At 48.5% G+C, this 140,379-nt stretch overlaps 6 protein-coding genes and 1 long non-coding RNA gene across 11 annotated transcripts; 4 read left to right on the forward strand and 3 right to left on the reverse strand.

Moving 5' to 3' along the window:
* The first annotated feature begins 3,278 nt into the window (after positions 1-3,278).
* Positions 3,279-32,323, forward strand: ZNRF1 (zinc and ring finger 1). Of its 2 annotated transcripts, XR_015950560.1 has the most exons (6): positions 3,279-6,091; positions 24,748-24,843; positions 27,684-27,752; positions 28,887-28,992; positions 29,267-29,354; positions 31,172-32,229. XR_015950560.1 is itself a non-coding variant. In XM_035118164.3 (5 exons), exons 1-4 carry the CDS (start codon positions 5,590-5,592, stop codon positions 29,322-29,324), a joined length of 762 nt encoding a protein of 253 aa, XP_034974055.1. In that variant the 5' UTR covers positions 3,279-5,589; the 3' UTR covers positions 29,325-29,354; positions 31,172-32,323. The 2 variants fall into 2 exon arrangements, 1 of the variants encoding a protein (XP_034974055.1); XM_035118164.3 differs by lacking the exon at positions 27,684-27,752 and having other exon boundaries at positions 31,172-32,323.
* Positions 32,324-35,568: 3,245 nt separating this feature from the next.
* Positions 35,569-47,665, reverse strand: LDHD (lactate dehydrogenase D). Of its 4 annotated transcripts, none has more exons than XM_035118159.3 (11): positions 47,417-47,665; positions 44,514-44,626; positions 43,322-43,463; positions 42,557-42,698; positions 42,204-42,363; positions 40,486-40,685; positions 39,126-39,254; positions 38,486-38,613; positions 37,748-37,838; positions 37,346-37,457; positions 36,093-36,656 (listed from the first exon to the last, which is right to left on the reverse strand). In XM_035118159.3, exons 1-11 carry the CDS (start codon positions 47,474-47,476, stop codon positions 36,491-36,493), a joined length of 1,443 nt encoding a protein of 480 aa, XP_034974050.3. In that variant the 5' UTR covers positions 47,477-47,665; the 3' UTR covers positions 36,093-36,490. The 4 variants fall into 4 exon arrangements, with proteins under 4 accessions (XP_034974054.3, XP_034974050.3, XP_034974051.3 ...); XM_035118160.3 differs by having other exon boundaries at positions 44,436-44,626; positions 47,417-47,660; XM_035118163.3 differs by lacking the exon at positions 42,557-42,698 and having other exon boundaries at positions 35,569-36,656; positions 44,436-44,626; positions 47,417-47,644.
* Positions 47,666-47,706: 41 nt separating this feature from the next.
* LOC132592318 (uncharacterized) lies at positions 47,707-55,482 on the forward strand. Its single transcript, XR_015950561.1, has 4 exons — positions 47,707-47,801; positions 51,466-51,612; positions 52,171-52,250; positions 55,346-55,482. It is a non-coding gene; the product is annotated as an uncharacterized LOC132592318 (long non-coding RNA).
* LOC118087759 (chymotrypsinogen 2-like) lies at positions 49,120-56,163 on the reverse strand. Its single transcript, XM_035120714.3, has 7 exons — positions 56,018-56,163; positions 55,384-55,487; positions 53,984-54,063; positions 53,097-53,175; positions 52,517-52,697; positions 50,195-50,328; positions 49,120-49,328 (listed from the first exon to the last, which is right to left on the reverse strand). Exons 1-7 carry the CDS (start codon positions 56,067-56,069, stop codon positions 49,167-49,169), a joined length of 792 nt encoding a protein of 263 aa, XP_034976605.1. The 5' UTR covers positions 56,070-56,163; the 3' UTR covers positions 49,120-49,166.
* A 2,738-nt stretch (positions 56,164-58,901) lies between these two features.
* On the forward strand, positions 58,902-63,665 carry LOC118078073 (chymotrypsinogen B). The gene is made up of 7 exons (XM_035101802.3): positions 58,902-59,034; positions 60,058-60,161; positions 60,344-60,423; positions 60,724-60,802; positions 61,796-61,976; positions 62,721-62,854; positions 63,452-63,665. Exons 1-7 carry the CDS (start codon positions 58,932-58,934, stop codon positions 63,611-63,613), a joined length of 843 nt encoding a protein of 280 aa, XP_034957693.3. The 5' UTR covers positions 58,902-58,931; the 3' UTR covers positions 63,614-63,665.
* Positions 63,666-66,088: 2,423 nt separating this feature from the next.
* LOC118086454 (chymotrypsinogen B-like) lies at positions 66,089-70,668 on the forward strand. The gene is made up of 7 exons (XM_035118068.3): positions 66,089-66,222; positions 67,418-67,521; positions 67,704-67,783; positions 68,087-68,165; positions 68,802-68,982; positions 69,723-69,856; positions 70,455-70,668. Exons 1-7 carry the CDS (start codon positions 66,171-66,173, stop codon positions 70,614-70,616), a joined length of 792 nt encoding a protein of 263 aa, XP_034973959.3. The 5' UTR covers positions 66,089-66,170; the 3' UTR covers positions 70,617-70,668.
* Positions 70,669-73,319: 2,651 nt separating this feature from the next.
* BCAR1 (BCAR1 scaffold protein, Cas family member) lies at positions 73,320-114,330 on the reverse strand. The gene is made up of 7 exons (XM_035118067.3): positions 113,836-114,330; positions 87,614-88,249; positions 80,444-80,590; positions 80,191-80,298; positions 78,545-79,684; positions 75,665-75,754; positions 73,320-74,213 (listed from the first exon to the last, which is right to left on the reverse strand). The coding sequence occupies exons 1-7, from the start codon at positions 113,845-113,847 to the stop codon at positions 73,692-73,694; spliced, it is 2,655 nt and encodes an 884-aa protein (XP_034973958.3). The 5' UTR covers positions 113,848-114,330; the 3' UTR covers positions 73,320-73,691.
* Positions 114,331-140,379: the final 26,049 nt, after the last annotated feature.

A 140,379-nucleotide genomic window follows, 5' to 3' on the forward strand; every position in this document is an offset into this window, starting at 1 on the left:
CACATCATACATTTGAAGCACATGGCTTCCCTCTATAGCAGAGCTACAATTCTCAGCACCCTGAACAAATAAGTTTTCTCAGAGTTCTTTGGGGCAAGTAATGTGCTTTAACTGTGCGCAAAATGTATGGTGTGTACACAGCCAAAGTTCTAAGCAAATGTTAGCCTCCACTTTCCAGAGATTTCCCCCATCACTTTCCTATCTCAAAAAGTCTGATCTTTTGAGGGAAGCAGGTTTATTGCACAAGACCTCCCAACCAACTGTAATTGCATTGCCTGAATTTGCCAGTATGTGAGGAAACCCACTAAAAAAAGTGACAGGCTGGGGAGTGGTCTATAAAAAGAAAATGAGGTTCTGCACGCGGATGGCAGTTGCGGACATGGACAATCCATTTCCACAACTTTCTACAACTAGGTGTACTGCAAAGAGCAACCCTATCAATGGATGTTGGGCTGCAAGCCTATCGGCCTGAATATAAAGATACAGGTTCAAGCTCGTTTCCTTTGCATCAGGTGAGCTTCCCAACCAGCTGGATGAACTCTCTAGCTTTTCTGCTATGTGTGTCAGGGGCTATTTTTAGAGCCCTCTTGGGCATGGAAGTGAGCCTGGAATAAGATCATTGGAAAAACAGACAAAAGGTGGGTTCCCTCTCTGCCACCAGCATTGTTATGCACAGCTTTAGCAGAATCTCTTTACCTTCTATACAGAGCGCTTTATGCAACTCACTGTGAATTTGCTGGACAGAATTTGGTCCTTTATGCATTCAAACTCTGGCCCTAAAGTTCTGGGGTCTACTAAACAAATCTGGGAGTCTGGCCATCATGGTTGACTTGGGCAGGACTAGGCAGTAGATCAGCAAGGGTTCTGACTCTTAACAGCCCCAAAATGACCTCTGGACTCCCCACTGTTGAAACAAGCAAAGTTGGGGGGGGTCAGATGTGTGGAAAGACACTTAATTCAGTTCTCATACCCTAGTTCAGGGGTCTGCAACCTTTAAGACAAAAAGAGCCACTTGGACCCGTTTCCGAAGAAAAATAAATAAACTGGGAGCCGCAAAACAGGGACGTAATTAGAAATCAGAGGGCCCCATAGCAAAATTTGCTATGCCCAATAATCAATGCCCCAAAATGCCATAGAAAATTAATCAGGGCCCCAGTGTACCATAAATCATAATCAGTGCCTGATGTAAATAATAATTAATAATGAGGGCCCAATGTCATCCTCGTCATTATAAAAATAACTTTGAGTTTGGGCTGCCTTGATTACTGGGAATGGGCACCAGCAACCACTGCCTTATGAGTTTGGGCTGCCTTGATTACTGGGAATGGGCAAAACTCTGACTCCCTTATTAGGACACCTGTATGGTTTCATGTGTGTTGCTCTCCCATCAAGTGAACTTATAAAATTTCCTCATATTGAATCAACCCATTGATTAATACATCTACCTCAATCTCCTGACCAGGCCGGCAGGAGGCCACAGGAAGGCCGCAGGCAGGAGCAGCAGCAGCAAGCACGCGCTCCGAGCCCGCAAGCCTTTTCTGCTGCTGGGCGGGAAGAAGTGCGCCCGTTTAAAAAAAAAAATAACTCCCCCCCCCGTGAGCCTATTGGCTGCAGAAATGCAGCGGGGAGGGGCTGATGCAGGGAGGGGGCCGACCATGCTCCCCGGGCTGCTAACGTCACCTTGCGTCCTTTTTGCACAGCGCACGCGCACAGCGGAGTTGTGGACTCCGGCGGGCGCCGTGCGGGGCGCAGGCGCACAGCGTGCCGCCACAGCTGTGTGCTCCGGCGGCGGTGGGCACCGCGCGAGTGTCTGGCGGGTGTGGCGGGCGCCGCTGCATGGCTCAGGCGACGCATGGCTCGGACGCCTCCTCCCCTCGTATCTGCTCCGGAGCCGCAGCAAAGGTGTAAAAGAGCCACATGCGGCTCCGGAGCCGCAGGTTGCAGACCCCTGCCCTAGTTCCTGGGCACAAAATTGTACGTCGGGGAAGTGAACATGGTCCCTACATCTTGTTGGATTTCTCTCATTAGCTCCAGCCAGCATAGTCAATGGTCACGGATGATGGGAGTTGTAGTCCAGCAACATCTGAAGGCCACTTGAGGTTATAGTGAAAAATGATGTAGAATTTGCAAGCTGGAAGTCTGCCCACCTGTTTTAGCATAATTGCCAGTGTGAAGAGTGCACTTACCTTGCACTTTTATGAGACTCCCCTAAAAGCACTGGACAGAATGGCTGTGTCCTTGCTACAGGACTGCAGAGCAATGCTAGATGAAACTTGAGAATATATACAAGGAACACAATACAAAATGAAGTGCAAAAAATATGGGGGTAGAACAGGATAGGTTATGCACCTGTGGCTTCATCTTAAGAATGTAATCTTCCGGGGGGGGGGGGAGATGATGGTGGTGTTATATAAATAATAATTGATTCTGTGTACTTGTGTGTGTACGTTAGTACTAGAAAGGAAGAAAGTGTTCAAGAGATGTGGGGGATATGTACGAACTCCATTTTCAAAGGTCAAGAGGGCCTTCTTCTGTCCTAGTTCCCACCCAGTGTTTCACACCTCCATTGATCAATAGTGCAATCCTATGCAAGTCTACACAAAAACTCCCATTAAGAACAATGGGATTGACTTCCTAGTAAGAGGGTATAGAATTGCAGCCTAAAACTCAGAAGCACCTATATACGGTAGTTGGTCAACTACTTAGCTCTGCTATTTTTCGCTATTCTTATTAAATATCAAATGCCCATCTGCACTAAATATGCATTTCCAAAACCCTGACTGTTTTATATTTGTGCTTATAAAATTCTTATTTATTTATTATGTGATTTCTTTAAAAGTCTCTACAACAAATGTTTGTGTAACACAGTGAAGCACACATTTGCTTGAACGTATGTCTCACTGCAGTTTCAAATACAGTACCAAATTATTTTGTAACCATCTTTAAAAAAGAAACCCAAAGCAGTCCTGGGACCCTTGGTGTGAATCACCCCACCTCCCCATAGCAGGACCTAGGTCCTAGGATGTGGTCAGATGGCACAGAAAGCCACCATAGTTCTTGAAGCTAAGCTGGTTTGGGCCTGTTTGGTACCTGGATGGGTGATAACAGGTATGCTTCTTTGGGCTCCTTGATGAAAGAAAGGTGGAATATAAGTGTAGAAAGTATCATAAAATCAAAAGCCTATTAGGGACACAGAAGAGTGTAACTGGAGCTGTATGGTGGAATGCAATATAGCTTCAAATCAAACAACATCGCTTAACACCTGAGAACCTGCTTCTCTTGTTCCTTATGACTTCAATCATTTATTTTATTTATTTATTTCATAAAAAATTTACATCGCTTGATAGTAAAAAAACTTCAAAGTAGTTAACAAAAAGATAAAATAATCAAGTCAGGAAAAATGTCTCTCCCCCACAAAAGGAGTCAGTAACCTCTGGAACATCCTAAATAACTCCGTTGGACAGCTACTAGAAGACGCAATGCAAGCTGCAAAATGAGGCTTCGTTGCAGCCCGCACTACCACATGGTAGGCACAAGTGTAGGCACATGGTTAGGCACAAGCGAGACTTGCGCCACTTGTGTTCCAGTCTTCATCTGGCCTGTTTCAAAGGAGCTAGCTGCTCAGACTCCAAAATGCCAGAGAGGACGCTCAAGAACGTTTGTGTCAGCCACCCATTTCAGCTCGCTATTCCATTGCAAGACCAGGGTTTCACAAGGACCACCAGCTTTCTCCACTGGAAAATCCCCCAGAGCATTCAGGAACACATCAAGTTCCACCAGTCTCTGAGGGTGGGCCATCCTAATGGGCCCACCACACTTACAGGGGGGAATTGCTGTTGTCAGTCCAAGCATAACTAGATAATAGGCTGACCATGACAAAGGTGTACATTGCATTTCTCCTATCTTCAGTCCATCCCACAGGGCAAAGATCACATCAAGGGTGTGCCCTGCCTAATGTGTTAAGACTGCTAACCCTTTGAGAGAGACCCGCAGTTGTCATGGGTCTCAAGCTTGTCTGAAGTTGTAGCATCCTCCAGCAACACCCCAGAGACTACCTCAGCCAGCTAGATCAGGGATGCTGCTGGGTAACAGGACAGTCTGTCTTTCTGGCCAAACACCAGGTGCAGACAGTGTAAGCGCATCCCAAGGTCAAGAGGCTTCCTGGTGAAGGAGATGGTGCTCCTATTGACAATAGCAACATCCTCGCCTTGACCCCTTAGTCTAACCTGGTGCAGCACCAAAAATCCAGGTGGGTATTCGTAGGTGAGGTCAGGTCCATCCAGCTCACTCACTCGTCTCTGTAATGCAGGAGAGAGAGTCCGGAACAAGGAACAGAGACCAAACACCTAGACCACCCTGCATAGTGGTCAGCACCCTGCACCGCACCCAAACAGTGGCTCCCCATACCCACCACCACTGGAATCGGGGCAGCATCTAGACCAGCATCCTATTATCACACTGGCCAAACAGATGCTTGGGGAAAACCAGTAAGCAGGAATGGAGCACAAGAGCACTCTCTCCTTCTAGCTCCTATGGTTCCCAGAAACCCCACTTACCGGTACCTAGGAGCCAATCCCAGTGGCCTTTGTGCTACTTACTCCCGAGTAAACGTGCGGGGCGGGGGGGGGGCGGTTGGCTGCAGTCCGACCTTGCGCACAGTTTTCTCAGCCACAAGCCCCGGGAAAGTACCGTAAGTGCGCCTACCGTACTAGGACGACGGCAGCCGTGCAGCGCAACGCCGCGCGCGTTTACCGGGAGATCCCGCCCCGCTGCTTTTCATGGGGCCCGATTCCCCCGACAGTTTCAGTTTCACGCGAGGTGGGGAGGGAATCCTGGCGGCCCGCCCCGTCCACGCGCCCACCGCTCGCCCGCCCAGCCCTTGACGCAACCCCGTGGCGGGGGCGGAGAGAAGCTCCGGCGCAGGCGTCCTGCGCGCCTCTATTGTCTCTCCTCCGGCAGCCGTCAGGAGGGCTGGCTAGCCGGACGGACGGAGGAACAGGCGGGAGGGAGCCCGCCAGCGAGGACACCCCCGCCCCCGACGGGAAGCGGCGCCTGGCCGAGGAACGACGGGGACGCCGGCAAGGCCGCGCCGAGGCAGCCCTCAGGCGGGAAAGGGCTCCGAGGAGAGCCAAGGAGGGCCTGCGCTCGCTCCATGGCCGGCCGGGGCGCGCCTTGACGGAGCCCGCAGCAGCCGGGGCTGCTGTTCCTCCTGCGAGAGGCCGGCCTCGCCTTCCCCGCGCTTCGCCTGGATGCGGAGCGGCAGCACCAGAGGACCCGCGCACAGAGGCCGGGGCCCCAGCGGCGGCGGCGTCTTTCTTCCGTAGGGCGGGCCCCGGAGGCGGGGCAGCGCTGCCCCTGCTGCCTTGTCGCCGTGGATGAGCCCGGGAGGAGCGGCGGGCCGCCCGGTGGGGCGCGGCGTCGGACGGCGGCTGGGGCTGTTGCTGCTTGTGCTCGGAGCAAAGGAGGAGCGGCGGCGACGACGGCCGGGAGAGGATGCCCGGCTCCGGGGGCCGCTTTAGCTCCTAGTCCCCGGCGCGGGTGCCCCTGCTCGACCTCCCCGTCCACAGCGCTGCTGCCGCCGCCAGCGGCATGGGCGGCAAGCAGAGCACGGCGGGCGCAACGGCCACGGGGCGCTCCCGGGGCGGGCCCTTGGCCGGCGTGTCGAGCGACGACAGCGCGGTGCCGCCGCCCGGGGGAGCCTCCCACTTCGGGCACTACCGGGGCGCGGGCGGCGGCGGCGGCGGAGGGCCCGCCATGGGCTTGCGCAGCCGCTCCGTCAGCTCCGTGGCCGGCGTGGGCGTAGGGCTGGGCATGGAGCCCGCCGCGGCCGGCAGCGTCCCCTTCGGCCTCTACACGGCGGCGGCTGCAGCTGGGGCCACGACGACGACGACAGCCGCGGCGGGAGCAGACTCGGAGCGGGGTCCCGGTGGCGGGTCGGGCGCGGACTCTACCCCTTACGCCCATGGCAACGGTTTCCAGGAGACGGGAGGCGGTCACCACAGAGACGGGATGCTCTACCTGGGGTCCAGGGCCTCGCTGGCTGATGCGTTGCCTCTGCACATCGGACCCCGGTGGTTCAGCTCGCACAGCGGTGAGTGTGCTCGTCCCCGCGGCCTTATTTCCGGGCCTCCTTTCAGACAGTCATGGGGAACCCCAAGGCTCTTCATAAAAGGAGAAGGGAAAACTGCAAGAAATACCATCCTGCAACATATCCATAGCATCATTTTTTTTGAGGGGGACCCAAATGCATCCTTCTTCCCTCTTGCCCCAAACCCAAGGCCAGGGTCCCATAGGTAGGCAGCAACGTGGAGGCTTACCGTATCTGTGGTGAACTTGTCTTGCGCTTGGAGGTTCTGGGGGTCAAGTTTGCTGACACTTGAAGCCCTTGACTGGAGATTCAGAGTCTTTTGTTTTAAAGAAGGTGAGGGTGGCTGTTGTCCTTGCTTGGTGGTGGTGAGGGAAAGGTTTGCTGTGAGCATGTTTAGAAGCATGCCTGTGCTCAAGGCCTGGCAAGTAGGTTTCATTTGTTTATATAAATGGTATGTAAAATATCAATGCAGCATACAACCACATTTACAAGTCCCAAAAGCATTAAATACCATAAAACAATATACAATCATAGAATGGTAGGGGATCCAAAGGGTCATCTAGTCCAATCTCCTGCAATGCAGGAATCACAGCTCAAGAATCTCTGACAGATAGCCATTCAACCTCTCTTTAAAAACCTCCAATGAAGGAGACTCCCATCAGCTTCCAAGCTGATGAAGAATCTCCTTCCTGGTTATTTGAATCTGTTGGTTTGGGTCCCTGCTCTCTGGAGCAGCAAAAAACAAGTTTGCTTTGTCTTCCACGTTACAGCTCTTCAGATATTTGAAGACTGCTTTCAAATCACCTCTCCATCTTCTCTTCTCCAGGCTAAACCTGCCCATCTCCTTCACAACTACTCATAAGGCTCGGTTTCCAGGCCATTAAAAATCGTGGTCACCCTACTTTGTAAATGTTCTAGCTTGTCAATATTCTTCTTAAACAGAACTCCAGGTGAGGTCTAACCAACGCAGAATAGAGCAGTACTGTTACTTCCCTTGACACTATAGGTTCATAAAATGACTGGCTCATCTTTGAAAAGTTTATATCAGCAAATAAGCCTTTTGATAGGAGCAGCAGTGATTTGGGGTCCGTTTGTGCCCTGGCAGCACTGTGTGGAATCCCCACCCATTTGTTTGTTTGCTTGTTTGTTTGTTTCTGTTTAGGGTGGGGCCTGCCTAGACACACAAGGAGATGCACCACTATTTAAGTCAGGGGTCAGCAAACCTTTTCAGCAGGGGGCCGGTCCACTGTCCCTCAGACCTTGTGGGGGGCTGGACTATATTTTTTTAAAAAATATGAACGAATTCCTATGCCCCACAAATAACCCAGAGATGCATTTTAAATAAAAGGACACATTCTACTCATGTAAAAACATGCTGATTCCCGGACCGTCCGCGGGCCGGATTGAGAAGGCAATTGGGCCGCATCCGGCCCCCAGGCCTTAGTTTGGGACCCCTGATTTAAGTGGTGTTTCTTTTCTTTCCTCCCATACGAGCCCAGGGAAGCTAATAAAAACTGTACAAATAGAGTTGTCAAACAATAATTTAACCCCAACTATAGAATAACAGTACTGTAGCGCTTCAACTGTTGAACTCCACTCCAGCTACTGCTGAATTGACATTGTGACTTGTCTGGTGCGGCAGCTGAGGAAGTGATTACTGGGGTGTGGAGAGACTAAGGTAACAACCTGTCCTTTATTACAGATCGCTGCCTGTGGCAGTTTTGCAAGTACCGGTATGGTCTGAGGCTTTGGCACATCACCTATCAATGAAAAAGGAAGCTGCCCAACAGGCCGTGTTATTATTATTATTATTTATTAAATTTATATACTGCCCTTCACCCAAAGATCTCAGGGCGGTTCACAAGATAAAAATTGTGGTTCTCTTTGATTAATGGACAGTATTTTTCTTTTGCTCTTGGGAAAAGAGCAGGCTTTCATTGTATTCTCCCCCACTCCACCTCTCCCTCTATCTTGGATTAAAGCTAGTAACTTGCTTTCTCACCAATATAAGAAATGATTTGTAGCTTGTGGGCTCCCTTCAGGCATCTTGATGACCCATTACATGCAGGATACTGGATTTAAATGGGCCTTTGGTCTGATCCAGCAGAATTTTTGTGGAGCATGTTAACTTAGGGCTGTGTTTAATTAGAACAGATTTTAGAGTTGCAGGAATGTGTGGCCTCTGTAGTCTGTTGAGGAGTTATGGTAGGTAATTGAGGGTCATTTTAGTTTTCAAATCTCACTCTTTGTTCCTTACCAGATTACCTGAGTCTGGACAACTGTTGTTAGTATTGCAAAACATAGGGAATTAAGATAAGATCTGTGGGGCCTTGGAAAGTGGTATTTGGGCCTACTGCCTTCAGAAGTGTGTAGAACACATATTTGATAACTCATCTGGTAGAATTCTAGATAGGTGAGCACCCCAAACAACTGGGGAGGCACCAGGTTAGTGAAGGCTATTTTAAGGGGAAGCTGAAAAAAGAAATTATCTGGGATGGAGAGTACAGAGATTTACAGCCCTGTCTTCTACATGTGAACTTGGAGGCAAGTCCTGGTAGGTTCCATGGGGTAAACTCTGATGTGTGTGTTCATAGTTTCCCTTCTACTGTGCTGCAGGGAACAAGTGATGTAAAGATTAAGCAGTGTCTCCTAGCATGGCAATTTGCAACCAGGTTCTGCCAGGGGGTGGAGGAAGTCCCTTTCATCTTGCGAGGTGATTGTATTTTAGTCCTCTATCTTCCGCTTGCTTAATTGATTAAAATATAAATTAGGCTCAATGATATAAGCAAATCTGATGAGTCCTGGTGCTTTCCAAGCTCATCTTCTTCCCTGTTAAATATATTTGCTACTTTGCTTTGCTTTGTCACCCTTGCCAATCAAATTCTTTCATAGTTAATGTAGTTCCTCTCCAAACCTTATGACCTGTCTTGTTTAACCGCAGCAATGCTATATTTCTGTTTTTACAGAAGAGCTCCATGTAACTGAGAAGCTTTTACCATTTCTAATATTGCTCCATTAGTGTTGTCTCACTTGGTCTGTGTGCTTTGCACCTCTGCAAGAGCAGTATGGCTACCAAGACATGCACAGAACCAAAATATTATACTGCCAGTACAGATTTGTGGTTAGTTGATGCTAATTTTCTGTGGACCAGCTGGCACAGACAAATCATGTATTGTTTGAGAAATAATTGCCTGGACCAAGTGGAGTGCATAGATTGTTTACAGCCACGATGTCTTCTTCACAGAGTGCGGCTCAGAGAGAAATTATTTAAAATCCATGTATTCTGTGTCCAGATAATTAGGTTAATCTTCCAATTAATGCTTTCCATCACCTTGATATTTCCCTGAACAGCAGGAGGCTTTTCTGCTTGGCTGTATCTGTGTTGCAATATTCTTGATACCCTATTGCTGGAGGGGGAAGCTTTGCTTTCAAGCGGGGAGGGGGAGCGGGAGCACTGTGAAGGTCACAACGCACAGGACTCATCTCCACTTCACTGGCTGCCTTTACATCTCTGACAGAGGATATCTGTGTTCATGGCTGTAAGTTCTTGGATAAAGAGAAGCGGCCAGCTCCCACAAAACCTTAGTTCCTTTGCGGTGTAATTGCAGCACTGCCAGCTGTTAATAGCCAGCTGTTAATAGCCTTGTGTAGCTCCTGAATTCACTTATAACCTCCCTGGGTATTTATTTTATTAATTTACTCTGGAAAACTCATGAACATCCGCTCAGACGGACAGACTGTTGATCCATCAGTATTGGCGACACTGACTGGCAGCAGATCTCCAGGGTTTCAGATGGGGAACATGCATTCCCAATCCTACCTGCTGATGCTACACATTGAACCTGGGACCTTTCATGTGCAAAGCGGATGGTCTACTTCTGAGCTACAGCTCTTCTCCATTTACTGAAAATGGCATGCTTCAGCATGGCTACAGCAAGGCTGCTGCATCAAGCTCCTGAGATCCTGAGTTAGTTACTAGTCCCTGATTCTTTGCCTGGGAGACTAAGTCCCAGTCCCCCATTTCAAGCATCTTTATCAGTCACTTTGGTGGATTCCCCAAACTCAGCCTTGCCAATAAATTGACAAAGGTGAACAGCCTGCAAACCAGTAGTTCACCTGCCTGTACACGCCCACGTTTAGTCACTTGTGACCTAAAAGATGGGGGAGTGTGTTGCTTACTACAGGTTTCCAGGCAAATGGCTATAAGCCAAACAGCTGGTTGTCCCTCCCTAAAAGGAGGCTTCATTGCTAAAATGGACCTTGCAGAGAGGTTCAAGCAACTTTTCAAGGGTGGTTTCTCTTACTCAATTGCTCTCCTTAGACATACCGGTAAGAAGAGCCCATGTGGTCTTGCATCCTGTTATTGCGGTGGTCAGCAAGACGCCTATAGGAAACCCATAACCAGGACCCCAGTACAAGAGCCCCTCTCTTTTAGTTTACAGCATCTGGTATTCAGAAGCATTGCTGCCTCCTGCTGGGTAGACGCAGCATGCCATAGTCCATCTCAGCTTTTGGTTTGCCTTTTGCAAGGGCTTAGCTCAGTGTTTGGGGCTAAGTCCTCAATCTAGCACTTTTCTTATGAGAAAAGTCACTTGACAATTAGAAAAGTCACTTGACAATTGTTGACCATCTCTAGGTGGGGCTTCCTTGAGCAGCTGTTAGAGCTGTGTCAACATGTTTTCTCAGAGCCAACTAAGCTTTTCCTTGGATTTCTGTGGCAGCAGAGATGGGGCAGAGGTGAACATCTAGCTAATAAGACAGCAGACCTCAAAAAATGCAGTGTTCCTGTTTTTTTAATTAGTCACAGTAGGCGTTGTAGTAGATCCATATGGGTGAGTTTGAAGGCCCTTTCTTCCCAATGAGTGGTATGACAAGGGAAGTCTCTCTCTCTTTTTAAGAAAAAGAACAGTCTGCACACACAAACACTAATTATCTGACCTGTTGAGCCAGTGTGTTCAAGGCATACCATTTACCGTGGTATGCAACGGAAGTTGGGTCAACCTTGCCTTCAGGGCTTCATCCTGTGAGCTCAGCCACACAATTGATAGAGGTGGTGGTGCTTTTGAGCCATGTGGAGAGTTTGTTTTCCTCACAACTAAGTACCATAAAATGGTGGATTTGGAAGGGACCCCCCAAGGGTCATTTAGTCCAATTCCCTGCAGTGCAGGAATGAAGCAGCCACAGCTTGATCTCATGCATCTAGGAGTGGAAGTGGGGAGCTGCTAGCACCACCTCCAAGAGAGATGCCTTGCTTCCACGTAGGTTCCTTGCACAGAGATATAGCAAGGCCTGAGCTTCCATTGTAACTGAAAGCTTGTGGGCGTAGAGCAGTGTTGCTCCACATCCTAGCATTGCTCTGATGGAAGCTCTGCTTACCTTGCATTGGAGGTTTGAGTGTCCAAAACCAGTCGTAGACCGCAAGTGCCTTGTGATCACCATTGAGGTGGTCCCGTTTAGTGGTTCCTTATGCTGAGTTGTTGGACAAGTGGAAGCAACACTTGCCAACCTAGCCTTCTGCAGTGTATCCCTGTGGTACTGGGGATTGCTTTACAGTACAAGAAACCGCATATGCACGCTAGTGAGCCATAAATAGGTCTTTCAAAAAAGAACTTGCATGGAGTCTTCTCTCGAGCAAGACCTTCCACCAGCCTTTGCCAACCCGCCGCCATCCACCTGTTCTACACTACAACTCCCACCATCCCTGGTCAGCACAGCAAAGGCTGGAGCGCACAGGCAGAGAAGAACTTCCCTGGACTTGCAGTCGTTCTTCTCAGCCTTCTGCAAAGTTGGAAACAGCCCTTCTGTAAGTAGAAGAGGCTCTCTTGGTTAATGGAAGGGTACCTTTGGATCCAAGCCGTTATCTTTGTTTAAGAATGTATTCTTTTTGTGTAGCTACCAAGCCAAATGTACTGCTGGTGTCGTTACTGGAGATATGAGTGGATATGGGTCTCAGGAGAGAGGGTTGGCCTTGGGTCTGGATGTGAAAAGGGCACTGTTATTATTGTTTATAGTTACCACTGTTTATGTGCAGTGTGCCAACTTTCTTATAGATTCAGGGCATGATCTAAAGACCCATGATGCAGCAATTGTAGGCCTGATCTGGTCAGCTTCTGGGATGGGTGCTTGGAAAACAGTGGTGGACTTTGGGCTCTCAAATTCCAGTGTCACCCTGGGTGCTGCTAAAATTCAGCATCCCCCCTGTCTAGTGGTCCATTCTACAGCATTGTTTTGGCACCCCCTGCAGCGTCGTGCTCTACGCTATAATTGCCTCTGCTAGAAAACCCCTGGATAGTTTGCCTTGAGTTCTATAGAGGAAAGGAAGGAGATAAATACCTTCCTGATAGGTATTTAGAGAATGGATTCGGTTGCTGGTGCATAATCAAGTTACAGATTTCATCAAGATAATGTGCAGAATTCTAACTTTATATGGAGTGTCCAACCTCTCAGCTACACACACGCAGCCAGCCATCAAAAGCACATTTGCTGAAGAGTGTTAAGCTGGTGTAGCATAGTGTTGGAGTGTTTGACTAGGCCCTGGGTTCAAATCCCTATTCAACCATGAAGCTCACTGGGTGACCTTGGACCAGTCACTGTCTTTTAGCCTAACCTACCTCACAGGGTTGTTGTGAGGTGATGGAGGGGGGAACAAATGCATGCCAGTTTGAGCTCCTTGGAGGAAAGGTGGGATAGAAATCAGATGGATAAATAAATATAAATAAATCCCTGGAAGGCTTTGTGAACTAGATGTGAAACATGGGTGTACCACTGGCATAGCTGTGCATTTCCTTGCTTGGAAGAAGGGGCTGTATGTAGAGCAGGAGGCAGCAGGAGTGTCCTTGGCTGAAAAAGAAAGGAGACAGGAGTCATCTACTTGCACATAGCAAGGCCGTTTCTGGGGTTTCTGTTTTCAGCATCTGTGCTCTGCAGGAAGCAGCGGCTTGTGTGTGTGGCTTAACACTTCCTATGGGAAAGGAAGTGAGCAGCCTGCCAAGAGAAGCTGCAAGCTGATCATTACCTGTTTGTTGTGAACTCATTGGCTGCACCTGGTGTGCCAGATACCATCGTTTCTGAAAATTGCCTCGTTTAGAGAGTCACAACCCTCATCTTAAGACGGGGCTCTTCCTATAAAGAAGGCTGGGGAACCTCTGGCCCTCCAGATGGTTCTACGACTCACATCATTTCTGGCCAAGGACTCTTCAGGCTGAAGGCAGACATAATATTGAAGGGGGACATGACTCCTGCAGTGAAAGCCCAGCTTTGCTATCCGTGGGACAATACATTCATTTTGTCACACCTAATGGCAATCTTGCTACACTTATCCCCAAGCTTCAGGTGGGCTGCTTGCCTTGCAGAAAGCAACATGCTCATACAAAAAGCTGTATTTTCCCACTTTTATGAAGTACGCATTCATTTTTAAACACAAGCATCTGGCAGATGGGGAGGCCTTGGTATCATGGGTGGTGGGTGGTAGCTGTTGAAGTGGTTTTTGCGGCAGTTCACCTTTGCTGCAAACCTTCAGGAAGTTTGTTCAGCTTCTGCCCTGGAGAGAGCAAGTTGCATTTGGGCAGAATCATGGGTGTCTCTAAACAGGCACCGCTGCTTTGCAAATGATGCGTCTTTCTAAGATAATGTTAAACCAGGATTGAAGACTGCTGCCTGGTTCCATCCAAATGTACAGCTTTCGGTTTGAATGTACTTTACAGCTGTAAAACATTTAGGCCCGAACCCTGCATGGGCTGAGTACAGTACAGCATCAATCAAATGAGCACATTGGGAGACCCCTCACAGAGGTACAATTCACAGAGTAGTTTAACAATCAATCCCTCTTTCAGGGAACTCTGGGAATTGTAGTTCTGTGTGGCAAATGGGGTCTCCTAACTCTCAGCGCCCTTAACAAACTACAGTTCCCAGAATTCTTGGGGGGGGAAGCCATGACTGTTTAAAGTGGTATTAAAGGTGAAGGTAAGGGACCCCTGGCAGTTAAGTCCAGTCGCTGACGACTCTGCGGTTGCGGCGCTCATCTCGCTTTACAGGCCAAGGGAGCCGACGGTTGTCCGCAGTTTTTCCAGTGCACGGAAACGCCGTTTACCTTCCTATGATGAGTGGTACCTATTTATCTACTTGCACTTTTTGGGGTGCTTTCAAACTGCTAGGTTGGCAGGACCTGGGTCTGAGCAATGGGAGCTCACCCCATCGCGGGGATTCGAACTGCTGACCTGATCGACAAGCTCAAGAGGCTCAGTGGTTTAGAGGTGTGGGTGTGGCCTTGTCTTTTCCTGGCCATGTGCCTTTCCTATTGTGCATTCTGTGAGTTGGCAATTTTTATTGTTCTTCCCCCTCCCCCCAATTGGTGTTACTACAGTTTTGGTTGTATTGGATGTATTTTATATTTTACCTCAGCAATTTCCTCCTTAGTTTGCCCTGTGTGTGTGTGTGTGTGTTTGTTTGTTTGTGTTCTCTTTGAAGAGGGATGGGTTGTTAAACCATTCTGAGAACTGAGCAATTATCAGTGCCCTTAACAAACTACACCTCCCATAATTCTTTGAGGGACGCCATAATAGTTTAAAGTGATATGGCAGGCAGTCGTGTAAATATGTGGTGCGAATATGGCCTGGATGTCTTTCAGTTCTTGTGGAGCAGCTCCTTGGACCTTGTCACAGCAAGTGGCAGCTGAGCAGATGCCATTTTATTCTTGTCTCAAGAATGAGAGTTCTGTAAGTAGTTGATGCATTTGCAGCAGCTGGGAGATTCTCCCCACCAGGCGAATTTGAAACCTTAATGGTGCACAGAGGGATTTCTGGGGAGTGTTTGAAAGGAATGAGAAGCAAAATATATGAGAGAGCTTCCTGAGTACAATTGTGGCAGTGGTGGCCTTTCTGCCACATGACTGCTGGCTGAACATTCCCTCCATGAGGGGAGAAATATCCCCTGACACTCTAGTAGCACAATTTATTTTGGAGGTGAAGATTCTGCGTCTTCTTTTCCCTTGGCCACCAAGCCACTGCTTTGAACCTTTTAACAAGGTTGAGCCAACCATTCTTCCCCCACCACAAAATACCAACAGCATTTCTCAATGTGATTGAGCACCAGCCAGACACCTTTCTTTCCCCTCCCTTCCCTGGTGTGATACTGCTTCCTGCAAAAACATTATACTGGCAGAACCAGTGTGGCATAGTAGTTAGAGTGTTGAGCTAGGATCCGGGAGACCAGAGTTCAAATTCAGCCATGACTTTGCGCCTGTCCCTATCCCCTAAGCCTGACTTTCCTCACAAGGTTGTGAAGATAAAGGGAAGGGGGGGGGGGAGAATCATGTATGCCACCTTGAGGTCCTTGGAGGAAAGGTGGGATTAAAATGTAATAATAAATAAAGCATAGACCCCTTTTAAAATTCTTTTAATGTAATTTTATTGTGAGTTTCCCTGGCTGCTTCCTTCATAGAGGAAGGGTAAGTTGTCAGTTTGAAATAATAGATAAAGCGATTTCACGTTTAACTTGTTTCTATGTGCTGCTAGAGTGGATTAGAACAGCAGGTTGTGTTGGCTGCTTGGTTTGGCATGTGGAGGCTGGGAAGTCAGCCACTTAGGGACCTACAAAATACAGGTCACTTCCTGTCTGCATTGCTGTGCTGTTGTAAACACATGTGCTGGTTGGCCAACTCTAATTCCACACTGAACTGTGGTCACAACTTGCATTGCGGTTTTGAGAGCAATTGTAGGTAATGCAAAGTGCATGAATGGATCTGCTATGGCCAGTATGTGTGTGTATCAGATGACATTGGATTGGATGACACTTTTGCACACTAAGGATGCCTTTTTTTTAAAAAAAATCCATGCTTAAAGATTCCAGTTTAGCACTGAAGATTTCCATGGAGAAGCAAATTATATGCCTGCTCACATAACACAGCTGATCCCTGCTGTTCTGGCTATTTTTGGAGGTGTGATCCTCTCCACACAGAGGCAGGGGTCCATGCAGGTTTGGCTTGGTTTGGAAATAGGGAGGAGGGGAGAGGTTCTGTGTTCCTGAGTCAAGGGGACCCACCTTGCTTAGAGTGCAAAGTATCCCAACATACTGTTTATTTATTTACTGCACTGATATTCCACCTTTTCCTCCAAGGGTCTCAAGGTGGCATACATAGTTCTCCCCTTCCTCATTTAATCCCCACTGCAATCCTGTGAGGTAGGTTAGGCTGAGAGGCCATGAGTTGCCCCAAGGTAACCCAGTGAAAACTTTATGGCCACATGGGGATCTGAACCCTGGTCTCCCAAGTCCTAGTCTGGCAGCTTTTTAAAAGCAGCTTGCTAGGATTACACAGAGCTTGCAGAAGGTGAGGAAAGCCAGGCCCCGGCAGGAAATCGGGTTAGGTTTCCTGTGTATGGATCAAGCTTCATATGGGGCAAGTGGGAGTTGTAGTCCAAAACATCTGGAGGCAAGATTGTGATGGATGGGTGGTGTCGGGACATCTATAAGTTGATGACAAAGTTACTATAGCCTTGAATTGGGAATCCAGGAAATGGAGGCTTCTAGGAAACCAATTTGCTTTGAAATTGAACTTGAGCTCTCTGGCATATCAATAAATTCTATTTTTACAGGGTGCTGGTGCTTCTTTTCTCTGTCCTCCCTCTCCCCATTGTTTGCTCAGAATATTATGCATAAAAAAAAATCCAAACCAATCCTCTTAGATCCTCTTTCTTTTAATATGTTAATTATTGTGTATATTTTGTCCCTTCTTAGTCGAGCAAGTTACCTCTTAAAAAATAATCATAATTTTATTTATTTTTTAATGAAACCGATTGCTCAGTATATCCCCAACCACATTGTTTACAAATTACTTGTTCTCTGCTGTGTGCTTAGTATTTTCCTTGTTACAGAAGATGGACAGGTCCATAATTTCCTGAATTACCTTCCTCCCTAATGGGCTGACAATGGCCTGTAACAAGATCTGGGTTAAACAAGGACTACTAGGCAATATGAATCTCTGTCCCGGAAGGACTTGCAGCCAGATTTAGTATTGAATGAGAGAAAGGTGTTGGCGAAGGGCTGGGGCATAAAGGGCAGGAGACTTAAGTTACTGCAAGCAGCATGGGGTGAGATTCAGGGCCTTGTTGCAACAATCCTGTTTGTTCTTCTTTTCCTTTTACAATCCAAGGTAGCTAACGTGAGAAGCATAGAATGCAAGAAAACTAATAGGAATAAGGAGCCAGCAGGTTAAAAATGACTAAATACCGGCATCAAAAATGTAAATTTGATCTGTGGGAGTGATACTGATGTAAAAAGGCCTATGTAGTACAGTCAAGCTTTTAAAAGGTCAAAAGCCTTTTAGAACACACAGATCTTGCTGGCTTTCCACTGCAATATCAACACAGATCTCCTGCCCAGGCAGGGAGTCCCAGAGCCTCAAAACAAACGTGGGCTTCGCAAGCTCCCTCAGATCTCTGCTCATAAACCAGATCCCGTTGGTGGAGAAAATGGCCTGCTTTAATTACCATCACATCTTTGGAATGTGCCTGCACATCTTTTGCCTGCTCTTTCCCAACAAGCTGATCACTTATTGCATGACAGATCACCTATCTGCGCACAGCCTCTTGTCATACTTTCCACTGCACTGAGGAGGTTGGGGGTATGTGGCGAGCAGGTGTGCTTGCGGGTTTCCCACAGGCATCTGGTTAGCCTTACCCAGCAATTTTTATGGGTGATGCTGTAATGTTGCTGTAGCTGTCCACATTCAGCATATGGGGTGTGCGTTACTGGGTTGTTTTTGTTTTTATTTTGATTATGACTTTTGTGTTTTTATATTCTGGTTTTAACTTGTGAACCGCCCTGAGACTGCAGGTGCAGGGCAGTGTACAAATTTAAATAACAACAACAATCTTCATGCAGTTAAAATGGCCACCTATTGATGGAGCATGACAGCACCTTACATTTTTATGTATATAGGAAGATTCATACAGTACATATAATTATCATTATCATTATTTAGTTTGAGGCTACTTTATACAATTATAACTTTAAAATGAGTATTTTATACATGATAAAACTAAGCCATTTACATAAAAACAAAAAAAAATACAGCAACATTCACTGACATTTGCATCCATTTGTTGTGTCTGCTAGAGAGCAGGAGAGGGCAGATCATCACAATTATTTACGATTATTATTGTAACCCATGTTTCTTCCAAGGCACTCAGAGTGGCATGCATAGTTCTCTCTCTGTTTTAGCCTCACAACAACCCTATGAATTAGGTTAGGCTGAGAAAGAGCGACTTCCCTGTGAGCTTTGTGGGAAAAAGGCCGGCTTCTGCTTCAGTGATGAACATGTGGTTCTTGGTATATTGGATAAGGAGTTTTTCTTAATTTATTTAAGCAATTTTTATCTTGCTTAACAGCAATTGCCTCAAAGCAGCGTACAACGAATACAACATGGAAAAGGTAAAATCAGTTAAAACTTTAAAATCAGACTTCAGTTGAAATGCCTGCTGGAATAAAAAAAAATTCAGTAAGACACCGAAAGTTCAACAGGGAGTAGGCCAATTGCAAATACTGGTAGCTGCTTTGAGGGCTGTAGCTGAGAAGCAGGAAATAAATCTATTAAATATATAGCAGAGCCAAATCTATCTTCTGCCCACTCCTGCGACAGAACAGTATGCTTTTGACAATGAGCTGTGACACATTGTACCTACTGGGCTGTGTGTGTATTTCTGCTGTAAAGGGCTGACAATAGATAGGATGATCAGAAGTGTCATAGGATGATCAGAAGTGTCCCTAAGCATGACTAGGGACGTACTGCCAAAGGGATGTAAGTCTGCCACCCAGTGTTGTGCATCTGGTTGTCAACAAGCAGGTTGAATCCTGCTTGTGGGTTTCCCATAGGCATCTGGTCGGCCGTTGTAGGAAACCAGATGCTGGACTCTCCAAGCCATTGGTCTGATGGGGGGGAGGTTAAATTCTCCCTTAAGAAATGTATGGTGTGCAGACCATCGTGGAGATCTCCAGATGACTCCTTTAGCATCATGTCACGGCACCATGGCTTTTTCCTGCTCGGAGGCCAAGGAAAGGTCAGCATTGCTGCGGGCTGTATGCACGTGGTGGCAGCTGTGATGGCACCACCGTGTAAAACCTAAATAAACTGCCTGGGCATGCCAAGAGCTTGTCCCTGGGCTACTGGCCAGCATTCCAGCCTGTGCTCATCACCTGGGGGTGTCAGTCAAAGCAGCATCCTAGCCCTGCCCTTTGGGGAATGTAGCATGCTGTTGACATGGGCTATATTCCCCATGTGCATCCTTATTTTTATCCTGTGTCCCGATCCCAGTTTGTGGCAGAATGAGCAGCCTTTGTTTGAACTTGCACTTCAGGCAAAAGCAGCGCTGAGCTTTCCCCTCTTGAATGCTCTTTCCCACCCATTTTGAGGAGAATCTTATTTTCTGCTCTTGGACTGCTCACACCTCTTCGTGTGTTCCATGTCGAGGTAGCTTCTCCCGAAATAAAATGCATAGGTAAATGGTGGTGGGTAGTTAGCCATGCACTCTGCATGCTTACCCCACCATCACTCTCACAGGTCCGATGCTCCGGCTGCACTTGGTTATCCTGTGGGAACTGAAACTCACAGACCTTGTTGGCAATGACTGTTTCACTTCTGCAAGCAGTCCAGCAACAAAAAGGGGCTGGAGACTGCGTTTGAGGGTGCTGAGGGCTTGAGGGTACAATTAGTACACAGTTAGCAAAATATGCATGTACACCAGGAGTTGGATAATATATAGTAATATAAATTTGGATTTTGTTGCAGGTTCTGTGGCTACCACCCTCTGATCACGTCTCTCCCTCCCTGTCGCGCCCAAATAAATAAATAAATCCCAGATCAGCCCACCACCACCTCTGAGAGACAGACTCTTTACTTTTCCAGTGGATCTGGATCCAGTGGATCTGGCTAAAAGTTGGAACCAGAATAATTAATCTGTTTCTTGAAAAGCAGATAGAGCTGAAAGGGGAAGTGGGAAAGAGAGTCAGTCTTCCAAGTTGCTCCTTCAGTATCTTTGCACTTCTCAGGGGAGAAAGGGGTAGCCATTCTCAGGCACCTCATGACTCGGGGTAATAATAATAATACTACTACTAATAATAATAATATATTATTTATACCCCGTCCATCTGGCTGAGTTTCCCCAGCCACTCTGGGCGGCTTCCAACAGAACATTAAAATGCAATAATCTATTAAGCATTAAAAGCTTCCCAAAACAGAGCTGCCTTCAGATGTCTTCTAAAAGTCTGGTAGTTGTTTTTCTCTTTGACATCTGGTGGGAGGGTGTTCCACAGGGTGGGTGCCACTACCAAAAAGGCCCTCTGCCTGGTTCCCTGTAACTTGGCTTCTCGTAGTGAGGAAACCACCAGAAGGCCCTCGGCACTGGACCTCAGTGTCTGGGCAGAACAATGGGGGTGGAGACGCTCCTTCAGGTATACTGGACCGAGGCCGTGAGTTTGCGGGGACTCAGAGGTGTTGAGGATGTCAAGGGAAGACATCAAGAGCCATATGGTATGCATGGCCGCCTATTGGCAAGCCCTGATAATGCACGCAAGTGCAGCATAAGGCTGAGTCAACAGTTAGACTTGCCAGTAGACCCACCAAATCACAGCAAATATTTTGCCTTCCCAACTCAATGCTGCTAGTGCCATCCTTACCAGTACTTTAAGCAAGGTGGCAGCAGCCGAGTTGCAACCAACATTGGGGAGTGACATCCCGCCAGGCCTCTGGCCTCTCAAGATTGGGAGGCTGAAACCCATCCCAGCAGACATTTGGGGGGGGGAGCAGCTGTAGAGGCCTCGGCCCCATAGAGTTGACGGGCCTGGGCAGCGAGGACATTAAGGGCAGAAGCAGCCAGCATCTGTCTCCAGCCACCTTTGTGCCAAAAGTTTGCATGTCTGCATACTGGTTGATTTCGTGATTAATAAAATGACTGAGGCAAGCGTGTTGCTTTCAGGGCTGTGTACATCTGCATTTGGATCTGGGAGGAAAAAGAGAGGCTTCAAAGCTATAAAAATAGAGGGTGGTTGCTGGGTGACAGAAACGAGCCGCTCCTGGTTGCCCAGGTGAAAGCCAAATATCACGTGTCAGTTGCCTCTTCCTCGTCAGCTTGGGTTTGTTTTTAGTGGCATTTTCGTTGCTACGTGGCTGGCATAATGTGTGCATCAGTCTGGACTGCAACCTGCTTCTAAAAGGGGTATGGAAATACTTCATGTCTCGAGGCACACCGGCTTGTTGATATTCCAAGTCTGTGTGAGAACCGGGAACAAAATGTTTGCCTCCTTTAGAGGAGCTGCAAGTGATGCTGTGGCATCCCTGAAACTAATCTCCCCAACAGCAACAGCAACATGTCAAAATGGTCTGTACAGTGTGACGCTTAGGTGTCGAGAATGTCATCCTTGAAAGTGTTCAGCATCTCTTAGGTGTCCATGTTGTAACTTCTGGGTTAGCTGTATTTTCCCAATAATGCTTCTTCATGAATTAAAACTGTGTAGCTTCAGCTTCACCACCCTTTGAGCTCCCCTCTTTTTTGTGCACCAAACTGTGGTCCGTGGGCTGCTAGTGGCCCATAAACTTCATTCAGGTGATCCCTTTCATGCCTGCAAATATACCATAAAAAAATAATCATACCGCATCAAGCACAGTGCAGTACAGTTGATATTGCAGGTTTGCCAACCACAGCTGTATTCCATACAGTTGTTGCAAGATTCATATCCTGAAATGTGGATTTTAACTTTTAAGGGGTGCGGGGAACATTGCATTTACTTACACACAGAGACACACAGGGCTTGGAACTATCATATGGAAAATTCTAGATCAGGCTCATTTTCATATCCCTTTAATTGATAAGTTACTAGAGATTTAATTGATTGGGGAGTGCAGACAGTAGTAAATAGAGCTGCAAGCAAAGAGTTTGCTTTTGTCACAACCACTTTAAACTTGCTGTATTAGTGAAACGAAAAAGAGAGGGAAAGATATTGCGAGAAGTGTACAGAAACAAAAAGCTTTAAAAGGTCTTTTTACAGCTTAAAACACTTTCGACTGTTATAAACATAGTCTTTTGTAATATGCGAAAGCTTTTATGATATGCAGAATTATTCTAATCAAAGTTATTGTCTGCTTTTTAACAGAGCATTTAATCTTCTGAAAAGTCTTTAATTGGCTAGCAGCCCTTATTTCCACACATCCTAATGAGGGCTTTTAAAATGGGAACAGACCTTACTCATTATCCCACAGCTAGAAGAACTATTGATCTTGCAAAATTGTAACAAATATATTTAAACAACCTCCCATGGCTCAGTTTGTAGATATCCCCACTTTCTTGCCCCTCTGAGTTCCTGAGAACTGAAATTCCTGATGGGGAGGGTCCATATTTGTTACATAGCTGCAGAAAGGGTAGCTTTATGGATTAGAATTATTTTGAGTGGCCAGTCTGGTGCCCTCCAGTTGAGGCCATGATGGGAGTTGCAGCTCTAAGGCTCTTGAGGGAATACAGCTGAGGCTGAGGCTGAGGCTTGGTATTATCTCCCAAGGTTCCCACGTAACATTAGCCGTTGCCTCCAAAGGCTTATGCCATGCAGAACACTTCCTGGGGCGGGCATGGGTGAAGGAAGCAGGGAGTTGTTTCCTTGTCAGTTTGTGACTTAGGAATAAGATGGCATAAAGGTGAGCAGTTCCTGCTGTGCTCACTTGGGCATCTGACATCAGAAACTATTATTCGTACTGTGTTGATTGACAGTCCTTGGTGTTAACCTTAACCTGCCCAGGCTCTTTCTATAGTACTCTTGTTCCTCTGGTCCCATACTAGGAGTAAGTTCCCATTTGGGAGCCTGTCTAGCAGTTTCTTTCTTAGCCTGGGGACTTGACAGGCTGAAGGTGTTTTTTTTTCACTTGGAGAGAGATGTGTGTCCAAGAGGCAAACTTTTGGACCCATTGCACTACTATGTTCCATGTTTGATAGAAAAGCATAAAATTTCTGTATCCAACTGAATGCAGGGGGTTGCTGTTGTTTTCTTGGAAGCCCACGTTTAATTTTGCTTCTGACTTGACTAAAATGTTCATCTCTAGACCCAGCTCAAGTGAGGCATTCACAATAAAAATGAGTACTGCACTACAGGTTTCCTTTTTGTTTTATTTTGTGTGTTTCTAGTTCATGTCTCTTTTGTATGTTTATGTGAAATGAATTTGAGTTTTAAAAAATATTTTTATAAAAGGGAGACTTAAAGGAAAAAAATAAGCCTCCACAGTTTGCACGACCCATAAAGACAGACACAACCTATCAGTCATTTATTGTAGCCCACTAGGTATTTGGCAACTGTCCTGTGATCCTAGTCCAGGGAAACAGCAAACACTGGAGATTTGTAGGTCTCCTGATAGGCTGGGAGTTGCTTGGTGCATCACCAATTGTGTAGACCTGATATAGATTTATATACAGGTATGTTCATGGTAAGAAATACTGTACTGTAATGTAACCTCATTTTCTACCTGTCTTACTAATATTCCTCCTAAGAGCACTAAACTGTGCTTTCATGGGCAAAGGCCAGCCATATGTCCTGGTTCTTCAGGGAGAAAACAACAGAGAGTCTTGTCACCCCTTAAATAGGTAAAGGTAAAGGGACCCCTGACCATTAGGTCTAGTCGTGACCGACTCTGGGGTTGCGGCGCTCATCTGACGTTATTGGCCGAGGGAGCTTCCAGGTCATGTGGCCAGCATGACAAAGCTGCTTCTGGCGAACCAGAGCAGCACATGGAAACGCCGTTTACCTTCCCGCTGTAGCGGTACCTATTTATCTACTTGCACTTTGAGGTGCTTTCAAACTGCTAGGTTGGCAGGAGCTGGGACCGAGCAACAGGAGCTCACCCCGTCACAGGGATTCGAACCGCCAACCTTCTGATCAGCAATTTTTAGGCTCAGTGGTTTAACCCACAGCGCCACCTGGGTCCCTTAAATACAATGCTGCAATAAACTTGTTTGTCTTTAAAATGCTTCAAGACTCTAGTTTTGCTGCAACTGCTTAGCTTAGCTAATTCTCTGGAAACATTTATAGGGAGCATCCAGGATCAGGTGCTGCCTTTGCTCATATGTGAGCATGAAAAGATTGCTCTTGCTTGCTCCTTGTTTTTCAGGAAAGCCTTGTGGCATATTCCAGAGTTCTCTCCTTCCATGTCCTGTCCTTCCTTCCTGTGCCCTCTCTGACTGCAGCTGTCTGTCTCAAGTGGCCGAAGGGCAACGCAGAGGCATTTCTTGGGAGGTGTGCGTTCTCTCCCTCTGTGGTAGAAGGATGCCAGGCTGGAGAGGGCCTGGCCCATGAAACATTTTTGAATACGTTAGGAATACAGTTACAAAGTCATCCACAAAGAAAATGATTACAGAGCAGTTGCTCGTATGCAGAATGTGCCAGGGTCACTCTTGACGTGTCCAGATAGGGCTGAGAAAGGGTTTGCTTTGGTTATGGAAATCGAATCCAGCACACTTTCAGCTCCACCTTCCCTTACAGGGTTGTCTGACATTTAGTACATGTGACCTCAGTGAGATTTTAACTTCATGTCAGGTCTGACTTGGCAAGAGGCAGCTTCCTGTGTTACTAGATAGTGTCAGAGTCACCATCCCTCTCTAATCCACATGTCCTTCTCTTTTGCTCCTTTGTAGGTTTCAAGTGCCCCATTTGTTCCAAATCCGTGGCTTCCGACGAAATGGAAATGCACTTTATCATGTGTCTGAGCAAGCCCCGCCTCTCCTACAATGGTAAGTGGGGGTTTTTTTCCAAGAGGCCAGTTTGACACAGCAGGATGGGGGCATGGGATGCAAGGAAGGGTGGGGAGGGTGGTGCCTGGGGTGCTCCAGGGAAATTTGAACCCCATCTGACTTGCCTGTAGCCAGCTTGTGTTCTTAACCAGCTCACCTTTCTCAACTTCTTTCATGCAAGCCCAAGGGTGAACAAGCAGATTTGGTTGGGACTCCAGCTCCCACCAACCTGAGCCAGCATTGCCCAATAGTCAGGAGAGGTTGGAGTTGTAGGCAGGCAGCAGCTGGAGGCTCCAGATTCCCCACACCTGAGGTCAGCTGTCCAGCAGCGAGCGTTGATGCACCATGTCTTGTTCTTCCAGCCTGGGCTTTTGGTGACGTCACCTGCGCTCCTCAGAACTGTGTCGGCTTATATGCTAAAAATTACAGAGAGAGACAGAAGTACCAAAAACTGCTAGAAAACTAAGTACTAAGCCATTTTTTATGCAATGCACTCTCAAAAATCTATGCAAACTAAGTTTCTGGGATTTCCCCCACACCTGCTTTAATTCTTCTGAATTAACTCCGCAGCCTTAAGGACTAGAAACTCCACAGTAGAAGGCTTTTATGTACTGGGTATCAAATCCTGTTCTTTGATAGTGTTGATTGTGAGCTCATGGTGGGGAGTGGGCATGCTCTGCCCTCCTTTTGCTGCTGGAGCAAAGGCAGTAGTCTAGCGCTTGGTGGGTGTGTGGGTGAGTGGACATGCATGTATAGTTGGCATAGACCAAGAACCCCGGGTGATTTCTTCTGCCTCCTTTGCAGAGCCAGTGACCTGCTTCCCTGGCTCAGGGCACTTGCTTGCTTTCTGCTTCTCACGCAGAGCAGTGCAGGCTTTGCTCAAGGCTGCTGCAGTCTCTGCGTTGCAGCCCAGCTGGCTCTCAGTGTGGCAAGGGGGCTGACTGCTCTCTCCTGCCCCCCAGGAGTGATGAGCGGCCCTGCCCAGCAACCGGGGTGGAGGGGGAGTGCGGGCAATGGCTTGACCGGCACCTGCTCCAAGCTGTCAGTGCCAGGCTGCATTAGTCCCCCAGTGTCCCTGACGCTACACAGGATCCGCCCAGGCTGTGCTGGCAGAGACGGCGCCAGGCAGCTCCTGAGGCTGCAAGCTAGAAATCAGGTCAGGAGGAGGAGCTGGTCGCTCTGCATCACAGCTGGGCCTTCCCCAGCCTGCCTGGCAGCAGCCTGCGGTACAGAAGGCAGCTCTATCCCCCCCCTCCCCACGCAGAAATTTCCCAGCCTGCCAAATTGAGCATAGCCAGAGATGGTGCACCTTACTCAGTGGTGCTGGAAGATTAAATCCAAGCTGCATTCTCTGCTGCCCTCCCCACCATGAGGATCCCTGTTCTTCAACACCCCACCCCACTGCCCCAGTGAGCCCTTACCATGCGTTCAGCCTGCTCTTACACAGGGTTCTGTCAGGTCAGGCAGCGGGGTGGGAAAAGTGGCGGGGGATTTGTGGAAACAGCAGAACTGCAGTGCTTAGCAACTCATCCAGTGCCCCCTTCCTTGTCCTCACCTTTGTTGCCTATTTTTGGAGCTGTGAAGCAAAGGAGGGCTTTCACAGAATTGCCTCCAGGCATTAGACAGTGGGATGCTGGTTTCCTTTGATGCCTCTCAGTGTCAACCTAGCAGCCCCTTTGGCCTGCGTTTAGTTCAGAGGCTTCCAGAGGAGAAGAATATTGCACTATTTGTTAGGGCTGTCAACCGAGTAATGATCTTCACCGCCTTCCAAGGAGCTAAAGAATTACATGGTTAGATTTATGCACACTTAACTAGTGCAGTAGCACAAAAGGTGCTTTTAGCATGGCAAGCGCAGGTGGCAATTTCTATTTTAGCATGCAGAGTCTGCATATAAGAAGAGAGAAAAATGTTATCGCTGAATGTTTCAAATAGTGATTTTTACCGCTTTTGCTCTGGATCCTCTTAGTTTTTGTCAGCTTATCTGGTTTGGAGAGCACAATAGCAGCAGCCTCCCAGAGTGAGTGTTCCTGAAAAGAGGAATGAATAATCAAAATAAGTTCTGCAAAATAAACACTCCTTTGTAATGTTATGTTCTGATTGCAGCAGGAGTGTGATACCCAATTCAGACATCACACTAAACCACACTTAGTCTTCCATAACAATGGTTTGGCATGATATCTGAATTGCATTTAATCAGATTTTCAAGACAGTGCAACTTCTCTATATAATAAGCTGTCCAGAGTGTGATGAGGAGGGAATGGGCCTTTTTAGTAGCGCCCACCACCACCAGGGTATATCAAATGTTCTCCCTGGAAAACCTTCCTGCCATCAACGCTGATATCTTTTTAGCACTAGGTGAAGACATTTCCCAGGCATTTGAGTGCTATTTTTTTTTTCATTTGACAGCAGTTGGTGGGTGTCTCCTCCCCTTGGGGGTGCTCTTTGTGGTGGTTGGACACAGGGATTGTTTTTCATAGTACAATAACATTGTTTTGCTTTTAATTACTTTGTTTTTTATGTTTACTACTATTTCCAAGTTGTTTTAAGACATGGGTAAAGTGACTAATAAGCTGAAATGATAATCAGTGTGAAAATATTGCTTGGGCTTTTCTCTTAACACTTGCCTGTGACATCCTTTGGCTTGGATGTCTTATTCCTAAAACATACAGCACAATCTTTGTTTGTTTTGTGGGTAGCAATTGGGTTATTCCCTTTTCTCATTTCGTGATCATAATAACAAACCTTCTGTTAACCTCAGCAATTTCCAGAGATGTGTCTGGAGATACACACCACTGTCTTTGGTCCTCCTGAGTTCTGTTTTCCTTTCCTTTCCCTTTCAGCAGGATGCTGCTTGTAGCGTGAGCAAGATTGGTCCGTGTGGCGATTCGCCCTGAGTCAGGACCCAGCGTGTAAGGGGTTAAGCTTGGGACAGCCCCTCCCGAGTGGCAGTTGCAGGGGGAGTTGGAGTTGAGTGAGTTAGTGAAGTCAGAGTTGGTTGGAGAGTGAGAGTCAGAGAGCTAGGTGGAGTATTGGGGGGGGAGGAACAGACAGACAGGATAGCAGTTTGATATAAAACTAGTTGTGTAACTTAGAAGGTATAGGCCGGTATAGGCAACAGTTTTAAGTTCATGTACAATATTATCAATCCAGTAACTGCACGAATATGTACCAATAAATAAACTAAAATTGTTGTTTTTAAATTATATCCTGGTCTGTGTCATCTGAGAAGGGAAATAGCAAGTATCCAGCTGGCAGTCTGAGGGGAGCTGCAGCCTGGGATACAAAGTGTCATTGGTGCAGCATCAATTGATCTTGAAAAGATCCAGTGGTGCTGTACAGGTCCAGGCAGGACCGTGACAGTCCGTGAGACTAGCAATGCAGTAATAAAAACTAGAATAGAAGCAAGCCGCCCTGACATGCTAACTATCAATGGGTAGGAATGCCTTTTCTCAAGGAAGTTTTTATGGTCCACCACATGAGCTCTACCTGTAGTCTGAATTAGTGTAACCTAGACACAGGCTTAGCATCTCTATGAGGACTAGGTCCCAAGTCTCTAGACAGATCTCCCATTGCCTTTTCGGAAGGTCCTCCCTTCGAGAGTGGTCAGGAACAAATTAGTTGGCTCTATATTCAAGATCTGTACAAAGAAGCCAGCCAGTGTCCCCAGCTCACCTATCTAGGTGTGCTGGTGCTAATCGTTTGGTTGCCTAAAAGAGAGAGGGGATCTCTCCTGCTTGGTGGCTTGGAGACGATTCTTATCTGCACAAATAAACAAGCGAGTGACTGTTTACAATATGGCCACTGTTGGGCTCAAGATGACTACCCGCGGAACTGCAGTGTAGGGGAAGGCAAGCTCTCTGCAAGACCAAGGTTTTTTAAGCATTATCCCATGGGCAAATCCAGGAGTGAGAAATTCTGCCTCCTTTTATGGGCCTTTACAGTCTCCCTCTTGAGGCTGGAACATTGCCAAGGAGGGTGGAAACCCATTTCTACCTGGTCCTCCTTGTTCATCTTCCTTCTCTGACCTTCATTCCCCCCTGCAGATGATGTCCTAACAAAGGATGCAGGCGAGTGTGTCATCTGCCTGGAGGAACTCCTGCAGGGAGACACGATAGCCCGGCTGCCCTGCCTGTGCATTTACCATAAGAGGTAGAGTATGAAGAAGACCTGGGTTCAGCATTCTCCCCGTAGAGTTCCGTTGTGGGACAGCAGGGCTCCCGCAAACGGCCAAACCTGTCGCATGGCACCTTCATATGGGCCACTGAATTCCTTGGGTGCTTCTTCCTCCTCAAGCCCCTTCTGCTGGGCACATGTGGCCATGCTGCTCCTCATCCACCCCCCCCCCCCTTGTGGAGTTATGGCAGGTACTTGGCCTCAAGGATTCCCCTGTTGTGGGGTCTAATACCCACCTTTTCTTCTTCAGTTGTATAGATTCCTGGTTTGAAGTGAACAGATCCTGCCCAGAACACCCTTCGGATTGACCCTGGCAACGCTTGCTGACCTCTCTCAAGGTGAGCCTTTGCTTAGAAATCTTCTCTTGAAACATCTGGAGGCCTTAACACACCACACACACTTCTGTTTACTACCAAGTTTTAGCATGCAGCGTTGACAAAAAACAAACAGAGGGCAACCAGTCAACAAACACTATCAGTTCATTCAACACTATATTTTAAAGATAAGAACTAACCTGAGTCATTCTTTACCCAATAGGTGAAATTTTAAAACAACCAAAACGTATTAAGCTGACAGAACTTGAAAGAGGTGTCAGCCCAACAACAAGATAAATCTGATTGATGAGTAAAAACCAGGATATACAGAAATAGTTTTGCAGTGGATGAATATGACTTGTCTGCACAAGCTGCAAACCCTCATAAATGCCCCGTTTTTTATTTGCTTGTATGTGCTAATCTTCATCAATTTCTCTACTTAAACATGGAACACATTTCTACAAACTACTGAGCCTTTCAAGGATGTCATCAGCAAGCTATTTACTAGTTAAGTCAGCCTGTGATGCAGTTAACAAAAAGCAAGACACCTGTAGTCGACTGTATACATTTCAGAATTATTTCTAAGAGTAGCATTGAGTCTTCTGTAATAAGCCAGTTTCATTAATGTTGAAAAAAAAACACAACCCAAGCAATTATGTGCTGTGTTTCTTTGCAAGGAGGGGCCCTTGATGTTCTCAGAGTATCATGTTGATGTTCTGCCACACAGAAAGAGTTCCCTCAAACCTTCCTAGACTACTTTTGTGTTTAAAAACACATCTTCTGCATGCATATTTTTACAGCATCTACATGATGCTTCTCCTATATCCCCCCCAACCCCAATTCAATCCAGATTTTCCATTTCCAGGAAAAATCCCATAAGGCCAAATTTATTTATTTTTTTAAAAAAATCTCGTGTCCAGCAACCTATTTGTGATATTAAGCTCCTGTATGGACGCAGGTGGCGCTGTGGGTTAAACCACAGAGCCTAGGGCTTACTGATCAGGTCAGCAGTTTGAATCCCTGCAACGGGAGGATGGGGTGAGCTCCCGTTGCTCGGTCCCAGTTCTTGCCAACCTAGCAATTCGAAAGCACGTCAAAGTGCAAGTAAATACAGTAATACCTCGGGTTACGAACGCGATCCGTTCCGGATCGCAGTTCGTAACCCGAATAGTTCGCAAACCGAGCGCGATGGGCGCCACCATTTTGCGCATGCGCAAAGCGCGATTTTCGCGATTTTCGTGCTTTGCGCATGCGCAAATCGCGCGCGCGCGGCTTATGCACACGCGCGCGCGGCGAAAACACTTCCGGGTTTGCGCAGTTCGTAACCCGAACTGTTCGCAAACCGAGGTGGTCGTAACCCGAGGTACGACTGTAAATGAATAGGTACCGCTACAGCGGGAAGGTAAACGGCGTTTCCGTGCGCTGCTCTGGTTCACCAGAAGCAGCTTTGTCATGCTGGCCACATGACCTGGAAGCTGTACACCGGCTCCCTCGGCCAATAAAGCGAGATGAGCGTCGCAACCGCAGAGTTGGTCACGACTGGACCTAATGGTCAGGGGTCCCTTTACCTTTTATGGAAGCTTCCTTTTTTCTTTCTTTCACTGAAAGGATATTTTGCCCATTTCAGAACATGGGGCGCATTTGAAAGAATACCCACAATGAATTTCTCATCTCACATGGAAGAATACTCTGGTTTTGTGTTATGTTTAAACTCCCCTTATTTTGTGGGGGTTAGATGTGTTCTTCCTGTGTGTTGGTGTTGTCAAGAACTTGCTTTCCTCGACTTGGGCTCACTTCTCTGCGCATGTGGCAATCATTGATCCTGTCATTTCTCTTGACAGGTCGTCCCGCCATCCATCCCCCTCCCACACCCAACCTCCTCTGAGCAGGCTCTGGACCCCACTGGGACGACAGTGGGGACGAGGGGCTTGTGTTAACTTCTCGACTTAAAGGGGCAGACAAGAACCCACTCCAAGAGAAGCTGCTGCCCTTGCAGGGCTACACCTTGGCAGCCGCCAGCCTGGGTCGAGAGGAGTGCCCGGTGCCAGAGCCAGCGGCCATCGCCCAGCGGCACCATGATGTTTGGGCCAGGCCTGGTTGCTAGCCAAACAGAGCATGAGAGAGTCACCCACCATTTGACAAGGACTCGGCCCTTCCTGCCATACGCGGGTCACACTTTTGCACTGAAAAGGTGATTTCCCACCTCCCTCCCCTTCTCCTTTTCACCTCCACCCCTTGGAAAAAGGAAGAGGAAGCAACAACCCCCTCCCACCATGCCTGCTCCCACCCTCATCCTGCGGAGGAAAGGGCATTTTCTGTCACGTTTTTGAAGGCGTCGTAGGTTTGTCTTTCAAGTGTTTACAAAACAGCCATTTCGTGTCAACTGATGTGTGTTCCTGGTGATGTTTACAAGACTGCGTCCTCTTGGCCTCTTGGCTCGAGCCGCTCCGGCAGTTGAGGAGCCAGATTTCCCGAGACCCTTCTCTTCTCCCTCCTGCCTCGCCTAGGGACACCCCCCACCTTCATTGCCAAAAGTCCCCCGGTTTCCCCTTCCTCCCTCCTCTCAGTAAGTCTTGGTTTGAACTCCTGACTCTGGGGCACCTTCAGGGGCATATTCTGAAGGGCTGTTTGCCACTCACAAGTGTCCTGCTAAGATGCCTGAACCTTTCTCAGCCCTGTGTGGAAAACAAAAACAGCCGATTTTTATTAAAACACACACACACACAAATGCGCACACACACACACACACACTCCTCCCTGATCCACATTTGAGCACGAAGCGGAGACCGCCTCAGCCATGGGAAAAAAAGCCCCTGCCCCGGTGACCTCCATCCAAGCAGGAAAAGGTATCTGTATTTATATAGTAAAAAATAAAAAATAAAATAAAAAAATAAAAAAATATTCAAAGCTTGGGAAGGGAAGCTTCCCTTATTAGTCAAGGTGTTTTGATATGGTATTAAATAATGTTCAATAAAATAGTCACTGTTATTTTATTTCAGTTGTATTCTTAGTTGTGTAAGGGCTTGGGATATGGTAGGTGTGCACTTTTATCAATTCAAGTCTGCAGCTCTTTCTGGTCATTTGTTTCAGCCAGAAATGCCACTACAAGGTAAGAAATCCCCTAATGGCAAAGTGATCGCTTGGAGTGAGAATATCTGAAGGGGCTTCATTGAAACAAGTGGTCCTAACCATGGCTGAGTGTGAACAAGCCAACATGTGGGATCCCAGAACAAAGATTGTGGCTGCTGTATTCTGCCATTGCTGCTGTGCGATGTGGGGCTAAGCCATTGTTTCATTGCTTGTTGCTACTAAACCATCGGCCTAGCATTATCTGTAAAATGGGGTCAGTGTGAGGTGTGCCGCAGCATGTAAATGTGTGACACAGAAGCTTCTGCCACTGATTGGCTAAATTGCTCTGGTGGTATGGACTGTTAAGTCCAGAGAGCAAGGCAGTTTGCCATCCAAGTTCCATGAGGGATGAAAAAGTTGTAAAGTTTGGCTGGGATTAAAACTTCACCTGGGGGTGGCTGAGGACTGGAAAGAGGTTGCCCTGACTTAAGAGAAACTAAAAAAAGATGCTCGGAGCAAGAAAACCAAAAGAAAGGCACAGGGATAAGTGAGGCACAGAATAAATTTGTGGATGAAGAAAGAGGAGACAGAATAGAAGGAAACTGGGAATAAATACAGAGAAGGCTCTGGAAAAAAAAGTCAGAATGCTTAGGAGCTGGAGGAGCAGCAGGCCAGGAAATGGAAGTGGTAGAAAGTGCCAGGGGAGCCTGTCAAGGGCCAAGGCTACTAGAAGAATCAGAGCAAAGATCTTTGACCATTACCTGCAGATCAGAGATTGTGCAGAGGGCCCAGGGACAGAAGCAGCTGTGCATTGTTGGTGGAAAGGAGCCCAAGGTCCTAAGAAACCTGTCATTGCTGCATAGTGGGCTGGCAAGCTAGAGAAGGCAACAAGGGCCAGAAGCTGTGCAGGAGGGGCTGTGTTTTTTTTTTTAAAAAAAGCCAGTTCTTTGGTTGCAGTCTTGTAATGTCCACTGGTGCTGCTTCAGTAGCCAATTGCTGCAGCTGCTGGGGTGGCCGGATACCTTAAGCCTGCAATTCCCCTAACTGAGACTCCCCTGTCATTTTTAGGAAAGCCTGGCTGTCACAGCCTGCATTTACACTGGTTAAGAATTCTGCCACGTGATGTGTATACTGCTGGGGGTGGTAATGTGGGGTAATGAATCCCCGTCCCTCTAGCTTTGATGATTCCCTAGGTGTTACCTAGAATCATAGAGTTGGAAGAGACCACAAGGGCCATCCAGTCCAACCCCCTGCCAAGCAGGAAACACCACCAAAGCATTCCTGACAGATGACTGTCAAGCCTCCGCTTAAAGACCTCCAAAGAAGGAGACTCCACCACACTCCTTGGCAGCAAATTCCACTGTCGAACAGCTCTTACTGTCGAAGACCTGTCGAACAGCTCTTACTACCTGCAGATCTTCACGCTGGCATTTCCACCCATGTTGCATTTCCTTTTAAGCTGCAGCTGAGGATCTCAGGAAGCTGCGCTGTGCAGTTGCAACCACAATCTTGAGGTTTTCTGCACAGAATTGCAGCCGACACACATCTTTGCTTGGGGCTATGGTATCACATATCAAGTAAAAAGGCTGAATGTTAAGGACCTTTTTCTTAGGAATGGCTGCATCTACAGTAGCTTCCTTCAGGTAAAAATGAATTTAAGGTAACAGGCAGTCCGAGGCCCCCTCTTACTTGTCTCAGTGTTGTCCCTTGTAGAGCTCAACAGGTAGGAGGATGGGGACAAAACCAGAACTCATTGGCTCTGGTGCCATCTACTGCTGGGTTCTCTGGATAGCAGGAATTCGGAACCTGTGGCCCTTCAGCAGTTGTTGCACTCCAACTCCCAGCAGCCCTAGCTTGTCTGACCAATGGTCAGGGATGATGGGAACTGCAGTCCAGCAACACAGCACAGGTAGAGCTGCAAGTTCACCCATTCTTGGTCCATGGAATGAAAGGAGCTGCACCTTGTGACATGGCTGAGAGCAGGAACAATACTTCCCCCTCCCTTCTATAAAACTGTGGAGGACCAGAAAGACGACAGCTCTAGCCTCAATTTCAAATGTGATGTGTTGGGTGCGCCCCTCCACTTTTCCTGGTACTGATGAATCACGGCCATCAATTTGACTCCCTTTGTATGCCACCTTTCTGCCAAGGCATCTGTATTTGTATTACAGTTTTGAAACACTGAAACGAATGATATAAAATGCAGAGTGACAAGAGTTCTCTTAGGCCAAGGAATGGTACAAGCTCTTCTCTAATGGCTTTTGTCTTCTCTTAAGAGCACACAGGTTTTGCAGAGCTCCAGAGAAGGTGGAGGAAAGGCTACCCTCCAATCCTATTAGGCTCTCTTGATGCTCTCTGGCTGGGCATCCTCTCTTCCAGCTTAATAATTGGGGATAATGTTTTTCATTTTGTGAGACACTTGCAGGAAAAGCAAAATCTGACCTTGGTGCTGGGAGGCCCAGTTCCCATTACCAGGGTTGGCTCGTGCAGATGAAATCTGTCTCGTGTGCAAGGTTCAGATCCTGCACCCTCACTGCTTCTCCTGTAGTGTAAAATACCCCTATGCCAGCATTCCCCAACCAGTGCCCTCCTGCTGTTGCTGCCAGATTCCCACTCCCATCAGCCCTGAGCATTTGCCATGCTGGCAGGAGCTGATGGGAGGTGGGAGTCCCAACAGCCGGTGGTCCATAGGCCGGGAAAAGCTGTTTAATGCAACTGGCAAGCCTACACACTCTTGCTCGACCTGTGCTGAAGGCAATTTACTATTGTTTCATCTTGGTTAAATAGTGGTGGTAATGGGGGCAGCTTGAAGTCCTTGATCATGGGTTCTGCCAGTGAATTGAAAAGTAAATGAAAACGCAGATGCCAGAAGATTCGCAGAGGAGAGGCGTTAAAAGACACATACACCTGTCGACTTGTGTAGGTAGGAAAATGGATTGAGAAGGCAGCATTCAACTGCAACTTTGTTTCCTGGAACTATAGAGTGATGGATGAATAAGAGGTACAGTAGATACCTCTCTGATTTGAAATGCTCAACAAGGTTTTCTGACTCTCAGAAATGTCACAACAGCCATAACAAAACAACTCCCCCCCCCATCTAGATCAGGCTGCTGAAATGAAGAAAGCTGATCAGCAATGGGCCCTGGTGGGAAAAAGACAGAACAAGTACTGATAATGAAAATCATTTTATGTGATCAGCAGCCCTCCGTTCTTTCATTTTAAGTGGGTGCTTTTGCAGCTGGCTCTGGTTGGTAGATTTTGGGGCTCTAGGAAAAAAAAACCCCGAAGCAGATTCAGCAAGCCAGGTCTTTGGCAAAGGACAAAACTTTAGGATTTTCTCCACTGGAAAAGCATTTCTTCAGAGCCCACATCCCATCCCAGTTCCTTACCCATGTGCTTTTTTAACACCTCCATAAACACCTGCAGCTCCACCTGCTCCACTTGGCAAAACAGGTACTAAAACTTATTCAGACAGAAGTGTCTGTGGAATCACATGGGTTTGCCCCCCCCAGCCAAGGTCATGCCTGCCTAACAAAAGGTTGCCACATTTAAAGCATCTTCAAAATCAAAGCTTCCATCAAGGGACCTTGGTAGTGGCACACTGGGTGAAGCAGAGAGTTCTCCGCTATACCAATTGCCCTTTGGCTAACTACGGTACTCTGCATCCCTTGAGAGAATGGAAAGCTCTGCAGGTTGAACAGAACTGGTTTAATTTTTAAGATTGCAGTGCAAATGGGCCAGAAGTGACAGGCAAGCCCCCTTTGGAAGGGCCTATGTGGTGCAGCCTCCAGAACAGATGCTTCCTGTCAAAGATGGAGCTTGCGCCCTGTATGGGGAAAAATGCTGGGCCTCATGGGAGGACACTCCAAGCATCCTTATCGTGTGTCCATAATGGTTTGCGCTCATGATGGTAGCGGAAAGTATATACACAATCCCACTTTCAATACAGTGCCCCTCCAGATGGCAGTGATGCAATAACATTGGGGAACCATCACAGAACAATTCATTAAGTGGACTGATGTATGTGGACAGTTCCATGTAAATCTATCACAAAGCACCGTTATTCCATCTGCGGAGACAATCTCAGGCTTTCACAGCACCTTTCCAGGGTTCATGAGGTTTTTAGGGTCCAGCACCACCTTGATCTGCTGCATAGTGGACAGCGCCACCTCGTCTACTTCTTCACGCAAAAACTGGCGTTTGCCCAGGCCTATGCCATGTTCCCCTGTGCAGGTGCCATCCATCGCCAATGCACGCCTGGAGGAAAATAAGAAGAGCACAAACATTGGATCAAAACGTAAGCACATCTGTGCTGGTACCTTGCTCCCAGCATTTGCCAGTCAGATGCCTCTGGTCCTCTTGTTAGAACAAGGGGCAGCAAGGCTACAAAGGGGTTTTGCCTCACCCCTTGGCTTGCACAGACCCCCCACATATTGAAAGGTTAACTTATGAAGCAGAAAGACTTTTCTTCTATTATCATCATCATCATCTCATTCATTGGAGGCTCTTAAGCAGCAGTGATTCCTGCATACCACAAAATATAGAATCACAGAGCATGAGTTGGAAGGGACCCCAAGCGTCATTAGTTTAAAGGAAAGACAGCTCCAGAATCTCTGACAGACGCCCACCCAACCTCTGCTTAAAAACCTCTAGTGAAGGAGAGTGGTGGACTACCTTCCAAGGTAGTCCGTTACCCTGTCAAACAGCTCTTGCTGTCAGAACGTTTTTATCAAATGTTTAGTCGGAATCTCCTTTCTTGTCATTAGAATCCACTGGTTCAGGCCCTCCCCCTCTGAAGCAGTAGCAAACAAGTTTGCTCCATCTTCCATGTGATAACCTTTTATATGTTTGAAGATGGCTCTCATATCCCCTCTCTCTGGAATAACCCTCAACCGTTCCTCATAAGGCTTGGTTTCCAGACCCTTGATCACCAGTCAGATCCTTACCTGACCAGCCGTTTGGAAAACTCTGCCACCCTCCTGCTTTCTTCGGCGTCTTCCGGATCAAAAATCAATAGGCAGTGGAAGTTCCCATCGCCAACATGGCCGACAATAGGGCCTGAAAAACCGGCAGCGGTAAAGAGACCATTGTTTGCCCATGATGCAGGATGAAGATGAAGCCAGCCTCCCCCAATCCGGCGCCTTTCAACTGGACTAAAACAGCTCAGGACCCCAGTAGCTCAAGGACCACCTCTCCCCACATGAGCCAACCCTATGCTCATCGTCATCCAAGGCTTCCTTCGTGAGCTCCCTTCCACTAGAGGTTCAGAAGTGGCAGTACAAAATCAGACCTTTTCAGTGGTGGCCCCCCCCATTTCCGTAACGCTCCTCAAGCAATATTCTGCACACCTGTGAGCTTGGACTCCAGTAGGTCTTTCTTTGTTTCCAGCAGGATTGCAGGGAGGCGGGAGATTGGAACACAGACGTCAGTCGAGTATCCCTACAGATGAAGATGTGAGGAGGGAAAGGGTGGGGCAAGTGAGATGCCTTTGAGGAGGCGTAACTTTCTCCCCTTCCTAGCCTTCTGACATCTTTTTGAGACCCACCAGGCCTCAAAATTCCATTGCCTAGCCTTCAGCCCAAGGAAGAGAGGTGGCAACTAGGGGACTATGAGAAGACCAATTGTAAGAGTGGAAAGAACCAGAAAAAGCCACCTATCCCAGCCCTCTGCAGCAAAGGCCAAACTCCTCCATCAACACCACCCCACATTAATCAGTCTCTGCAACCCTCCAGGCTACCCTTGTGTGGCTCCACAGCAGCCCAGTCACATTGCACCAAACCCTAGTTTCACTACACATGCAGCAGAGTTCTTTCATTGACAACTCATTCTCAGAAGCAACCTTGAAAAGAAGGTAGCCAGTCAGCTGAACTCGGGAACCTGCTTGTAACTCAACCTTGCGATCCTCGTGAATGGAGGTGGCGTTCGGAACAGGGTAAGCGAGAGATGAAATGAAGCATAAAGGAGAGTGTTCTTGGTAACTCAAGCAAAGGAGCCAAATTGCAAGGCAGATCAGATTTCTTTCTTTCTTTTTAAAGTGCTAAGCCACCCACCAGGGCAGAGCTTGCTCCTCTCCCCTTCTGACTCACCTTCCGGCCTGGGCGAAGGGCCAGGGCAGCATACCAGGCATTGTGGCGTGCGGCCCACAGCTGACTGCGAGCCTCCTGCTCCCGTGCCCACACAAAGTCTGAACCCCCGTTCGACTGCACAATCTCCCCTGCAGAGAGAGCCTTGCGTCAGAGCCCCACCACTGCCACCTCTGCTGCCAACCATAAGAAGAGCCTTCTGCATCAGGCCAATAGCCTATCTAGTCCAGCATCCTGTTCTCACAGCGGCCAAGCTGAAGCTTGTGGGGAAACCCCCAAACAAGGTCTGAGCATGAGATTGTTCTCCCCTCCTGTGGTTCTCAGCAACTGGTGCTCAGAAGCATTGCTGCCTCCAACTGTGGAGGCAGAGCATAGCCATCAAAGCTAGTAGCCGTTGATCTCCTCCTCCTCCTCCTCCTCCTCCTCCTCCTCCTCCTCCTCCTCCTCCATGAATCCATCCTTTTGAAAAGCCATCCAAGTTGGTGGCCATCACTGCCTTCAGTGGGAGACAGCTCCATAGTTTAACTATACACTACCACCACCAAAGCATGGTGCCAGGCTGCTGTGCCAAACATATCCCTACTCAGCCTTATTCCCAGGCTTGTCTGGCTGCCAGGCTTGGCCCAGCTTCTGCAGGACCTACCTGTTGCTTGGACCTGCTCCTCCACGCTGTTTTCAGTGCCGTGGAACTCCAGGAAGAGAGTGGGTAGCTCTGCGTAGCTCAGGCCACTGTGGCGGTTGCAGGCGCCCATCATGACATCATCCAGGAACTCTGGTGGCAAAGAGAAGAGGGGCACTCGCCGTAGGGTGGCATCACAGGAGCGGAAGGGAAAACCCAGAGCAAGCAAGGCCACTTCAGCTGCAATCCTCATGTAGCTTACACCCCATTGAAGCCAATAGGATTTACTTCTGAACTGACATGGTTAAGACTGCACGGTTAGAGGGCAATGTAACACACACCTGGGAGGAAGCCCCTTGGAGCGCCATGGAGCTTACTTCTGAGTACACTCATGTGGGATCGTTAGCATACGAATCAATGGGAGCAGACTTCCTGCAGTATCACAAAACCACCTCCACACCAGAGCAGCTTTGAGGCAAAGGAAGGAAAAAAATGTGTGTGCGTATTGGACAATGTAAGGAGGTGGACGCAAACTTACTTGAATAAATGTGTCTATGGAATGTATTTGTTTTAAAGGCAAGGCTTGCGTTGTGGGAGAAAGCACGACAAGAGATCCAGTTTTTAAGGTAGCACTTGTGCTCACTGACCTGACTGTTCATTTTGATAGAGAGCCAGTGGTGGTGTAATGGTTAGAATGTCAGACTAGGAGCTGAGAGAGACCACAGTTCAAATCCCCGCTCAGCCATGAAATCACTTCCTCTCAGCCTAACCTACCTCACAGGCCTGTTGTGGGGATTAAACGAGGAGGGGGAGAACCATGTAGGCCACCTTGAGATGCTTGGAGAAAAGGGTGGGGTATAAATGCAATCCATCAATTAAATGGACGTCAAATCATTTACTTCTGCCCTTCAGGCCTTTTTGCTCCTAGGTGGCATGAAGCTCCTTTAATCTCTATCTCATTTCCTCCCATCCACCCCCACCCCCCGCACAAGCACACACCTATGCCAGCCATTAGCCCCTCTACTTCCCAATTCCCCTCTAACCGCCCTCACTCCCCGTTCTTTCTGCTCTTATGTCCTGGTTCTTCCACCCAGCTGTCCCATTCCTTCCCTGACACAGCACCTGCACTGACCTTTCCATTCCATGTCTAACCCTTTCCCACCCACCCCAGAAGTTAGACTATTTGTGAACATTCCATGCCATCCCAACTCAGCCAATGGCAGAGAGGAGTTCGATATATATCCCGCACAGAGAAGATTCAGGCTGATGAGACCATTATGAGGCTTGATCTTGCAGGCTCAGGAAGGAAGCCTTTTGGCCCACCCTCTTCTCTTCCCTTGTCCCCCATCCGCCACCGCCTGGGGTGCCATGTAGTCCTGCTTACCAATACGGGCGATGGGGATCCCGGCTTGAAGAACCTGCACAGTGCTGTCCACAGCTGCTTGCACGCTGGGAAAGGCGCAGACGGCTGCCACGGTGGCCTCTGGGGTGCCGTGCAGGCGCAGCGTGGCCTGGGTGATGAGGCCCAGCGTCCCCTCGGAGCCCACAAAGAGCCCTGTTAGGTGGTAGCCAGCAGCGCTTTTCCTGCAAGCAAAAAAGCAGGCCGTGAGTTTCAAGGGACCAGGCTGCACCCTGCACTGATTAGCCTCTTCCCCTGGTGTAAGCAGTCATCTTCCTCCTCCCAATGAGCACATGCAATGTACTGGGTGCTATATAAGGTCACACAACCATCAGGACAGTTGCTTTTCTGTTGGACTAGTAAAGGTAAAGGGACCACTGACCGTTAAGTCCAGTCGTGGACGACTCTGGGGTTACGGCGCTCATCTGCATCTGGGGTTGCCGGCGTTTGTCTGCAGACAGCTTCCGGGTCATGTGGCCAGCATGACTAAGTCGCTTCTGGTGAACCAGAGCAGCACACGGAAACGCCGTTTACCTTCCCGCCGGAAGGTACCTATTTATCTACTTGCACTTTGACATGCTTTCGAACTGCTAGGTTGGCAGGAGCTGGGACCGAGCAACGGGAGCTCACCCCGTCACGGGGATTCAAACCGCTGACCTTCTGATTGGCAAGTCCTAGGCTCTGTGGTTAGTAGCTTCCCGTTGTGCTAGTAGCTTAAGCTTAAGTAGCTTAAACAAAAAATAAAAAAAATTCCTTCCAGTAGCACCTTAGAGACCAACTACCAGTAAGTTTGTCTTAGGTATGAGCTTTCGTGTGCATGCACACTTCTTCAGATACACTGAAACAGAAGTCACCACACCCTTATGTATAGTCAGAGGTTGGGGAGGGGTATTACTCAGAAGGGTGGTGGGAATGTGGGGGTCAGCAAACTTTTTCAGCAGGGGGCCGGTTCACTGTCCCTCAGACCTTGGGGGGGGCGGACTATATATTTTTTTGGGGGGGATGAACAAATTCCTATGCCCCACAAATAACCCAGAGATGCATTTTAAATAAAAGGACACATTCTACTTATGTAAAAACATGCTGATTCCTGGACCGTCCGCGGCCCAGATTTAGAAAGCGATTGGGCCGCATCTGGCCCCCGGGCCTTAGTTTGGGGACCCCTGTGAGAACATAAGGAGAGCCTGCTAGATCAGGCCGATGGTCCACATAGTCTAGCATCCTGTTCTCACATTGGCCAACCAAATGCCTATGGGAAACCCACAAACAGGATCCGAGCACAAGAGTACTCTCTGCTCCTGTGGTTCACAGCAAATGGGATTCAGAAGCAACCGTGGAGGCAGAAATTAGTCATCATGGCTGACAGCCATCAATTGCCCTTTCCTCCATGGATTTGTCTAATCCTCTTTTAAACCCCACCTCACTCCTGCGGGCTGTGAGTTAGAGATGATGATGCACCAAACAAACATTATCCTTTCTGGTGTGTTCCCCCTCACTTCCCTTCTTGCAAAACGTCCAATCTTTCGGAGAAGCAAGTTTGTTGTGCAGGAACACCAAATCCATTTTAACTGAGCAAGCTGAACTTGCCCGCATATGATTGAACCCCATCCCAAAAGAGCGGCAGCCTGGAAGTGGTCAAAGCCAAGATTTCAGGGAAGGTGCAGAAGGAGCTTCAGGACAGCAAGAAGGACTTAGCTGGGTACCTGGGCCTCCGGCTCTGGCCGGCCGTGTAGAGGACCCTCCCGTCAGGCAGCACCACCTGCAGGTTGAGCACATTTTGGCGCATGGTGCCATAGCGCACAGCATTGGTGCCTGAGGCACTTGTGGCCGCCATGCCGCAGAGAGAAGCATCAGCCCCAGGGTCTGAAGAAGGAAAAGGCACAGCCAGGGGAGTAATTAGGTAATGGCAGACCAGGCAACCCCCCCCCCTAATGCAGGTAAGATCAAAGCATCAATGGCGTGCCAGCCACTAGGCTGGTCCGCTGCCACATTCCTTTATTTCCCAGAATGCAACTCCACTGCACGCCTACCAGAATTTTACTTAAGGCAAGCGTACCCACAGGAAACCAGAGTCCACTGCCCCGTAGGTAACTGTTCAGTGCCTTTCGGGTCACCCCTGGTTCTACAGCCACAGTGAAGTCCTCTGTGTTCAGCTCAGAGATCTGGTCCATTTGGGTCAGGTTAAAGCACACACCACCCTGTTCCATTGAAAGGGACAAGCACAGGGTTACCAAAAAGAGAGCACAGGGAACCCAAAGAGGAGGAGTCTGGCATGGGGGGGGGAGCAGGAGTTCTACCTATTCCCCAGCCTTTAAAACCCATCTTGCCTCTGGAGAGAGGCCAATTTGTTCATTTACTGGTGTGATGGCTTATCGAACAATAGTCAAAAACAGGCAGGAGAAAGGGAGCGATTGCCATGCGCAAAAGCTAAGGCCCCATCCACACCATATAAATTCCTAAGAGTGCTGACAGTTGCGAGGAGACCTCTATTCCCCTCCTGGAGCCACAGTTCCCAGAGTTCCCTGGGAAGAGGGATTGATTGTAAAACCACTGAGAACTGTAGTTCTGGGAGTAGAATGGGGGTCTTAGCACCCTGAATAAACTACAGTTCCCAAGATCCTTTGGGGAAGCAAAGGCAGTTTAAAGTGGCACAAGAGTGCTTTAAATGTAAAGTGTGGATGTGGCCTCTGTTCCAGGCCTGGCCTCACTTGGCACTCCTTCCTCCCCCAAAACCATACCCCGCACCCCCACTCACTGCTCCGCCTCCCTTTCCCCCGCCCCCAATCCCCGGTCCCATTTCGCTTGCCATTCCCCTCCTTACCTGCACGGCACACACGCCCCCTTCTAGGCCCGTTCCTGTCCCAAAAGGGATGATGGGAGCCCCACGGCTGTAACAGGCCTTCGCCAGCAAGCTGACCTGCTCCACGTTCTGAGGCCACACCACGGCATCTGGCGGGCGGCACCTAAAGAGACGGCGGTGGGACAACATAATTTATCCATCAATTTTGCACATGTATAAACGCCTCACTGGCCGAGTCTGTCAGTGCACTGTGTAGCACAATAAGATGTGGGGGAAAGAAAAGTTAAAGCCATTTCAACAAACTCTAAAAACAATAAAAAGTTTTCCTTAAAAAAAAACTTTAAAAATGAGAATCTATTTTTAGTATTTGTAGAGAGAAACGAGGTAAACTGTGTAAGCACTATTCTCCTCATTGGTTTTGTGAGGCAATGTCACTGTTCCCTCCTTCCAGTTATGCGTCTTTCATTACACAGAGCTATGATGTTGTTGTTGATTTATTAAATTTATTCATTGCTTTATTTGCCATGGCAACTCAAAGCAACCTAGAAAAAAACCTGCATTAAAACATTGAAACGTCCCACCCACTCTAAAAGGCCACAGATAATTAAAAGCCAAAGGCCTGGTTAGAAATGAAGGTTTTTGGCTGTCTCCTGGAACAGAGCTGCCCAGGAGGCAGAGAGAATGAAGTGCCCACCTTAGGCGGCGGAAATGCAAGAGGAGACCCTCTGCTCAGGAATCTCTTTTGCAACCTCTCAGAGGATGTTGGGGTGCACCTCTTGGGGGTGCAGCTGCTTTAGTGAGCACAGCACCAACTTGCCCAGGAGGCCCTGCATTCTCCCTCTGCCTGAGCACAATCGGACAACTTTCCTCCTCTTGTTCTTCTGCTCTCTATGGTCAATACCCAGGAGCCAAGGACAGCCATCTCCTGCAAACATATAGTGCTAATAGGAACACAGGAAGCTGAGTCAGAAGATTGGTCCATCTACGGTAGCTCAGTATTGTCTGCACTGACCGACAGGCTCACCGAGCTTGGAGATGCTGGGGACTGATCCTGGGACTGCTCTACAGCCCTTCCCCAGAAACGGTCCATTCTCCATCACAGCACACTGTATGTGCATAGTCTCATCATTTATACCTGAGAAGTCCACGGCCATGCATCCATCAATCGAAGTCAATGTGCAGAAGAGGAATTCTGGGAAGTCCCACTGCGTACCTGTGCATGGACTCGTCATGGCCATGTTGCTCACAAACTGGGGTGGCCGTGGACACATTGCCGCTCCCCACCACTGCTCTCAGGGAATCTAGGAAGTCCTCTGTCAGCCAGCCCTGCAGGAAAGATATAAGGCTGGGGGTTGACAAGACAAGCAAGGAGGCCCAGATGGGCAGCCAGAAGTGCAGAGGGTGCAAGTGGGTGTCTATGCAGCCGTCACTGGTACTGAGTGAACAAGGGATGCAGATCTGGGGTGCTCAAAGAATAAAGAAACAAGAGAGACACAAGGATTTCACAATAAAACCTTAAAGACTCTCTGCCTCCTTCCATAGGTTCCTTCCCACATGCCCCAGTCCATATAGATTAGCCTTTGCCCTCCAGATGTTTTTGGAGTACTACTCCAAAATGTCAAATGTCAAATGACATCAGATGTCAAAGAGAAAAACAGCTACCAGATTTTTAGAAGACATCTGAAGGCAGCCCTTTTTAGGGAGGCTTTTATTGTTTAATAGATTATTTTATTTTTCTGTTGGAAGCCGCCCAGAGTGGCTGGGGAAACCCAGCCAGATGGGCGGAGTATAAATAATAAATTATTATTATTATTACAGTGGAACCTCGGTTTGCGACCGCCTCCGTTTACGACAAACTCGGAGAGCGACCGCCGCGGACCTGGAAGTATTTACATCTGGGTTCCGCGTGCGCGGATGCGCATAAGCAATCTGCGCAGCTTACGCATGCGCAGAAGCGCTCTATCGACACTTCGCGCACGCACAGAAGCATGCCTTCGGCAAGAGGTGAACTCGGGGAGCAACTGGCTCCCCGGAACGGATCGTCGTCGTAAACCGAGGTACCTTTGCTTATGAATAACTCTACTTACGAATGTTTCTACTTACGAACGGAGCTCCGTCCGCCATCTTGGATGCGGTTTAGATTTTTTTCTACTTACGAATTTTTAGATAGGGTTGCTTCAACTTACAATTTTTTTCTCCCAATGCATTCCTATGGGATTCGACTTACAATTTTTTCGACTTATGAATGTGCGTTCGGAACGCATTAAATTCGTAAGTAGAGGTACCACTGTATTATTATTACTACTCCCATCAGCCTCAGCGCTAATGGGAGTTGTAATCCAACATCTCAAGGGGAACAGGTTGGTGATGGCTCACACAGTCAAAGCACTCAAGAATCCTGGAGCTACATTGATCAGCACCCTTAACATATTACAGTTCTTGGAATACTTTGGGCAAAGCCATGTACTTTAAATGCGTGGTGTGGATGTGACCTTATTTGGGATTAAGACCCACTGAACACATACCCAGGTGGCTCTGTGGGTTAAACCACTGAGCCTAGGGCTTGCTGATCAGAAGGTCGGCGGTTCGAATCCCTGTGACGGGGTGAGCTCCCGTTGCTCGGTCCCAGCTCCTGCCAACCTAGCAGTTCGAAAGCACATCAAAGTGCAAGTAGATAAATAGGAACCGCTACAGCGGGAAGGTAAACGGCGTTTCAGTGTGCTGCTCTGGTTCGCCAGAAGCGGCTTTGTCATGCTGGCCACATGACCTGGAAGCGATACGCCGGCTCCCTTGGCCAATAATGCGAGATGAGCGCGCAACCCCAGAGTCGGTCACGACTGGACCTAATGGTCAGGGGTCCCTTTACCTTTACCTTTAAATGTGCATGGGATTGCCTTGCTCTACACCTTAATGCAGAAGTCAGCAACCTTTTTCAGCCATGGGCCGGTCCACCATCCCTCAGACCTTGTGGGGGGGGCGGACTATATTTTGGGGGGGAAATATGAACGAATTCCTATGCCCCATAAATAACCCAAAGATGCATTTTAAATAAAAGGACACATTCCACTCATGTAAAAACACGCTGATTCCCGGACCGCCCGTGGGCCGGACTGAGAAGGTGATTGGGCCGCATCCAGCCCATGGGCCTTAGGTTGGCTACCCCTGCCTTAATGGCTATTGTAGTTCTGTACCATTATCTCCTCAAATATTAATAGGTTGAAACAGTTGCACAATGGGCAGAAAATTCAACAGGTGAACCTCCTCTCCCATCCACTGCCTCTCTATGCCAAAGAGAGTTTTCACTGGCTGAATTTCTGCCTCTTGTGAAAGATTGAGAGGGAAGGTGGGGAAGCAAACGTGAACTGCCTGATCTCGCCCACCAGAAATTTTCAGGGTGACAAAGCCATTTCACACGTGCAGCTGCAGAATCAACAGACCAAGACCTATATGCGTCCGGTTCAGCACTAGAACCTTCAGACACCTTTTATCATAGCTGCCAAGTTATCCCTTTTTGTTAAGGGAAATTCCATTATGCTGAATAGGCTTCCTCGCGAGAAAAGGGAAAACTTGGCAGCTATGCTTTTCTATGAATTGGCATTTGTAAGACAACCCTCCTCACAAGCTTGGCGGATCAGGAACTGGACCCGATGAGCAAATAATGCTAACTATTCTTTACTTGGACTTCATTCTTTTAACCCATGGGCAACTGTACTTCGTGCCTATTTTATAGTTTTGTTTTTCATCGTTTAATTTCCATCAGCTGTCATAACTGTTCTGTTTCATATACATTATGAATATTTTTTTAAGCTTTACCTCCCCCCCCCCAAAAAAAATTACAATAGTTCACCCAGCTATCTCCCTGTCTTGCTATTTCCCCCCTAGGCATTTTATTTTATTTGAATACGTATAGGCCCCCTATTAAGTAGGAAGGAGGAAATTAATCTCCCTCCCGCCGCCCCATGGGAGGGGAGAAGCCTTCAGACCCCCAATTCTCCTCTCCCGCGGCCCGAAGTGGTACAGTCCAGGCAAGGCTCTGCTTGCCCCCGGATTACAAGGGCGCGCGCACTTCCAGGGGAACTGGGGGGGGGGCTCAAAGGCGAAAGGTCGGCGGGTTACCTTGGCTGCTGCTTGCGAGTAATTCCGGACCGTGAAGCTCAGCGTCCGCCGCGCAGCCATGGCGAAGGACGGGCGAAGGAGGCAGGGGAGGCGGAGCAGCCTCGATGCGGCTTAAGGCTTAAGGTGGTCCGGCGGCGGATCTGGAGCGCGCCTCCCTAGGCTACTTCGCTCCTTGCAGGAGAGGTGCCGGGGCGCAGCCTGCGAAGCCTCAAGGCCGCCCCAGCCCCCGCCCCCGCCCTCGGGAAAGGAGGCGAGCACTCTGCAGGTGCTCAACGGCACGCCCCTTTTTCTCCACGCACCTCCCTCAGACCAGTTTAACGCATTTCAGCGGAACGAAGCGGTGGAGGGGTTTATCCTGGAGTCTTTCTTACCTTCTGGGCTGCAGGTAGGCGGGGAGGGGGAGAAATAAGCCCCACTAGGTTCATTGGGGTTGTAGGAGTGTGTAGGATTGAGGTTTAAGTAATATTGAGTAGAAATCTTGGATGTTGACTAGTCTCATTCATGAGTGTGTTATCAACAGATGAAACGGCCACTCGAGTTCACTTCAGTTACCATTAAGAGTTACACAACCAAGAGCAAGTAAAGCACAGCAGTTACTAATTAATTAATTAATTGGTGTGACCATAGCCACAATACTCTTGCAAGAGGGATGCACAACTCCCTTAACTACCCTGTGTCACACTTGCCAAAAAAATAAATTATAACCACTACCGGTAGTTTACACATGATGTGAAATAAGATGGCAGAATTCTCCGTAGAATCATAGAATTGGGAGGTTGGAAGTGACCCTCAAGGATCAATAGTTCAAGCCCCTGCAATGCCAGAATCGGAGCTCAAGAATCCTGAGAAGGGGGCCCTCTGACCTCCGTTTAAAAACCTCCAGTGAAGGAGAGTCCACCACCTTCCAAGGTAGAGGACTGCGCCTACTTTTTTTAAAACAAGCTGAACACCACTCCAGTCCTCCACCTCCCAACTACTGCTCTTCACTAACCCACACTTGCAGACTACCGCGCTACTGTGAAATGTGCAAAACTTAAATGGAGCCCTTCAAGATATGCAAAGCAACCTGCCTCAGAAGGGAAGCAGAGCTAATATGCAACACAAAAGGAAAAGGAAACATAAGCGACTTTCTCCTCCAACACTGTAAAAACTTTGGAAGCCACAACTTTAAACAGACAGTGTAACAGAATAGGGGGATGTGTATGTATGTGTATGGCTGTAAATGTGTTTTTGTTTTGTTTTTAAGGGAGGGCATTCAATTTCGATGTACTATTTAAAGTACAATGACAAAGTATCTATCTATGTAGAGGGAGTGCGAAATAATAAATAAGGAATTGTTGTGAAAATAAATACTTTTCTGGGGTGGGCACCAAATATTGTCCTTGCTCAGGGCATCATAGTACTAAAGTCTGCCCCTGCCTAGAACTGATTACATCATGCAAAGAGGTTTGTTTGTTGGCATGGGTGTGCATTTGGTGTATGAGTCACGCCACACCTGCAGCCAATGTGGTACAGGCCAGAATTCTACCACCTCATGCTACCGTATATGTGGCATTGAAGCTCAAGAGTGTAAGAGGCTCCCTGCTGGGTCAGGCCAATGGCCCATCTAGTCCAGCATCCCGTTCTCACAGGGGCCAACCAGGTGTCTGTGCGAAGCCTGCAGCCAGGACCTGAGCGCAACAGCATAGAAGAAACACAAACAATGATGGCAGATGCTGGTTTTATTGTTCTGAAGACAAGGAGAGTTGAGTTAGTTCTTAGCTAGCGTTTCCTCAATAAAGGGAAGGAGCTCAGTCACTCGGGCATAGACCCCTGGGCTGGATGGGGAGCAAGTGCCGCTGCCCCAGGAGACAATCCCGACGAGGGTCCAGGCACCATCTTTCTGGCACACCAAGGGGCCACCAGAGTCACCCTGTAGGGGAACAACCAAAGCAGAGTGTCAAAGGAGGTTCCGTAGGAAAGGAGGAAGGTGGGAGCTGGCAACTTCCATGTCAGGAGACGAGTGATGGGGAAAGGCCTCAGTCCTGCGACAGGTGAGGTATGATGGGCAGGTGTGTCCATTTTGGTTTCTCACGTTTTCCAATCTTAAGTTCAGTTCTCCACATTTCCATATCCGTTTGCAATTATTTTAACGTCCTCGTGAACATTCCCCACCCGCATTTTTTTTGGGATTTCTCATATGCACATATTTTTTTATTTATTGCAAAGCCTGTGCCCCCTACTGTTTATATTTTCCCAGATTTGATGGTTCGGTGTGTATGCTGTTTTCACTAATACAGTATGTGCATTCTGAGGCACACTTTGCTTTTTAGTACATGCATTTTGGTACACCTTACTTGGCACAGCCAAATTTGGATGAGTGTCTTTTGCTTCACGAATGGCTGTGGAGGACGGCTGTTGTTTTTGGTACACAAATTGCTTCTGAAATTAGGTGGATTTGCCTTTTAATGGGAATACTGGGTTAATGCTCAGCTTCCCCTCGCCACTAAAACTGCCACCGCCTGGGCCCCAGGATTCAGGATTTCCAGGGCAGATGGCATTGACCTCTGGTCATTCTTGCCTTTCAGAAATCATGTGCCGGACAGGCAGGGCAAGAGGAAGCCGACTTCCATGGCCAAGAAAAAAACAGAAATGGGAGGCCAGCAAGATGCAAGGGGGAGATAGCAGGTGCCTCGTTTCAGACAGGAACTGCTGTGGTGGCTGAGAGAAGGTGGGTGGGCTTTGGGGAGGGGGTACCCTGAGGTGGGAGGGCAGCTCAGGTAGTATGGGAGGACATACCATGCAAGAGGAAGCCCCTGCAGCACCGGCGCAGATCATGACGTCAGAAATGCGAGCCCCCCAATATTTCTTGCACTGCTCATTGGTCAGCAGAGGGAGGGCCACTTGCTGCAGTTTGTCCGGAGTCTCCTTGTCTGGGAAAGAACAAATGAGAGGAGGGGTTTTCATTAGGGCTGCCATACATCCAGATTTTCCTGGACATTGCCGGGATTTGAAAGACGGAATTGACATCTGGGGGAATTTCCGAAAGGCGGCACTTTGTCCTGGATCTTAGGCATGTCAATCGAAAGTTTGCGGTTTGGGGGGCGCTTTTGTAAAAAAAAAAAAAGTTCAACTTTCAGGGTGTCCTTGTTTTTACTTTTTGAAATATGGCAACCCTGGTTTTCATACATGTTTATTTATACAAATATCTAGGTACTGATATTCATTTTAAAAAATACCAAGAGTGGTTTACAACAATTATAAATAAAACAGTACAATAAGAAACATTAAAAAAGGTTAGAAAGCGGACACTGGTTAACCACAGTGCAAGGATGTTACTCTTAACTGCCTGCGTAGGCTGTGCGGAATAGAACAGTTTTCAGTAGGCGTTTAAAAGTTGGCACAGAAGGCGCCTGCCGAATCTCTTGTCAACAGAGTATTCTACAGAACTGGGCACATGATATGGCTTGGATGGTGGGGGGGGGGAGGTGCCTTTTTATGTGCGAAATGGGGTGGGGTGAGTAAGCAAGTGAAAAATAGGGTGGGAACAGTTGCTAAGGTCCCTGGCTGGTTAATGTGCTAATTCCTTTGGGGGGGGGGGGTTATTGAGTTGTTGCTTTTGTTTTGATTTTATGTATTTGATATTTTATGTGAACCGCCCTGAGACCTTTGGGTACTATAGGGCGGTATAGAAATTAAATAAATAATAAAATAATAATAATAATGTATTTGAATGTTCTGTGTTTCCTTTTACTTCATTGGAAATGTCACTTTTTTGGCCTCATTGCTGTTCTGCTTAATTATCTCATGAATGCTTAATTGGTTGTTATTGGACCTATTATAAAAATAGTTTTGTAGTTTCGGCATATTGCTGTTTCTTTCTGTTTGTTTTCACTCCAAGATTGAAAATATTCTATGAATTGCAGGCTAGAAATACTGTAAGGAAGTAAGTAAATAAAATATGTTCAGGCCTGCCCAGACCTTCCAAGCATCCCTATTTTCCAGGGACAGTCCCAGATTTACAGAAGCCAGCCCAGTTTCTGATTTGATCATGTCTCACTTTTCCTTAGGACATCCCTATTTTCATTGGAGAAATGTTGGAGAGTATGGAATAGGCGCCCCCAGGGCTTTTTTCATGCAGAACTCACTGGAAATCAGTTCCGGCACGTCTCAGGTGGGCACATTGCCATTCTAAGAGAACGAGGGAGGTGTTCGTGGTGAGTTCCAGAACCTCTTTTTTCTAGTAAAATAGCACTGGATGTCCCTATTTTCATTGGAGGGTAGGCCTGCCAGGCATGGCCAGGAATGATGGAAGTAGTCCAGCTGTACCCGAAGGAGCACAAATTTGCCACCCCCTGCTCTATATCACCCAGTTCGCACAAAAGGGATATGGGGCAGGCTGATAAAAACCTGGGTTCAAGACCAACCACCATGGCGTATTTTCAAGTACAGTGGTACTTTGGTTCTCAAACGCCTTGGTACTCAAACAACTTGGAACTCAAACACTGCAAAACTGGGAGTAAAAGTTCCGGTTTGCGAACTTTTTTCGGAAGCTGAACATGCTCCGTTTTGAGTGTTACGCTGAGGTCTGTCTGTTTTTGCGATTTATTTTGCCCTTTTGCAGCTTTTTTGTGTGTGTGACTGTGTGGAACCCAATTCAGCTATTGATTGATTGATTGATTGTGTGTGTGACTGCCGTACATTGTTTATTGCTATCATTTTATGGATCAATGATCTCCTTAGATAGTAAAATTCCTGTTAAATTGCTGTTTTAGGGATTGTTGTTTTTAAAGCCTGGAATGGATTTTAAAGCCTTGGAATAGAATTCCGGAACAGATTAAGTTTAAGAACCAAGGTACGTACCACTGTAAAGGTAGTGCCCAGATATTACCAGTGTGGAGTAGTGGACAAGGACCTGGGAGACTGCAGTTCAAATCTCCTCTCAGCCATTTAGCCCATTGGGTGACTTTTGACCAGTCACTGTCTTTCTCAGCCTAACCTATCTCACAGGGTTGTTGTGAGGATAAAATGGAGAGAGGGAGAAGTACGTACACCACCTTGAGATCCTTGGAGGAAAGGTGGAATATAAATGACACATCAATAAATACAAATAAAAATTACTAGTGTGTTTGGTAAGGCCCCATCCAGTGGTGACGCAGGTCATGCCCCCGGGGAAGTCGTCTGTGGCCTGGGGCAGACACACGGGAGACACGCGAGCTGTCAGCTGGGCTGGGCTAGCCAGCTTCAACAAGGTGATGTCGTTCTTCACTGTGAAAAGGTTGAACTTGGGGTTCTTGAAAACCTGTCAAAGGAGGAGGCAGTTTAGTTTAAGCCAGTGGTTCCCAAATTTTAGGGGGGGCCACTGCTCCCTTGGTTCCATAGACTCATTTCCAGTGTCCCCCACGCCACCCTATAAAAAGCATTATTCAGAATAGTGGTTTGCAGAGGAAGATAATTATAAGAAAGATAATACATTAAAATAAAAAAACCAGCAATGGTTAATGGCACGTTTATTCAAAATCCAGTTAAAACCGTTTAGTGGCATTGAGCCAATGATGCCCACTTTAAAGACCGATCATCGTGTGTACACCTCCACTGCTATCCACTCACATTTTAGCAGTACTTTGGCCTGGTATTTTGATACACACACACAGAGCAAGGAGCACCTGAGGTCTGGGAAGGTCAATCTTGTGCTACCTACCTGGGCAATCTTTATGACTTGAACATCTTCAGCAGGAGTGCGTTGGTCAAATTCACCCAAGACCACCAGGTGGCTTGTCCTGCAGTGGAGGGAGCAGTTGATAGTATTCATTAGTCAACCATGCTGAGAAGTATAGTCAAAGCGCTTCATATACATGATCTCAACAATCACTACAACAGCCCTGTAGCATAGGCAGGTGCTGTTATCTCCAAATTGCCGGTGTGTGGAGGGGGGTGAGCTGTTTGCCTAAGGCCACTCTCTGGAGGCATGAGAAAGGTAAGATTTGTTCCAGCACCTTCATAGTTCTCAGCTCAGGCTAGGAATCAGTATCAGCACTTGGCATCCTTGGACAGCTAGCTACCAGCGCCCAGCACCCTTGCTGGTGGCTTCCTGGACCCTCCTTTCAATTATACTTTTTCATAACTGGCTGGGTCTAGCTGCCAGTTAAACATCCCGCAATACGCCTGAGCCACACATGGGCTTCCTTTGAAAAGCTTCATTTCCTGATTCCTGGACATCAACCTGCTGTTGTGGACACAGCAGGATTCTGGGTTGGCGTCTGTGCCCACCTCTGCCGGTCAGTTGGCAATCCTGCCTCCTGGGAAATGTGACAACCCCGCTTTCTTTATTTCTCCCACTTTGAGCACCGGAACAAAATTGTGGTGGAATGCATTTAGAAAGAGATTTTGACTTTGGAATCTCTAAGAAACACTATGAAAAGTAAAGTGTGCCTCTGAGTGTGTGCAGAGTACTTCGCTCACCACCGGCACACACACATCCCTCTAGGATTACAGGGCTAGGGCTTCAGCAAGTCTGGCTTCCTGGTTTTATCCTGAGCCCCAGAGCATCTCTTCTTAGAAGTGGGTTGTACACAGAGTCTCCCTTACCTGACATTGCAGTGGGCTGCGGTGACCACCCAGTTCTCGCTGATCAGAGAACCTCCGCAGAAATGGAAGCCAGTGTTGTCCTGAGGGATTGAGGGGAACATGTGAGCAGATAGAAAGGAGTGCTTTGACATGCAGTGCAGCTCAGTAATCCCTGACAGATGGCAACCCAACCTGTGCTTAAAGTCCTCCAAGTGAGGAGGTAGTCTGTTTCAGACTTCCAAGGTAGCCTGTTTCATTGTCAAATGGCTCTTACCATCAGAAAGTTCTTCCTAATGTTTTGTTGGAATCTCCTTTCTTGTAACTTGAAGCCATTGGTCCTACCCTACAGAGCAGGCTTCCTCAAACTCGGCCCTCCAGATGTTTTTGGCCTACAACTCCCATGATCCCTAGCTAGCAGGGCCAGTGGTCAGGGGTGATGGGAATTGTAGTCTGAAAACATCTGGAGGGCCGAGGTTGAGGAAGCGTACTCCAGAGCAACAGGAAGCAAGCTTGCTGCATTTTCCACGTGACAGATATTTGAAGGTGGCTACAATATGACCTATCAGTCTTTTCTTCTCCAAACTAAACATACTCCACCCCCTCAAAGGCTTGATTTCCAGGTCCTTTATAATCCTGGTCGCCCTCCTCTATACGTGTTCCAGCTTGTCAATAACCTTCTTAAATTGCTGCCCAGAACTGGACACGCATCCCCAGGTGAGGGGGCTGACCAAGGCAGAATACAGCAGTACTCTTACTTCCCTTGATGTGAACACACTCTCTCTCTCTCTCCCTGTTCCACGAACCAGGGTTGTCTCAGTTATTTTACCAACTGCTCATTGCTGTAATGCCAAAAAGCTTTTGGTGGCTCCCCACTCCCTCCCCCAAACTGTCCATAAAAAATAAATAAATTATTATTTTCCACAAAAACTAAGCATACGGACTACTCCTATGGTGTTCCCTACTGTAATGATCAGATACATTTTGTGGTTCTCCCAAGAGTGCCTCAAAATTGATTTTAAATTGTGCAGAGCAGCTGATGGGGAAGCATTTTTGAAAGTAACCCTGAGGACCAGAATGCTTGCCATGTCCACTTTGACTTGTTGGCCACCCCGGTCAACCACAAGGAGAGAGCAGGTGCTGAACTTGTATCTTGAGGAGCCCACCCACGGACTAAGCCAGTGGCTATCACCACATATTGTGGCAGCAAGTTCCACAAATTAATTGTGCATTGTATGAAGAAGCACTTTATGTTGCCCCCACCTTTCTCATTCAGTTCACCCAAAGTGGCTGGGGAAACCCAGACAGATGGGCAGGGTATACATATATTATTATTATTATTATTATTATTATTATTATTATTATTATTATTATTTTATTTTCCAGGTCTCCAGCCAAAGCAAAGTGTGCTGGGCTCTTCTTACCTGCAAGGATACCTGCCAGGGCCACGATCCAGGCACTGCCTCCTCTCCATTGACAATTCGGGAATAGCCGCTCAAGACCGGATGGATGGCCGGAGTGCCACAACCTGGCAAGAAATCAGGTTTGTTTTTGGTTTGTTTTTGGTTTGTTTGTTTGTTTGTTACCCAGGAAAGACTTCCTATCCCTGGATGTAAACTAAATCTGTGCACGGCTTCATCTGAGTTCAGCTTTCACCAGGGACTGGCCCCCTGCACTGTGTTTTCATTACCAAGGCTCAGTCCTGCAACATGTGAAATAACAAAAGACAAGGGGAGAGTGGTCCTTGCTTGCCACCGAATAATGGCAGGGGACTTCAGCCAAGTTAGAGTGTGTGATGGGCAGGTAGGACTTGAGCATTTTAGAAACTTCAGTCGTGGTTCTGTGGTTGGAGATGGAGGTGCAGCATCCGTTCCCATGGGTGCTGGGGAAGCGGTGAAGTCGGCCCATGGACGATGAACTGCATCCCTTGACCCTCCCGCAGATGTCAACCCCTGACCTGAAGCGGTGAGCCACAAAGGGCACTTCCCTCTCAGCATGTCAAAGGAGGGGGGTCGGAGTTGCCGCCTCCTCCTGCTTGGCCTCTTACAAGGCACTCACCACGGGCAGCACCAAGGAAGGCCAGGCAGAACAGGAACCAGACGGAATCCATCTTGCTTCTTGAAAGAGTCGGGAATGAAGCAAGGGCTGCAAATGCTTATATATGTTGTGAGGTAGCTGGCACAGGCTAAGCTGGTTTTCCAGCCTCCTGTTATCGTAGGACCTTGAAGATAAGCAAGAAGTTCCATGGCATAGGGCTGGCGGAGGCTGTGGGCAAAGGCCCAGGTGACCTGGCTCAAGGGCAGCCACAGGTGCCAGCTGGTCTCTGAGGCAAGGAGGAGGTGGAGTAAAAAAGGGTTTGTGGGGAAGGCAGTTCCTCCAGGATTGGAGACCTCTGAATTGGTCTTCTTCATGCGGTGCATGGTTAAACTGTGGAACTCACTCCTACAGGAGGCAATGATGGCCACCAACTTAGACAGCTTTAAAAGAGGATTGGACAAATTGCATGGAGGAGAAGGCTATCAACAGCTACTAGCCATGATGGCTATGCTCTGCCTCCACCACTGGAGGCAGCAATGCTTTTGACCAGGCTTCCTCAAACTTGGCCCTCCAGGTGTTTTGAGACTACAGTTCCCATCATCCCTGATCACTGGTCCTGCTAGCTAGGGATCATGGGAGTTGTAGGCCAAAAACATATGGAGGGCCGAGTTTAAGGAAGCCTGCTTTTGACTCTCAGTTGCTGGAAGCCACAGGAGGGGAGGGTGTACTTGTGCTCAGTTCAGCATTGCTAGTTTCCCACAGACACCTGATTGGCCACTGTGAGAGCAGGATGCTGGACTAGATGGGCCTTTGGCCAGATCCAGGAGGGCTCTCTTATTTGCTGAGGAACCTCTGGTTGGTACTGCAGCAGATAATTCTAGGAGATATCATACAGCTTGACACACAGAGATAAGTCAGTCCAACTGGATATGCAGTATATCAGGCATCCCCAAATTGCGGCCCTCCAGATGTTTTGGCCTACAACTCCCATTATCCCTAGCTAACAGGACCAGTGGTTGGGGAAGATGGGAATTGTAGTCCAAAACATCTGGAGGGCCAAAGTTTGGGGATGCCTGCAGTATATGAACACAGAGAGGTGGGCGTCACAGAACATACCCAACATTCCCAGCACACTGTGGAAGAAAATTGATATGAAGGTTGTTATTCATGCAGGAAGTTAGTCAGCAATGTTGCAATGAAGGGGATGATGGGAGCAAGAAACCACTGCAGGACAGCCCAGAACACAAACACATGCAGCCTAATATACCTAAACATATGCAATTGTGTGAATGACAAATCCATATATATATATATATATATATATATATATATATATATATAGTAAGAGGACTGTCCCTGCCAGTTATCTAACCATCTTTACAATTGTTGGTCAAAACAGTAGAAGACAGCAGAAAAGTAATTATTATAGTGAACAACTAGGTAGATCTCTTCCTGAATGTTTTTCTTTATAGCTCAGCAAGCAACAGGTCAAGAGATTGAATATAGTGGGGGGTTAATGTTGACATTTTGGCAGGGAGTAAAATATCTGTAAGGGGCCAGGCCCCATTGCAGGTGCATGACTATTTTTCTAGCTGAGAAACTCTGGTCCACTTCCGAGGAATCCCACCGGTCCTTGGAGCAGAGCTTTAGGGTGTCATGTTTGACAGAGGGCAGCCCTCCCTCTATCTGTCGGAGGACAGTCCTCTCTTTGAAGCACAACCCGGCTGAAGGCTACTTTAAAGAAAAAGAAGCCTAAGGAGGAGTCTTGGAAGTTGCCTGTCAGCATCTGGACAGCAGACTGGTCAAAGTCCTACCCAGTGTTGCATATTGGTTTAAATGATAGTAATTATTTCTATGTGTCTAAATTAACCTGTGCAATTTTTAGTAACACGGGAGTGCCCACCCAAACACTGAGCATCACTGTGAGGGTTCCCATGCTGCTGCCCCTCCAGCTTTCCAGCCAGGTTTGTCTGATAGCCAGGAGAACTTATTGCACCAGGTGTTCCCTGGGAAAGCTGACAGAAGGGATGACATTGAGGAGGAGGCACAGCTGTGGGGGGTTACAGGCCCTCAACTAGCTCTATCCAGCAGGTCCCATACCTGTGTTCTGCCAACAGGTAAAGCAGTTGCTCCTGTGTGTGTGTGTGTGTGTGTGTGCGTGTGTGTATATATAAATATATAGAGAGATTTATTAAAGCTTGAAAAACAAACAAAGAAAAACCAATATACAGAACTCAACGGCAAGTATCAAACACCCCCCCCCCAATAAATCATAAACTGGGGTGATTGGCTTAGGATCCAGCAGTCCTCTGGCTGTTTCCTGGCACAGTCAGGTTATGACGGATTAACGCCTTCATCTTTGGCTCAGCCAGAGATATTCCACCATATCTCCTCCATTGCAGCTGAGCCAAGCCTGGTAGATTTCAGGTTAGCATAAGCCCCCAGGAAACTGTGTTCCATGGCTGCAATCAGGGGGACTTAGGCCACATCCTAAGCCTGTCAAGTTCAGTCTCACGACCTAGCAACCCAAGTGTAAATTCAGCCGGCAGAAAGGGTGGTGTCACTTGAACACTTATTTTAAAGGCTTGTTTTTGCTCTGCCAGGCTTAGCTCAGCTCAGTCAGCAGGAGCTCCACTCCTGAATGGAGTTTGAGCCGGTGTAACTTTGTGCCAGATTAAATTACACCAGTTTGCTTTATGCCAGCTTCTTGTGCACAGAATTGCTCCTTTAAGCAAGGCACCAGGGCAAAATGGAAGAGACCACCACAGAGCACCCCAGAAACCTTCCAGCTGCCATTGACCTAAAAATAGCCCCAGTTTCCAAAGTGGGTGCTTTCACCTGCCAGTCATCAACCGTGTTATCAACGGACAGGTTTGCTCGTTCCCACGTAGCCGCTGGCTCCCAGCCACCTTTGGTCTGAGCGCTCAGTATAAAAATGGCTGAGCTGCTATATGCTATATGCTATTGTCCTCAGAACCAGCTTATTATGGCAGCCTTGTGGTTTTTGTCCTGCCTGGCACTTGTCAGTGCCGCACAGAGTAAGTACCCACCTGCTTGTGGTCTTGGGCCTTGCTTGGGGTGGGGTGAGGAAGCAAACCATTTCCATGGTTGTGTCACCCAGGCTTGGATAATCATCTTTCTTTTCTCTCTAGAAAATAGAGCTGATTCAGGGGGTAGGCCAACCTGGCCCCATCCATAGGCCAGTGAAGGGACACTTGCTTTGGTATTTGCTTTCCTCTGCCCTCCTCTTTCCTTTTTCCTTTTCTATCATGGCTGTTCGATTGTAAGCTTGCAGTCAGGGACGGCCTTGTTTTTTAACATATGTATAGCGCTTATAAAGTTTAAGGCACTTTAGAAGTGTTAAGTTATCCTCTTCATCTAGATGGTCATGGGGGAATCAGCACATGGCACAGCCCCTCCTGGGACTTTACTGTTCCAGAATATAGGTAGATGAACAAAATGCTTGAATGCCACATTGAAACTCCCTACACTTAAACACCAGGGATAAGGTGAGGGTTCGGATCCCTGTCCCTGACATGTCTTCCTGACATGCTAACTCTCTATAGGTAGGGATGAATTCATTTTTTAAAATTACTTATTTTTTACTGCATTTATAACCCACACCTTTCTCCCCATTTTCTTCTCAGAGCAAACCGTGAGGTAGGTTAGGCTGAGAGTCAGTGACTGGCCCAAGTAAGCTTTACGGCTGAGCAGGGATTCAAACCCTCATCTCCCAGGTCCTAGTCTAACACTCTAACCAGTACACCGCACAGGCTACTACGAGAAGCATTAGATGATGCCAACCTCAGGTGCATTTTGAAGTGATACAGGGCCAGGGAGATTGTATCAGGTGGCCTGGTCCCCTCATTTATAGAGGACAGTCCTCTGTTTGAAGGGCTATCAGGGGACAGTCCTCAGAACCGTGAAGAGGGTGCACAGATGGACCCCTGGGCTGCCTCTGCCTTTCCATTCCCTGTCCCTGCAGCCTCCTTACCTGAAGTCCTGAGTGCAAAGCACAGAACATGGAAAAGCTCTCACTTCAGCTCCTTTCTTGCTTCCAGGTTGCGGCGTCCCTTCGATCCAGCCTGTCCTCACTGGCTACTCCCGCATTGTCAACGGGGAGGAGGCAGTGCCCGGATCATGGCCCTGGCAGGTCTCCCTGCAGGTAAGATTGCTTGGGAAGGTCTTGGGAGTCTGGTTCATTTCCTCTATTGATTTGCACTTCCCCTACCAGTGCTTAATTGGAACTGAAAATAAAATGGCCAAAGGCCCTTTCTATTGCCACTGCTGCCTGGCTGTGTTCCTGTTGGGTCTCTCACCACCCGCTTTCCTTGGTTTGCCTTGCAGGAGAGGAGCGGGTGGCATTTCTGCGGTGGGTCCCTTGTCAGCGAGCGCTGGGTGGTGACTGCTGCCCATTGTGGGGTGACGTGAGTACCTTGCCTCCCTGGGGATATTTTTTTAAATAGATGAATAGGAATCCTGGAGGTTGCAGGGTCAGGCTATGCACAGCAAAGGCTAGCAGATGTGTTACCGTAGCTACCTGTGGTCAGAGCAAGGGGCTGAAATATATGTGAGAATCATAGAACTATAGAATTGTAGAGCTGGAAGGGACCCACAAAGGTCATCTAGTTCAACCCCCTGCAATGCAGGAATCCCTGACAAGATGGCCATGCAACCTCCGTTCCTTCAGCTGGGGCCAACAGATAGCTTTTGCTTGCTTTCCTCAGGACCTCCAACATCGTGGTGCTTGGTGAACATGACCGTAGCTCCTCTGCGGAGAAAATACAGAAGTTGGCTGTCGAAAAGGTGGGTGAAGCAGCTGGAAGGCCTCTCCAGGGCTCCTCCAGATAGCATGTTTATTGAGTATTCATCCAGATTTACTTGCACAAGGCTTAGACAGAGGTCGGGCTTTGTTCTGGCACTTATGTAAATGTTAACCAGCCCCTTAAAAAAAAATTATAAATTATTTTCAAACACAAACATAGAAAACAAATAATTCCCCCCCCCCCGAATACAAATATTTACAATCCAAAAGCAAGAAAAACCAAAACCAAAACTACACACACATAAAAATTGGTCCAACTAATCCTCCACTTAATCCAATACTCTGTGGCGCTCTGTGGTCGTCACTGGAGGAGGAACCTTCTGTGTCATCGACTGCTTTTGTTAATTAGACATCTGAAGGCAGCCCTGTTTAGGGAAGCTTTTAATGTTTAATAGATTATTGTATTTTAATCTGTTGGAAGCCACCCATATGGCTGGGGAGGCCCAGCCAGATGGGCGGGGTATAAATAATATGTTGTTGTTATTTTTATTATTATTATTATTTAACACAATTATCACTACCAGCCGATATCTGCCTGTCACCCTCCGCTGACCTCACTGTTTACAACTCCTCTCCCCAAACCATGCGTGTGTTTAGCCTTGTAGTCAACAAAGGTGTTGTGGGTATGTTTGACTGCAGTACTCATTCTGGCCACAGTCGCTGCAGTTCTCACTCAGGTCCACAACATGCGAATGAAGGATTGAGACTGCTGTTCACAGATTGGGTAGCTAGGGGAAGTTTATTACTGTTGCAAGTAACTAAGTACTATATAAGCCAGCCAGCTAAGCTATTGTGCAGTCCAGGACTCACAGCTGAAATAAAGAGCTGGTTGTTTTAAGAGCTGTGTCTTCATCCATCTTTCCCACGATTTAACAAAAGGCACACACCACAATACCGGTATGTTTGTGAGTCTCTGGTCAGATGCATCACTCTATCCCGCTTGCAGCACCCACAATGCCTCTCTCGCCCATCAGGTCTTCACCCACCCAGAGTGGGACCCCGTTGCCATCAACAACGACATTGCCCTCATCAAGCTGGCCACCCCTGCTGAGATGACTGACACTGTGTCGCCCGTGTGCCTGACAGACACTGCTGACCACTTCAAGAGCGGAGACCTTTGTGCCACCTCCGGCTGGGGAAAGACACGCTACAACGGTGGGCCTGTCAGGGGTCTCACAGGGGAAGTGCTGGAGGGCGCAGGGAGGGATGTCTAGGGGGCCGCTTGCTTGCCTGTACAGAGTGCAGAGGTGTGTGTGTGTAAACTAGCCTGCTGTACAAAAGTTAAATATTTAATTTTTGCACATTTGCCTTTGGCCCTCCCCTTCACTATCATGTGGCCCCCAGAAGGGAAGGTGGCCCTGTCTGTCTGAGAAAAGCTCACCGCACCTGCTTGAGCGCAACTCCCCAAGTTCTCTGCCCGTGAGGTGAGCAGCCATTGCAAGCGTCAGTGGGAAATCCTTCTTGACCCAAACTTTACTTCAAACCTGGCTTCCTATCTTGTTAGGAGGGAGAGACTTCTGTGGCAGTTGGGAGCTGGATTTTTTAGGCCACTCAAGGACGATCCCTCTGTGGGGATACCTCACTGACAAAGTGCTCCTTGCCAATGTGTGCCTCCCTATTAGTGACAAGGCAGCTGCTTACAAACAGAGCTCTAAATCACTGTGTACCAGGTTACCCGAAAAACCATCTTCCTCTTCACTGTGCTCAGCTAAGGGAACCCAGTTAGTTTTGATTATTGACTTGTGGTAACGTGGACTTGGGTTTTTCAGTGGTGTATTTTTAACAATAGATTGACTTCATAGTTTTAAAGTGCTTAGAAGCCACTTTGGCATCTAAATAAATACCTAGCAGAGTGTTGCAAAGCAGTAGCAATTGCTGACTTGATCCTCTTTCCTGCAGCTTTCACCACCCCCAGCAAGCTGCAACAAACAGCCCTACCTCTCCTGTCCAATGAGGAATGCAAGAAGTCCTGGGGCAGCAACATCTCTGACCTGATGATCTGCGCTGGTGCAGCCGGATCTTCTTCCTGCATGGTGAGTGCTGCTTGTCCCTCTCCCCACTCACACAAAAACCCCAAGCACCTACAGGTAGGGGAAGCCGATTAATTAAGGAGCAAATGGTCACTTCTCTCTCAGCTTCACAGAACAAGGAGCAGGAGCAGAAGTGGCAAGGAGGGATGTGATAATTAAAGTTACAGTAGCTCTTATAAAAGCTTCAGTACCATGTTGTCGGTTCACATTGGAGTGGTTGGCATGGCAATTTATTTTTACTGCAAAAACAAGAATAGCCAGAAATCAGGGTGTGGGGAGGAACCCACAGGAGGAAGACACAGAAAATACTGAAAATCAACAAAGGGAGTGACTGGGGGATTGTGATTCCAAAGATTCCCTCAAACTGAAGGATACATGGTAGGAAAAAGAATATTTGCCAACTCATCTGTAGTTTCTCCAAGGCATGTGATAGGTGGGGGTGGGAGAACAGAAAACTGCAAACCGACCTTTCGAGAATGTGAGGGTAAACATCCCGAAAGATTGCCTGGTTCCTTAAAAAAGGACTAGAGGGAAAATTATGGCAGAAGGCCTAGGATACCCACCTGCCCAAAGTCTAAACTGTCCGTCTTCTGTTTGCAGGGTGATTCTGGAGGACCCCTTGTGTGCCAGGAAGGTGGTGTCTGGAAGTTGGTGGGTATTGTGTCTTGGGGCAGCAGCCGCTGCTCAACCACCACCCCTGCTGTGTATGCCCGCATCAGCCGCCTCCGTGCCTGGGCAGACGAAACCATGGCTAATAACTGAGCTTCTGGTGTCACGGGATGAGGGGGATCAATAAAAGCTGTTCCTTCTTTGAGACCTGTTTTGTGTCCTGTTCTTGCATTGCTCCTGCCACAGAATATATTCTAATCTCAGGCTGGCATGGCCACCCCATTTGTGTAGGAAATGTGTAAGAATCCCAACAATTTTCACATGCCTACATCCACACACTGCCATAAGCAGTGGCTCCATAGTGTGGCTTCCCCTGTGGAACATGGTGCCAAGACCCTTCTCTGCCAGCGTTGCCCCAGAGAGTAAAATGGATGTGTTTGTGCGTGTGCATAAGCATGCAGACTGTGTGATGGGCCCATCTGGGTGAGTGTGCACATGCTGGCATGTGGCCCTCACAGGGGTGGTGAATCTTCAGCCTGGACCCCTGAGCCTTTTTTTTCAGGCGAGTGGTGCCAGGATCTGTAACAGGCACTGCTGAACTTCTTTTGGCTTGGGGTTCCTTCCAAGCCTTTTTTGGGGGGTCGCATAGCCTCACGTTGCCCCCCAAAAAACCCAGCTGTAGCCCCCCCCCCAGCAGCTGCTGTCGGAGCGCACCTGTCACAGCCCATGGTAAAACCCGAAGTCGAGAGTTTTTCTTTATAGCTCAGCAAGCAACAGGTCAAGAGATTGAATATAGTGGGGGGTTAAGGTTGACATTTTGGCAGGGAGTAAAATATCTGTAAGGGGCCAGGCCCCATTGCAGGTGCAACCCTGCATGACTTTTTTTCTAGCTGAGAAACTCTGGTCCATTTCCAAGGAATCCCACAGGCCCTTGGAGCAGAGCTTTAGGGTGTCAGAGGGCAGCCCTCCCTCTATCTGTCGGAGGACAGTCCTCTCTTTGAAGCACAACCCGGCTGAAGGCTAGTTTAAAGAAAAAGAAGCCTAAGGAGGAGTCTTGGAAGTTGCCTGTCAGCATCTGGACAGCAGACTGGTCAAAGTCTTCCCCACTGTTGTATAACAGTGTCTAAATTAACCTGTGCAATTTTTAGTAACACGGGAGTGCCCACCCAAACACTGAGCATCACTGTGAGGGTTCCCATGCTGCTGCCCCTCCAGCTTTCCAGCCAGGTTTGTCTGATAGCCAGGAGAACTTATTGCACCAGGTGTTCCCTGGGAAAGCTGACAGAAGGGATGACATTGAGGAGGAGGCACAGCTGTGGGGGGTTACAGGCCCTCAACTAACTCTATCCAGCAGGTTCCATACCTGTGTTCTGCCAACAGGTAAAGCAGTTGCTCCTGTGTGTGTGCGTGTGTGTATATATAAATATATAGAGAGATTTATTAAAGCTTGAAAAACAAAGAAAAAACAATATACAGAACTCAACGGCAAGTATAAAACACCCCCCCAATAAATCATAAGCTGGGGTGATTGGCTTAGGATCCAGCAGTCCTCTGGCTGTTTCCTGGCACAGTCAGGTTATGACGGATTAACGCCTTCATCTTTGGCTCAGCCAGAGATATTCCACCATATCTCCTCCATTGCAGCTGAGCCAAGCCTGGTAGATTTCAGGTTAGCATAAGCCCCCATGGCTGGAATTGGGGACTTTGGCCACATCCTAAGCCTGTCAAGTTCAGTCTCACGATCTAGCAACCCAAGTGTAAATTCAGCTGGCAGAAAGGGTGGTGTCACTCGAACACTTATTTTAAAGGCTTGTTTTTGCTCTGCCAGGCTTAGCTCAGCTCAGTCAGCAGGAGCTCCACTCCTGAATGGAGTTTGAGCCGGTGTAACTTTGTGCCAGATTAAATTACACCAGTTTGCTTTATGCCAGCTTCTTGTGCACAGAATTGCTCCTTTAAGCAAGGCACCAGGGCAAAATGGAAGAGACCACCTCGGCCCTCTTCCTTCCACAGAGCACCCCAGAAACCTTCCAGCTGCCATTGTCCTAAAAATATCCCCAGTTTCCAAAGTGGGTGCTTTCACCTGCCCAGTGCTGTCAACTGTCCCTTTTTTTGCCGGAAATTATTATTATTATTTATACCCCACCCATCCAGCTGGGTTTCCCCAGCCGCTCTGGGCAGCTTCCAACAGAAACATAAAATACAATAATCTATTAAACATTAAAAGCATCCCTAAACAGGCTGCCTAAAAATCTGGTAGTTGTTTTTCTCTTTGACATCTGATTGGAGAGCGTTCCACAGGGCGGGCGCCACTACCAAGAAGGCCCTCTGCCTGGTTCCCTATAACCTGGCTTCTCGCAATGAGGGAACCGCCAGAAGGCCCTCGGTGCTGGACCTCAGTGTCTGGGCAGAATGATGGGGGTGGAGACGCTCCTTCAGGTATACTGGACCGAGGCCATTTAGGGCTTTAAAATTCCCTTATTCAGCGCCCTTACTTTCATATCCGGGAGTTGACAGCACAATAGGATTTCCTTATCTTCAAATCTCGAGGTTGACAGCTATGCACCTGCCAGTCATCAACCGTTTCGTCAACGGACAGGTTTGCTCATTCCCACGTTGCCGCTGGCTCCCAGCCACCTTTGGTCTGAGCGCTCAGTATAAAAATGGCTGAGCTGCTACATGCTGTCCCTATTGTCCTCAGAACCAGCTTATTATGGCAGCCTTGTGGTTTTTGTCCTGCCTGGCACTTGTCAGTGCCGCACAGAGTAAGTACTTGTGGTCTTGGGCCTTGCTTGGGGTGGGGTGAGGAAGCAAACCATTTCCATGGTTGTGTCACCCAGGCTTGGATCATCATCTTTCTTTTCTCTCTAGAAAATAGAGCTGATTCAGGGGATAGGCCAACCTGGCCCCATCCATAGGCCAGTGAAGGGACACTTGCTTTGGTATTTGCTTTCCTCTGCCCTCCTCTTTCCTTTTTCCTTTTCTATCATGGCTGTTCGATTGTAAACTTGCAGTCAGGGACGGCCTTGTTTTTTAACATATGTTTAGCGCTTATAAAGTTTAAGGCACTTTAAAAGTGTTAAGTTATCCTCTTCATCTAGACTGTCATGGGGGAATCAGCACGTGGCACAGCCCCTCCTGGGACTGTACTGTTCCAGAATATAGGTAGATGAACAAAATGCTTGAATGCCACATTAAAACTCCCTACACTTAAACACCAGGGATAAGGTGAGGGTTCGGATCCCTGTCCCTGACATGTCTTCCTGACATGCTAACTCTCTATAGGTAGGGATGAATTCATTTTTTAAAATTACTTATTTTTTACTGCATTTATAACCCACACCTTTCTCCCCATTTTCTTCTCAGAGCAAACCGTGAGGTAGGTTAGGCTGAGAGTCAGTGACTGGCCCAAGTAAGCTTTACGGCTGAGCAGGGATTCAAACCCTCATCTCCCAGGTCGTAGTCTAACACTCTAACCAGTACACTGCACAGGCTACTACGAGAAGCATTAGATGATGCCAACCTCAGGTGCATTTTGAAGTAATATAGACCTAGGGATATAGACCATTTATAGAGGACAGTCCTCTGTTTGAAGGGCTATCAGGGGACAGTCCAGCATATCTGAAGAATGATCTGATCCAAGTCCAGCTTAAAGATAAAGAACCGTGAAGAGGGAGGCCAGGGGCTTGGTCAATCCCCATATAGCATCATCTCCCATTTAGGAGCAGCCACTGAGAAGGCCCTTTTGGATGGCTCTCATCACCGCACACATACAGACAAGCAAAGGACCAGCACACCAGCCAGATTGGGGCTTGTCTCTGCTATGTTATGTGCACAGATGGACCCCTGGGCTGCCTCTGCCTTTCCATTCCCTGTCCCTGCAGCCTCCTTACCTGAAGTCCTGAGTGCAAAGCACAGAACACGGAAAAGCTCTCACTTCACCTCCTTTCTTGCTTCCAGGTTGCGGCGTCCCTTCGATCCAGCCTGTCCTCACTGGCTACTCCCGCATTGTCAACGGGGAGGAGGCAGTGCCCGGATCATGGCCCTGGCAGGTCTCCCTGCAGGTAAGATTGCTTGGGAAGGTCTTGGGAGTCTGGTTCGTATCCTCTATTGATTTGCACTTCCCCTACCAGTTCTTAATTGGAACTGAAAATAAAATGGCCAAAGGCCCTTTCTATTGCCACTGCTGCCTGGCTGTGTTCCTGTTGGGTCTCTCACCACCCGCTTTCCTTGGCTTTCCTTGCAGGAGAGGAGCGGGTGGCATTTCTGCGGTGGGTCCCTTGTCAGCGAGCGCTGGGTGGTGACTGCTGCCCATTGTGGGGTGACGTGAGTACCTTGCCTCCCTTTTCTTGTGGGGATATTTTTTTTAATAGATGAATAGGAATCCTGGAGTTTGCAGGGTCAGGCTATGCACAGCAAAGGCTAGCAGATGTGTTAGCTACCTGTGGTCAGAGCAAGGGGCTGAAATATATGTGAGAATCATAGAACTATAGAATTGTAGAGTTGGAAGGGACCCCCAAAGGTCATCTAGTTCAACCCCCTGCAATGCAGGAATCCCTGACAAGATGGCCATGCAACCTCCGTTCCTTCAGCTGGGGCCAACAGATAGCTTTTGCTTGCTTTCCTCAGGACCTCCAACATCGTGGTGCTTGGTGAACATGACCGTAGCTCCTCTGCGGAGAAAATACAGAAGTTGGCTGTCGAAAAGGTGGGTGAAGCAGCTGGAAGGCCTCTCCAGGGCTCCTCCAGATAGCATGTTTATTGAGTATTCATCCAGATTTACTTGCACAAGGCTTAGACAGAGGTCAGGCTTTGTTCTGGCACTTAATGGGCGGGGTATAAATAATATGTTGTTGTTATTTTTATTATTATTATTATTTAACACAATTATCACTACCAGCCGATATCTGCCTGTCACCCTCCGCTGACCTCACTGTTTACAACTCCTCTCCCCAAACCATGTGTGTGTTTAGCCTTGTAGTCAACAAAGGTGTTGTGGGTATGTTTGACTGCAGTACTCATTCTGGCCACAGTCGCTGCAGTTCTCACTCAGGTCCACAACATGCGAATGAAGGATTGAGACTGCTGTTCACAGATTGGGTAGCTAGGGGAAGTTTATTACTGTTGCAAGTAACTAAGTACTATATAAGCCAGCCAGCTAAGCTATTGTGCAGTCCAGGACTCACAGCTGAAATAAAGAGCTGGTTGTTTTAAGAGCTGTGTCTTCATCCATCTTTCCCACGATTTAACAAAAGGCACACACCACAATATGTTTGTGAGTCTCTGGTCAGATGCATCACTCTATCCCGCTTGCAGCACCCACAATGCCTCTCTCGCCCATCAGGTCTTCACCCACCCAGAGTGGGACCCCGTTGCCATCAACAACGACATTGCCCTCATCAAGCTGGCCACCCCTGCTGAGATGACTGACACTGTGTCGCCCGTGTGCCTGACAGACACTGCTGACCACTTCAAGAGTGGAGACCTTTGTGCCACCTCCGGCTGGGGAAAGACACGCTACAACGGTGGGCCTGTCAGGGGTCTCACAAGGGAAGTGCTGGAGGGCGCAGGGAGGGATGTCTAGGGGGCCGCTTGCTTGCCTGTACAGAGTGCAGAGGTGTGTGTGTGTAAACTAGCCTGCTGTACAAAAGTTATTTAATTTTTGCACATTTGCCTTTGGCCCTCCCCTTCACTATCATGTGGCCCCCAGAAGGGAAGGTGGCCCTGTCTGTCTGACAAAAGCTCACCGCACCTGCTTGAGCGCAACTCCCCAAGTTCTCTGCCCGTGAGGTGAGCAGCCATTGCAAGCGTCAGTGGGAAATCCTTCTTGACCCAAACTTTACTTCAAACCTGGCTTTCTATCTTGTTAAGAGGGAGAGACTTCTGTGCCAGTTGGGAGCTGGATGTTTTAGGCCACTCAAGGACGATCCCTCTGTGGGGATACCTCACTGACAAAGTGCTCCTTGCCAATGTGTGCCTCCCTATTAGTGACAAGGCAGCTGCTTACAAACAGAGCTCTAAATCACTCTGTACCTGGTTACCCGAAAAACCATCTTCCTCTTCACTGTGCTCAGCTAAGGGAACCCAGTTAGTTTTGATTATTGACTTGTGGTAACGTGGACTTGGGTTTTTCAGTGGTGTATTTTTAACGATGGATTGACTTTATAGTTTTAAAGTGCTTAGAAGCCACTTTGGCATCTAAATAAATACCTAGCAGAGTGTTGCAAAGCAGTAGCAATTGCTGACTTGATCCTCTTTCCTGCAGCTTTCACCACCCCCAACAAGCTGCAACAAACAGCCCTACCTCTCCTGTCCAATGAGGAATGCAAGAAGTCCTGGGGCAGCAACATCTCTGACCTGATGATCTGCGCTGGTGCAGCCGGATCTTCTTCCTGCATGGTGAGTGCTGCTTGTCCCTCTCCCCAGTCACACAAAAACCTCAAGCACCTACAGGGAGGGGAAGCCGATTAATTAAGGAGCAAATAGTCACTTCTCTCTCAGCTTCACAGAACAAGGAGCAGGAGCAGAAGTGGCAAGGAGGGATGTGATAATTAAAGTTACAGTAGCTCTTATAAAAGCTTCAGTACCATGTTGCCGGTTCACATTGGAGTGGTTGGCATGGCAATTTATTTTTACTGCAAAAACAAGAATAGCCAGAAATCAGGGTGTGGGGAGGAACCCACAGGAGGAAGACACAGAAAATACTGAAAATCAACAAAGGGAGTGACTGGGGGATTGTGATTCCAAAGATTCCCTCAAACTGAAGGATACATGGTAGGAAAAAGAATATTTGCCAACTCATCTGTAGTTTCTCCAAGGCACGTGATAGGTGGGGTTGGGAGAACAGAAAACTGCAAACCGACCTTTCGAGAATGTGAGGGTAAACATCCCGAAAGATTGCCTGGTTCCTTAAAAAAAGGACTAGAGGGAGAATTATAGCAGAAGGCCTAGGATACCCACCTGCCCAAAGTCTAAACTGCCCGTCTTCCGTTTGCAGGGTGATTCTGGCGGACCCCTTGTGTGCCAGGAAGGTGGTGTCTGGAAGTTGGTGGGTATTGTGTCTTGGGGCAGCAGCCGCTGCTCAACCACCACCCCTGCTGTGTATGCCCGCGTCAGCCGCCTCCGTGCCTGGGCAGACGAAACCATGGCTAATAACTGAGCTTCTGGTGTCACGGGATGAGGGGGATCAATAAATGCTGTTCCTTCTTTGAGACCTGTTTTGTGTCCTGTTCTTGCATTGCTCCTGCCACAGAATATATTCTAATCTCAGGCTGGCATGGCCACCCCATTTGTGTAGGAAATGTGTAAGAATCCCAACAATTTGCACTTGCCCACATCCACACACAGTGGCTCAATAGCTGCCCCAGAGTGTAAAATGGATGTGTTTGTGCGTGTGCATAAGCGTGCATGCTATGTGATGGGCCCATCTGGGTGAGTGTGCACACACTAACATGTGGCCCTCACAGGGGTGGTGAATCCTCAGTCTGGCCCTCAAGCTGAAAAAGCTTTGCCACCTGTGCACCCTACAGACTCCCTGTAGCTGCCTCAGAGGAGCCCCATGAAGAGTTTGGACAAGCCAGAAAAGGCCATACAAGGCTGTGCGTGGAGCCTCGTTTAGGAAGAGGTCTCATGCTGCATGAAGCTGAATGTTGGAAAATTCAGGGCAGATGAAAGGAAGGCCTCCTTCATGCAGTGCATAGAAACTGTGGAACTCCCCTACACAGGAGGCAGTGATGGCCACCAACTTGGGTAGCCTTACAATATAGGGGAAGCGCAGTGCAGTGCAGGTGTTCTACCACCCCTCTCAAGTATATTCAGGAGCATAGAAAGCTGTCTTACGTGGACTTAAGACCATTGGGGGCTCCCCTCTATTTGTGGTCGTGGGTCTCCGGTGTTGCAGACAGGGCACTTTCTCCGTCCTGGGGATTGAACCTGGAGCCTTCTGCATGCATACAAGGGATTGTACCGTCCAAATCCCAGAACTGCACCCCCAGTGGCAGTTCTTGTGGGTGCTCCCGAGAGATGCTGAGTGCAGAACAAAGAATGGCCAGCTATGCAATTTCTTTTTCAAGTTGGTTGGTCTTAAGGGCTCAGTCCCTGTCCTGTGGTCAGATGGAAATGCAGTGATGGTGGTTAGTGGGTTTACGTATTCCCAGTGAGCTTCTTAGACAGCAACCTGGGGGGAAAGACACACTCGTGCCGAGGCTGAATTCACAAGCAGAGGTGGCTGCTGACCAATCCAAAAACCCAATCCAGATCCATGCCACCCAAAAACATAGGAAGCAGCCTTATAGAGTCAGACCATTGCTCTAGCTAGCTTGGTCTCATCTACATTCAGTGGCAGTGACTCTCCAGGTTATCAGGCAGGGTTTGCTCCCAGCCCAATCTGGAGGTGCCCAGGTTGAACACGGGACCTTCTGCATGCAGAGCAGCGGCTCTGTCACTGAGCTACAGCTGGCGACTGTGGAAGGCTCTCTCAAGCCGCAATCCTGTGGGAGTGAACTCCCTTGAAGTCAGTGGAACTTACTTGCGAGTAAACCTGCATTGGGTTACACAGGCCCCTTTGCTCCACTCGGGAACAGCAGAGAGAACAACTTCCAGCTTTCCTTGCTAAGATGTGAGCATATCTTCCAAAACATGGGGGTGTAGATGCTGATCCATGAGCCCCCCGTTTTTCTACGGCATGTTTAGCTCTTTAATTGATGGCGAAAAAAACACAGACACCCTCCCCCAAATGAAAACACCCAATTTCCCCAGCTATTTAGTGGCTTCTCCACTCAAGTTAGTGGGATTCTGGAAGGGGAAAGGGCAGCAGGAGTTAGAATTAGTTGCTGATTATGTACTGGAGCCAAGGCAGTCAGTCATCCAGGCTGCAATTGCCCAGACATTTGCCCATCACCCTCTTCTCCAGCCAGGCTCGGCCAAGTTATTGAGTCTACCTGGGTCTTTGAAAGGAGCGAGGGAGCCAAGTTCAGGGTTGGGTTTTTTTTTACCATGATTAAATTTGCAGGTCAAAACAACAGGCTCTTAAGGGCAGGTCCCTACCCAGAAGGTACTAGGCCAACCAATGTTACAAATGCAAATTACTGATATTACTCCTGGCCCTGTGGTTACTGCCCAGAGTTACTGCCTTAGCATAAAGATGTGATCATTCCAAACACTGAAAAGTGGCAGTTTCTCCATGGAGGTGCAGCCTCTCCATATGCCAGCCCAGGGCAACTAGGAATGACAGAATGTGCCTTATACAAAATCAGACCACAGGTCCACCTGGCTCAGACTTATCTACAGGGACCTGCAGCAGCTCCCCGGGGGTTGGAGAGAAGGGGACACTCCTGGCCCTACCTTGAGATGCTTCAAGAGAGCAAATGGAAATGGCAATGAGCAGGACGAACACCACAGAAGGAGCTTTGCCTCTGAACTAAAGAGGTCCAAACGCTGCGACCTTTCTTCACAGGGGAGTCGGTTGTTTTGGTCGCCCTTTTCTGAACCTTCTCCGGCTCTACAATATCCAGAGGTGACCAGAGCCGTACACAGTATTCCAAGTGCGGTCGCAACCCATAGCTTTGTGCATTTGCACTGTGACATTGGCAGTTTACTTTTCGTCCAGGCATGGTAGTGAAGGTGGAACGGATCGACACTCTCCCCTGTTTCGGACATGCAGTGTTTTAGACCGAATTGCTGCCTGGCCAACAACCCTAATGAGACACACATTCTCTCTCTCTGCTTGTGGAGCTGATCACCTTCCTTCTGTGTTGGCTGAAAAACCTGGGCAAATTCGTTTGCTGGCATCCCAAGGCTCTCCCACAGATAAGGGCACTGATGTAACCATGGCAAGAGAAAAACACACACACACACACCGATCTTTCTCCCGTACCCCCTAATTGCTTGGATTCTATGTCTCTTTATTTGATTTAAATAGTGCTCATTAGCCAAACCATTTCAGAATCAAACAGGGTGTGGGGGAGGGGGAAGGATAACTATTTGCCTTCCACCACCTTCTCCCGGTTGCCATCAGGGCCGTCAAGATCCTCCCTTGTGAACCACATCAGGCACATGGGAACCACTGGCAGGAAGGTCCATTGTCTATGGAGCATAGAGGGAGGGGAGGGAGCAGCCAGCCCACCAACCCAGGAGAGTCTGGAGAAGTATTTACAGCCCATTTGCAGTGTTTTGAGTGGGTGGGTGTGGCTCGTCGGCAGGCCTCCCCCCGCCCCTACGAAGCCAAGGGCGGGCTTCACATGGCTGCAAGCTGCCCCAGCACCATCCGGAACTGCTGCGTGCTGTTGGCGAGCTCGTGGACCCGTGCCACCATGTCCTGGGCGGCGGCGGGGGAGGGGTACTGTAGCGCAGCCACCTTGGTGGTGGCCACGATCTCCTTGAGCATGTCGCAAAGCAGGTTGCTGTAGTGGGTGACCTTGTGGCGCACGTCCTGGGCCTTGGCCTGGCGCGAGAGAGTGTCCCCGATGAAGACCAGCTTGTGGGCGCTCAGGATGACGAACTTGCTGTGCGCCACGAAGATCTTGGGGGGCTGGTTGGTGCTGACGGCTGTGAAGAAGGCGTCCACGGCATTGGTCAGGGTGGTGAGGTTGGCCTCACACTGCTCCAGGTAGAAGAGGAGCAGCTGCCGGTCGGAGGGGCAGAGGGAGGCGCTGTCCCCGGCCCGCACATGGGCGTAGTGCTGCGGGGGCGTCCAGTTGGACAGGTCGTTGTCGATGGGCCGTGTGACCTCCTGCTCCAGGCGCTCAAACTGCTTCAGCTGCGGACAGGGGGGGAAACCACAGGGTGCTTCGTCAAGCAAGGGTGGGGCTGCCGAGGACAACCGGCTCCCTCCCCAGTCCCCCCCCCTATTCCTGGCTTGCGACAGAATGAGCCAGCTTCCTCCCCACAGGGCTACCTGGGACCTGGGCTTTGCCACTGGGACGTGCTGGCATCCTGGAAGCCACAGATCCACACAACCCGGCCCTACCGTTAGACAGGGGGAGGGCGTAGACTCGGGCAGCAGACTTTCGAAAGCAGTGAACAGGAGGTAAAGGTGGAGAGGCAGGAGTGAAGAGTGCCACATGGCCTGCCCTGGCATTCTTTAATATCAGTGGCGACCAACACATTTGGGCCACCACCCAATTTGTTCCATGAACTCATCGGTTGGAGGATGGATGGTGGCTAACAGATTGAGGTTGAATCCTGACAAGACAGAAGTACTGTTTGTGGGGGACAGGAGGCGGGCAGGTGTGGAGGATTCCCTGGTTCTGAATGGGGTAACTGTGCCCCTGAAGGACCAGGTACGCAGCCTGGGAGTCATTTTGGACTCACAGCTGTCCATGGAGGTGCAGGTCAATTCTGTGTCCAGGGCAGCTGTCTATCAGCTCCATCTGGTACGCAGGCTGAGACCCTACCTGCCTGCAGACTGTCTAGCCAGAGTGGTGCATGCTCTAGTTATCGCCCGCTTGGACTACTGCAATGCGCTCTACGTGGGGCTACCTTTGAAGGTGACTCGGAAACTACAACTAATCCAGAATGCGGCAGCTAGACTGGTGACTGGGAGCGGCCGCCAAGACCACATAACACTGGTCTTGAAAGATCTACATTGGCTCCCAGTATGTTTCTGAGCACAATTCAAAGTGTTGGTGCTGACCTTTAAAGCCCTAAATGGCCTCGGTCCAGTATACCTGAAGGAGCGTCTCCACCTCCATCATTCTGCCCGGACACTGAGGTCCAGCACCGAGGGCCTTCTGGCGGTTCCCTCGTTGCGAGAAGCCAAGTTGCAGGGAACTAGGCAGAGGGCCTTCTCGGTGGTGGCGTCTGTCCTGTGGAACGCCCTCCCAACAGATGTCAAAGAGGAAAACAACTACCAGATTTTTAGAAGACATCTGAAGGCAGCCTTGTTCAGGGAGGCTTTTAATGTTTAATAGATTACTGTGGGGGTTTTTTCTGTTGGAAGCCGCCCAGAGTGGCTGGGGAAACCCAGCCAGATGGGCGGGGTATAAATAATAATAATAATAATAATAATAATAATAATAATAATAATAATAATAATAATAAATTATTATTATTATTATTATCATCATCATCATCATCATCATCATCCTGGGTCCCTGCTACCCTGCCACAAGCATTGCAGGGGATGACCCTGTTGTGTGTGCCCCGTTGACATGTGACCGGCAATAGCCTTAGTGGTGGGCCTGGACCCAGGAAGCCCACCCTACTCACCTGTTGCTGCTCCAGGTGCCCCTTCCCTTGCCGGATAATGTTGCCCCTCTCAAGCAGCTCCTTCTGAGTTTTCTCAAACTCTTCCTTTCCCTAGTTGTTTTTTAAAGGGGTGAAAAGGAGGTTAGTGCGGGTGCAACCAGAGGGACAGACCCACAGCACAAGGAACCCAGTTCCACCAGTGCTAGAGCATCTGCTTGGCATACAGAAGGTTCAGCCCCCGGCATCTTCACTTCGAAAAGGTTCTCGGCCAAGGCATAATATTGAATATGATGCGTGGTTGAAATTATGGAATCAAACATTGAAGTTTACTGCATGCACTGCCTTGAAAGAAAATGTTTTGAAGATGATGTATAGATGGTATTTAGCACCAGTAAATACCATCTATACATCTGCGTATCTGAAGAAGTGTGCATGCACACGAAAGCTCATACCATAATAAAAACTTAGTTGGTCTTTAAGGTGCTACTGAAGAAATTTTTTTATTTTGCTTCGACTCAGACCAACATGGCTACCTACCTGTAACTAACACCAGTAAAATTAGCTAAGATGCCTAGGATGAGTAGTAAAACATGCTGGAAATGTAAAGAGAAGGATGGTGAATTTTATCATATGTGGTGGACATGCGAAAAAGTTAAAAGATTTTGGGAAATGATATATAATGAACTGAAAAAGATTCTTAAATACACTTTCCCCAAAAAACCTGAAGCCTTTCTATTAGGACTTATAGGACATAAGATTGTGAAAGAGGATCAAGTATTATTTATGTATGTGACAACCGCAGCTAGAACTTTACTAGCCCAAAAATGGGAAAACTCAGGAGTTACTGACGATTGAAGAGTGGCAGACAAAAATGATGGATTATGCGGAACTAGCAAGACTGACTAGCAGGATCCAAAACCAGGGAGAGTCAAGGTTCCAAAAGGATTGGAGTAAATTTGTGGACTATATGGAAAAGAACTGTAGGAGTTTAAAGACACTCGCAGGATTGAAATAAATCCTACGAATTGACTTTAGATAGAAGGAACAAAGGAACTGTAAGACAGGAATGGACAAAAAAACCGACTGGGGGAAGGGAGGGAAGTCAAAGCTCGGCAGAGCAAAGAGAATTGCAATAATTGAGAAGATGTTCAAAAGAAAAATTTTGTGTTTATTATGTTGTGTTTGTTGTTGTTTGTTTCATTTTGTTATTTGTTAAATGTGTTTAATTGGAAAATTTAATAAAATGTCTTTTTTAAAAAAGAAAAGGTTCTCGGCCAAGGCATCCAAAAAAGGACTCTTCACCAACCTGGCTCCCTCCAGATGTTTTGGAACTGCAATTTCAATCAACTCTAGTCAGCACACCTGGTGGACACCTGGTTGGTAAGGGCAGGTGTAGGCAACACTGCGCTACCTGGATCAGTTACTTGACTCTGCAAAAAGGCATTTCCTATTTGCTCGTTTTTCAGCTTTCCACTGTTGGGGAAGGGCCGTACCCCAAGTGATTCGAGCATCTGCCTGGCAGGAGGAAAGTCCCCAGGTTCGATCCTTGACATCTCCAGGTAGGGCCGGGAGAAGGCTCCCTTGAGAGCCTGGAGCACCAGCACCCATCAGCAGAGACAGCCCTGAGCAAGGCAGCCCCATGATCTGAACTGGCAAAAGGCCACCACAGCCCTAAGAGCCTCTCCCTGGCAGGGACCAGAGACTGCACTGGAGGTGGTTGTGTGCAAATTCCAGTGGGGTACGAGTGTTAGCCTGGTTACAGGTAGGTAGCCGTGTTGGTCTGGATCGAAGTAAAATAAAAAAATTCCTTCAGTAGCACCTTAAAGACCAACTAAGTTTTTATTTTGGTATGAGCTTTCGTGTGCATGCACACTTCTTCAGATACTTCTTCAGATACTTCTTCAGAGTGTTAGCCTGCTGCAGCAAAACCAAACAAGAGCCTTGCAGAAGACATGTGACTGGTAGGCACACTCGTTGGTTGAGCTGAAAGATATTTTACCGCCTGAGGCAAGGGAGACGGCGGCAGCTCCTGCTATTCTACATACAAAAACTGACTAGACCAGCAGCTGGAACACGCTTCAGCACTGGTAATGGGGCAGCAGCCTTTACAGCCCCCGAGGGCAGCAAGCTTCTGTGCCCATCTCCTGCCTTGGGCAGCTGCCTCACCCTGTCTCATGAAAGGGCCGGCCCAGATTATTCGATTATAAACCTGCAGGCAGGGCCTGTTTTTTTTCTTTTAAGCAAAAATCTTTGTGCAGGGCCCAAGAAACTTTAGGGGCTTTGTATATTAATGGCAATACTTAACCTAAGGCAAAGTGGGCGAGGAGCGGAGAGGGAAGGGGGGGCTTCCTGCTTCTGCCACCTGGGCTACAAAACTCCTTATCTCAAAAAAAGTCAATTTTGGAAGTGTTAATTTTTGCTGGTGTTGATCTTGATGTATTGTATCCTTGCTTTTAGATCTTATTGCGAATTATGTGTGGATGATTTAATTGTGCTGTTTACGGTTTGATTATGTTTCCATCCACCGCTTTGGTTATATTATTGCAATGACGTGAACCTTTCCATGTCGTAAGCCGCCTTGAGCATGGCTTAACGATGGAAAGGCGGAAGATATATAGACAATGGTAACAATGAAAAAATAGCCTGGTGCCAGGCTTTTAAAACATAGAACTATTATATTCTGGCTGGATTTCCCAGGAGTGTGCCTTGGGGGCTGGAACCTAGCAAGGGGTTTGGGCCCCTGAGGATGACGGGACTTGGGAACCTAGCGAGGCCTGCCCGCCCTCCCACCTTTCCATCTTCCCCTGGTGGTAGCTTGTCCCTTTGGAGGCTATGTGTGTGCGCAATCTGCCCTCCCGCCCCCCCAGCACACCCGTCCTCTTCCCCGCCGCCCAACCCCACCTGCAGGTGGACGTAGTCATAGTCTTCCATCCAGCCGCCCTCGCTGTTCTCATACTGCCCCTCGGGCGAGTCCTGGGTCAGGAACTTGGGCGGAGAGGGCAAGGGCCGGGACTGGATGCTGCTTGCCTTGTCAGCTGGGGTGCCGTGGGCGAGGCTGCCATCCCCTCCCAGGGAGGTGGGGGGCACCTTGGTCCTCCGGAAGAGCAAGGAGGCGTTCCCGTGAAGGAAGGAGGCCAACTGCTTGGTGTCGTCCGGCACCCCCCGCGAGTACATGACCAGGTGCTCCAGGTCGTCCGGCGGGGACCCCGGCTTGCCAGCCACCAGGGCGCCGGGGGCCCAGCCGCAGCCATCCAGAGCCTGGCTGTGCCGCAGCAAAGCCTGGTACACGTCCTCCATCTTCTGCACCTGCTTGCTCAGCTTGGCGTAGAGGGAGCGGTCCGAGGCCTGCGAGGCGCTGCTCACGGCCGCGCGGGCAAACTCCAGCAGTTCCCGCAGCGCCCCTCGGATACTCTCGGCCGCCCCCTGGATGAGGGAGGCTTGCACCTCCATCTGCTCGGGGCTGCGCCAGCTGCCACTAATGAAGGACATGAGGTAGGAGACGGCGGTGCCCACGTTGCCCTGGAGCCGGGCCAGCGTCTCCATGGCAATGTCCTGGTCGAGGTGCAAGTCCCTGTCAGGGGCCTCCTTGACAGGCACCATGTCCAGGGAGGAGCTGGAGTGGTTGCTGCGGGTGCTGCCCGTGCTGGAGGCCGAGAGGCGCTTGCCGTCGCCCGCCTTGCCCTCCCGGTCCACCTGAGGCGGCACGTCATAGATGTAGTCGCCCTCCCCGTCTTTGCTGCCCGCCGGCAGCTCCCGTGGCACGTCGTAGACCTCCTGGCTCGCCAGCTTCCTCAGGCCAGGCGGCACGTCGTAGATCTCCTGGGCCTCGGGAACCCCTTTGCTGGTGGCTGGAGGTACATCGTAAACATCCTCGGGCAGGTAAGGCTCTGCAGCCGGCGTGGAGGGCTGGGCAAGGATGAGCGGGTGCCGTAAGGGATCGAACGGCTTGGCCTTGCAGAAGACGGGGGGCACGTCGTAGGTCTCCTCCCGCGAGGGGCCATCGGGGACGTCTTTGCTGACCGATGGGGGGATGTCGTACACCTGCAGGAGGGTATTAAAGCTGGTGTTTAACCCAGCAGCACATCTGTAGCCCCACCTCAGCTTGTAGCATGCTGTTAGGTCATTTCTGGGCCCCATTCAAGGCATTCACTTCGGCCCCAAAGACTGCCATTTTCCCCAAAGACTGTCTAAGGCGCCCAGATCGGCATAGGGGAGGGGCTCTCTTGGTAGTTCCTCTGCCCTCAAGAGACCCTGTGGGAGGGTCTAGCAGTCAGCTTTTTGTTCCTTAACATCCATGGCCATAAAATTGTTTCTATAAAGTTACATGATATATCAGTCCTATGCTTCAGAGAGTGTACTTGGTGGGGTGAGTGTTTCTTGGCAATTTTTGTTTTGCCTCTGGGTCAATGGCCTTCTGCTCTGCCTTGGGGTTAGGGCGGCTCTCCTAAGCACTAGGGCAGCCCCACCACCACCATCCCACCACCTGCCACTGAAGCTAGAGTCCCTCCCCACTTCCACGCCTCGGAAACCCTGCATGCCATACTCACCCCCTGCAGGCCTTTTTCCACACTGGGGGGCACATCATAAATATCCTGGGCGTGAGCCAGATCCCTGCTGTTGGGGCCCTTGACTGCCAAGGTGGGGGTGTCATATACCTGACAAAAGGAACAAAGGAGAGCAAGAGATGTTAATTTCCAATGAGTTTGAAACCCATTGAGAGCTGGTGATTTGGAAGCAGAGGTTTCACCACCAACCCACCTGCGTGGACCCCATGCCAACCAGAGTCAGGCCATCACTCACCTCCTGGCTGCCTTGGTTCCCCAGTAGACCCCGAGTTGGGGGCACGTCGTAGATCTCCTGGAGGTGGCGGGGAAAGTCGTACTCATCCTGCTCTCCTTTGGGGGAGTCATAGACGTAGACCTGACCCACACGCGTGGGGACGACAACCTGCATGGGGAAAAAAGGGGCGGGTGTGTGGATGAGACAGTTTGCTGGGCTAGTCACAGGTCTGACCTCCACTTGCCTGAGGCCAACTCTGGGGCCCCCAATGTGTCTGAAACACTGCAACATCTCAGGCTCACCCATGGCACTCACCAAGGATCCCTTCCTCTCTCCTCCCCCCTTTAGGGGGATTGGGACATGCCCTAAACACTAGCCCAAAGTCACCCTGAAAAGCCAGGGGTGGGGGAACATTAGCGCCCCTCCAAGCATTCAGCCAAGTCCAATGCACTATCCAGTGCCCTGACCTCTTGGCTGCTTCCTTATGCCCAAATGCTGCTGAAGAGCTTTTTTCACGCTGGGGCGAATAGAACTGGGAACACACCGCTGATCAGACAAGCTCTTCCTTAAAAGATGCTCCTAAATAGCCTCTGTGTGTGTGTCACATAGGATGCAGCTTGTCCTTTCCTCCAGCAGGGGGCGCTGCCTGCCCACAGGCAGCCCCCATCTGGAAGGAACCTCCAGGCACCTTGCAGCAGGAGCCCCTTCTCCAGGGGAAGCAGGGATGACATCATGTTCTATTTCTGGCTCTGAGCAAATGAAGGGCTTGGAGATGAAGCACAATGTGCGCTCATTCCCTCATGGGCGGCCGCTTCTGGAGGTGGGGGGAAGGCGAGGGACCCTGCCGCACACGCCTTCCCGGCTGCCGCTAGTTTGCGGGGGGGGGGGGAGCGAGTGCACGCATGGAGAGGCATCGGAAGCCAGAGGCTGCAGGAGTCTCCAAGCACATTTGTGCACAGTCAAGAGTGCAATACGACAAAAACGTGGAATTCCGCTACAAGGTTAAGCAGGGATAAAAGCTGGCTCTTGCTAACTAAATTCTAACAATGCACTCATGTTGCATTATTTATCCTGCTTCTGATCTGCCTGGGTAAAGAGCTGCCAAAAGCCCTGAAGCTCAGAAAGAGGGGGGGGGGGAATAAAAGAAGAGGCAATTTGCCCCCACATGTCGTAAGAACACAAGAAGAGCCTACTGGTCAGCCACCCAGGTGCAGTTTCTCCCCTCCTGCGGTTTCCAGCAACTGGTATTCAGAAGCATTGCTGCTGCTGCTGACCTTGGAGGCAGAGCATAGCCATCATGCTAAGTAGCCACGAATGAAGGCTCAGCCCTCCTGGAATGGGGACCTCGGAAATGGCAGATGGGTCAGAGAGGGGGTGGATGCAAAGCATGGTGGCTGCAAGGTTGTTGTTTAGTCGTTTAGTCGTGTCCGACTCTTCGTGACCCCATGGACCAGAGCACGCCAGGCACTCCTGTCTTGCACTGCCTCCCACAGTTTGGTCAAACTCATGTTGGTATCTTCAAGAACACTGTCCAACCATCTCGTCCTCTGTCTTCCCCTTCTCCTAGTGCCCTCAATCTTTCCCAACTTCAGGGTCTTTTCCAAGGATTCTTCTCTTCTCATGAGGTGGCCAAAGTATTGGAGCCTCAGCTTCACTATTTGTCCTTCCAGTGAGCACTCAGGGCTGATTTCCTTCAGAATGGATAGGTTTGATCTTCTTGCAGTCCATGGGACTCTCAAGAGTCTCCTCCAGCCCCATAATTCAAAAGCATCAATTGATGCTGCAAGGTACAACTCTGGTATACAGAAATTAGTGAGCCAAAGCACTCCTAAGAACGCAGGAACGCAGGAAGAGCCCTGCTGGATCAGGCCCATGGCCCATCTAATCCAGTATTCTGTTCCCAAGTACCTGTGGGGAAACCCAAGCACAAGAGCCCCCTCTTCACTCCTGCCGTTTCCAGCAACTGGTATTCAGAAGTATGGCTGCCTCCAACTATTGAGGCACAGAATGGCCCTTTGGGCTGGTAGCCGCTGGTAGCCCTCTCCTCCTCCCTGAATTTGTCTAATCATTTTTAAAGCCATCTAGGTGGGTGGTCATCACTTCCTCCTGTGGGTGTGAGTGCCACAGTTCAACTATGTCACATTTCAACCACTTACCCCAACCCCAAACTCCACAAACGACCCCAGGCAAGAGCTGGCGGCAGCAGCACCACCAATTGCCTCCATAGCAAATTGGCAACCTCTCCCGTGCAATACCCCGTATCTGAAGTTTCACAAGACACTTTGGGTGCTAGTATCTACAGATCTGACGCTTAACCAAAATAAAAAGAAGCCGCAAAGCCAACATATAATTAGCACATTAATAAGATGCTCGTGAGGGTGGGAATATGCACATATTTTGCAGGTTTTCTAGCCAACAGAGCCTGCCAAGGACTTCGAGATTTCATCGTGCACAGCCCACGTGTTCCAAACACCACAGCCATAAGGCGTGGGAACTTGTTTTGTGTGGAAAAGGAAAAGTGGTGGTTCTCAGGATGGCAGCCATTGAACCAGAGGTGCGCTTGATGCCATCGCTTCATATCTTTAGGAGAACCTTCCCCAGTTGTTATTGGACTACAACTCCCAAGCCCCCCCCCCCCGGATCCCTGGTCCTGCTAGCTAGGGAGGATGGGAATTGCAGCTGGGGACCCAAGTCTGAGAAACCCTGGTTCAGGGGGACCGACTAGGACCTGGGAGAGACCAGGGTTCAAATCCCCGCTTGGCCATGAAGCTTGATGACCCTGGGGGCCAGGCACTGCCTCTAAGCCCAACCTACCTCACAGGGGAGCTGTGAGGATAAAAGGGGCAGAAGACCCCTGCATGCCACCTTGAGCTCCTCAGAGGAAAAGGGGAGATACAAATGCAATACGTAACGTGGCACTGCCCTGAAAAATGGAGATCTTCCCGTGGCACAGCAGCAGCAGCCAGATCCTGCAACACAGTTTGCCCAAGGTGGTGCCACTCGCACAGCACCACCGTGAGCCAAACACACACACACACACACACACCCTGCATGGTACCCCTTTGGCGTGCCCTCAAAGGCAGGAAAAAGCAACAAGGTCACCGGCAAGGAAGAGGCGTGGCCTGGCCGGTTGCCAAGTGAGAGAAGCCTTTTTCCTGAATCATTTACTGCTCTGCCAGGCCTGCTCCATCCGAATCTCCTTCAAGGTCAGCCGGCAGTGGCAGCAGCAGCAGCAGAAAAGGCTACTTACAAGCATGCTGGGTGCTTTGCCTACTGCTGACACACTACACAAAGGGCTATCGGACTATCGGTCTCCCCAGCCCAATACTATCTGCACGGACTGGCAGTGGCTTTCCAGAGATTCAGGCCGCTAGAGCCTCATCTGCCTGGCATAGCTGCCAAGTTATCCCTTTTTTTAAGGGATTTTCCCTTATGCTGAATAGGCTTCCTCGCGAGAAAAGGGAAAACTTGGCAGCTATGCTGCCTGGAGATGCCAGGGATTGAACCAGGGACTGTCTGCATGCAAAGCATGAGCTCTGCCAGTGAGCTGTGAGCCACCTCTTAAATATAAAACAAGGACTGTATCTAACTACATTCGGCTCAGAGCAAACACACGGAAATTAACAGATCCAGGTTTGTCATGTCCTTGTTTGCCTTTAGTTGGCCGAGGAAGGCAAGGGGAGCAAACAGACTAACCAGAGGTCATTTTCCCTGGGTTTTCCCAGGTTGGTTGGTTGCTTTTTGCTTCCAGGGGTCAAAATTCCGTGGTCAGGAATGCACTGGGAATTTCCTCATAGGAATCAATGGAAATTGTCAACAGATTATGCAAACGCTCGCCTAAGGAACGATTTCTGGGGAGCGCCTTGTGTTTGTAAAGCAGGACCTGTGTGTGCTAACACTGGATACAATCCGAAGGTTCCAGTCCTCAAGGTTCTGAATGAAGCTGGGGTTCAGGTATGACACAGGAAGCTACCTTACACTGAGGCTGTGTATACACCATTCATTTAAAGCACATTTCTCCTCCCCAGCCCCAAAAGATTCCTGGGAACTATAGTTTGTTTAGAGCGTTGGGAACTGTAGCTCTGCGAGGTGTAACTACAACTCTCATGATTTTGGAGGGCAGGGATAGCACATGGTGTGTACACAGCCTCAGTCAGGCCACCGGTCCACTCTGATGTACAGCAGCTCCCTCTGGGGTTTCAGGCAGAGGTTCTCGCGCCCAGCCTGGAGGTACCAGGGACTGAATCTGGGAAGTTCTGCAGGCAAACCAAACGCTCCAGCCCTCTGCTCTCCCCTTGCGCTGCAAGACCCCACATTTCGATATGGCACTCTGGGAGAAACCAAAGGTATCAGCCATGCCTCCTTGTCCGTCTCCAATCCAGAAACAGGCTTGCCCAGGAACCAAGCTGAGGAACCAAGGAGGCCTCCCACCAAGAGGGAGGCCATTTCCTTTCCCAGGGAGAAACAGGAAACCACTCCTCACAGCTTGCTGCAAACCCCCCTCCTCAGGGTAAAGCCATGCTGGAGCACACACACACACCCCTCCCCTGTCTCCAACCCCCACTGCAGAGGGAGGCAGGAGGCAAGGCTGCCTTGGTGCAAATCTCCAGGGGCTCTGGCTCGGTAAGGAATGCAAGCATCAGCACTTGGGGGCAGGGGGAGGCAACCCAGTCCCAGCAGTCCAGGAACACTAACTGCCTCTGCCCCTGTGCAGAGAAGCAAACAGCTTTTAAAAGCAGGCAGTGGTAGGTTGCTTGCCACAATGGGCTAGCTGCTGCCTGCCCCCAATGAGCAAGGCAGGCTGAAAAATCCCAGGGCATCTTTGCAGCCTGAAGCGCGGCTGTCGGTGTTGCAAGAGGGTTTCTCTCACCCCTGCAGGAACCCCCAGGCCGGCAGAGCCAGCAGGGTACTGCAGGAGCCAGCTCAAGGCACTGCTCTTTAGGCTGGCTCCTCTGGTGTTCCTATTGATGAAAGCTGAAAGACTTTTATGTTCCTATTGATAAAAGCTGAAAGACTTTTATGTGTGAGTGTTCTATTGCGGTTTTAGTAATTCATGCTTACCTGCCAGGATAAAAATATTATAAATCAATTAGTTAACTGCATTGCTTAGCTGTGATTCCTGCACTGCAGGGGGTTGGGCTAGATGACCCTTGAGGTCCCTCCCAACTCAACAATTCTATGACCACCAGCTACCCTTTGCTACAACTCCCTGGTTAACTAAACATAAGAATGGCTTCTTCTGCTTTCCCCCATTTACCTTTCTCCTCTTGCTTCCCCTGTATTAAAATATACCTTGTAAGCCCACCGGGGCAGCGGACTATGATCTTGAATGCCATGCACACCAGCAGTGCATTCACTATTGTTCTAACAACAGCAACCTGCATGTGTTTCCTTGTTGTTATTCTTGCCATGGCCTCCCCCTATTTTACATTTATGCCCACACACCTGAACTCAACAGGCATCGTTTGACTATGAGCTCCGTGGGACAGGGAGCTCCTTTCCTTTTGTTTCTCCTTGTATGTGTCCGAGCGGCAGCTGATGTAGCCCTCTCCAGATGTCACTGGGGCCCCCAGCTCCCATCCGCCTCTGCAGCCGGCATGCCCAATGGTCAGGGTTGGTGGGAGCTGGAGTCCAACAACCACCTCTGAAGGGAATCATGCTGGACACCCCTGGCGTGCGGCGCTGCACAGATAATTCATAATAATGGACCCCGTGCAGAAGAAGCACTTTAATCTCGGCCATGAAAAGTGCCTAGCTCAGCAACTGCTAACAAGGAACCAATTATGCCCCTTTCCCTTTCTCTGTGCCAAAGCTTGCAAGACAACGCCTTTACAGCCACTTTACTACCACTGTCTGACTGCAGGAATGAAAGCCCCTCTTGCCCACTTCGACGGCAGAGTGGTGGGTTTCTCCTGGGAGCATCATTCCTGCATCTGACTCTTTGCACACATGCTAAACCCGGAGGGGGTGGGGTGGGGTGGGGTGGGGAGAGCTGCCTCTGCCTATTCACAATGGAAGGCAGTGATGGGCAAGAAACTGGCGGCATCACTTAACACACCTTTCCTTTCCCTCTCCTCCAGCTCTTCCTCCTAAGGGGTTTTTCAACATTTTAAGACTTGATTCTGCTTTTCTTAAAATTAAAAAGTGGGGGGGGAAAGAGATAATCTACTTTCATTTGCATAAACACACAAGTGGCAATTTAAAAATAGATCAGACAGCTCTCCTGCAGCGCGAAGGGAAGTAGGACAGAATACTGAATCGGTGCTTCATTTGCCGGCCAGTGTGCCTGTCAAATGCATTGCAAAGCTGCCCAGGCTTAAGCACGGCAGAGTTGGTCCTCGTTGGCCTGTACAAGCAATCACCGGCTGGCATGATCCGCTTTCTTTATACCAGCCTGGCATTCTCTAGATGCTTTGGACTGCATCTTCCACCAGCCCCACTCTGGGGAAGGCTGCTTTAAGCTGTCCTCGCAGGGAAGGCGCTCCCACCTCTCGGATCGTGCTGGCTGCCCTTTCTCCCCATGCTGGTGCTCTGAAGGAACATAAGAACATCCTTCTGGATCAGGCCAACAGCCCATCTAGTTCAGCATTCTGGTCTCATAGTGGTCAGCCAGATGCCTCTTCTGGGAAGCCTGCAAGCAGGATTCAAACTCAAGAGCAGCCTTCCTGTGGCTTCCAGCAACTGGTATTCAGAATCACTGCTGCCTCCAGCTGTGGGAGAAGCCATCGATAGCCATCTCGAATTTGCCTAATCCTCATTTAAAGCCACCCCTGCCTCCTGGGAGAGAGAGAGAGAGTTCCATAATTTAACTAGGTGCTGTGTGGAGAAGGGCTTTCTTTTACCTGTCTCGAATCTTCCTAAATTCAGCTTTACTGCATGTCCACCGGTTCCAGCAACGGGAGAGGGAGAAAAACTTTCCCCCATCCACTTCCTCCATGCCATGCACAATTTTAAAAACTATCCTGTCTCCCCTTCCTTGCCTTTTCTCTAAAATAAAAAACCCCAAATGCTGCAACCTTCCTTTAGAGGGGAGTCGCTCTACCCCCTTGATCCTTCTGCTTGCCCTTTTCTGAACCTTTCCCAACTCTGCAATATCCTTTTCGAGGCGAGGCAATTGGAACTGTACGCAGTACTCCAAGGGTGGCCACACCATAAACTTGCCAAATGAGCAGGTGCCCCTCAAAGGCTTACCTTTCCTTGGGTCTTTGGGGCTTCCCATCCCCGTCCATCCAGCGACGGAGGCACCTGGTAGATGTCCTGCCCCAGCCCCGCGGGAGCCGGAGGGACCTGGTAAATGTCCTGGGGCGGGCTGGTTGGTCCAGCTGGCACTTGGTAGACCTCCTGGCATTGAGAGGGGCTCTGCTTTGGGTAGGCGGGGGGTTGCTTGCCCGCGGGTGACTGAAACTGGCCCGCGGTCACTGTGCCCTGGTGGAGGGGTGCCCCCGGGGCCTTGTTTGGCGCCGGCACCAGGTAGACATTGTCCTCTTGGGGCAGGAAGGAGGGGTGCATAGAGGTGTACTGGGAGGCGGGGGATGTGGTGTAGCCCCCTTGGTGAGTGTAGGCCAGGGGGGCCTGCCCCGTCAGTTGCGGCGTCTGCTGTGGCGTTTGCTGTTGCTGCTGCGGCAGCTGCTTCTTGTCGTACATGCCCACCAGGATCTTGAGGCGGTTGCCGGGGACGATGCCCTGCCGCCCGTGCAAGGAGCAGAGCCACCAGCCATCCAGCCCTTGCGTGTTGCGCTCCAGCACCGTCATGATGTCGCCCTTACGGAAGGAAAGCTCGTCCGGGGACTCGGCCACATTGTCGTAGAGCGCCTTGGCCAGCACGTTCTGCAAGAGAGGCGAAGGGGAGGGGAGTTAGGGTAGCCAGCAGGGGGCGGCAGAGGGCATGGGGGGAAAGGGGGAAGACAGTGGGTGGCAGGGCACCAGTGGCTGAACAGTGTAGAGAGAGGTCAGCAGCTGGCCCACACACACCCCAAGCCATAAAACAGGGGTCCCCAAACTAAGGCCCGGGGGCCGGATGCGGCCCAATTGCCTTCTCAATCCGGCCCCAGGTCGGTCTGGGAATCAGCATGTTTTTACATGAGTAGAATGTGTCCTTTTATTTAAAATGCATCTCTGGGTTATTTGTGGGGCATAGGAATTCGTTCATTTTTTCCCCCAAAATATAGTCCGGCCCCCCACCAGGTCTGAGGGACAGTGGACCGGCCCCCTGCTGAAAAAGTTTGCTGACCCCTGCCATAAAAGATGGCTCCCAGAGGTACAATTTGAAGTCAGCATCACATAAACCGTGCTCAAAAGGATCACTTCACGAGCGAAGTGTTCACAGAGGGGCCATACTCGCGCCATAAATTTAAAACACTATGATACCACTTAAAACAAGACATGGTTTCTCCCTCTCCCTAAGAATTATGGGAGGTGTAGTTTGTTTTAAGGGTGCTGAGAGTTGCTAGGAGGCCCTTATTCCCCTCGCAGAGCTACAATTCCTAGAGTTCCCTGGGAAGAGGGATTGACTCTGGGAACTGAGGCTCTTCCAGGGCAACAGGGGTCTGAAACTGCTTTAAATATACAGTGCAGACAGGGCCTGGGCTACATTCCACCCACATCAAAGCAAACGGTTTCTACACACTTACGCATCTAGGTAAGCACAACTGCACTTCAAGGACACATTCCAGCCAGGCAAAAGCATTTGAGGGGGCTGTGGAGCAGGGCTGGCGGGGTGTGTGGCCAGGGAAGTGGGGAGGGGAGCCAAATTGAGAGGCTGGGGTGGGGTGGGGCTTCACCTGGCCCCCTGCGTTATTAGAAAGAAACATCATGTGGGGAATCGGGGGTTTCCCTTTATATCCCTTACCAATTCCCAGAGCTGTTTTACGATCCATCCCTCTTCAAAGGGAACTCTGGGAATTGTAGCTCTGGGAGGGGAATGGGGGTTCTCCTAGTACCGTAATTCCCAACACCCTTAATAAACTACAGCTCCCAGAATTCTTGGAAGGCAGCCACGGTCACATCCACACCATGCATTGAAAGAACTATGGTGCCACTTTAAACTGTTGCAGCTTCTCCCAAAGTACCCCGGGAGGCCCCTGTTCCCCTCCTAAGCTACAGTTCCCAGAGTGGTTGAACGATCAATGCCTCTTCACAGGGTGCTCTGGGATTTGTACAATTCTGTAATGGAGAAGGCTCCACATTTCAATGGAGCAGAGGCATTGATGAAGGGGATGTTATTCGCCTCCCAACCCACCGAGAAGCTGTTAAGTAGACCAGCTGAGGGTGGGTGAGGCAGCACAGGTATATACCACATATGGTCCCACCCCTCCTGCCCATTGCACCTCCTCTTTCCAAATTAAGACTAAGGAGACACCTTCACTGCTATAACCAAAAAGGGTTGGCCTTCAGAAGGACATGAGGGTCCGCATGTGACTGCCCCAGCCCAGTTCATGCAAACCTCTCCTTTAAAGTGGAAAGGGAAAGTAATTTATCAATGAGCAAAGGTCACTGGGTGGAACGTCCTAGGCAGGACTCTCCGGTGTGTACACAGAACTTGCCTGGGGGTGTCCTAGTAAGAAGAAAAGCTCCCTCTTTTACAGGTGAAATTAGTTGGCTCTCCCCCTCCCCACAAATAAAGAACATGAATATGCATGGGGGAAATGGGTTGAAAACAAACAAATACGGACCTAGAGACTTGTGTCGGCCTATTTATAAACGGCATTTGCAAACAAAATGACATGCCTAACGAGAAGCTTTAAGAAAAGACACCCTGCGCTGAGACGAATACACACACATCTGTGCCTTTTAAAAGAGAGCAAAGGCAATGGAAATGATGCAAGATTTAAAAAGGACTCAAAAAAAGAAAGAAAGAAAGATACAGACTCTGGGTGATTTTGAACAAAGCAGGAGACATACAAGCAAAGTGGAGCTGCTTTGAAAAGAAAAGAAAGGCCGGTTTATGGTGCAATTCCAATGCCGAAGTAAGTCCCACTGAGTTCAGTAGGACTAAGTAAGTGCACACACACACACACACACACACACACACACGCGTGTAATGGGAAGCAAGTGTCATTGGACTCAGTGGGGCTTATCTCAGAGCAATGGGTGCTGCAGATTCCAGCTCAAACCAATCATTCAGGGTTGTCCTTCTCCTCTCCCTCCTGCATGCCCCGCTCTCTCCTTTTACCCCAACTTTCTTTGCCCCACTTCTATGGGAAAGAACCACGGCTCAATGGCAGAGTCTGCCTTGCATCCACAAGGTCCCAGGCAAGGCTGGGCGAGAATCCTGTTAAAGTTCCTGCGGAGAGTCTGCCTTGCATCCACAAGGTCCCAGGCAAGGCTGGGCGAGAATCCTGTTAAAGTTCCTGCGGAGAGTCTGCCTTGCATCCACAAGGTCCCAGGCAAGGCTGGGCGAGAATCCTGTTAAAGTTCCTGCGGAGTGGCTGCCAGTCAGTGCAGACAATACTGAGCTCAATGGATCAATGGTATGGCTGAGGATAAAGCAATTCCTGTGATCATTTGCTCTTATTTAAGTTTAAAGAATGCAAAGCAAATAAATAGCAGCAAGTGCTGCTGTTCATTAGCCGGTTTCTTGTTCTTTCAGATTGTGAAGTGTTCCAAACCCAACAGAGGAGGATTTTATCAGATGGGCTGGAGGGCAGACTAGCTAAGGGCCTGGGACCCTCCTTCTAGCACAAGCAAAGTCTCTCCTCCCCACTTCTCCTCTCCTGGGCAGGAAGTGCCAGAGCTGTGAGTCAACCAGAGAATTCCCTTTGTGCCTCCCGCTGCCCTCCACCCCTCCCGCAGCAGCAGGACACGCAGAGATTCAGAATTTACCCGTATAAGAATTTACCCGTATAAGACGACTGGGCGTATAAGACGACCCCCAACTTTTCCAGTTAAAATATAGAGTTTGGGATATACTCACTGTATAAGGAATACGACCCAGCGTATAAGACGACCCCTGACTTTTGAGAAGATTTTCCTGGGTTAAAAAGTAGTCTTATACGCAGGAATACTTCCAAACATAAGTTTCTACTGGAGCCAACAAGGAGGTGGGTGGAAGGGGGAAGCCAGCCTCTTTTGAGTCTTGATGCCAGTCTTTCATCGGGCTTTCCCAACCAGTGTCCTCCAGCCTGTTTCGGACCATGACTGCCATCAAACTGTGCTGGCTGGAGTTGATGGGAATTGTAGTTGAAAACAGCCAGAGGGCACCAGATTGGGGAAGATTTCATACCTTCCAAACTATGCCTGTTTATGAAAAGGTAAATAACAGCCAGCTTTTTCACTGCGGTCTATCAATTGCTAGCAGTTGCCAACCCTGTAGCCAAAAGGGCCACTCTTAAAATATAGTTACTCCGTTGCTTGGGGAAAATATTCCAGTTCACATTTTGGTGCTGGATCACAGAACAGATTTGCTACTTCTGAACATCGCTGTTATGTGGAAGTTTAAGCTTCAGTATGGCATGCCAAGCAATAACTCTGCAGAGTGAGTTATCGTCACTCCACTCCATTCTTAAATCTTTAGTGAGATGCCAGTCTGCAGATCTCACCAAACTGCTCTGCCTACTAATTCTTGGCCCGTTCTACATCTCGCTCTCAGTTCTAAGCCCCCTTCATGCTTCCTGTACTGTGTTTCCTCCCAGGAGGCCGAAAGTACATTTCCCCCCCAGCAAGTTTGTTTTGTTTACAACTAGTGGCCGATTGAGGCCCCTCAAGCAAAGAATGAGAATAAAATGTTTTGTACGGTTTTCAAAGCCCAAGTGGGCGTTCGCAGAAAACACGGGGCAGGGAAGGGGGAGCTGTCTGCGGGACAAGAGAAAAAGAAGGGTGATAGCCAAGCGGCACAGCACAAGCTTTGTAAGGAGAAGGTGCCAGGTTCAATAGGCAGGGTCCCCAAGTAGGGCTGGGAGAGACCCATCTGAAATCTCAAAAGAGAGCTTTTGGCACTCCGTGGAAGACCAGGGATTCCCAAACTGCAATTAGTGGACAGGACCACCAGCTTCATCCAGGTGGTCCGCAGTGCTTCTGTGGATTTGTGGCTGAAGACGGGAGACAGCATGCCCATCACGTTAAATACTTGTACCAACTTTTACTTGTATTTTATTGCTTCTTTTATTTCTCACGTTGTGTTTTTATTGTGTTGCAACTTGAATACAATAAAACACAATTACCTAAGAAATAAAGGAAGGGAGGGGGAAATGCAATTAAAAATCATACACCTAGCACACTGCAGTTGCTAAAGAATGGGCAGAGGAATATCATTAAATGGTCTGCCAAGACCCTCGGCAATTTTCAAGTGTTCCATTGGGGGGGGGGAGCTTGAAAATTGCTGGTGTACTCTGTATATACCAGCTCCCTATGTTCTGAGGACTCTGCGTGTTCTTGCTATAGCCAAAAATCAGATCCCCTCCCATCCAACTATCAGCCAAGGAAAGATGATTATTTCCACCTTTGAGTTCACAGGTACGTGGTGTGTGACAGTCACCAATTCGGCTAGACAGTTGGCCAGTGCCAGGGATGGGGAACCTGTGGCTCCCAGAGGTTGTCGGGACTTCAACTCCCATCAGCCTCACCCAGCACAACCAGTTATCAGGAATTATGGCGGTTGTAGTCCAACAACATCCAGAAGGCAGCAGATGGATTCTGATCCCTGCTTTATAGCGAAGCAGATGTGCGGTTGCCACTTTGCATGATGGTGAAACATGTTTACATTTCCCCGTGTCACTGCTTTTGGAACGCACTCATGCTGGAGGCCATGGTGGCCACCGACATGGATGGCTTTAAAAGAGAACTGAACAAATTCATGGAGGGAAGGCTTTCAATGGCTACTAGCCACAATGGCTCGGCTCTGCTTCTGTGGTGGGAAGCCGGATGCTTCTGAATGCCAGTTGCTGGAAACCACAGGAGGGGAGAGGGCTCTTGTGCTTGGATCCTGCTTGTGAGGTTTCCCAATAAGGCATCTGGTTGGCCACTGTGAGAATAGGATTCTAGATTATAAGGGCCATTGGCCTGATCCAGCAGTCTCTTGTGTTCTTTTCCTAACTGAAGTTCTAACCTTTCCCCTAACCCTTCCCTTCCCTTTGCAATTGTTGAATGGAGATGAAGAAAGAGCACAGTTCTAAAAACGATATTCTGCTAAATCTCTCGGAGTGTGGATAAAACCACCAGCCTGGCCTTGCGCTGCTCCCTATACGTGCTCTTTTATGGGACTATTATTTGATTGCTTATACATGGCACACCCCTTTTCTCTTCCAACCACCAAACTGACCACAGTGTGACTGTGCAAGACAGCTTTTACTGCCATGCTAGGATAGGCTGGGGGGGGGGGAACCCTCTGTAGGGCTTCTCCTACAAATTTGATGCTGCCTTCCAGGAATTCAAAATATTTTCCAGGCCTGCCCAAACTTTACCAGAAGAGGCCCTCCTGGAATAGGAGACTGAATCTGAAAGCTAGGATATTGTAAGCAACAGGATCGACTTCCCACCCTCCCCAAGGGAAAGAGGCGGAAAAGGCATCTATGGAAACGGGGCCTCAAATAGACAGATATGTTGCCGGGGGGGGGGAAGGCAGAGAAAAGGAAGAGTTGTGGCAGTTAACAGCCCTAAATGCAGCTATGGGGCATCTGGCCAGGCGCTGTTGCAGCCCCACAAAAAGACTGGCTATGCCACAAACACTTTCCACATTACTGAGGTTACACAGGTTCCTCTGGTGCAGAACTACACCTAGCAGCACAGTGGCAATTTATTTATTTTTTTACCACAATGGTTCCCAAAGCCGTTTACAGTTTTATATTATATTATATGGCAGGTCATGTTGCTTTCACGATGACAGATCCCAGTGTAAGCGCGGGAATTGGAAAAGAGCTTTCCTGAATACATTGTTATTGTGCTGATTTGAGAAAATTCCTACCAGAGAGGAATGTATTTGTATACGTTTGAAAAATATGTATGTTTGAAAAATCAAATAAAAAAGATCACAAAAAAGATAAAATTCCTCAGAAACAAGCCTCCCAGTGAAATTTCTCTTTGGGGGCAGCCTTGCACCTTGAAGCAAGCATCCTGCCCCCCTCCCCCTGTTTATTGCTTAGGCTGGAAGGACAGAGCAAGGCACACCAGGTCAGAGGTGCCTCTGGGGAAAGGAATGCAAGAAAACAACTAGGTGGACAAGACCTGCCATGCACACCACAAAGAGTAACCTTACTCCAAAACTTCCACAGAAAACACTAAGCTTTTTTGGGAGGGGGCTCTGCCACTGAGCTACGACCCTCTTCTGGGTTTTGAACAGGGGATGTCCCCAACCTTAGTTTAGGAAGCTACAGGTCCCAGAATTATTTGAGGGAAGATGTGGCTGTTTAAAGTGGTACAATACTGCTTTAAATGAGGCCAAGCATTCAGATAACTAACCAATTAAAAGCAGTTTTTTGTTCTTTGTTTTAAAGACAGGTTCAAATAAATGTATTTCAAATGTATTTCAAACAAATAAAAACAGAAAAACAGGCATGCTATCCATGGTGCCCAACCAACCTCACTACCTAGAGCAGCTGTCACCAACTTCAGATGTCAATGCCCTCCAGATGTTTTAGACTACAACTCCCATCAGGCCCAACCAGGTGCTGATGGGAGTTGTAGTCCAAAGCAGCTGAAGGGCACCAGTTGGTGGAAGATGCCCAGTAGAAAACAAGTCATGAAAAAGGTGGAAGACAAGACTACTTATTTATTGCATTCATATCCCACTCCCCCCCCCATGACCTTCCCTTTTTCTTCTCCAGCTGTCCCCAGAAACACTTTGCAGGGATGAAGGAGTTAAACCTCACCTTCCCTCCAGTCAGAGGAATGCATGATTAATGTAGCTTTAAAAAAAAACTATAAAAAAAAGCAGCAGGAAACCGTCCAAAGGGCCCCAGTTGCTCAGATAGGAGTTTGATTACAACATAATGCTCATTGCTCACGCAAAGTCTTACTAAATGGGCATCTTGTGAGCTCATACACTGAAGGGGAAATTACTCTGAAAGCAGATGACTCACTTTCATTAAAAAGTCTTTTAAAGCAGGGCCCCCATTTCCGGCTGGGCCGTCTCCTAAAAAAGACCAGCCCTTGAACCAGTCTAGACCTTAACCTGCCCCACTCACCTATGGTTGGGGACACAGGTCTATAGGTCAATAAAAACATGCTGTCTGGGGGGGGGGACATACAAACACCACCACCTGAAGGGTCTCTGAGAGGGCTCACCAACATTTCAATCCATGATTTCAACAACAACAAAACACAGGAGAGTATGTGGCTGGCAAGGGATATAAAGGTAAAGGGACCCCTGACCATTAGGTCCAGTCGTGACCGACTCTGGGGTTGCGCGCTGATCTCGCATTATTGGCCGAGGGAGCCGGCGTATAGCTTCCAGGTCATGTGGCCAGCATGACAAAGCCGCTTCTGGCAAACCAGAGCAGCACATGGAAACGCCGTTTACCTTCCCGCTGTAAAAGGGTAAAGGGGTAAAGGGGACCCCTGACCATTAGGTCCAGTCGTGACCGACTCTGGGGTTGCGCGCTCATCTCGCATTATTGGCCGAGGGAGCCGGCGTATAGCTTCCAGGTCATGTGGCCAGCATGACAAAGCTGCTTCTGGCAAACCAGAGCAGCACATGGAAACGCCGTTTACCTTCCCACTGTAGCGGTTCCTATTTATCTACTTGCATTTTGACGTGCTTTCGAACTGCTAGGTTGGCAGGAGCTGGGACCAAGCAACGGGAGCTCACCCCGTCACAGGGATTCGAACTGCCGACCTTCTGATCAGCAAGCCCTAGGCGCAGTGGTTTAACCACAGCACCACCTGGGTCCCCGATATAAAAGGAAATCCTAATTCCCCACATTATGCTTCTTTTTAGGGGTGAGGAACCTCAGGACAGAGGTGCCCCCACCCAAGCCTCTCAATTTGGACCTTGAGAATTCCCCCTTCCCAGGCCACACACCCCGCCAGCCCTGCTCCAGAGCCCCCTCGATTGCTTTTGCCTGGTTGGATTGTGTCCTTGAAGTGTGATAATGCTCACCTAGATACATTTATGTGTGTAGAAACATGTGGCTGGAATGTAGCCTAGACCCTGTCTGCACTGTCCATTTAAAGCAGTATCATACCACTTTAAACCAGCATGGCTTCCCCCAAAGAACCATAGGAGCTGTTAGTTGCTAAGGGTGCTGAGAGTTATTAAGACACCCCTATTCCCATGAAAGAGCTACAGTTATCAGATCGCTCTTCCCAGGGAACTCTAGGAATTGTACCTCTATGACTACCTCTCTCAGCACCCTTAAAACAAACTACAACTCTCAAACTTCCTTGGAAATCATTAAACAGCCATGCCTGTTTAAATTGGTATGATACTGCTTTAAATGGACAGTGTAGTCAGGGTCTAGGCTACATTCCAGCCACATAAAAGTAAAAGCCATGACTGTTTAAAAGTTATGATACTACTTTAAATGTATATTTATATATTCCACCCACTTTCATATCTGGCCCCACCAACTACTGTCATGCAGCCCCAGAAAGGTTCCCTATGATCAAACGTGGCCCTCAATTTTTTTTAAAAAAAGGTTTCCTCTCCCTCTGCGCCACAGGAAATTCTTAGTCCAATCTTGATGGGAGATAATCTGTCCCTTCCAACCAGGATCCAGATAACTTTTCAGAAACAAGAGAGACAAAGTACTGCCCAAACTGAAACTACGAATGCAAGGTAGAAAACTAACAGCAGCATTACAACATGACTCTCTGGATCTTTACTTGTAATTAAAACCATTTAGTACGGTGGGATTTACTCCAAAGTAAGTGGACATGGGGTTGCAGCTCTAATGAGATTGAGAAAATACTGCTTCACATTCACAAAGTTAAAAGCCCTTCACAAACATCTCAGAAATCCCCACAACAGCGCTGTAGGGTAGGTCTGCTTTGCAGAAGGAAGCTAGAGAGAGTGGTTTGCATAAGAATTAACCATGAAGAGCAAACTAGAAGTCTAAACTACTGCAACAATAGCAGTTGGCTTTCAAGAGTGAAAATTCAAAGTCCCAATATTATAATCAAAAGGACCCAGGAAGCAAGGTGATGCAAATGACAGGCCAGCTTCCACTCCTTATGTTGGGATCTCCCTTCCTTCAGGACTTACAATGTGGTTCTCTCTACATAATCTTTGAGGAAACTAGTGAAATTGGCATAAGTAAAGCGGGCTCTCCAGAAAGCTCCATTCACCACAAATAGCAGGCAGAAACTAGGATGCACAAGCTCTTCCCAACCAAAGAGGAACAAAGGATCAGGATTATTTATTTTCTGCTCCAAGGGCCGAAATGCACATTCCACCCAGGCCACTAAAACTTGCTCAGGACAGCTGCTTCTCCAGGCAAAAGCTGACCGCTCCAGGTACAGCGTCAACGCAATAACGCTTTCTCCTTGCAACATTGTCGTTGACAGTTTATTGTCTTGGCTGCAGGCCATTGCAAAACAGAAGTATGCATACAGCAGACAATAAAGCACTGTACCACACGAGCAGCCAAATAAATGTGTGCCAGTCGCCCTGCAAAGGCAAACAATGGAAAAGCTGGTGTTTTGCACAGTCTTAAAGAGGATAAGTTATGGAGCATGCAGTCCCTGCTTCAAACGTCCCAAATGCTATGAACTCATTACTTCATGCAAAAATGGCCACCAACTTGGGTGGCTTTACACAGATTTGTGGAGGAAATGTTGGCTATGTTCTATCTCTAATGTCAGAGGTAATAAGGAGAGCCTGCTGGATCAGGCCAATGGCCCATCTAGTCTGGCATCCTGTTTTCACAGTGGCCAACCAGATGCCTGTGGGAAACCCACAAGCAAGATTCGAGTATCTATATCCCACCTTTTATTCCAATGAGTTCCAGGTGAGTGGTTCCCTGCCTCCTCATTTACTCCGACAACAATCCCATGAGACAGGTTAGGCTGAAAGGCAGTGACTGGTCCAACGTGACCCGGTGAGCTTCATGACCAGGTGGAGATTTGCATCCTGGTCTCCCGGTCCAACACTGTAACCACTACACCACACTGTCTCTATAGTTAAAAGTGCTGTTCCAGCAAGCAAACAGAAAGAGCAGGTAGGAAGGCATGCACCACTCCCTAGAGTGGCCGCCTCTAACCTGGGGCCCTCCAGATGCTTCAGACTACAAATCCCATCAGCCTCAAGTCAGCACAGTGGCCACACTTCCATCACGCCAGCACAATATGGCTATGCTGGCTACGACTGATGGGAGTTGTAGTCCAAAGCAATGGAGGGCCCCAGGAGGCACTGCTATCTGGACCAATTAGTGAGGCAACACATCAGCAGATGTCCCCAAACGTGTGTGTGTGTGTGTGTGTGTGTCTGTCTGTCTGTGTGTTGATATCCTATCTGAAGATGATTGTCAGTAATGCCAAACACCTTTCTGAAGAGACCCTAAAACCTGCACCAATAGATTAAAATTACAAAAAAGGAGATTCCAACTAAATACCAGGAAGAGCTTTCTGACAGTAAGAGCTGTTCGACAGGTGGTGGATTCTCATCCATTGGAGGCTGTTAAGCATAGGTTGGACTAGATGACCCTTGGGGTTCCTTCCAACTCTACAATTCTATGAAAAACTCTACTTCTAGGCCATTTCATTTTTAAATCCTTTCATCCAAGGTCCCAGGATAGATGATTCTTCAGCTAAGGGGGCATATCAGAGCTTGCTTAGGGAGCCTTGCATTTTGCAAGAAACCCAACCATATATCTAGCCACTACTGTTGTGTTTCGAAATACCAGGCACTGCTTTTCCTGTGCAAACAGCACCCAGAGCAGGGTGAAACTTGCAGAGGGTCATGGGGTGGGTTAACCCCTTCCCTGCCCAGCAACTCTCCTTTACAGCCACTCATCTCTCAGATAGTGATCCAGACCCACGTTTGCAGCTAGGCCAGAGCCCTAGCTAAGAAAGGAGGCGGCTTGCAGCAGAAAGGTTAAAGCTGGGTTACTTCCATTTCCCCCCCCCCCCTGCAAGTCAACACCCCGCCCCCTGAAACTTTACACTGAAGAAGCAGAAGCTTGGGCAGGAGGTGGGGTAGCTTTTTCAGAGTCGTGGGAATACATTCCTATGGGCCACAGACTCACAGATCACAGCAAACACACTGATACAAAACACCCTCTCTCCTTCCTTCCTTCCTTCCTTCCTTCCTTCCTTCCTTCCTTCCTTCCTTCCTTCCTTCCTTCCTTCCTTCCTTCCTTCCTTCCTTCCTTCCTCCATCCTCTCTCTCTCATTCTGGCCTGGGGAAAGCCACAGTGAAGAAGTCAGAGGCCCACCTGTGTCTCCCAGGCACCCACTGGGTACCTGGGTATTTTCAATGCCCAAGTAGAGGCAGAGGACACTGTTTCAGCCTCAGGGCAGCTATCTGAAGACAGCCAATCCTGTTGGCACAGACTGAGAATTTCAGAGGCGTGCCAACCACAACCGCTCACTGACTCTAGCACAAGTGATTCAAAGGCTACTGTTGAGTCGCTGTGTAGCTGTGGAATCCGCCCACTCGGGTACATCAGAGATAAAAGCTGCAAATATTGATATGAGCACTTCAGGGAGTCAGTGTTGCACTTGGTCTCACTCCAGTTCCCATCCCTTGACCTCATAAACCCCTGAGGAGTGTGGGGGGAGTTGAGGGGCCTCAGCCCATGATGACGAGCAGCACAGCTTGCCTGGGAGGAGATGCTTGCAACTCAACCAGGTTGAAGCCACAACCTGTGATGCCAACCGGGCAACAGTTGCACGCACCACGATCATCCCTACATCTTACCCTTTTCAACCTGGGCACTGAGAGTGAGGGGAAAGGCAGGGAAAGTATGGGAAAAGGCAAGGTTTGCAAACTTTTTTCTGCTCCAGGGAACTCTTTCTAAATCAACATCTCTGTTAAGAACATCCACACACCCATCGTCTGCCACAGCACCCTTGGGAGTTGCAGAAGATTTTGGAAGCATTCCAGCAAAGGAGTGGGCCAATAGCAGTCTGGGTTCTACTGGCAGATCATAGGAGGATGGCAAGTAGATGGGCAATTGTTTAACCATTTACAGTGGACGGCCTTAGTCCACTGGGAGAGTATCTGCCTTGCACAGAAGGTCCCAGGTTCAATCCCCAGGCAGAGCTGAGAAAGACTCTTTCTGAAACCCAGAACCACTGGGGTATTGGTGAATCTACAGGGCCTTGAACTGGCTGCAGGAAGTTTGCGCTCCCTCCAGTGAAATGCACACCTGTGACGCCACTTTAGTCACACTTGATTTATTTGCTGCACTTCTACAGCACTCTTACTGAGCTGCTCACTAAGCTTAGCTTCTAGGCAACCCAAGGATTCTGGAATGGGAGTCCAAGTGGGGCAGGAGATAGAAATGGGTGGACTTGAGAAGGGCCAGATTCAAATTCCTTATCAGCCTTGAAAACTTCATAAGCCAATCTCAAACAAGGGCTGAACCACAAATGGCCCGGAGTGCTCATCTTCAAAGGATGCTGAGCAATGGCATAAAGAGTGGCCTATCCCAAGCCAGGACACTGCTCTTCCTAGCTCAGTTTTGCCATAAAGGGGCTCTCTGGGGCTTCAGGCAGGAGCCTTTCCCAGCCCTGCTTGGAGATCCCAGAGACTGAACCTGGGACCTTCTGGGTGCACAGCAGGTGCTCCACTGCTAGTGAGCTGGAGCCCTTCCCCAAGCATCCCTCCAGATGAGTCGCTGCTGGAAAGCAACTTCCCAGTGCATTTGCATCCTCTGGGATTGGACACAGGCACCCAGCAGAACACCCTCAGCCTCAGAGGCATTTTTTGAGCACCTTCCAATCAGGTAACACACCCAGAAGATTGACTCACACAGAAGTGGGGAGGAGGCACCTCCTAGGGGAGCTCTTTGCTGGGCATGAGAGACTGAGATGTGCACCTCCAGTCGCAGAAAACGAAAAAAGGTGTGACTCAGAAGTTTAAAGAACACCATGCAAAATCTGAGCAGAGCAGCCAAGTCAAAACAGCCCTGCTGTAGGATCCACAGGCTGCTTTTGTCTCCCGCAGCCACACATTCCTCAGCAAGCCAGAACAGAGCTGCGGTTACTCAGCCCCAGTCAAATCCTGCTCATGGACAGCGGTGAAGTCAATCCACCCACCAGCTTGCAAGGGGAACCTGAGCAACAATGAGTGGTTTTATCGTCCCAGGAAGCCAGCCATACAAGGGACAAGGCGCTGCAGGGAGAGGTAGGGAGGGAGATGTCGAAATACCTGTGAATATGCAATTGCACAAGAATCCTCAAAACTGACTGACGTGCTGGCTGGGAATGATGCGAGTTGCAGTCAAAAACATTTGGAGGGCACCAATTTGAGGAAGGGTGATGTCAAGTTTGGGGCTGTAAACTACCTCTGGTGCACTGTTAGGCAGGTGCCACGGAAATGCAGCAACAGCCAGGCTTTAGGTGAGGCAGCTGCACATGCATGTGTTTCATGCTGGGGTGTGTGCGTGTGTGCAGTGGTGGACCATGAGCTTTGTGTCCCATCCAAGGTCCCAGGTACAAACCCAAGGATCTCTAGGGTGAGAAGAAACTCAGCCCAAGTTCCTGGATAGCTTCCGTTCTCTCCACAATGGTAGGCCAGGTGGGCCATTGATAAGATGGCTCTGACTCACTGAGAGAATTTCATATACAGTATACACAAAGCTGATACAGGGCTCCAGCTCTCAAACATGGAAGCCTGTCCCCAGCAATCCCAAAACTCATGTTGCTGGCACTCCTGTTACGGCTTCTCCACAAACCCAGGAGTCTGCTAAGCACAACACAAGCCACAATAAGCACACACACCCCGAAGACACACAAAAGCACACATTCTACTGATGTATAAACACCAGGCAGGCCCCACAAATAACCCAGAGATGCATTAAAAAAATTTTTTTGAAAAAAATTCTACTCATGTATAAACACGCTGATTCCCAGACCGTCTGCGGGCCAGATTTAGAAGGCGATTGGGCCGCATCCAGCCCACGGGCCTTAGGTTGCCTATCCATGCCCCAACCCTTCTCAAAACAGCAATGCCTCTCCTGCACCGTGACTCCCACCCGCATGTTATGTTGGAGACCCCAGCTCTACAGCCCCTGTATAAATCATTGCAGCTTCCGCCACTCTGCCCGTGCACATGGATCCGTCCCCATCTTCAGCTCTAGAGTGGTGGAAAATTGGCCACTAGCCACCAAAGCACTGCTAATTGTCTAAACTGATTTCCATGCTTCCCTCGGGGAGGATGGTGTACTCGCTTTGCGGACAAGCTTGTGGCCTGGAGCTGCGGCTTGCATTCTGCTCTCTAAAATGCTCATTTGAGAAAACCAACAAATCATTAGGGCATCACTCAGACAATAGCAACTCTGTTGTCGTGTGCTGTCAGCTGCTTGTGTGTGCCAGGGCTCACCAATTCTACAGCACTGCTGTGCTATTCTTGTTTTCTTTTTAATTAAAACAAGATCCTCAACATTACTCCTTTTTTTAAAAAAACCGCTGTGAATTTCAAGGCCAAGTTTAAAATCCAGTGGAGAAGAGGACATTCTTGTGAATCCTTCTGATAAAATGAAGCATGTCCTGGCCAGAGATTCTCCCAGAATGCACTTGGCTTCCTTCATTTTGGAGATCCCACTGCTTTTTGCAATGGCCATTCGAGTTCTCAGCCCAACAACATCCCTGGGAGTTTCTTTTACTAACAGCAAAATGAGGCTTTTGAGATAGCAGTTTGCCCCCCAAAACACACAAGGTGCCCAAAGCAGATTCCCCAAGCCCAGTTCTATGGCAACCCTCATGAATCCCAATAAATCTCTGCCCAGGCTGCCTTTATTCCAGAGAAGCAAAAAGCCCTGGTCTTTACGCAAACAGCAGAAGCTGAGAGGACAAAAAACACAGGTTAGGGGGTGGTAAAAAAAATGTTCCTCATGGAGAAAAATAAATAAATCTGCAAAAGGGGGAGGGACAGCATCATGCCACAGGGAAAGGTTCTGTCATCCCTTTGGTGCAGTACTGATGTTATATATGCAAGGCATTTTTTGCTTTTTATTTTTTAGGCATGGGAGAGCAATCAAAATTGTCATTCTGTTCAGGCTATCTGAAGTGGCCCAGTCCATTTTCCCACCTCAGAACTCTGCCCCCTCCTTCCCCTGCATCTATAGGTCCAGCACAGCCAACTGCACAAAGGTACAGTAGTTGGGTTCTCCTCCAAAACTAGGAAAGGCCACTCATTTCCTCTTCTCTCCCATGTGATGAGCCCAACAATTGGTGTGAACTGTTTTGGCAAGGGCTTGACAATGAAGTCAGGAAGCCGCCTGAAGCAGAGACCTCCCAACCCCCACTTGCCTCAGTGACCCAGAAAATGAGCCAGCAAACCAGGGCATTCCCTTACCTCCCAGAGAAATCAGACAGAGCTACCTGGAGCCCAGAGGGAGGTGGGAAGGAGAAGAACCTGGGCCTGGTGCAGCCTTCACCAACCTGATGCCCTCCAGATGTTTTGGAAAACAGCTCCTGCTGGGTCAGCACTACAACTGGTGCTACAACTCCCAAAGGGCCCAGCTGGAGCTGGCTGGAGCTGCGTTCCAAAACATCTGGAGGGCACCAGGTTTGCAAAGGCTGCCCTACAGTAACTGCAGGACCAGACAATGGCACCAACAAGAATATTCAGAAGAATTCCCCCTCCCTCCCTCTCATAGCAACCTAGAACTGGGAGAGGGCTGTGTGGGATCAAATGAAGACGGACGTCTTTCTTGAATTTAGTGCCAAAAAGCAGTGCTCCTGCCCAGAGTGCAAAATGAAATTAACTTCTCACTCCCACATGATTTGTAAATGGATTTTTGCTCAGGCTAGGCCCTATTTGAAGGCAATGCTGGGGGTGTAAACTACATATATGTGCTGGGTTACTCTTGGCTGGCATCATGTTTAATCTGGGTCACCAGTTTTGACACCAGCAGTCTTCACACGCCGGGACAGAATCCATGGCTCAAGTACGTGCCATGCTTGCAAGACAATGCCTCGTGCACACAGAAAGCAGCCGTGTTGAGGAGGTCAGCATCATATGAACTGAAGGCAGCAGCCCTAGATGACGATGTGCAGCAAGACATGAACTCAGAAGTACAGGAACCGAGAGCTTTAAGAACACTAAAGACCAGAAGCTTTACACCCCACTTTTCTACTGAAAAGAAAGGTAAATCAAGGCAGGTTTTAAAAAAGCAGAATAAATAAATATACAGCAAAAGAGCAGTAAAAACACCTTCACTGAAAACATCTAAAGCAACAGAAACAGCCTGGCCTTGTTTTTGCAAGTTCCAGGTGCCACCACCCAAAGGCTCTGTCTTTTGCACCTGCCAACTATTCAGCCAATGAGGTGGGGGTGGGGTCTGGAGAAGGGCCTTAGAAGCGGATCGTAGAGACCGGGCAGGTTCATATAAAGGAGGCAAATCTGGAGCCCTCCAGATGTTGCTGGTGCAAAACGCCCATCATCCCTGGGGCTGATGGAAGTTGGGAGTCCAAGCAACATCTGGAGGCCCACTGGCGGCTGCTTTTAGACTTTGAATGTATAAAACCAGCACCTTGAATTAAGCCTGGAAACAGACTGGTGGCACAGAGGAGTGCAAGGCTTGTGGAAAGGAGCAGTGCAGGAACAGGATTGAATTGACAGAGGAGTAGAAATAGAGACCCACTCAGAACCACTTTACACTCTACATAAGGAACAATGGACGGAGGTGCATCCCTCAACAAAGAATGAGACACGTGCTATAGAGGCTGTGCTGGCCAGGACTGATAAAAACTTGAGCCCAGAGCATCTAGACAGCCCCAGATGCTTCAGACAGGAGTAACCGCTGCAACACCAGTGCTGCAGCAGCAAACATGGCAGCTGCACAAAAATGTACTGTGGCTCTTGTGGTTGCCCTCTTGCTCTCCTTTTACACAGCAAGCACACAAACACATGTCCCTTCCCACACGTATGAAGCTTGCTTGAAGGCTGCAGACCCTTGAGAGTCCGCCATGCCCTGATTCCAGAAGTGACCATTTGCTCCAAAGGCCATTCTGAGCCTGACGCTGTGATGGGAAGGCAGCTGATCAAAACCTCCTCCGCTCACTTCCCAACGCCCTGTCCAAACACGACTGCCGTGCTGTGTAAGCCATTCCTGAGGCCCAGCCTGTAGCTGGAGGCTAGCAATACTGCACTGGGCGGCATGCCTGCACTCATTCTGCTCCTGCTTAGGGAAGGGAGGGCAGCAGATCCCCAGAGGGAAGCGGGTGGGAGTCAGCTGGGTCCATTCTGCTTGCCAGACCCAAACAGCTCCTCTCTCTGATGGTGGCAGGCCACTCTCTCAGCATCCCCAAGGAAACATTTGGCAGCAATGAACCGTAACGTCTCACCTGCCCTACGCAACCAGAGAGATGAACACAAAGACAGCCTTTTGGATCAGGCCAGTGGCCCACCTAGGCCAGCATCCTGTCCTCACAGTAGCCAACCAGATGCCCTAATGGGGAACCAGCAAGCAGGACCTGATCACAAGAGCCCTCTCCCATCCTGTGATTTCCAGCAACTGGTATTCAGAAGCATTGTGGCCTCCAGCTGTGGAAGGAAGGCATAGCCATCATTGCTAGTAGCAGTCGATAGCCTTCTCCTCCATGAATTTGTCTTATCCTCTTTTAAAGCCATCCAGGTGTGTGGCCACCACCGCCTCCTGCAGCAGCAGTGAGTCCCATAGTTTAACGGGTGCTGCAATAAGAAGCGCTTCCTTTTATCTGTCCTGAATCTCCCAACATTCAGCTTTACTAGGTGTCTGTGATTTCGAGAGTCCTGCAGTCCGTGATTCACCAAGGGGTCACAGAGAATGCCAGGATGCGGCCTTCCAACTGTGCTCAGTGGCGCACATCCTGAACACATTCTGCCCAGTGTGTTCTGCAACACTGCATGGGTCTCCCTCCCTGACAGGGCACCCGCGGGATCTGCATGCTGAAACTATGTATGTTCCAAGCAAGGGCTCAGCATGCCACCAGCTTGGCCTGCAACGGCCAGGACTCCATGCAATGCCGGCTAATAAGACCAGAGAGAGGCCCCTGCAGGTTTGGTCAAGGGCATTCACTGTGTGCAGTACTTTGCATGGGGTTAAGTCAGCCTTGCACTGCACATGACCGCCATCTATAACCAGCGCCTGCTGCTGCTGCTCTCCTCCTGTCAAGACTTGCTTGGAAGACTGACACAGACTTTTCTTGTGTGTTTTGTGCCCATTGTCATGAAAACTGCAGGCACCAGCCGCAGACATCAGTCCCTGGTGAGCCTCAGGCACTGCCTCCTCCCTCCCTCTCCTCCCCTCCCCTGTCCCAATTCTGCCATTGCTTCACACCTTCCCTGACTTTGCATTTATACAACCAATGTGGCAGAAGAGCAAAGCAATTTGGAGAAGTGGGGCAGGGAGAGAGAAGGAGCAAGAGGACCCCAGTGAAATTTGCAGCCCCAAATTCTAATAACAGAATCATAGAACTGTAGAGTTGGAAGGGCACCAAAAGGTCCTCTAGTCGAACCCCTCCAATTTTGTGGGTTCACCCATACTGTCGTTCCAAGCGGATAGCGAGCTCCAGAAATTCTCCATCTTCCATATGACTGTTCTCCTTCAAATCGATGCTTTCCTTATACCTCAGTCTGGATTTTCTTATCCCAGGGATACCCTGAAAAGGAGAGGACTTGACAAAAACCCTTATTAAGGGCCAGGAAGGTGTGGGGAGGCAGGAATTTGGAGGACTTATGTCCACAACCTCTCTGGATGCTTCCGTGAATCTTCTGCACAGCACACTCCACTGCAAAAGTGGGGATTCCCAATCCCAGCGCAACCCTTCAGAGAGCCCCAGGTGCCTGAAACCACAACAACTCAAGCAGCAAAAGTGGGCACCACCTAGCCCCCAAACAGGCTCATTTTGGGTCCTTGCATCATAAGCATCTTGCATCTGCAGAAAGCAGAAGGAAAAAGCCACCAGGGGTTGGAGTGAGGAGGGCTTCCCAGAAAATTTGAAACTGGGAAATGTTCCTTTGCAAGTCAGGCTAACTTTCAGCAGAAAATGTTCTGTTTGCATTAGATACTTTTCCAATGTCAAAGGGATTGCTCTAATTTGCCATGTTTATCTTACTTGTATTTAGCTAAAACAAAGCTGAAAACTTTAAAACAGCCAAGCTGGCCTAATACTGTATTCACCAATGGAAAATTATAAAAGATAAAAGCATTGGGAATTTTTCCATGCCACATCACTGGTTGGAGGCGTTCTTACCCATGGGGTTCAAAATCTTTGGAGAGAGGCATTGTTGCCCTCGGTGTATCTCAGCCATCTTCAACCTGGAGTCCTCTGGATACTTCGGACTACAACTCCCATCAGCTCCAGTAAGCACCACCTAATGGGATTTGTAGTCCAAAATATCCAGAGGGTGCCAGGCTGTGGAAGACTAGTGTGCACCCATTTTTATTTTGTCCCAATGCCATTCCCAGCTGGTTAGGCAGGTCTCTGAACCTGTGCAACTCCACCCACCCCCCCAAAAATGTTTGCCAGATGCAGCAAGTCTCCTTTGAGAGAGAAATGGGTGCAAATATAGCCCCCAGTGCAGTGGGGGGGGGCAAGCCTCGGGTCTCCCTTGAGCTGCCCACCAGACTTGTTTTCATTGCCTAGCATGCAAAGCAGCAATAAACAAGTGTACCCTAGGGCACGTGCAGAGTGCATGCCCACTCTTCACCACTGGCTGCAGCCAGCAACCCCACACCTCCTTGTTTAGGATGTGGAAGTTGTCGGTGGTTAAGAGGATGCGGATATTTCAAGCCCTACTTTTTCTCTTTAGAAATTACGCTCTAGCAGAGGTGGGAAAGAGAACCAGCAAGTTTTCTCTACACACAGGGTAACATTTGGCCCACGCAGGACAGGTGCCTCCTGACACGGATCCCTCTTCGACCCTGGTGCTCGCAGAAAGGTAGAGGGCACCTCCCACCCCAAGCCACCCCCCACCCCAGCCTGGTATGAGGAGTTACTGCCTCCAACTTGTTGGTGAATCATTAACTCAAGGTTCAGCAGCTGCCACACACACACAGAGTTCAACTGCCAGAAGGCAGGCTCTGCCCAGGCAATTACTCACCCAGCGCAGCCTGCTGGTGCCAAGAGAGGGGAGGGGAACCAGGAGAGCCAATGGCAAATGAGTCCATAAGGATGGCTTGGGGGGGGGGAGATGGAGAGACACACACACAGCTGGCCAGGCTCCTCCTCTGTACTTAATTCCATGGAGTCTGCAGACCTGGAAGCCCCCACAGCTCAAACCCCTCCCAGCACAAGGATTCTGTAGCAAGGGAAATGCTCTTTGCTCCTGCACCTTCTATCAAGTACAGTGGTACCTCGGGTTAAGAACTTAATTCATTCTGCAGGTCCGTTCTTAACCTGAAACTGTTCTTAACCTGAGGTACCACTTTAGCTAATGGGGCCTGCTGCTGCCGCCACGTCATTGCTGCGAGATATCTGTTCTCATCCTGAAACAAAGTTCTTAACCCGAGGTACTATTTCTGGGTTAGCGGAGTCTGTAACCTGAAGTGTCTGTAACCTGAGGTAGCACTGTACAGGCAACTCCTCATTTACATGGAGCCTCAAGCCACTGAAGTGTTGCTGAAGTTTGGAGCCCAAATCTCAGATTCATCACCCCCCCCCAAATCCCAAGCAGTGACTTACCCAACCAGACAGATGTGCCAGAGCTTTTAACAGCAAGGGATGGCCATGAACTTTCCAGAGGCATCTGCTGCTGGTTGGCTGGCCTCAGAGACAAGAACGCAAGGTTAGACAGGTCTTGGAGTGATCCCACCAAGGTAGTAGCCCTTATGACATCCATTAGACAGCAGGAAGTGCCCCCCCTCTCTTAAAGGACCCTGTCGCCAAGCTGACAATCCTGCCCAAGCCTTTGGAGTGTCAGAGGGACTCCTTTAGACAAGGCAATAACATTTTGAAGTAACAAAATGGAGCGACAGTGTGTCCTACCTCCCAAGGCTGTTGAGAAGAGGCCTGCTGGGTCAGACTCAAAGTCCATCTAGCCCTGGATCCTGTTCTCACAGAGGCCAACCAGGTGCCCATTATGGGAAAGGCAAAAGCAGGACCCAAGAGCAACAGCGCTCTCTCCAGCAACCAATATTCAGAGCTATACTGCCTCTACTCTTAGTAGGCAAGGATAAGGTTGTGAATAATGCAGACTGAAGGATGGAAACGGTGCAAAAGTCAGGAGACAGCAAGACAGGGGAATCCCCTATGACAAATTATTTCAGGGTCCCTTCCAGTCACTACAAAGGAGTCCAAGTGGGAGGGCACAGCAGTCTTTTAAGGTGACTGACACACAGATGCAGGGGGAGTTGCAGAGACTCCATCCCCAGAATCACCATCTTTCTCTCTCACACACACTTGTCCCACAGGCATCATCAGGTTACCCTTCACCAAAGGTAAGGCCATCCGCCTTTTCCTGACACATGCATCCACTCAGGAATTCAACTTCCAAGCTAGAAAACACAGAACAAAGACCCAGACTCTTGTATCTGGGTGTAAAGGACTCTCCTAGCCTTGTGGGTCAGCACAACAGATGGGTAAGGGCAAGTGGGACAAATGGGGGTGGGGGAAGCAGAGGCATCAAATATTCCCTCCCCATCCAGAGCACTCAGCAGAGAATACTGGCAACCACATTCAGGATTATAGAACGGCACCTGGAAGATGTATCCACCAGAGCGCTCCTAGGCCTTCCAGGTAACAAAAAGGGAGATACTGGCAAGCCTGAAACTCATTTCACAAGGACCTCTAAGCAGCCAGAAGGCAGTCTTCATGACAACCTAAGAACACATTGGCTGCTGGATCAGGCCAAAGGCCTGTTTGGTCCATCATCCTGTACTCACAGTGGCCAATTGGATGCCCCCAATGGGAAACCCACAAGCAGGAGCTGAGTGCCACAGGGCTCTCCCCACTTGTGATTCCCAGTAACTGGTATTCAGAAGCATCACTGACTCTGATACCAGAGGCAGAGCTCACAGTCCACAGCCTGCTGCTCATACAGCAGCCTTTGCCAAATTGGTGACATCCAGATGTTCTGGACTACAACTCCCATCAGTCCCAGTCCCAGTTAGTGACAAGAATCAAACAGAAGGAGGATTTTGTATATCCACCTTCAGCTGGGTGTGTGTGTGTGTGAATGAGGGAGAACAAGGAAAGCTTTGAATCACACAGAAAAGTACAGAAATGATTTCAAGGACGGTTTGGCCACAGGGCATCAAACACAGGCACACATTTTCAGCAGTTGTGCTTCCTCCTGCTGACCACCTAATTTCAGGCCTCGCCAAGTTTCCATTCTGACCAGGCATAACTTTCTTCTGTTCTGCCAGCTCACCAGGCCTCAAGCATTCCCATGGTCTGGCTCCATCAGGCTCTGCCTGGAGCAAAGTCACACTCCATTTCTATTACTTTGCGGAATCAACGGCTCCCAGAGCTGGATATCAAACAGCCAGCCGTGGGACTCCTTGGGTGTAATCCTTGCCAGGACCAACAACTGGCACAAGAGGCAGAGAGATGTAAACATGTGTGGCTCATGGGGAGCACTTCCCACCTCCAACTGGCTGCCTCCATAAGACAGAGCTTTTCAAATGCACAAATCACAGCATTTGTCCCCTCCAGCAAATCTTGCACAACAGCCGGGAGGTCTGGACACCCACCAAGTATAGATAACCAGGAGTTCCAGGAAGGAAGAGGGCAAATGAAAGCTATTGCCCTTCATATGTGTACCAGAATGCACCCAGATGAACACAGTAGGGATTGCTCCAGAGTATACAGGCTGTGAACCTACTACAGATCTGGGACTATGCAATTTTACACCCCGTAGCATTCGAGCGGCCATAGACCAGCGCCAGGATTTGGCTCTAGTGAAATCTGTCAAAACAGAGCTGTTTCCTAGCATTGCTAATTATCATGGCTCATTTGAACAGGAGTTCTCTCTTCTTATTCATGAACAAAACATGGCAGGCATCCCTGATGTCAGAACATAAAAACAAAGCAGCTGAACTTAAGCACTTCAAAATCTCATTTAGTTCAGTGGGAAGTTTCTACACACATTCCTATCTTTCCCATTGGGGCTGGCTGTGGGCAAACTGTAGACCTCCAGAGGTTGCTAGACTCCCATCATCTCTGACAACGCTGGGGCTGATGGGAGTTGTAGTCCAAAACATCTAGAAGGCACCAGGGAAGCCGGCATCTCTCCATCACCTCCTCTCATCCCCCACCAGTCCACAGTCTCTTGGCATTCCAACAAAAGAACAAGTGCAAGTGTCTGCACAGCGAGATGGGCCAAGAAAGCAAATCAAACTAGGCTCTACAGAGGATGGCAAAATAAAACTGAAGGCCACAAGTGACCAATGTGATTAGGGAGAAGATTCTGAGCAATAGCAAACCTCAGATTCTGAGCAATAGCAAAAAAAACACCCATCAGGAAATGTTATTCAGGAGTCATTTCACCCCACCTGACCTGTTATGGTAAATTCCAGGAGGGTTCACCACCTTTCAGCACACACACACACACAATTGCACACTTTCAAATGCACAAATTTTTGCTCTCTTTCAAGAGCAAAAATTCAGCACACACACACAATTGCACACTTTCAAGACTAACAGTGCTATCCAACATGTGTTTTAATGGGGCTTATTCCCTAGTAAGCATGTTTAGCACTGCAGCATAATTAAGGCTTCCCCGGGCAATAGTCTCTTTCACTGGATGCCTGAAACATTACCCTCAATTGGCAGATATGTCTACAGGACATGTATAGGTCAGGGAGTTGGGGAATCATAATGCCCAAAGACAAAGGAGCCAACATGGTGTACTGCTTAAGAGTATTTAGCTAGGACTGTAAAGATCTCAGTTCAAATCCCCACACTGCCATGAGGTTCATTTATCTGACCTTGGGGCAGTCCCTATCTTTCAACTTAACCTACCTCACACGGTTGTTGTGAGGATAAAAGGGATGTACACCATCTTGAAAGCTCAATGTATTGATAATTTATATATATCAGAAACATGCAGAATCATTGGGGGGGGGGGGAGTCCACAAATACATGCTTCACACACTTCATAAGTTTATCCAACTCTCACCTTGAAACTAGCAAGATTTACTTTCAGTTATCACAGCAACTCTCTTTAAATAATAATAGCAATCCACTATTCCCAAAGTGCTGGTTTGGATCCAGACCAATGGGATTCAGGGACATTTTGGGGGGTGCCAGCATACACTAATACCCTACCTGTCCCAAGGCCAGGCCTAAACAGCATTTGCCACAACACACATTTCATGGGGCTTGGCTCTAGAACCGCTCTGCCGCTCTTGGGGTGCTCAGGAGTGGGTGGTTACCCTCCACTCACTGCACACTTGGGGTAGGCAAATGAAGGGGCCCCGGGAATAGTTCTTATCTGGGGGTCAATTAATATACACTGCAGAGTGGAACCTTGCCATGTCCGTGGTGCAGCCCTGAAGAGGCTGGGGGTCGGATATTTTCAGCCTTTCGGGTGCCACAGAGCTCTTCGTCTCTGCGTCCCCTTCAGCCGGGAGAAGCCGCGCTCAGTTTTAGCCTCAAACTAGACCCCCGTCCAAAGTCATGCTCGGTTCCCACCGCAGCAGGCCCAAGGCGGAAAGGACCGGACAGGGGGAGGCTGGCTTCGGGCAAGCTACTTTCCCCGAGCCCACGGCCCCGCAACGTCCCGCCCACCTCACTTCCCCGGGAAGAAGAGGGGGGGATACCAAAGATGTTGCTCTTTCCTTCCTGATCCCGACCCCGACCTTGGGAGCGGGGGCAAGAACAGCCTTTGGTTTTCCCGGACCGGAGGGAGAGAAACCAAGTGCCCTCTCGTGTCCGGCCGGGTTCCTAACATGGGGGTCGGGGACCATCGACCCCCCACCCCCACGCACTCCCGCCTTTTCTTTCTCTCTCTGCCCGCTCCCCAAAAGCGGGAAGGGAAAGGGGGCAGCCCGCGCGCCCCTGCTCCTCCCGCTCCGCCTGTTGCCTGGAGAGGCGCTTCCGCGCCGGGGCTCAGCGGCCACGTCAGGGCGCTCCCGGCTGCAACCCCGGCGGGAAGGCACGTCCGTCCTGGGGCTGCCGCAAGCCGATCCTCGCTTCCCACAGGGGCCGGCCAGCCGAAAGCCCGGCGCTCGAGTCGGAACCGCGTCCCCACAGCCGCGGCCAAGTCTCGCCTCCAAGTGGCTTTCCGAGTAGGGGGCTCTCTCTCAGCCTCCTACTCCTAGGCGGAGAAAGTCAGCCGTCGGTCCCCCCACCCTCCCGCCGCCCAGCCTCGTTCCCTCCCCGGGTCTCTTCTCTCCCTCTGGCAGACTTGAGGGCTCGCTCGGCCTCTCCCGACGGCGCCCACTTACCAGGTAGTTCATCTTCCCGGCGCGGCCGCAGTGCCCCCTGGTCGTGCGCCTTAACGCATGATCCCACCGGCTGGCTGGCTGCGGCACTGGCGGCGTCTCCTTCCCGCTCCCGCAGCCGGGCCGACGGCTAAGCAGAGACGGAGCGCGAGCAGCAGCAGCGAAGCAAGAGAGCCAGCTCCTGGGAAGAAGGAGGGAGGGCGAGGAAGACGGATCCCCCCTCCCGTTCCTGCCGCCGCCCTAAACCGCCTTCATTGGTTGCCCGGGAGAAAAGGAGGCGGCGCTGCCGAGCCAGGAACGGGACGGCCAGGCTGCCTCCGCCTGGCACCGAAAGGGGGCTGGACGCACGACAGCGGCGGCGGCGGCGGCCCCGTCCGCAGGGACGGCGGGCGGAGAAAAAGAGGCGGATTGTCTGACGCCAGATGGGCCTCCGCCGCCGCCTCCCCTCGCTGCCACTCGCCGGGAGCACAGCGGCTCCATTGAGCTCGCCGCCGCGCCAGGGAAGGGGCGCTGCGTACCCACATTTGCCTCTCGACCGCCTCCGTCCGGCAGACCCAGCAGCTGGAGGCCGGAGCAGGGCTTGGGGTTCGCCAAATGCCGACGCTCGGCCCGAAGAAGGAAGGAGGGGCAGATGTGGGGAAAGGAAGAAAGAGCGTGTCTCTGAGCATACGCAGAGGGACCCGGAGCTCTAAGCCCCTTCGTCTAGAACAGGCATCCCCAAACTGCGGCCCTCCAGATGTTTTGGCCTACAACTCCCATGATCCCTAGCTAACAGGACCAGTGGTCGGGGAAGATGGGAATTGTAGTCCAAAACATCTGGAGGGCCGAAATTTGGGGGTGCCTGGTCTAGAAGCAGGCGGGAACCTTGCAGCGATTCCCGTTTCCCTGCGCTGCGTGCAGAGCAGTTAAAAGGAGGAATTGTGAGGTAGGAAGTCCCTGGTTCAAATCTCACCTCAGACATAAACTGACAGTCTCTCAAACTGAGCCCTCCCATATGTAGAACAGATAATAGCCCACCCAGCAGGGTTGTTGTGGGGATTAGTGATGTCATATTAGGTGAGGCACTATGGGACACTTAAAATGTGCTGTGCCTTTGACAACCTGTTGCTCTCAAGATGTTTTGGACTGCAACTCCCATCAACTCCAGACACTACTGTGATAGGGGTCGCCAGCCAAAACAACCGGAGGGAACGAGGTTGGCAAAGGCAATTCTACTAATTAGCCAACAACACCTTAGTAAAAAATAATAATTACTGAATCATAAAACATGAGAAAGGACTTTAAAAAAAATATTCCAGGTATAGCCCCTGAAATCCATAGGTACACAACTCCTGTTTATTCTGCATCCAGTTCACTCCTGCCGCTGGTTCATGACATTATCCATAACTCACATCTGTCCTGTAGTTTCTTGAGAAATACTGTGTTTTATTATATGTTTCATTTATTTTATGTTCCAATGCAGGACCCAAAGGGCTCCCACATCATATATAAAAACAAATACAACTAAAAATACACACTTAAAAAAATATAAATATGTTTAAAACGCAATTAAATGGTTAACCCTATTAAAAATAGCATTGAAAACAAAACTATTTAAAAAGTTCAACTCCCACCCTCAGAAGACAGACAGTGGGAGACCTGGAAAGACATCCAACTGCATGAGGTGCAAATGTGATGTGAAGTGTAGTGAGGGCTGGGGCTGGGGAGACACTTCCTGCGTTTTAAGCTGGTAATATGTCCATTAGGATTCCAGTCCTAGCCGTTTGACACATGATCTGGTGACTGAGCTTGCATTTCCCCATTTCCGTTAAATGGTGTAGTCTTAAGCATGTGTACTCTGTGTTATCAATTATATGCATTATTAACACAGTGTCCCTGGGCAGCGAATGTTGGCATCATGGAGTATGTGAAATTCAAGACAGACAGACGCAGTGCATTATAGCAGCGGGATTAGGACTCTGGCCTGCAGGTCCCATCGTCACTGCCCATTGGCCAGGTTGGTTGGTGCTGATAGGAATAGGAGCCCAGCAAGATCTGAAAGGCTTAGGTTCCCCATTCCTAATACTGTATAGGATTATGGACCCCACCTAGAGACCCTTCCCAACATCCTCTGGGACCTATAGTTGAAGAAGGTTGTGCATAAGAGGAATCGGCCCAAATCCCATCAGGCACAAACGCCTCTCACACCACACATTTGTTTTTTCCCAGCAATAACGGGCCAAAGCTCTAAAACTGCTTTTCCCAACCCGATGTTTTGGACTACAACTTGCAGCAGCTTCAGCCAGTGTGGCCAGTAGCTCTCCTGGCTTAAAGTTCCCCAGCTTCTTGACTTTAGTGGCATTTGATCCCCTGGCATGGGCATCTCTTGCACTTGTTCAGACGTGAATGCTGGCAATGCAGGACGGAAAGTTTGAAAGAGTATCACATCTAATTCGATTGTACATTTTAGCCAGTCTAAGATTTACATTGCAATTACAGGCCTGGAAAATGGAAGAGGGAAAAAAATCCCTCCTAATGTCACATGTAGAAACGCCCTTAGGGTGGTTTTCTTTTCTTTCCTCTTAAAAGTCCCTGTGCTTATTTTGCTCCATGATTTCATTTTCCAGTACTGTACCAGCATCATCAGGGAGAGCATTTCTCATTTTATCATCTGCACCTCAAAGGTCCTCCCAGTTCTGCCACGGCCATTTCCTTGTCTCGTAAACCCAGATGCCTAGAAAACGTGGGCATATCTGCCTCCACTCAGGAAAGGCAGGCCATTCTTGACTTCTCCATAATTGATAATGGCACACAGAGCAGGTTGTTTGCACACATGAGACTTAAATAGCCTCTGTGAGCTCCTCTCATGCCCCTTTACATCAAGGTCTGCTGACTGTTCATCACAATTTCTGTTGGGATTGCATTCTGCACCAGAAGCAGGGAGTCCTTTTTCAACCCAAGAGCTGTATTGCATTCTGGGAAGCCTGGGGGGGGGAGCACATGCCAGTGGTAGGTGGAACTAAATGCAAAACTAGGCGGAGCAATTAATGGAAGTTCTACCTTTGTACGGTAGGCTAGTTTCTATCTATTCTTAATCCTCCAGGTAAGTATAAGGCATGATCAGAATTCAAGAGACGCAAAAACATTCAAGAAAGATGCAAAGTAGGATTGATAAATGGCATGGTCCTGGGAATAATGGGCATGGCTGGAGCGGGGTATGACATGGGGAGACTCCTGAGGGCCAGATGGAGAGATTTAGAGGGGCACATTTGGCCCCAAAGACCTGAGGTTCCCCCACCCCAACTCTACAGCTTTATGATTCTGTGAACATCTGTTCTAGAGAAAGGATGAGGCCTGGCTTGAACCAGCAGGTAAAGGTAAAGGGGCCCCTGACCATTAGGTCCAGTCACAAACGACTCTGGGGTTGCAGCGCTCATCTCGCTTTATTGGCCAAGGGAGCCGGCATACAGCTTCCAGGTCATGTGGCCAGCATGACTAAGCCGCTTCTGGCGAACCAGAGCAGCGCACGGAAACACCGTTTACCTTCCCGCCGGAGTGGTACCTATTTATCTACTTGCACTTTGACGTGTTTTGAACTGCTAGGTTGGCAGGAGCAGGGACCGAGCAACGGGAGCTCACCCTGTCGCAGGGATTCGAACCGCCGACCTTCTGTTCAGCAAGCCCTAGGCTCCGGTTTAGACCACAGCGCCACCCGTGTCCCTGAACCAGCAGGTGCTAAGCCACAATTGCATCACATTCATGATCACCACAACAAACAAACAAACCAACCATGATAGCTTCTCCTCTCCAACAGTGAGGCTGGATCCACTTGCAATCAGAGGGAAGACAAATGTCATATTCATAACAGTGACTGCAATAGGTTTTTCACCAGGAAGTCTTGCCCTTTTCCCTACAAAGTTGAATCTCCCTCCTTTTTGTGTTTCAGGCAAGCTGTCCATCTTGCTTCAAATACATTTCAAAATGGCTACAACATATGTCTTAGAGCAGGTGTGGTGACAAAGCCTTTTAAGCCCAAGGGCCGCAATCCTTTCTGGGCAGTGTTCCGGGGGCCACATGCTAGTGGGAGGTGGGGCCAGAGGCAAAAGTGGGCAGAACAATGCATGTGAGTTTCACCTTTGTATATCGGGATAATTTCTACACACACATACATACATCCTCCAGCCACACAAGTAGGAGGCACAATCAGAGTTCAAGGGCATATCCCAGCCAGGCAGAAACACTCAGGGAGGATATGAAACAAGGCCAGTGAGGCATATGGCCTGGACAGCCAGCTTGGTCCGGAGGCCTACATTTGGACCCAAGCCTGAGGTTCCCAACCCCTGGCTTAGATGAACATTAATCCTTTGCCTTTTTTAAAAAACCAATGAGCACTTACAGATTGTTGTAAAACTGTTCCAGCCTTCAAGGGGAGAGGGTGTTCATGACATCACAGGTACTAGCCAATAGGCTTCAGCTGAATTTCCTCTGGTAAGCTGGAAACACAGGACCAGTCTTGCTCAGACAATAATGTAAATTTTCAAGGCATGTTCTGCAGCTTTCTCCAGAATTTTTAAAAACTATATAGGTTTGTGTTTAGGGCTATGATGGCACTTTTTGCGCTACTGTCATCACGTTTAAAACATTACAGCTGTGTCTGCCCTTGATTTGGGATGGAGTATATATTTGAATCAGCTGCAGCATTTTTCCCAGGTGAGGCTGGAGCAGGTGTGGAGAGCAAACTGGGAAGGGACCGGGCTCCAGTCACCTGCGCCAGCTCCTCTTCCGGGAGTCCTGCTCTCGCCTCACCCCGCTTTGATCTACTGTAGCTTGTCTGCTGTTGCCACATCGACTGTCAGCAAAGTCTCTCAGTCCCTCTAAAGTGTTGCCCCCTCGTCGCCTCTCCAGAGAGCACAATGCCTCTTCAGTGGAACCCAATGGCACACACAGGCCCGCACAGTTTCCTGAGTCCCATCCTTGTGAGGGAGGAGCAAGAAAATTCCAGCAGCACCCCGGGCCCCAACAAACCCTGTATTGTTTTCTCCCTCGGCAGAAGACTCCTGCGCAGAGCGAGCCACACAGTCTTGCCACTGAGGCCAGTCCCTGCCACCCTGGTGTGACATTTCTTACCTCCTTGAGAGGAAAGGCTTCCTCTGGAGGCTAAACAGTCTCTCTGCAGCAGGCTTCTCCATATAGGGTGCCCTACATATTCTTTGGACTACAATTCCCATCAGCCTCAACCGGCCCCGGGGCTGCTGGGAATTGTAGTCCAAAACATTAGGAGCGTCCCCTACATGGAGAAGGCTGCTCGACTTGTTGGCATTCATCCAGTCGGCTGCTTGCCTAGTTCCCCAGAGACTTAGGCTGTGTTCACATTGCCAGCTTATGTGGAATGGGTGATGTTGCAACACATGTATGCATTCTGCATGTACTGTACACAAACCAGCCTTTCCCAACCTGATGGCATCCCGATATCCCACCTACCCCAGCCAGTCGACATGTGGCCCACAAAAGGTTGCCCTGATGGGAATGTGACCGCCAGGCTGGAACAGCTTTTCAAACCCCTGGAGTACATTCCCCAACTGTCAAAGATCTGCAAGAGAAGCTCTTTGAGGATCCCACCACTTGGAAGAGAGATGTGGGACAGCTTTTTCTTTTGCCAGTCCCAGAATGTGTAACATTCAGCAACCGTCATCCCTGTCCACTGGTCCTGCTGGCTAAGGCAGGTCCAAGATCTCTGGGGGCAACAGGGCAAGGAAAGCTGGTTCAAGAACTTGGCTAGCATATGCTGAGTTTCAACACAGAGAAAATTAGCATTGGGAGGGGGCAGGCTTGTGTGTTGCCATGTGCAATCCCCACTTCCCTTAGCAGTCAGAAGCTTCAGGGGTGGTGCTTATTAGGAGCTGGATTTATTTACAAGTTGAGAAGCTTAAACACTTCCAAAGGCAGCACATCCGCAGCTCAGATGCATTTAGCACAGCCTTCATCAACCTGGTCACGCCTTCTACATGTTTTGAACTACAACTCCCGGCTTGTGGTGATGGGAGTTGGAGTTGCAGACACTCACAAGACAACACATTGGTGAGGTCTGTTTTAGCACAAAGGTTCCCACCTCAGCTTTCTCTCTCTCTGTGTGTGTCTGCTTCTCTTTCTGTGTCCTGCCAGTTTTTCCCATTGCTGCTTTTTACACACGCAGCTTGTTCCCCGCCCCTCCTCCTCCTCCCTTCATCTGGGAGGAAGTTTTCACATTCCAAAGAATCTTCAGACAATTAGTTCCCATGAAGAGACATTCTTTGAACATCCTGGGCCATTAGCAAGCAATATGCCTGACAAGAGGTATGGTCAGCATAGTTGGCCCAGCTTGGACAGGATTCATAAAAATAGATAGATAGATAGATAGATGATAGATGATAGATAGATAGATAGATAGATAGATAGATAGATAGATAGATAGATGATAGATAGATAGAGCATGCAAGCACACACACAAAATTGATTATAACTCAAAGTTTTAAGAGCCAGAAGCATATTGAACCTGGGAGAAATCAGTTCAAATACCATCTCAACTGTTGTCTCATTGAATAGGATGAAGTCACAATGTAGCCAGGATTTTGGAAATAAAGCACTGGCAATTATTATTACAATTTAATTATTTAAATTAAGTTCAATAATCATAGAATTGTAGAGTTGGAAAGGATTCCGAGGGTCATCTAGTCCAATGCTCTGCAATGCTGAATGCCAAAATCAGCTCCTCAGCGGTGGCTGCTCTCTGCAGCCCTCCACACTCATGCCTGCGCACTGTGCAGCCAGTCCTGAAGTTATAAAATAGGGTTGCATTTTTCCATCATCCAATTTCAAAATTTCAGTCATTGGATTTGTGAGTGGTGGAAAGCAACCCTGAAGAAAAGTCTGCTTCAGCTGTGAAATATAGCGGGGTGGGTGGGTGGGTGGGTGGGTTACGGTCCTTGCAGCAGCCTCTGATGGATTTGTCTCCTCCAAAATACATGGCGTCCCTGTGCATATAGGCTCACACCAGCTATTTGTTTACTTTGAAATATTTATATCCCACATTTCAAATGCAATTCACAAGGCAGCTTTTGAAGATGGTAATCAAATACAAGACCAGGCTGGTCACATTAAAAACCTGCTCAAAGTCCGGAGCAGAAGAACCTGGTATCTAAGGTTAGGTGAGCAGAGTAGGTGCCAAAGGAATGGCCATAGGGAGGGATTTCCGCAGTTGAGGTGTTCCCACCTCATCTCAGAAGGTGGGGCAACCCAAAGACACGTCTCTAATGCCACATCCAACTTGGCTTTAGAAGCCCTCTGCAAACACGTTGTGTAGAATGAACACACTGAGAGGAGGGGTTCAGGATCAAGCTTACTGGACCTGCCCCAACCCACACATTTTGCACAAAGCTAATTCAGAGAGCTACAGCTTTGCCACGACAATCCATGCTCTTGGAGGTTAGACTGCAGTGATACATTGTATGTAGAGCTGCATTTGGAGACTGTAAGACTGGTCACTTGCGCTGGATTGAGGGAGGTGAGGCTCTCGTGACCTCCCCACCCCTTGACCATCAGGCAGGGGGGATTCCTCTCTGGGGCCAGGCTAGGTTTGCCATCCCTTTGACTTTTCTTCTTCTGCTCTAATAGAGAACAGCTGTCGGCAGGCCTCTGGTTTCCCCATGTATGAGGGCAGAGCTGGAACTGTCAGCTCACAAGCGCAGCCCTGACATTTTCTAGCAGGAGCTGCCTGATCTCAAAGAGCAAAGGCCACTTTTCCTCCCTTAGATATTCCCAGCGTTTCTGGCCCAAAGGATGCACTTTGCAGGCCCAGACCAGGCACTGTGGAAAAGCACACAGAGAACTTTCCCTGCACATCCAGACAATGGATTTGCCAGAAGATAGTGGTAGTGGCAGTGCGGGCTGGAGACATTTTGCCACTTGTGGAGCGGGTGGTGGAATATCTTGGAGCAGGAGAGGACCACCACAGGAACCCTGCCCCAGATACCCACAAACTCCATCTGAACTATCAATTAAAGCAGTATCACACCGCTTTACACATTTGTGGCTTCCCCCAAAGAATCCTGGGAGTTTTAGTTTGTGCTGAGACTGCTTAGTTTATCTCTATTACTCTCCACAGAGCTACAGTTCCCAGAGTTCCTTGGAAAGAGGGATTGACAGATAACTCTGGAAATTAATTACAGACCCAAACAAGTCTCAGCACCCTTAACAAACTACAGCTTATTTGGAGGAAGCCATGACTACTCCAGGCCACATATTTTTTTAAAGTCTCAAGTAGCTGGCTGACAACTGCTCCAGTTAGCAGGCAGGCGGCAAAACAAAACAAAATGAAGTGGCAAATGGGTGGATCAAAAAACAAGAAAATACGACAGAAGCAGGAAAAGTGCACTAAAAGGAAGAGGAAAATATATGTCTTGAAGATCCCAGGGATTGCTTGGTGTCCAAACAACTAACTTATCAATCATAGCTCAGACTTCACTCATTGGCTAAACACACATGATAGGCAGGAGCAGTCAGGCCAGTTATCCACACATTTGCTTCATAACTTTTTTCCAGGAGGGCTAGAAACTTACTTTTTAAAAAAGAAGAAAGAGTGTGGAGCCTTTGCCTGTGTGCACCAAGTAAGGTCTTTGCAGGTGCCACAGCACCTGTGGTTTAAGTGGTATTAGGGTGCTTTAATTGTATGGTGTGATTGTGATCATGGCTGTTTCCAACCACATCAGTATCGGCAACAAACAATGACAAAAATAACATTCATCAAATTAGATTCACCCCCCAAAAATGCAACTGTAAAAAGTGTTGCAGGCGCTCCAGTACAATGATGCAGGAAATGTATGACTAGGCAGTAGCATTCCTGAACAGGATTTAAGGCTTAACGGGGCCAACAAGCAGAACATGAGCCTGGAGCATGACAGCGTAGCACAAACAGCCAAGGCCATTTTAGGTTGTCCTAACAGGAGCGCGTGTGTCCGAGATTTGGGAAATCACATTATTTCGCTACTAGGCATTGGTCAGCCTCATTCCAGCGGTAAAGAAAGTTGAAAGGAAATGAGCAATAGACCAGGACAGGAAGCAGGGTGTGTGTGCATGTACGTGTTCATGTGTGCCTGTTAAACTGCAAAACAGTAGACCAGACACCCCCAGCCTGGTGCCCTCCAGGTGTTTCAGTCTACAGGTGTGCTGGCTGGGGCTGATAGGAATTGTCGCCCAAACATACTATGAGTTATGGCTTGGCCTTGTCAAGAAGGCCACAAGCAGTGTTGGAGGATGCCTTAGATGGGCTTGCCACTGCCTGGGCAGTGAACACGGTCCTTAATCAATGATGAGGTCAAGCTGCACTCATCATTGGAAGCTATAACTTCAGAAGAAAGTTGCCACCTTCCCCTCTGACCCTGCCCCTCTGCCAGCATGTTCATCATAGAATTCTAGGATATGGTCTGCAACTGTGAGAGCAACATGGGTCTCCTAGCAACTTGTAGCACTCTTAACAAACTAAAGTGGTCCCATGATGCTTTAAATCTATGGACTGGACCAGGCTGCCCGGGCAGAACTGCCTTCCTCATGTAGAGGACTGTCCTCTGAAAAGTAGGGCACATGACCACCGCAGCCCATCTGCCGGCAAGCAAAAGTATTTCTGCTTCCTTCTCCTTCCCTCCCCCCCCTCCACTACCATGGAATGGGGGCAACACACTGAAAGCCACAGCAGTGATGGAATGACGGACATGGCCTTCTGCCCTCTCTCTCCCTTGGCTCAACCATCTGTTCGCCCTTCCTTTTCTCCACCCCTCCCCGCATGGCAACCAGCCTCATTTGTGGACAATCAGAGGATGGTTTCATGGACCATCTGTTGCCCACCAATCATTGCTCACAGAGGCTGCTGTCACCGGCAAGTGGCTTCTGCTGGGTTGCAGCATATGCAGGCAACCGAGGCCAAGTCTGCCCCAGCCCTGATCCTCCCAGCCTCCTGCTGCACCCACACCCTGGACTCTGGAGCAAGCATGCATGGTCACATGCGCCCATCCACGCACAGAGGGTGACGGAACATTTGTCAGAGGCCGGCTAGGAGGTTCCTGAATGAGAAGATCAGTCATGGTTGGCAAACCTTAATGGGAGAGAGATTTGCCCTATGGAGAGCTGAAAGGGAGGGCATGCACTCGCTGCACAAAAGGAAACAGTTTGACCCAGATGGCCTGGCCATTGTGCCACTTGAGCACAGCATAAATCAAGGGATTTTTTTGCCTGGTCAGAGGAAGCAATGCTTCTAAATACCAGTTGCAGGAAGCCATAAGGGGAGGTGAGCGCTCGGGCACTTGGGTCCTGCTGATGGGTTGCCCGCTGGCATCTGGTTGGCCACTGTGAGAGCAGGATGCAGGATGAGATGGGCCATTGGCCTGACCCAGCAGGCTCTCCTTACGTTCTTATGGCATGCGCAGGGACATATAAGGCAAGCACACCTATTGCTAATTACCTACACGAGCTCTAAAAAGCACGAGAGACGAAGATGATTTTTGAGAGAACGTGGTATATGTCAGGGGTCAGCAACCTTTTTCAGCTGTGGGCCAGTCCACCGTCCCTCAGACCATGTGGTGGGCCGGACTATATTGGGGGGGGGGATGAACGAATTCCTATGCCCCACAAATAACCCAGAGATGCATTTTAAATAAAAGCACACATTCTACTCATGTAAAAACACGCTGATTCCCGGACCGTCCGCGGATTGAGAAGGCGATTGGGCCGCATCTGGCCCATGGGCCTTAGGTTACCTACCCCTGATATATGTCTTTTCAGTACATTAGAAGGGATGGTTCAGTGACAAAACCACCAGCAACTCGGGGCTCTCTCTGGAGCAACTTTAATATAGGAATAGACAACAATACTCAACCATCACAACAATCCAAAATCCAACATATGAACCTCACTATTACTTACCTTTTTCTCTCTCTCTCTCTCTTTTTAAAAGACTTTATTAAGTAATCGAAACCTCATACAATACAACAAGCAAAGAGCTAAGAGGCAACTTACCATTACAGTTCCTTGATGCATACTTAGACATTACTTTGAAACAGAGAATCATAGAAGTGTAGAGTTGGAAGGAACCCCGAGGTTCATCTAGTCCAGCCCCCTGCAATGCAGGAATAGAAAGGTTAATCATAGAAAGGTCAGCCCAGGCCAGCCAAGATCAATCAAGACAATGAGAATGTTAATTTTGTGAAGGCAAAAAAGCGCTAATAGTAATGAGTATTCACATGTAACCAGCACCAAATAAAATCAAATTTGGTGGGAAGGTGTCAGTCATGAGTTCATTTTTTAAATAGACATCAAAAACACCCCCCATGTAGGGGCCTAATCAATTGGCTTAGTGGTGCCTTGTGAAACACATATCATATAGGTTAATTTTTCTTAAATTGTATTATGCAGGGCCTTAATAAATGAGATGTTAAGGTAAAAGTCTGATATATTTCTCCACTCTCAATCTAAAAATGTGCACACCTAACATAAATCGGGGGATTTACATTGCAAGTATTTGTGCTCTTGTAATATTTTTGAAAATGAAAATTATTATTTTTAAGACCCTCTTCAAGGATGCAGGTTAGGTAGGTGAGGCTAAGAGACAGCGACTGGCCCAAGGTCACAGAAGGAGCTCCATGGCTGAGTGGGGAATTGAACTCTGCTCTCCCAAGTCCTGGTCCAACACTTTAACTACTAGACCACATTAGCTCTGAGAAGTGAACACCCTCCCCTGACTATATGTACCTCCAACTCCACCGTGGCTTCTGATGTTCCACCAGGAAATGTTTGAGGTTATATTTAGCACCATGGATAGAAGCTTGCCTTCAGAATCTATCAGACAGGTTTTGCGCCCCGTTCTTTGTTCTGTGCTTGTTTAGTAGGCCATCACAGGCATGGGGAATAAATGCATCCCTGAATATCGCCTTTGCTCTGCAAGTATCTTGCAAACACACAAACTGCCATGGCAATCTGCCAGCAACAGCCCCAAGGGACAGGGAAGGAGCTCACACAGCCACTGCTAGTCCTCTCTCCGTTTCATTTGAAGCCACATCTACACTGCAGAAAGGCTACCGCCATTTGGCCCTCTGTCAGCATCTATATAGGTGGACTGTTTCAGGGAGCGAAGCTCTGCCTATAGGTTGCCCTGGCAACTGTTGCCATAGAAGGCATCCCATGGTGAAGTTGACAATCACAGTGATGAGTCCACTGTTGTCCTCCGAGAGATCCTTTGTCTCTTGGAAGGAGATGTTTTATGGGTCTGCATAGGAGGAGCCCCACAAATCTCTCTCTGCAATTAGGTCGCTGCCCTGACCTAACAGAGGCTCAGCAGAAAGGATAGTTTCAGCAGGATATACAGGAAGAAGTTGCACCTATCAAAATTCTCTTTTCTGTGCAACTTGTGGATAGGAGCTAGCAGTTCTTCCCAGGTCCATTAAAGACATCAGTTGCTTGTTCTGGGTGAGGTTGTATTTCTTCTGAAGGAGTAGGCACATTGCAGGTTATTATACAGAGGTTGGATGGTCATCTGTCAGGGATGCTTTAGCTGCGATTCCTGCACAACAGGGGGTTGGACAAGATGACCTTTGGCATCCCTTCCAACTCTACAGTCCTATAATTTTATGAGTTTGAGGGTTTGAGAGCCACTGGAGATCCAAGTGGCTTCTGGGTCTACAAAAGCCTTCTGCCAGCTTCAGCTGACACAACAGCTCCAGCTATTCCTGGACAGCTGTGGACAGGATTCCTGCATTGCAGGGGGTTGGACTAGATGACCCTACTAACTCTATGATTTTGTGACTTCTCTAGGATAGCTTAGGTGCTGTGGTCCAGGCACTGGGAAACTCCAGATTGGGTTACTGCAATGTGGTTGACCTCGGGCTTCCCCTACAGGTTGGTCTGGAAGCTGCAGCTAGTGCCAAATGCAATAGCAAGGCTACTGAAGCAGATGCCCAACCACTGACAGGTGCCAGCACACAACACTTGTACCAAAAGAGTTACACTAGCTCCTTTTGCCATATAAAGCCCTAAGCTACTTGGGACCAGGTTATCTTGGACGACATATTCCCTTGTATTCCTCTGCACAGCCAATTTAGTCCTCGGGACAGACACTCATGGTAGTGCTGCAGACTCACAAGGTTTGCACGTAAAGTTGTACCTCGGAAGTCAAATGGAATCCATTCCGGAAGTCTGTTTGACTTCCAAAATGTTTGGAAACCAAGGTGTGGCTTCCAATTGGCTGCAGAAAGCTCCTGCTGCCAGTTGGAAACCACAGAAGCCGCGTTGAACATTCAGGGTCCAAAGAACGTTCGCAAACTGAAAAACTCACTTTTGGGTTTGTGGCGTTCAGGAGCCAAAACGTTTGACTCGCAAGGCGTTCAGGATGCAGAAATGAATACGCCTAGAGAAATGTGGCACCCTTGAATCATCTGCCTTCCCAGCACATGCTGGTAACATGCTGGGTCTAAGGCACAGGTGGCTGGTCTGTACCACTTCAGACAGCAGGTGGAGGCTCACATGACTGAAGGAAAAAATCCCTGTCACTGCATATCACAGAGAAGGCAAGGCTAGAATATGTTTCTCTGACACCTAGGGCTCTTCCAGACATCCTGTTTATTCAACATTCATCCTGATTTGCTTGCACAAAGATTATGTGTTGGTTAGTCTTCATTGAACTCTCATTCTGATTTGTTTACAGAGTTATATTCCAATGAGCATTCATACTGCGTTCATCATGATTTGCTTTACAGGTCTTTCGATTAATCATTTATTCATCCCACACTTTTCAATGCATTCCATCCTCACCTTCCAAACGTCAAAACGTGTCTTTCTCTCTCTCTCTCTCTCTCTCTCTCTCTCTCTCTCTCTCTCTCTCTCTCTCTCTCTCTCTCTCTCTCTTCTCTCTCTCTCTCTCTCTCTCTCTCTCTCTCTCTCTCTGTGTGTGTGTGTGTGTTTTAATGGATTTGTTGTGCTGGGGCAAGAGAAAGCTTTGTTTCTTTTAAATTGTGCAAACCTAAAGTTCCGTATGTGCTTGAAGCTCTTCTGAAAAACAGAGGAACCCTTAGTTTTCTATGCAGATTTTTTTTTCTGATGGAGAAACATTCTCTCTTTTCCCTGAATTTGAAGGTAAGAATGAGGTAGACAGGGCAGAAATCATGAAGAAGAGAAGAAATGCTTCTCTCTGTCAGTCTGTCTCACCATGACCCCATCAGTGAAGAGAAATGAAATGTATTTGATGACTTAGCACTGCAGCTCTCTAGCAGCCTCCAGGCCATACCTACAGTAATCCAGGAGGAAGCCCTCTTAATGATCTGAAAAACCAAAAGAGAAATCTTGCAGAAAGGCACTGGAAGGAAGAACAGGTCAATGAGTCGTGCCCTAGATTTGTGCAGTACAAATGTGCAGGAAAAAAAGGCACAGGATGAGTTACAAGCATCAAGGAATACCAAAATGGCAGAGTCCTACACAGAACTCTAATGTGACCTTGTTTCTTACTGGGCTGACTCCATTGCATAGGAAACCCAGGCACTTGGCTGGGGGCGAAAATACTTGGAAGGGCACCAGTGAAGCTTCCAGAAACCTGAAAGCAAGAGGTATGTGGAAGAATCTCCTGCAACAGGTGAAGATCTGGTTCTAGGGGAAAGCAAAAAAAGTGTGGTGGTATCTGTTAGGCAGGGCGGGCTCACCCATAAGTCAGGGTGTGCCTTCCACCTCAGGTGGCAAAATCCACTTGATCCACAGGGGCGGCAGATCCTAATGTAGATCTTTATTCCCCCGCCCCCTTGTTCCTGATGCAGCTCATCATTTACCCTTTCTTCCCTGGCGGGAGGGGAGTGCCATTTTGTGGTTTGCCTCCGGTGCCAACATGTTTGGGTTGTTCCTGCTAGTAGGAGAAAAGTGAGAATAATGGTTAGGGATGTGGAAGGTGGCCATACATTAAGAGGATAAAAAGGTTATGAACTAAGGCAGAGCCGGAAACCAGGCAACCAAACCAAATCCCATGTGGCATCCAGTATTGGCAGCAACTCTGGATTCCTGGAAATGCTGACCTTAATTCTCTTCTTTTAAGGGAACAAAACAAGGTTCTAGCTCTCATTATTGTGCACAGTTGGAAACCTGGATGCATTGTTTGCCAAAGACTTCAATATTCATGGGGATGTGTCTCTATGGCTTGCATAGCTACCTGTTCCTCTCTGATACCCAAACTCATACATATTACAAGAAATGTATGGCTGTTGCCATCTACGTCTCCCCAGAAATAATGCTCAATTAAAGGAGGGTGTGTTATATAATGAAATTGCAGCACATTCAGTGCTTCGTTGCCTTCAAAGACTGTACTAACTGTCTTGCATAATCCTATACATCTCTTAACTCGCAGGATTCCAGATTCCACAAAAATTCAAACCAGAAGTTCAGAGTATATCATGTGGGCTGAGATTATTAGCTAGTTTAGGCATTTGCACCTGTCTGGTTGGTTTGCTAAAATATAATGATTGCAGAATTTCTTTTTTCATGGAGAAGAATTAGAATTTCAATCACAGACAGATTTAAAAATTTTAAATGAACAAGAGTAATCATCACTGGATTGGAAAAGTGAACAGGGAAATTATTTTAGAAATGGAAATACTTATAAAGTTTCCACTTTTAGGGCCTTTTAGTAAAGTTTTTCCCAAATATGCAACTTTAGCCTTTGTATAATTCCAGTGGTTGACACACTTTCCCAAAACTTTTCAAGACTTAATGAGAAAATCAGTAATGCTGCCCTGCTCCCTAGCTACCCTGAATAACATTTTGCCCGTTCCTATTGATTGAGATGATAGCCACAGGGGAATCTGTGGGGGCTGGCACCCTTATCTAACTGGCAATTCCCCAAATTGCCAGCTTGCTATGTTTCTTCTTTATTTTCCTTCAAATAAAGTAAATCTCAATCCCTTTCATCTGTGGATATGTAACAACAAGCAAACTTGTTTTCTGTTTCTCCAGAACCAATAGATTTTCTGCTGGTAAGAGCTGTCCATCAGTGGAATAGCCTGCCTCAGGAGCTGGTGGATTCTCCTTCACTGTAGGTTTTCAAGCAGAGGCAATACTGAGCTAGATGGGCTAACTCTGTTCAAGTTCGTTTTCTGTGTTGGTATGACCAATGGCAGCAGTGGGTGGTGGCCTGGATGTCCCAGTCAGTGCCAGTACTGGCTGGGGAGCTGCCTTTTGCATTCCCCACAATGCCTTGAAGTGGTGCTTGGCCATTTTACAGGTCAGGATGCGGTGGAGGCTGAGTCAATGGTCGGCCCCACTGGGGCTCTTTTACCATCACTATGAAATGGCCTCTGTTGATAAGATAGGTGTTATTAATAATAGGATGTAATGTTTTGCTCCTGTTTGGATGCTAGCCATTGTTTCAGTGTTTATTAACATGAGGCATTTGTTTGCCTTACTGATGCTAATGAGTTTTTTATTGTTTATATTGTGTTCTGTTTTGTACCTGTTGATTCAGCTTGAAAAGTTGTTATATTTTATTGCGCATGTGTTTCTGAGCCTCTTTGAGAATGGCTATGCCATGGGAAAACAGCATAACGATAAAGTCATAGTGATGGTCATTTGAGAGAGGGCTGCATGTTGATGCTGGGCCTGCCCCTGCATGCCTTGATACTGAACCCAAACTTATTATACCCCCCTTGATTTTAGCCCCACACTTGGAGATTTTAGTCTTTCCATTGGGGCCCCTGAGAAGGAGGTGGCTTGGAAGCCAAAGCCTGGCTGCCACCTGGCACCCTAAAGGCACCCCTAGGCAGAGGCATTGCCTTCCTCCCCCCATTTTTGTTTGCTGGTAGCAACTGTTTTCCGCAGCCGTGGTGGCTCTGAGCCCACACTGACGGGGTAAGGAACAGATTCCAATTAATTCCCAACGAATCCTCCTGCCGGACTCCCCCCGAGTTTCCTCTCTGGCCGTGGGCACTTCTCTGGGTTCATCCTGTTCTGCAGCAGCTCAGATGGCAAAAGGTGTTTCCTGACGCCCTTGCTAGAGTCAGCAGAACACAAGACTGGCCTGGAAGGAAAGCTGGGGCAGAGCAGCCGGACGAGCGTTAACGGAAGCCTCCCCAAGCTGTACAATGCCCAGGAGGCGGCAGAGGGCAGCCACCACAAGGCACCCCCGCACTGGACCATCTGACAGACTGGCCTCCTGATGTTATCTGACATGCTTCAGCTTCCTGAGTTCTCCTCGCCCAAAGCTGGGAAGGGAAGCCTGCGATTAGGCAGCCTCCCAGCAGCCAGTCTGGGTAAAATGCTGATTTTGGAATCTTTTGCATCATTCCCCCTCCCCTCCTGAGGAGTCTATGGAGGGAGTTCTTTCATGCCAGCTCGCCCCCCCCCCAATGACCTTCAACTGTCACAAGTGTACTCTGCTCACACTTCATTTGGCTGTCTGAAATGCCACCTCCAGTCCAGCAGTGCTAAGTTATGTTCTTATTTTAAGCCTACTTGCTTCTATTTAAATTGAGCCAAGAGAGGGCTCTTCTTGACCCCATCTACACTTCCTTAAGTGCTGCTCTGGAAACCGTGGTTGACCCACTACTCACCAGCACATGGCCACAAATTCTTAAGTGCATTGGCCATGCACCCTTTGCACCATCTGTTGTGGCAACTGCTGGTCTGTAACACAGAGTTCAATCCCCGGTGGCATTTCCAGGTAGGGCTGGGAATTGTCCCCTCTCTGAAACCCTGGAGAGCCACTGCCAGTCAGTGTTGACAATATTCGGCTAAATGGACCAATGGTATAAGGCATCTTCTTATGTTATTAGTGTGGGATGGTTTTTAATGGGTGGGAGAGGTTATATTAATTGCAATTTACCCCTCCAGGCTCCCACATGTATGGGTTGCACAGAGTTTCAAAATCCCATCCTTTCGCAGGGAAACCAAAATGCTTGTTTACAAAGCTATTGTACTACCAACCTTACTATGCTTGTGAAACATGGACCACTTATAAACGCCATCTCCTGCTTCTCGAAAGATTCCATCAACAGTGTCTCCGAAAAATTATACACATCACTTGGGAAGACAGGCAAACTAATGCCAATGTACTGGAAGAAGCAAAGATCACCAGTGTCGAAGCAATGATTCTTCAACATCAACTTCGTTGGACCGGTCATGTTGCGCGGGTGCCTGATTATCATCTTCCAAAGCAACTACTCTATTCCAAATTAAAAATGGAAAGTGTAATGTTGGTGGTCAACAAAAGAGGTTTAAATACTCTCTCAAGGCAAATCTTTAAAAATGTAGTACGGTATAAACACCAACAATTGGCCTGAGAGCACTCCAATTGGAGAACAGCTTTTTCCAAAGGTGTCATGGCCTTTGAAGACACTCAAACTCTCACCATGATCAACTCCCACCCAGAAACTTATGCCCCCACTGTAGAAGGATATGTGGATCCGGAGCTGGCCTCCACAGTCACTTATGGACTCACTGTTAAAACTGTGTTTATGGAAGACAATCTTACTCGGCTATGAGTGATCACCAAAGAAAGAAGAATTCTAGTTTGTAGCCATTGGTCATCAAAGGCCATGCAGCAAGAGCCAGTATGCAAAAGCCCAAAGGGAAGGTCATTTTGTGTAATTGCAACATGGCAAAAAAAAAGTCTCCAAAATTCAAAACAGAAAACACTAATCAAGAATAGAACTGGAGAGAAAATACTATTGCAGGAGGAAACATATGTTATCCAGGAGAAACAAAATCCAGGACAAAGTGCCAGATTTGATAACAGATTTCCAATTTCACTTTTTTTCTGAAATGCAAACTAATTGCCAACAAAGACAGCTCATCTATCCATTCATAAATACTTGTTGGAATGAAATTTCCAGAGCCACAGGATCATGTGGATTAAAAATGAATAAATGCATAGACCCAATTCAGCGAAACAGTGATAAGTAACAACTGGTGTCTTTGAATTTGGTTAGGCATCTCCATCACAATCAAAAGATGCATCCAACCAGCAAAAGAGGCCTTGGATACCCATCTTGTAAAGGAGATGTGTGTCCTGATTCACATCTACATTGGCAATGGGAGCAGAAGACTGCTTCCATATATTGGAAAAATATCCGAAGAACAAATGAAGAAAACTAAATGAGCAGGGCTGTCCCTAAGGCCAAATAGAAATAATGCAACTTCTTGCCAAAATACCTGTAGATGGTTCCATTTAAGAGTAGTATTTTGATATTCCACATTCAGGTTTAAATTATTCAGCAAAGACAAAGACAGAGATAAGTTTTAGATCTCAGGGGACCTCCTGCCCACTAGTTTTGTCCAGAGCATCCATCGTGGTTTTGAACCCCAAACTCCAGAACAACTACTTTGGCATATGTGAGTTTGGGAACATGCCTTTGCCAAGATAACCTCTGCTTCACATGTGCAAAAACGGCCAAATCTTGCCTCCTGCTCCCCTCTGGTTTACTTAAAGAGGACTGCTTTGTCACCTGGGGGGTTGACAAGAGGGGCTCTTTGCCGTGTTCACAATGGTGCTTGTAGGCTCCAGGAGTGTTTCACTGATTGGTTTCTGCTGTTAGGAAACCTTGAGTGCTTTCACCTGCCAATAAGATAACACAAGTGCCTTTCTCCAGATGAACAATTGGGTTGTTGCCAATTGTAGAGCTGAAGGACAGAGTAGCTGCCCTCCAGACATTTTGGACTACAATTCCTATCAGCCCCCACCAGCACTGCTATGCTGACTAAGGCTGATAGGGAATGTAGTATAGAATGTCTGGATTTCATCAAGTTGGCAAAGGCTTGTTAGTGGCAGGGAGCAGAATTCCATGTCCAATTTTTCTGCAACCTGCAAAATTGTACAAACCTCTATCATGAACCCCTTCCTAGCCCCCTGCCTCCCCCAGGGGCAAATTTATGGAGTCCACCCCCCCAGCTGCTTTCTGAGAAGTGAACTAGCTTTGGCAGTTTGACTATGGGCCTGCTGTGTCCAAATTGCATACAAGCATACAAAATTGTGGTTATGAGGAAAAACTCACACTAAAGTTCTTAAGAATTTTCATAAGGATTAAAAAAAAGAATTCCCCAGAAATGGGGGAACTTTAATTTAAAATTGGATAAATGTGAAGCAGGGAGAACCAAAAATTTACAGATTTGCTCAACCTCCTGAGGACCTGTCAGACAGCACTGTGCCCTTGCCCCAGAAACGAGACATTAAATTTTGCTTATTTATCCAACCCACACCTTTCCTTCAAGGAGGAACTGACATACATGGTCTCCCCACTGCCACCCACTGATATGTATGGATTGGCTAGACTGGTTAAGCCTGGCACCTGCAAAATAAACCTTTGGTTATACTCTGCAGAGGAGTTAAGACTGTTGCCTCCATCTTCAATCTCCTCTCGTTTCTTCGCTCCTTATCCCCATGTCATTCCAAAGCTTTTTCTTTCCTTTGCCTCACTGAGTGAGATCTGAAGGTGCCTATGGTGCCGTTAGCACAAGGACCATTAAGTATCTCCAACAGAAGTCAGGAGGGACAGAAGGAATAGCTTAACCCAAATTGCCTTGCTAATTAAATCCACAACAGAGCTGGATGGGTGGCTCAGATGAATGTGGTGCCCCTTTTGCCTCCTGGCTCTGCATCCTTCTGGTGAAACTGCTCCATTGCTCTCATGCATGGGCTCAGTCCTCCCATGAGGGAGAGATGGCCCCCTGTGGTAAAAAAGGGTTGCCATGCAACGGGCAGGCCACAACCTGCCAGCCAGCCAGCCAGAGGGTTGACTGGTGGCCATGGCAAGCAGGCAGGCAGGGTGTTCGAGGGTGTGGGACCCACGCGGCAGCAGCTCAGAGAGAGAGAGACACTCTGCTGTGTGCCTCCGACTCAGCCTGGCCGTCATAAAGCCTGGCAAGCTGGCCCTTTCAGAGCAAATCAGGTCACAAAGACGTGCTTATTTGGGCCACAATGCTTGCCTCTGTTGCTCGCTTGCAGTGGGCAAAGAGTCTTTCACTGCAAGAGCAGGGAGAGGGTGGGGGAACACCGGGGACAGTGTGCACAGAAGAAAGCCTGTGGCACTTTGGGTGGGTTCTTTTTTAGTGTGGGCATTGTGCAGCACGCACAGAGAATCAGTCGTCCAGTGGTAGTGGCAGCCTATCTGAGAACTACACAGTTGTCTTTCCCTATGGCAGATCTGGTCAACCAACTACTGGCAATATACCATAGCAGGAGTTGCCAACCTGGCACCTATGGGTGCCAGTGCACCTTCCAGTACCTCTTATGTTGCAAGCTCGCTCTCTCTCTCTCTCTCTCTCTCTCTCTCTCTCTCTCTCTCTCTCTCTCTCTCTCTCTGTGTGTGTGTGTGTGTGTGTGTGTGTGTGTGTGTGTGTGTGTGTGTATCCCCTCAAAAGTCCAGAGTTCATGAGAGGGAGGAGCATGCTCACACTGTTTTGTGTACCTGCCTCTTTTTCTGCTCTTTTAGCTGTGGTGGCCATTTTGTATTGTCACACACACACACACACACACACACACACACTGCAGCCATTTTGTGACTGGCACCCATAGCGCTTTCTCAACATTTTAAATGTGCTCACTGGTTCCAAAGGGCTAACAACTCCTGATGGTAACACTTGCTTCACATAGAAGTTCCCGGGTTCAATCCCACCTGGGCGTCTGTATTTCAAAGGATCTCAGGTAGCAGATTAGGCAAATACTCCATTCATGGAGTCTACTTTTCTCGCTGCTGTTGCAGTGACAAGCTTTTTGTCACCATGAGCCGCCAACAGAGATGTCTGTCTGAGCAAATTCTGGCTCCAGTAAGCACGTCTTTTGTGACCTGATTTGCTCTGAAAGGCTCCGTTTGTCAGACTCAAGGAAGGCCAGCCCGAGTCCATGACACACCCGCCTGGGCATCTCTGAGGTGCTCGCTTTTGGTCCCTGCACCCTCAACCACCTGCCATTGCCGTTGATCAAAATATCTGGTTTGTTTTCTGCCTGAAGCCACAGTTGATGCACACCCTCCAACATTTCTCTGATGAAAATAGGGACGTCCTATTCCATAACTATAATTTTACTATGTATTGTATATACCCTGTTCATCTGACTGGGTTGCCCCAGCCACTCTGGGTGGCTTCCAACATAAATAAAAACATATTAAAAAGCTTCCATGTCCTCCAACATTTCTCCGATGAAAATAGGGATGTCCTAAGGAAAAGCAGAACATTCCAGGATCAAATCAGAAACTGGGACGGCTTCTGTTAATCTGGGACTGTTCCTGGAAAATAGGTAAGGGTCTGTTGTTGTGGCAACTCTTACAACATGGGGGCATGTCCATGTTGGATATTTTGGTCTTTGCTCTATTCCTTTTAACCACAGTTTAGGATTATTATTGCCTTCGGTTGAAAGGATTTTTTCCTATAATGCAAACAGTATGTGGCTTGGCTTGTCAGCCCAAACCATCTGGCTAGAAGCCGGCTTGTTCCCTTTGCTTACGCTTCCCACTGGCCTTTCGCAGTTTAAAGGAACCCACTGATGGTGTCCTCCAGAAAATCGCTGAGTCTGTCTGTCGGAAAGTGTGAAAGCTTGATGTTCTAGGTGTGGAGGACTTCGTCCAAAATATACAGAACTTGTGATATCTCTGGAAAAGGCAGGCTTTCTTCCTGGGTAGCTTCCAAAGACTTCTTGTGGGGGGGAGTACAAGCTGCAGCTTTGAAAAGCATCCAGGAGCTACAGCTGGTGCAAAATGCAGTGGCCAGAGTAATTTCTAGTGTTGGCTTTTCAGACCACATCAGTTTCGTTTAATGTGCACTGGCTAACTTCTTTCTGAACCCAATTGAAGATGCTGATTATTTCCTAGGAAGCCCCAGACCCAGGATCTCCAACACAGCACCTGAGGGCACCATGGTACCCTTGCGCTCCTAGGCCCCTGCCCATGACAACTTTGCATTTAATTTCCTTTTTCTTTTTAATGGGTTTTGGCTATTTTGGGGAGATGTTAGACCTACTTTTTTGTTGGTGTTTCTTGTTTGTTTGTTTGTTTGTTTACAATGTGTACAGGTATGTTTTGCCTGTTTCTTGCAGGGGGGCTCAGAGGACTGACAGTTTTTTCTTTTGTGAAATGTGTATTTCAATAGCTTCGATTTCCAAATGTGCCGTTTGGTTGCACAGGGTTGTGGCCCAGAATACCTGGTGGACCATCAGACCACCAGCCACATTCATCTATTTGCATGAGCACATCTATTTGCTGATTTCATGTTTGGTTTCAAGTGTCATGATATTCCCATTTTTATCCTGCAAGTCACTTTGAGACATTTCAATTCAAAAAGCAATAAATATAAAACATCATCATTATCATCACCTTCAGAAACCTTGCTTTGCACCCTGTTACCAGGGCGGGATGCAGAAAAGCCCTTTTTGGCTACAGTGCCCTTTCTTTTTTCTTCTTTTTTATAATAATAATTTTCTTATATTCTTAGATTTTTTATTTTTTATTACACTTGATATAATTTTTATTTTGTTTCTTTTTTAAAAATTCAAGGCATAACAACTTCTCAAAAACAGATCAAATACTTTTGTTCCATCGAGCACATGGCTTCCCTCCTTCCCTTCAACTGGTTTCCCAATTTCTAATAAATTGTATGCGCATTTCAGCTGCCAGTTTCTGTCCTTCAATATATATCAAATCCTTTTTTTTGTCCATGGTCAGATACTATTTTTACGTTACGTTCCAAGATTTATTTCAGTCCTGCTAGCGTCTTCACATTTTTGCAATAATCTTTCAAGTACTGTACTCAGTAAATTTACTCCAATCTCTTTGGAATTTCTGGTCGCCTTGGTTCCGGATCCCAACAGTCAGCTTGGCTAACTCCGCATAGTCCATCATCTTCGTATGCCACCCCTCAATCGTTGGTAATTCTTGTGACTTCCACCTTTGGGCTAACAAAATTCTTGCTGCTGTTGTGGCATACATAAATAGTCTTTGATCTACTTTTGCAATTTCTTCTCCCATCAACCCAAGCAAAAATGCTTCCGGTTTTTTTGGGAAAGTATATTTTAACATCTTTTATAGTTCATTGTAGATCAATTCCCAAAATGCTTTTACCTTATCGCAAGTCCACCACATACGTTAGAATAAAAATCTCCGTCTTTTTCATTACACTTCCAGGATGATTTGTTTTTCATCCTATACATTTTAGCCAGTTTGACGGGAGTCAAATACCACCTATACATCATTTTCATTACATTTTCTTTTAAGACCGTACATGCTGTAAATTTTAAATTCTTATTCCATAATTTTGACAAAGATTCATATTAGATATTACAGTCATACCTCAGTTTAAATATGCTTCGGTTTGAGTACTTTCAGTTTAAGTACTCCATGGACCTGTCTGGAATGGATTAATCCACTTTCCATTACTTTCAATGGGAAAGTTCGCTTCAGGTTAAGTATGCTTCAGGTTAAGTACGGACTTCCAGAATCAATTACACTCATACTTCGGGTTAAGTATGCTTCAGGTTGAGTACTCTGCGGACCTGTCTGGAACGGATTAATCCACTTTCCATTACTTTCAATGGGAAAGTTCGCTTCAGGTTAAGTATGCTTCAGTTTAAAGTACTCCGCGGACCGTCTAGAACGGATTAATCCACTTTCCATTACTTTCAATGGGAAAGTTCGCTTCAGGTTAAGTACGCTTCAGGTTAAGTACAGACTTCTGGAACCAATTGTGTACTTAAACTGAGGTACCACTGTATACCCAAAGTCAATAGCCCATTTCGTCATTACTTCTTTAACCTCTTCATCCTTAGTGTACCATTCTAACAACAAATTATACATCTTTGACAATTTAGTTTTACCTTCCAGTAACTCGGTTTGAAATCTGGATTTTTTACTTTCAAATCCTAAATTCCTTTTATCTGCGCTAAATATGTCATTTGTTTGAAGATATTTTAACCAACCAGTAAACATTTCCCCTATTTGTTCATATGGTTTGAGTTTCAGTCCTTTCTCTGTTTCCATCAACATCTCCCCATAGGTGGCCCATTCCCCTTCCATATTCAATTTTTTAAGTCAATGCTTCTATTGGGGATAGCCACTGAGGTGTTTTCCTTTCTAGTAGATTTTTATATCTATCCCATACTTCATAAATTAATTTTCTTATCATGTGGTTCAGAAATCCTTTATGCACTTTTACTTAATCATACCACAAATACAAATGCCACCCTATTGCCATCTATTGTCATAACCTTCCAGATCCAGTAGATCTGTATTCTCCAATGTTATCCACTCTTTTATCCAGCCCAAACAGGACGCCTCATAATAGAGCTTCAGATCTGGCATAGAGAATCCACCTATTAAGAGTTCGAACTTTATCCTTGGTTTTTTCCCTTGCCAGATAAATCTCGATAAGACCTTTTGCCAATCCTTGAATTGTCCTGTTCCTTTAATTATTGGAATCATTTGAAAAAGGAATAACACCTTGGCTAAGGCATTCATTTTTATAGCGGATATTCTGCCCCACAATGACATGTTTAATGTACCCCATATTTCTAAATCTCTTTTGATTTATCTCCATATTAATACATAATTGTCATTAAACAAATTAATGTTTCTAGAGGTTAACCAAATTCTTAAATATTTTGCTCTCTTGACCACCATAATTCCAGTCTCCTGTTGCAATTCATCTATTTTTCCTTTAACCATACAGTATTTTTCACCAACATTTTCACCTTTCCCTTATTCAACTTGAAACCCGCCAACCGCCCAAATTCTTCAATTTCCCCCAGTGCTTCCCTTACACTGGCTTGTGGCGCTACAGTGCCCTTTCAAGTAAGGTTAGGTTGGCCCCCTCAATCTTGGGTCTTAAATGGGTAGCAAGATGCATTTGTTCCACCAGGCCTTTGATTTATTTTAATTCCTGTCTATTTGTGGATCAGTTATATTAAGCTGTTTTAATGTTCCCTGGGTTTTACAGTTTTATTTATTTGGACTGCCTGTTTTCAATTTGTAAACCATCTTTTGGGCCCTCCTGACTTTATAAATTAAAATTATTACTTTCTGCAGAACAAGGTTGTTCCAGTACCCCAGGCTGCTGCTGAGTGACTGTCTCACCCTGTGTAAAAATGTCACTGTCTTCCTAATAAATGCTGGAGAAAAGTGTGTCACGCCAGCACCCATTTCTGTCAGTGCTGTGACTTTAACACAGCAAATCAGGTGAACATTTCAAATGTCTCAGATCACTACTGACTGGTGCTAAGAAACTCGTGGAGATGAGCTAAAAGTCTTTTTCTTCAGCATGGTACATCTGAGATGGGTGTAGTTTCTGCAAACTGCAAGCAGGATGGTTTTCATTGCTGAAGTCCTCAGTGAAGTAATAAACAGATTTAGATAGGGAATGTAGATTGGCCCCCAGTAGATGTCTTCTGTGGACTGGTTGGGAGGTGTTGAATTTTTTCCTGTTGCGTTGCTTGCCTAGGTGCTTTAAGTTCTATATCCACTTCATCAGCCAGTTTCTTGAATTTCTCTATTATTGTGCTAAAGGTCCCCCCAGTAGCTTCACTGTGATGTTCCATAATTC

This window comes from Zootoca vivipara, chromosome 6 (assembly GCF_965207765.1).
Source record: "Zootoca vivipara chromosome 6, rZooViv2.hap1.1, whole genome shotgun sequence".
Classification (NCBI taxonomy): Eukaryota; Metazoa; Chordata; class Lepidosauria; order Squamata; family Lacertidae; genus Zootoca; species Zootoca vivipara.

Excerpts from the sequence above, each read along its gene's own strand:
- ZNRF1 (XM_035118164.3), top strand. The coding sequence starts at position 5,590 with ATGGGCGGCAAGCAGAGCACGGCGGGCGCAACGGCCACGGGGCGCTCC. Across the intron at positions 6,092-24,747 it reads GTGGTTCAGCTCGCACAGCG|GTTTCAAGTGCCCCATTTGT; the intron begins GTGAGTGTGCTC and ends GCTCCTTTGTAG. Across the intron at positions 28,993-29,266 it reads CTGTGCATTTACCATAAGAG|TTGTATAGATTCCTGGTTTG; the intron begins GTAGAGTATGAA and ends TTTCTTCTTCAG.
- LDHD (XM_035118159.3), bottom strand. The coding sequence starts at position 47,476 with ATGGCTGCGCGGCGGACGCTGAGCTTCACGGTCCGGAATTACTCGCAA. Across the intron at positions 44,627-47,416 it reads ACTCGCAAGCAGCAGCCAAG|GGCTGGCTGACAGAGGACTT; the intron begins GTAACCCGCCGA and ends TCTTTCCTGCAG. Across the intron at positions 39,255-40,485 it reads GATCCCCATCGCCCGTATTG|AGTTCCTGGATGATGTCATG; the intron begins GTAAGCAGGACT and ends CTTTGCCACCAG.
- LOC118087759 (XM_035120714.3), bottom strand. The coding sequence starts at position 56,069 with ATGGATTCCGTCTGGTTCCTGTTCTGCCTGGCCTTCCTTGGTGCTGCC. Across the intron at positions 53,176-53,983 it reads GCAGCCCACTGCAATGTCAG|GACAAGCCACCTGGTGGTCT; the intron begins GTAAGGGAGACT and ends CCTCCACTGCAG. Across the intron at positions 50,329-52,516 it reads GGGCCTTACCAAACACACTA|ACAAGGAGACTCCGGACAAA; the intron begins GTAATTTTTATT and ends GTTCTTTCCCAG.
- LOC118078073 (XM_035101802.3), top strand. The coding sequence starts at position 58,932 with ATGGCTGAGCTGCTATATGCTATATGCTATTGTCCTCAGAACCAGCTT. Across the intron at positions 59,035-60,057 it reads ACTTGTCAGTGCCGCACAGA|GTTGCGGCGTCCCTTCGATC; the intron begins GTAAGTACCCAC and ends TCTTGCTTCCAG. Across the intron at positions 60,424-60,723 it reads GCTGCCCATTGTGGGGTGAC|GACCTCCAACATCGTGGTGC; the intron begins GTGAGTACCTTG and ends TGCTTTCCTCAG.
- LOC118086454 (XM_035118068.3), top strand. The coding sequence starts at position 66,171 with ATGGCAGCCTTGTGGTTTTTGTCCTGCCTGGCACTTGTCAGTGCCGCA. Across the intron at positions 67,522-67,703 it reads CCTGGCAGGTCTCCCTGCAG|GAGAGGAGCGGGTGGCATTT; the intron begins GTAAGATTGCTT and ends CTTTCCTTGCAG. Across the intron at positions 67,784-68,086 it reads GCTGCCCATTGTGGGGTGAC|GACCTCCAACATCGTGGTGC; the intron begins GTGAGTACCTTG and ends TGCTTTCCTCAG.
- BCAR1 (XM_035118067.3), bottom strand. Across the intron at positions 80,299-80,443 it reads GGAACCAAGGCAGCCAGGAG|GTATATGACACCCCCACCTT; the intron begins GTGAGTGATGGC and ends TCCTTTTGTCAG. Across the intron at positions 75,755-78,544 it reads ATGACTACGTCCACCTGCAG|GGAAAGGAAGAGTTTGAGAA; the intron begins GTGGGGTTGGGC and ends AAAAACAACTAG.